General features: G+C 33.0%; 11 protein-coding genes and 5 non-coding genes across 19 annotated transcripts; 14 read left to right on the plus strand and 2 right to left on the minus strand.

The window, feature by feature from the left end:
* The first annotated feature begins 36,032 nt into the window (after positions 1–36,032).
* On the plus strand, positions 36,033–39,763 carry LOC129886125 (probable protein phosphatase 2C 34). The gene is made up of 6 exons (XM_055960675.1): positions 36,033–36,286; positions 37,284–37,572; positions 37,833–38,129; positions 38,782–38,899; positions 39,017–39,240; positions 39,518–39,763. The coding sequence occupies exons 2-6, from the start codon at positions 37,321–37,323 to the stop codon at positions 39,728–39,730; spliced, it is 1,104 nt and encodes a 367-aa protein (XP_055816650.1). The 5' UTR covers positions 36,033–36,286; positions 37,284–37,320; the 3' UTR covers positions 39,731–39,763.
* A 1,159-nt stretch (positions 39,764–40,922) lies between these two features.
* LOC129884651 (deoxyuridine 5'-triphosphate nucleotidohydrolase) lies at positions 40,923–42,132 on the minus strand. The gene is made up of 3 exons (XM_055958937.1): positions 41,812–42,132; positions 41,628–41,719; positions 40,923–41,395 (listed from the first exon to the last, which is right to left on the minus strand). Exons 1-3 carry the CDS (start codon positions 41,991–41,993, stop codon positions 41,151–41,153), a joined length of 519 nt encoding a protein of 172 aa, XP_055814912.1. The 5' UTR covers positions 41,994–42,132; the 3' UTR covers positions 40,923–41,150.
* Positions 42,133–42,354: 222 nt separating this feature from the next.
* Positions 42,355–55,543, minus strand: LOC129886127 (phospholipase D zeta 1-like). 2 transcript variants are annotated; one of them, XM_055960676.1, is made up of 21 exons: positions 55,196–55,543; positions 53,779–53,880; positions 53,539–53,651; positions 53,292–53,433; positions 52,610–52,780; positions 51,545–51,718; positions 50,443–50,685; positions 50,248–50,364; positions 49,331–49,470; positions 49,036–49,185; positions 47,795–47,951; positions 47,477–47,723; positions 47,254–47,396; positions 46,645–46,755; positions 45,196–45,342; positions 44,919–45,116; positions 44,442–44,543; positions 43,622–43,753; positions 43,429–43,494; positions 43,019–43,080; positions 42,355–42,886 (listed from the first exon to the last, which is right to left on the minus strand). In XM_055960676.1, the coding sequence occupies exons 1-21, from the start codon at positions 55,385–55,387 to the stop codon at positions 42,637–42,639; spliced, it is 3,159 nt and encodes a 1,052-aa protein (XP_055816651.1). In that variant the 5' UTR covers positions 55,388–55,543; the 3' UTR covers positions 42,355–42,636. The 2 variants fall into 2 exon arrangements, with proteins under 2 accessions (XP_055816651.1, XP_055816652.1); XM_055960677.1 differs by lacking the exons at positions 42,355–42,886; positions 43,019–43,080; positions 43,429–43,494; positions 43,622–43,753 and having other exon boundaries at positions 44,454–44,529.
* A 5,729-nt stretch (positions 55,544–61,272) lies between these two features.
* LOC129884652 (F-box protein PP2-B15-like) lies at positions 61,273–63,925 on the plus strand. Its single transcript, XM_055958938.1, has 3 exons — positions 61,273–61,655; positions 61,915–62,033; positions 63,393–63,925. The coding sequence occupies exons 1-3, from the start codon at positions 61,386–61,388 to the stop codon at positions 63,859–63,861; spliced, it is 858 nt and encodes a 285-aa protein (XP_055814913.1). The 5' UTR covers positions 61,273–61,385; the 3' UTR covers positions 63,862–63,925.
* Positions 63,926–66,734: 2,809 nt separating this feature from the next.
* On the plus strand, positions 66,735–68,198 carry LOC129884653 (F-box protein PP2-B15-like). The gene is made up of 3 exons (XM_055958940.1): positions 66,735–67,271; positions 67,351–67,469; positions 67,614–68,198. Exons 1-3 carry the CDS (start codon positions 67,005–67,007, stop codon positions 68,029–68,031), a joined length of 804 nt encoding a protein of 267 aa, XP_055814915.1. The 5' UTR covers positions 66,735–67,004; the 3' UTR covers positions 68,032–68,198.
* Positions 68,199–74,056: 5,858 nt separating this feature from the next.
* LOC129884654 (F-box protein PP2-B15-like) lies at positions 74,057–76,256 on the plus strand. The gene is made up of 3 exons (XM_055958941.1): positions 74,057–74,366; positions 74,589–74,704; positions 75,550–76,256. The coding sequence occupies exons 1-3, from the start codon at positions 74,091–74,093 to the stop codon at positions 76,016–76,018; spliced, it is 861 nt and encodes a 286-aa protein (XP_055814916.1). The 5' UTR covers positions 74,057–74,090; the 3' UTR covers positions 76,019–76,256.
* Positions 76,257–79,046: 2,790 nt separating this feature from the next.
* On the plus strand, positions 79,047–79,150 carry LOC129888165 (small nucleolar RNA snoR69Y). The gene has a single exon (XR_008766589.1). It is a non-coding gene; the product is annotated as a small nucleolar RNA snoR69Y (small nucleolar RNA).
* Positions 79,151–79,223: 73 nt separating this feature from the next.
* On the plus strand, positions 79,224–79,326 carry LOC129888164 (small nucleolar RNA snoR69Y). The gene has a single exon (XR_008766587.1). It is a non-coding gene; the product is annotated as a small nucleolar RNA snoR69Y (small nucleolar RNA).
* Positions 79,327–79,400: 74 nt separating this feature from the next.
* LOC129888163 (small nucleolar RNA snoR69Y) lies at positions 79,401–79,501 on the plus strand. The gene has a single exon (XR_008766586.1). It is a non-coding gene; the product is annotated as a small nucleolar RNA snoR69Y (small nucleolar RNA).
* A 56-nt stretch (positions 79,502–79,557) lies between these two features.
* LOC129888166 (small nucleolar RNA snoR69Y) lies at positions 79,558–79,659 on the plus strand. Its single transcript, XR_008766590.1, has one exon. It is a non-coding gene; the product is annotated as a small nucleolar RNA snoR69Y (small nucleolar RNA).
* Positions 79,660–79,779: 120 nt separating this feature from the next.
* LOC129888178 (small nucleolar RNA snoR53Y) lies at positions 79,780–79,860 on the plus strand. The gene has a single exon (XR_008766600.1). It is a non-coding gene; the product is annotated as a small nucleolar RNA snoR53Y (small nucleolar RNA).
* A 2,470-nt stretch (positions 79,861–82,330) lies between these two features.
* LOC129886128 (uncharacterized) lies at positions 82,331–87,719 on the plus strand. 3 transcript variants are annotated; one of them, XM_055960678.1, is made up of 8 exons: positions 82,335–82,770; positions 82,861–82,975; positions 83,161–83,550; positions 84,190–84,453; positions 85,628–86,148; positions 86,236–86,360; positions 86,543–86,712; positions 86,796–87,719. In XM_055960678.1, exons 1-8 carry the CDS (start codon positions 82,595–82,597, stop codon positions 87,333–87,335), a joined length of 2,301 nt encoding a protein of 766 aa, XP_055816653.1. In that variant the 5' UTR covers positions 82,335–82,594; the 3' UTR covers positions 87,336–87,719. The 3 variants fall into 3 exon arrangements, with proteins under 3 accessions (XP_055816655.1, XP_055816653.1, XP_055816654.1); XM_055960679.1 differs by having other exon boundaries at positions 82,340–82,770; positions 86,543–86,703; XM_055960680.1 differs by lacking the exon at positions 86,796–87,719 and having other exon boundaries at positions 82,331–82,770; positions 86,538–86,703.
* Positions 87,720–91,776: 4,057 nt separating this feature from the next.
* Positions 91,777–100,421, plus strand: LOC129886129 (F-box/LRR-repeat protein 3). Its single transcript, XM_055960681.1, has 7 exons — positions 91,777–92,887; positions 92,973–93,098; positions 94,409–94,513; positions 94,612–95,011; positions 95,435–95,564; positions 95,644–95,938; positions 99,870–100,421. The coding sequence occupies exons 1-7, from the start codon at positions 92,258–92,260 to the stop codon at positions 100,113–100,115; spliced, it is 1,932 nt and encodes a 643-aa protein (XP_055816656.1). The 5' UTR covers positions 91,777–92,257; the 3' UTR covers positions 100,116–100,421.
* Positions 100,422–100,874: 453 nt separating this feature from the next.
* LOC129884655 (putative pectinesterase/pectinesterase inhibitor 22) lies at positions 100,875–102,835 on the plus strand. Its single transcript, XM_055958942.1, has 2 exons — positions 100,875–101,877; positions 102,039–102,835. Exons 1-2 carry the CDS (start codon positions 100,914–100,916, stop codon positions 102,707–102,709), a joined length of 1,635 nt encoding a protein of 544 aa, XP_055814917.1. The 5' UTR covers positions 100,875–100,913; the 3' UTR covers positions 102,710–102,835.
* Positions 102,836–105,752: 2,917 nt separating this feature from the next.
* LOC129883976 (probable pectinesterase/pectinesterase inhibitor 20) lies at positions 105,753–108,688 on the plus strand. The gene is made up of 3 exons (XM_055958369.1): positions 105,753–106,287; positions 106,408–106,767; positions 107,909–108,688. The coding sequence occupies exons 1-3, from the start codon at positions 105,753–105,755 to the stop codon at positions 108,610–108,612; spliced, it is 1,599 nt and encodes a 532-aa protein (XP_055814344.1). The 3' UTR covers positions 108,613–108,688.
* A 605-nt stretch (positions 108,689–109,293) lies between these two features.
* On the plus strand, positions 109,294–112,304 carry LOC129884656 (pectinesterase-like). The gene is made up of 3 exons (XM_055958943.1): positions 109,294–110,354; positions 110,693–111,457; positions 111,848–112,304. Exons 1-3 carry the CDS (start codon positions 109,346–109,348, stop codon positions 112,099–112,101), a joined length of 2,028 nt encoding a protein of 675 aa, XP_055814918.1. The 5' UTR covers positions 109,294–109,345; the 3' UTR covers positions 112,102–112,304.
* Positions 112,305–117,969: the final 5,665 nt, after the last annotated feature.

The following is a 117,969-nucleotide window of genomic DNA, read 5'->3' on the forward strand; positions in this document are numbered from 1 at the left end:
CAATCCAAGACGAACCATTTTTGCTTCCTTTTCTTTTTTCTTTTTTTTTTCAGCGTTATTTTTTTAAAAAAATAAAATAATTCTGCTATTGGTGTTTTTGTTGCATTTTTTTTTAAAATAAAATAAAAATTATAATACCACGCAATCCATTTCATTTATCAATATTGTATAAATGGTGTATAAACATGTATATATAATGTATAAAAAACTATGTAGTATATATGTAATGTATCAATATTGTTTAAATCGTGTATAAACATGTATAAATATTGTACAAATGATGTATAAGAATATATATATATATATATATATATATATATATATATATATATATATATGATGTATAAATAATTATGTAGTGTATATTAATATATTTATATTGTATAAATATGTATATATGATTTATAAATAATTATATAGTGTATATATAATATATGAATATTGTATAAATGTGTATAATCATGTATCGATACTATATAAATAATTATGTAATATGTCGATATTTATTTGACTATCATGCATTCCCATCTTAATAAATAAAAGAATAAACAAAAAAACGAAATAAATATTTATTTTTCCACAAAAAAAGTGAAACAATTATAAAAGAAAAAAAAATTAAATCAGCAATTTTTTGTTCTTTAAAGAGCCCATAAAAAAATACTAATAAGAAGAATTTTTTTAATATGAAAGAAAATGGTCAAAATAATGTCACCCCCAAAATGGCACTACTATGATAAATTAAAGGCCATGGCCATTTTTGGTAAGACAAAAGGTGATGGCCATATTTTTTGAAAACAAAATTGTTGAAGGGGGCTATACGGCTGTAATTAGCCCTAGATTTAAGCGGGTGAATAGGACCAGTCGATGTGGATTTAAAAGCAGCCCAATGGCCTTAAAATTTATGAGACAAATTAGCCCATAGTGGAGGAAATAAGAGGCCTATAAATCAAGATGCAGATTTAGTATTAGAGCACATGTCATTGACCATTCAACAAATAACTAAAAACTACAAAATTCTTGGCATATAATTATAGAGATGCGCAAAACTAATCCAGGCACAATATTCATAAGGATAGATGACAGAACATGTTTAAAAATTTATAAGGCGTAATCCATCGGCAGCCTCCTAAAGTGGAACGATTTTTTATTTAGGCACCTCAAGTAAACCCTTTATATTTTGAATACCTAAGGTAAGATTGAACTGTGTCATTTTGATATTTTTTGCTGACTTGACAATTTATGTGATTTTCACTCCAAATAATAGAATGAAGAACCTAAAAAGTCATATTTTTTTTCCTTTTTATTTTCTATTATTTCCTCCTTCTTCTTCTTCATCTTCTTTCTTCTTCTTCATTCTTTTTTTCTATCTTCTTTATTTAATATTTTACCATTAATGAATCTTTCACAATTATTATCTTGTTCATCAAAAAAAATGAAGACCACCACCATTCTCTAAGAATATGTGACATTTTCTTTTTGTATAAAATCAAAAACAAATTTTAAATTCTTAAAAAATCATCCCAAAAAATATATTCATGAAAATTCATTTTCTTTTCAAGATTTTATCCCAACATGTTACTATATCAATGTAATTATAGATCTGACATATTAATCAAAGTTGACAGAAACAAAAGAAAGAAGAAAAAATTCATCAACAGAAGAAATAAAATCTGGGTTTCAATTTTTTTTTTTACTAATACTTCATTTTTTTGGTCAACGATTATACAAATTTATTAATCTAATGCTCGGTGCATTTCATTCGCAAAAGTAAAAAGCTACCGTTTTAGTCCATTAATTTCAGATTTTATCCATTTATTTTGTATTTTTTTCATTGCAATTCTTTTGGTTAACAACTATTAGCATTTTGGTCTATAATTAGTGTGTAGCTTCTTGTTCTTGAATTCTATCCATGAACCTTAAATGAATTAAAAAAATAATTAAAAAAAAGGTAAAAAGGTGGAGTGGATGATGGTCACTGTTGATGGAGCTCTAATGGCTACGGCGGGGGAATTCTTTGGGAAGGAGAGGTTGGGTAGGTTGGTGGGGTTAGAAAATAGTTTTTTTCTTTTTTTAATGAAAATAAGTTTTTTCTTTACTCTTTTTAATAATTTATTTTTAATTATTATTTTATACCCAAATGCCACATGACATCTTTTAATTAGTCATCATGCCACATCAGCAAGTGTAATACACACACTTTATAATTTTAGTTGATTGTCAAAAAAATATCAAAATGACACGGAATCTAACATAAGGTGTATAAATTGAACAAAGTCTAGTTGAAGTGTCTAAGTGAAAGTTGATGTCAACTTTAAGGGACCACCTATGGGTTCAGCCAATTTATAATTAGATGTATGATCATACTCGTAGTAATAAATTCTCTGGTCTGTTTACGAGTTGAATCGAAAAAAATAATATTTTTAAATTTCTTATCATAAAAAATAAAGATCTCTTAGTGTAAAAATAAAAATCGACATAAAAATAAAAAAACTTTATAAAAGACTAGTTTTCTCCTCCACGCCATCAGAATATTTTACTATTAATACAAATCAAAATTAAAACAAAACATCATTAACAGAAGATGAAAAAGAGAAAGGGAAGCCAGTGCTGACTAATACAATTCATACTTGAGGAAAATGACAAATAACATTAGACAAACCAAATCCATAAAATACAGAGGCAGAAAGCTTAAAGCTACGACAAACTTCTGACTGATTCCTTTGGATACACTAAGTTGTCCTTATTAACTATTGCCATGCACATGAGTTTTTCTCATTCTAATGAAAATCTGGAAACATCCAACAGTTTGGGATCTGACATATTAATGTACGGGACAATTTTAAATATATATAATAAACTAATTAGTTTATAATAAATATAATCATGTTTTATTAATAGAAAAAATAGCCAAAAATTATAGAAAATATACAGTGACTATACAATTTAGTTTGCAAAAATAATAGAAAGTATATACTGACTATACAATATAAGATTACTTATACATGAGTTATACACTGAATATACATTATGATACATGAAATATATACTGAGTATACATGGATATACATCGAATGACCCTTTTTGAAAATTAAAATGATCGAATGGCCATTTACTGTAATTATCCCTTTTTATATTACAGCCTATACTCAGGAAAAGCATATCAAGATATATAATAGCATATCCAGTATAATTCCATCTTGTTATCACCGCGAGAGATTTAGTAACAAATTGAATAATAGGAAACGGACTATTTTCAGTAACTGATTTTTGGGTTTAGATGTTTACATAATTTTACCTCGACCTAGAAAAATGTTCGAAACGAAATCAAACCAAAGCTGCATCGAGCGAAAGCTCAATAAGGTCAACTCAGCACCAAAAGCGACATAGTAATTATTGAAGGAAAAATTACCCAAATAAAAAAATATATATACTTCCTCCATTTAATATTAAGTAAATTTTTGAGGAATTTTTTATTGTTCAAAAAAATTGAATTGTTCAAAGTTCAAGATAGATGCTTGAAATTTTTTCCATATTTGCCCTTTCATTTATTGAAGTTTTATGTTTTCTAGGAAATAAATCACACTACTTGCAAAGTTATATTTATGATTTTATAAAGGATAATAGTGGAAAGTATGGTTCAAATTATGTCTTTGAATGTTTTTGTTAATATGTGTGCATTATCTCACAAATTTTTACTTAATATGAAATAGAAGAAGTACTAATTAACATAGCTATGATTTAGCTAATTTACGATTCGTCACGATTTAAAGTTTACTTCTTGGCCCAACCCAGTCAATTTGCAATTATTGAAGACCTGTAGAGATTGGCCCAACCCAGTAAATTGGCAAATTATTTAAGGCCAATTATTTAAATAATATACTATATAACATTAATTACGAGTTTTAATATATGTTTCACCTTTACTAAAAATAACAAAAATTTTCTTATCCGAAATAATAAAACAAAATACCTTTTTTTTCTTCCTCTCTCTCTCCTTAATTTTTTTCATTCGTTTTTTTTCATTTCTTCATCTCTTTCTCTTTCTTTTTCTCCCTCTTTCTCTTTTTCTCTCTCCTTCTCTTCTTTTTTTCCTTCCGTTTTATCTTCTTTATTTATGTCAATTTTTCTATCTTTTTCCTTTTTAAAAAAATAATAATTAATTATTTTAATTTAAAACTTAATTTTGAATTGGATATAAAAAAATAATACTTTAACTATTTTTAAAATTATATGATTTTTTAATATAAATACATATGTAATGCATTTCTAACACAATAAAAGAAATAAATATAAATGATAAGTGTAATACGTTTTGAATTCAGTATATTATACATATTATAGATACGTTTCAATACACGTGATGAATATATAACTAAAATATTTTTAATACAAATTTATTATAAGTATTATGTATGAATTTCAAATATTCTAATACTATTCAAATTAATTTGCGTTGTTAGAATTATATTATATTTGTTGAAATAACAACAATTGAATTCATAACAATGTATAGTATTGAATTCTAATTGTAATACATTTTGAATTCAATGTATTATACATATTATAGAGATGTTTCAATACAAGTGGTGAATATATTAATACAATAATATATTCCGCTAATAAGAGAAAAAAATAAAAAATAATTATAATAAATTTTGAATTCAATATATTATAGGCATGTTTCAATGCACGTAGTGAATATATAACTAAAATATTTTTAATAATACATTTTAGCACCATTAATAAGAGAAAAAATAAACAATAATTATAATACATTTTGAAATCAATGTATGATACATATTATAGGCATTTTTCGATGAATGTGATTGAAAATATAATTAAAATATTTTTAATATAAATGTGAATTTCAAATATTTTGATACTATTTAAATTAATTTTAAATTAGTATAATTAATTATTATTTTTAAAAAAATAAAAAAGAAAAAAAATAGATAAAAAATAAAAGGAGAGAAGAAGCACGAGAAAGAGAAAGAGTCACGCAGAAAGAGGAAGAGGGGATAATGGACAATTTTAATTATTAATAAAAATAAATATGTTATAAACCATCATATCGTAAAAAAATAATTATTAATCTATAAAAAATTATTTACGTAAAAATTTCAATTCTTTAAGACCGATAATTTTTTTTATTCAAATTGTATTGATTTGTGAGCCTAAAAAATGATTGAGGGCTTCCAAAAAATTGGCAAGTAAGCCCACCAAAATAGAGCAGGCTTACTCGCAGAAAAAATGTGTTTCGTGGGTGTTGGCACGATCAGCCGGTCTCTATACGATCATAAGCGAATCGCCAAAGCACCCCGACAGGACGAGTTGAATAAATACCAACTATTGCACCTCAACTTAAATAGCGAAAGTTCACACTGCCATTTCGGCTTTTCCTTGATGTGGGACATAAAGGAACTATCCAAATTCAATCTTCCAAGTATTCTTCGCTAGGGCTAGGCATAAAATATCAAATATTGAATTACCGAATCGAATCGGCTATTTTGATATTTCGGTATTCGATAATTCAGTAATTCGATTCGATATTCGGTACTGAAATATAAAAATCGATATTTCGGTTTCGATATTCAGTATTTTGATTTCGGTATTCGAGAATTTCCCGAATACCATTTTTTAAATTTTTTTTATTAATACAAAAAAACTGGAAAAAAAAAGAAGAAAAATTACCAAAAAGAGAAGAGTTTAGTAAGAGGAAACTATTCCATTTTTTCATTTTCCTTACCATTTTCATTTCAACTTTCTCACGTTTACAGCACACTATATGCACACTTTCAAACACGTACATTATAGATAACTGCTAAAATTTAAATTTATGTACATGTAAAAATTATAAATTCTAATTTCAAATTTATGCAATTGGTTAAGAATTCTAATTTCACTTTGCATAATTCACCACGTCAGTTATCTACCTAAATTGTTTGGTAGTTACATTGAAAACGAAAGATTCCAACTCTTTCATATCTTTGCAGGAACTAATTAATAATTAATGCAGTGATGTAGAGTTTTTGAATAATTCAAAGAAAAACATATGTATAAAAATTATGTGTGATATATTAGAGATTTTTGTTTTCACTCTTTTTCATCATTTTTATTACATGGTAATATTTTTTTTATTCTGTATCTATTCATAAATTATTTTCTCTTTGTTTACGATGTAGCATTTCTCCTCCGTAGAATGTGGCTTCAGAGCAATTTCGATTTCGGTATTCGGTAAGTTAAAATACATATATTACTTAATTATGGTGTAGTAATAAAAATGTAAGTTAAGATATGTATTCTTTAGGTTAATGTAAATATTAAATGCGGATAAATTTTTATTGTACATTAACTATTAAAAAATATGGTATTACCGAATGCCGAACCGAAGTTTGATTTACCGATTACCAAATTATCGAACCGAAGTTTGAAAGTTCGGTATTTAATATATACTTTGAATTACCAATTACCAAACCCGAACTAATAACGAACGCCCAGCCCTATTCATTACTCATTTGTATAGTAACTAAAAGTTAACGGTAAATTAGACGAATGAAATTATTCCGTGACAAACCATAATTTCCGTCAGAAGTTGCCTGTGAAGGGTGCCGTGGGATGGCTGAGGCTTGTGATTTCTCCACCTTAATTAAATGTCTTGATTAGGTTTAGGTCCTACGAATGAAAAACATTTTGCTAGGGAGTATTTCATTCCCTTAGTAAGACCTACTCGACATGATAGAGAGTAATCAGTATAATTCAAACTTTGGATAGTTAAAAAAAAATAACAATGTATTTTACAGTACAAAATAAATTAAATGTTTTCGTTTTTATTCGACTTTCCTTAATATGTGTATATATAAGTATCGTTAGGCTTTTGATCTTGGAATGCCATGTATATATACCAGATTAAATAACATCTATTATTGAGATATTTTATATATAACACATGAGACTATATAATATATATCGTCATCCTTTTCTTTGAATATAATCAATATACCATGTTAAATAACATCTACTATTGAGATATTTATATATAATAAACGAGATTAATTCAAATATATTAAATTGGTTGTTTTCCTTTCACTTTCCTTGATGTGTTGTGTACATGTATATGTACCGTTATCGTTTTCTTTGAATGTCTTCAATATATCAGATTAAATAATATCTATTATATATATATATATATATACTAATACATATAAATTAAATTGGTACTTTGTTTATATTTGACCTTCATTAACATTAATTTATATATCCATGTTTATCCCTTTTCATTTCATAAGAATATAAATATACCAGATTAGAATGGACCTGGCCCTGGAATCTCTCGACATAACTCCATAATATTTTTTTTTAATTTCTAGAATATTTGATGGTAACAAGGTTTGATATGAAAATTAATTCGAGTCAACCTCCATGTGGTTATTCTTTATTTGGGAGGGTTTTGTTTATGCATGTACAAACCATATAATTTCTTTTGATTTTTTTAGCTTTCCATGAAATAAATATTGGTCCTTTTCATATCAGCTGTTTGAAATTATTATATATAGTAAGTTGGTCACAAGGTAATTGTTGCCCAATAAATAATGTTATTTTTCTAGCTACTCTCTAGCAATAATATAGAAACACATTAATGAAGAGAAATAATTATTTAATTGCTTCAATTTTTTTCCTATCACTAACAAAGTAGGCCAATAAACTTTAAGGCGAACCATAGACTAATTTTAATTTCTATCTCATATAATTATGGATGAAATTTCACAAATAGCTACTATAAGTATTTTAATTATGTTGCTTAGGTATAATTTGCTTAATTATGTTTCATAGCTATAGTTTCGTTTGCTATAAGTATTTTCGTTTGTATAATTCGCTTGCCAATATACAAACATGATAAGTATATACAAATTCTGTATTTATATATTTAGAAATTTTTCAGAATTTCTACAAATCAAATGTATCAATAGGATAATTATATACAAGCTGGGGTAAGCAAATGCGAATTCTGAATTTATACAATTAGAAAAATTCAGGATTTATAAAATTATGAACCGAATTATACAAATTTTGAATTTATACAATTGGAAGTCAAATTATACAAATTTTGAATGTAAGCTACATAATTACGATTGTAAATTAATAGCAAATAGTAATTTAATTAAATTATAACTACGTTAATTAATAAACTAGTAAATATTTATTTATCCGCATAATTTCCCCCATAATTATTCCCTCTAGTTAATGTGTCTAAGAAAGAAATGTTGGATATAGTACTGTATGAACTAAAAAGCTTCCCAAAAGAATATGAAAGAACAAGCATTTTGAACTTAAATTTCTTAATAATTGTGTGTGCTATAATCTCCACCGTAATTGTGCCGTCAACTAGTCATCATCCAATTAAAATCTTTCTAGAATACTTTGTCTTTGTTTTACGTTTAGCACTTGTTTGTAATCATTATCTTTCTTCGTTCTACCGCTATTAGCCTATAATATATGTAACGATCCATTAGATCGTTTTGAGAACTGAAACTTTTTATTTCATAAAAGACTCATTCCGTAAAGTTTTAATGGGTATTTTGGACTAATTGACAACCATAGTTATTTAGTTGAGGGGTAAATTTAAATAACCAATTAATTAATGGGCTAAAGTGGTAATTTATTTAATGTCCTATACCACTTGTTCAATAAATATAAAAATATATTAATGGGATTTAGCTTTTATTTATTTATTAATTCATGATTAGTTGCTCTAATTAATAAGAAAAGAAAAGCAAGAAAGGAGAAACTAACCTTGCGGCGAACTTGCACGAATTGACGAGAAGGTTCTGTGCTCCAGGTAATAACTTAAACAAAGACCAATTTAATTCTATATGCATAAGTTTCTAGAAGGTTGGTTATATATATATATATATATATATATTATCAAATTGGTTAGTTTGTGAAAAGGAATCTAAATTTTCAAAATTCCATTGTTGAGTCAGTACTGCTAAGAATGTGCAAGGTAATTTCCTTTTTAAAAGGAAACTAATGTGAAAAGGAAACTAACGATTGGTTGATGATAGGATGGCATTGACAATTAGATTTATTTATTATTTTTTTTAAACTGCTTTTGCATATCGAAATTGGGTGAGTGATCCTTGTAATCTAAGTTTGATATATTAATACAGATGATCGAATAATATGTGTATGATATTATATAAACATTATTAAAATTATGTTCTTTAGAGGAGTTAAGACTTAACCATAGGCTTAAGATTTAAGAGATTGATTATAGATTTGGATAAGTTGGTGGGTATAGGTTAAACACACATATATATATTATGGATGTCTACGAACTCGTTTACTTATAAATATGGTATACTTGATAGATTGAGAACGTTTTGAGGCATCGAAGAAAGGAAAATCACCGGTGAATTAGCTTGCTTGACTTCGGTTCTTCGGTTGAGGTAGGTTATGGTTTTATTCTACATCATAGATAGACTCTTAATAGTGATTGATATTCATGGAGTAATATGTGTGAAGTTTACTACGCATTTAATTGTTGTGGTTTGAATGGTTGATATGTTATTGTGATTGGTCTAAAATCCAGAGGCCATGAAATCCATAATCTTGAACTTGCCTTATCAAAAATGGTGCCTTGAATAAAGAAGACGTGATGAAATATTGTTAATGAAGGGGAATATAATCATAAGGAATGATAAATTAATTACATTTGGATCGGGTGTCACGTTCCGACATGGTATATTTGGATCGGATGTCACGTTCCGACACAGTATATTTGGATTGGGTGTCACGTTCCGACACAGTATATTTAGATCGGGTGTCACGTTCCGGCACGGTAATATTAAAGGGAAATAAATTAAAATTACTTAATGCTACCCAATCTCCAAAAACTCATATTTCAAAGAGTGTGGTGTGTAGGCTTGAGTGCTCATGTGTGATCTTGATATTGTTGATCGGTTATGTAATTGTTCGTTGGTTGCCACCTGTTAAGTGTTGTTGTTGATTTCCCACTATTATTTTATGTATATTGATTTCTATTTTGAGTCGACCGATGATACCTACTCAGTACATGTTGTCCTGTACTAACCCCTACTTGTATCTTTTCTTGTTTTATTTTGTGGAGTGCAGCGAGTGTTCCACAGACTTCGACTCGACCTCAGCTCTAGTCAGTCTCAAGATCATCGAATTTCAGGGTGAGCTATCCTTCTAGCTCGTGATGGATTCTCTTAGTCATGACATGATGTCCTTAGTGTTCGGACATGAACTATGTCACTTATTTTATTTTAGTGTTTGACATTCTGGACTTAGTATTTTAGAATTATATGTCCTTGATGTGATGACTTTCAGATTTTGGGGGAAAATGTATTTATTTGAGTTTCCGCGTTATTGTTATTATTTGGGGTTTATATCGTTGGTTCTCCCACCTATGAGGTTAAGTGTGGGTGCCACTCATGGCCTATTTGGGGTCGTGACAAACTTGGTATCAAAATTTTAGGTTCATTGATCTCATCACACAAGGACAGGTCTAGTAGAGTCTTGCGGAACGGTACGGGGACGCCTTTACTTTTCTTCGAGAGGCTACAGGACTTTAGGAAAACTCCATTCCTTCTTTCTTTCGTGCTATTACATGAATCCAATTGGTATCTAGGTGATACAAATTAGTAACTGACCTTCTTCACTTTACTTTCGCAGATGGTTAGAACTAGAGCAACAAGAGCACCTGAGCCAACCGTTGGGGCTGTAGGCAGAGAAAAAGTAGCAACGAGAGGCCGTGGTAGAGGTCGCGGAAGAAAGCCCACCAGGGGTAGGGTCCAAACAGCTGGGCCAGCCAGGGAAAGAGCAGCGACCCCTCCACTGGCTAATGAGGTAGTTAGAGATGATGTTGAGGTGGAGGAGGAGCAGGTTCATGAGAGGGAAGCACCACCCCAGCCTACTCCAGAGATGATCCACCAGGTTCTCACCTATCTTAGTGGGTTATCCAATCAGGGACAAGCTCCCCTAGCACCTCATATTCCAGGAGTTCAACATGCAGCTGTTATGGCTCCCCGCATTACTGCGTCTTTGGGGACAAGCATGTTTCCTTAATTGACTACAGGGCCGATAATGACAAGTGACCAGCATGATCTCTTTGTTAAGTTCTTGAAGTTGAAACCCTCAGTCTTCAGGGGTACTGAATCTGAGGATGCCTATGATTTCCTTGTTGATTGTCATGAGCTGCTTCATAAAATGGATATAGTAGAGCGATTTGGTGTTGAGTTTGTGACATACCAGTTTCAAGGAGACGCCAAAATGTGGTGGCGGTCTCACGTGGAGTGCCGACCAGCAGAGGCACCACCTATGACCTGGGCAACCTTTTCTGATTGTTTTATGGAGAAGTATATTCCCCGAAACTTAAGGGACAGGAGGAGAGACGAGTTCCTGAATATAGAGCAGGGGAGGATGTTTGTTGCCGCTTATGAGGCCAAGTTTCGTGCCTTAGCCAGATATGCTACTCAGCTTTGCTTCAGTCCAGAGGAGAGAATTCGCCGCTTTGTGAAGGGATTGAGGTCAGATTTGCGAATTCCAGCTTTACAGGTTGCTGCTTCAGCAAAATCCTTTCAGGAAGTGGTTGATTTTGTGATAGAGGTAGAGGGGGTGAAGCCAGATAACTTCACTAGAGAGACAACATTCAAGAAGTTTCGTAAAGGAGGTGAGTTTAGTGGTTCTTACTCCAGAGGGCAAAGTTCTGGAGATTATTCAATCCGTCCTATTCAGTCTTCATTGCAGGTTTCAGATGGAGGTCCGTTAAAGACTAGTCGGCCTTTTTCTAACTTTGGGGGTTATCTTCAGTCTTCTTCGTCTTCACAAAGACCCACTCTTGACCCTAAGACTTATTACGGATGTGGTGAGCCTGGACATATCAGAAAATATTGTCCAAGGCAGAGTCAGGCTTGGCATGATCAGGGTTATAGAGTCCCAGCAGTTAGAGGTGGAGGCGACGGCTATGGTAGGGGCCGTCATTTTGGAGGACGTGGTGGCCAAGGTCGTGGTAGTCGTCAGTCCGGCCGGGGTGGCGGGCAGGTTGGAACTACTGGAGTACAGCCCGGTAAGGGACATAGTCAGACAGGTGACAGAGCCCATTGTTATGCTTTCCCTGGGAGGTCAGAGGCAGAGGCATCCGATGCTGTTATCACAAGTACTCTTCTGGTCTGCGATAGCTTGGCTTTCGTATTGTTTGATCTTGGATCCACATTTTCTTATGTATCTCCCGCATTTGCTGATGGACTTGATTTATATTGTGACTTACTTGACATGCCTATTCGTGTTTCTATACCTGTTGGTGAGTTTGTGCTAGTTGAGAAAGTGTATAGGTCTTGTCTTGTGACTTTTGTGGGGAGCAGAACTTATGTAGATTTGATTATTCTGGAGATGGTTGACTTTGATGTAATCTTGGGTATGACTTGGCTCTCTCCAAATTTTGCTATCTTAGACTGCAATGCTAAGACTGTGACATTAGCCAAGCCTAGGATGGATCAGTTGGTGTGGGAGGGTGACTATATTTCCACCCCAGTTCAGATTATCTCTTTTCTTCTTGCTAAGAGGTTAGTGAGTAAGGGTTGTTTAGCCTTCCTAGCACATCTTAGGGATGATAATTCTGAAGTGCCGACGATTGAGTCTATCTCTATAATTCGTGAGTTTATGGATGTTTTCCCCGCAGACTTACCTGGTATGCCACCTGATAGAGATATAGATTTTTGTATCGACTTAGAGCTCGGCACTCGCCCTATTTCCATTCCACCTTATAGAATGGCCCCAACTGAGTTGAGGGAGTTGAAAGCCCAACTTCAGGAGTTGTTGGGTAAAGGTTTTATTAGACCGAGTGCCTCTCCTTGGGGTGATCCAGTCTTATTTGTAAAGAAGAATGATGATAGCCTTTGTATGTGCATAGACTACAGGCAGCTGAACAAGGTGACTATTAAAAATAGGTATTCTCTTCCCCGCATTGATGACTTATTCGATCAGTTGGAGGGTGCTTGTGTTTTCTCAAAAAATGATTTGAGGTCTAGTTACCATCACCTGAAAATACGGGCGACAGATGTACCGAAGATGGCTTTCCGAACCAGGTATGGTCACTATGAATTCTTAGTAATGTCTTTTGGGCTTACAAATGCGCTTGCTGCTTTCATGAGTCTGATGAATGGAATCTTTAAGCCATATTTGCACCTCTTTGTTATTGTTTTTATTGATGATATATTGATCTACTCAAAGAGCCAAAAAGAACACGAAGAGCATCTGAGAACTATTCTGGGATTGTTAAGGGAGAAGAAGTTATATGCCAAATTCTCCAAGTGTGAGTTCTGGCTTGATTCAGTGTCTTTCTTAGGGCACGTGGATTCTAAAGATGGAGTGATGGTGGATCCCCAGAAGATTGAAGCAGTGAAAAGTTGGGCAAGGCCCACTAATATCTCAGAGGTAAGGAATTTTATTGGTTTGGCTAGCTACTACAACCGGTTCGTCAAGGGATTTGCTTCTATTGCTTCCCAGCTGACTAATCTGACCAAGCAGAAAGTTCCATTTGTATGGTCGGATGAGTGTGAAAAGAGCTTTCTGAAACTCAAGACCTTATTGACTACTGCACCAATTCTTGCCCTGCCAGTAGAAGGTAAGAATTTCATTGTTTATTGTGATGCATAATATTCTGGTTTAGGTGCAGTGCTAAAGCAAGAGAAGAAGATAATTGCCTATGCTTTAAGGCAATTGAAGGTGCATGAGCGTAATTACCCCACTTATGATTTAGAGTTGGCTGCGGTTGTATTTGCATTGAAGCAGTGGAGACATTATCTATATGGGGTAAAATGTGAAGTGTATATAGATCATCGCAGTTTACAACATGTATTCACTCAGAAAAACTTGAACTTGAGGCAGAGGAGGTGGATGGAATTGCTAAAGGACTATGATATCACTATTCTTTATCATCCAGGAAAAGCTAATGTAGTGGCTGATGCCTTGAGCAGAAAAGCAGGGAGCATGAGGAGTTTAGCTCATTTGCAGGTTTCCAGACGTCCATTGGCTAGAGAGGTTCAAACTCTGGCTAATGACTTTATGAGGCTGGAAGTAACTGAGAAGGGAGGATTTTTGGCCTGTGTGGAGGCAAGATCTTCTTTCCTTGACAAGATTAAAGAAAAGCAATTTGAGGATGAGAAACTGAGTCGAATTCGTGATATGGTCTTGCGGGGAGAGGCCAAGGAAGTCGTGATCGATGAGGAAGGCATCTTGAGGATTAAGGGGCGGGTATGTGTGCCCCGTATTGATAATTTAATTCAGACTATTCTTGTAGAGGCTCATAGTTCGAGGTACTCTATACATCCTGGTGCAACCAAGATGTATCGCGATCTGAGACAACATTATTGGTGGAGCAGAATGAAGCGTGACATTGCTGATTTTGTTGTCCATTGTCCAAATTGTCAGCAGGTAAAATATGAACACCAAAGGCCTGGAGGGACACTTCAAAGAATGCCCATTCCTGAATGGAAGTGGGAAAGGATTGCAATGGATTTTGTGGTTGGACTTCCAAAGACTTTGGGTAAGTTTGATTCTATATGGGTGATTGTTGATAGGTTAACTAAGTCTGCTCACTTCATTCCAGTCAAGGTGACTTATGATGCCGAGAAGTTAGCCAAACTCTATATCCGCGAGATTGTTCGATTACATGGAGTTCCAGTTTCTATCATATCAGATAGAGGTACGCAATTCACTTCTAACTTTTGGAGAACCTTGCATGCCGAGTTAGGTACTAGATTAGATCTTAGTACTGCATTTCACCCTCAGACCGATGGGCAGTCTGAGAGGACAATTCAAGTGCTAGAGGATATGCTTCGTGCATGCGTGATAGATTTTGGTGGTCATTGGGATTAGTTTCTACCCCTGGCAGAGTTTTCGTATAATAATAGCTATCACTCGAGTATTGATATGGCTCCGTTTGAGGCATTGTATGGGAGAAGATGTAGGTCTCCTATTGGTTGGTTTGACGCGTTTGAGGTGAGACCTTGGGGAACTGATCTTTTAAGGGAATCAGTAGAGAAGGTGAAATTTATTCAGGAGAAGCTTCTAGCAGCTCAGAGCAGGCAGAAGGAGTATGCAGACCGAAAGGTCAGGGACATGGAGTTTATGGAGGGAGAGCAAGTGTTGTTGAAGGTTTCACCCATGAAGGGTGTGGTGAGATTCAGTAAGCGAGGTAAGCTCAGTCCGAGGTATATTGGGCCATTTAAAGTTCTTAAGCGTGTTGGAGAGGTGGCCTATGAATTGGCTTTACCTCCAAGTTTATCTGGAGTGCACCCAGTGTTTCATGTGTCTATGCTAAAGAAATATCATGGAGATGGGAATTATATTATTCACAGGGATTCGGTCTTGCTTGATGAGAATTTATCTTATGAGGAGGAGCCTATAGCTATTCTTGATAGGGAGGTCCGCAAGTTGAGGTCAAGAGAGATTGCGTCTGTGAAGGTCCAGTGGAAGAATCGTCCTATTGAGGAGTCCACTTGGGAGATTGAGGCTGATATGCGTGGAAGATATCCACATCTGTTTGTCGAGTCAGGTATCTTTTTCAACCCTCGCTCTTCTCTTGACCGTTCGGGGACGAACGGTGGGTAAATTGGTATCTGTTGTAACGACCCATTAGATCGTTTTGAGAACTAAAGCTTTTTATTTCATAAAAGACTCATCCCGTAAAGTTTTAATGGGTATTTTGGACTAATTGACAACCATAGTTATTTAGTTGGAGGGTAAATTTAAATAACCAATTAATTAATGGGCTAAAGTGGTAATTTATTTAATGTCCTATACCACTTGTTCAATACATATAAAAATATATTAATGGGATTTAGCTTTTATTTATTTATTAATTCATGATTAGTTGCCTTAATTAATAAGAAAAGAAAAGCAAGAAAGGAGAAACTAACCTTGCGGCGAACTTGCACGAATTGACGAGAAGGTTCTATGCTCAAGGTAATAACTTAAACAAAGACCAATTTAATTCTATATGCATAAGTTTCTAGAAGGTTGGTTATATATATATATATATATATATATATATATATATATATTATGGATGTCTACGAACTCGTTTACTTATAAATATGGTATACTTGATAGATTGGGAACGTTTTGAGGCATCGAAGAAAGGAAAATCACCGGTGAATTAGCTTGCTTGACTTCGGTTCTTCGGTTGAGGTAGGTTATGGTTTTATTCTACATCATAGATAGACTCTTAATAGTGATTGATATTCATGGAGTAATATGTGTGAAGTTTACTACGCATTTAATTATTGTGGTTTGGATGGTTGATATGTTATTGTGATTGATCTAAAATCCCGAGGCCATGAAATCCATAATCTTGAACTTGCCTTATCAAAAATGGTGCCTTGAATAAAGAAGGCGTGATGAAATATTATTAATGAAGGGAAATATAATCATAAGGAATGATAAATTAATTACATTTGGATCGGGTGTCACGTTCCGACATGGTATATTTGGATCGGATGTCATGTTCCGACACGGTATATTTGGATCGGGTGTCACGTTCCGACACAGTATATTTAGATCGGGTGTCACGTTTCGACACGGTAATATTAAAGGGAAATAAATTAAAATTACTTAATGCTACCCAATCTCCAAAAAACTCATATTTCAAAGAGTGTGGTGTGGAGGCTTGAGTCCTCATGTGTGATCTTGATATTGTTGATCGGTTATGTAATTGTTCGTTGGTTGCCACATGTTAAGTGTTGTTGTTGATTTCCCACTATTATTTTATGTATATTGATTTCTATTTTGAGTCGACCGATGATACCTACTCAGTACATGTTGTCCTGTACTAACCCCCTACTTGTATCTTTTCTTGTTTTATTTTGTGGAGTGCAGCGAGTGTTCCACAGACTTCGACTCGACCTCAGCTCTAGTCAGTCTCAAGATCATCGAATTTCAGGGTGAGCTATCCTTCTAGTTCGTGATGGATTCTCTTAGTCATGACATGATGTCCTTAGTGTTCGGACATGAACTATGTCACTTATTTTATTTTAGTGTTTGACATTCTGGACTTAGTATTTTAGAATTATATGTCCTTGATGTGATGACTTTCAGATTTTGGGGAAAAATGTATTTATTTGAGTTTCCGCGTTATTGTTATTATTTGGGGTTTGTATCGTTGGTTCTCCCACATAGGAGGTTAAGTGTGGGTGCCACTCATGGCCTATTTGAGGTCGTGACAATATATGTCATGCATTAACAATAGAATATATTTAAAGTAACTTTTTGATCCAATTAATGACAAAAATTCAGTATTCCGTGACATGTCAAGTATAAATAAAATAATACACTACTAAATCCATTTATTAGATAACCAGTCCCCACCCTTTTATTCTCATAAAATTTAGTGCTTTAGCACTCATGATACATAATTATTTTACAGAAAAAGAATGGAAACTTGATTTCATGTATATAAAATATTTTTGTTCCACATCTAAACCAAGCATGACTTGGAAAATTGTAATTTCTAGAATTAACTAACCAATCTTCAAACATAGTAATGATCAATTATCCAATATTCTATTATATCATCCACTATTAATTTCATTATCATAATACAATTTTCATCTCCGTGAAGAGTAAAGTTTAGAGTCGATTTATTAAAGATTCCCCTTAAAATTTTCCCATGACTTTATAGATCTTATCTTTTAGTCAGTGGGCTAAGAAGCTAAATCGAATTTATTGAAAAACACGAATCATCATCTTTGAACAACTTGACATTCAAAAATATATTAATCCTAATTCACTTGGTTGTAATGAAGGGATATTAGCTCTTGGTTAATCCAACTAGTACTCATATTTTAGTGTTGCCAAATGCCAGCCATTTGGAAGAGAAATTCAATGAGTACTACTTTGTTGAGTTTAATTATTGGCTGGATAAACATAAACGGATTCAGACTTTGAATATTATAAGTTTTACATTTTAATTTTATCACAATATATAATTTTAATGTATGAATTTGAATTTTATTATTTATATTTAATTAATTATATATATAAAATCTGAATCAAAATATTTAATTTATCTAAATTTAATATTTGAGTTTGAGACCACGTTCCACTATATATGACAAGAAACACAGAAAAAAATTTCCACTCTGTCTAATAAAGTATAGCATGATGCCCCTAGAATTTCCACTTTCCAGCTGATAATGTGCATGTGCATCTCATACGATAGAAGACCTAAATACTTCAGAATTTTTGAGATTCTGACAAGCTGAATATATATGGATTAAAAAATGAATGTGATTTGTAATAGTGTTTGGTTGAAAAAGTTTTTCAAATAAAATTGACAAGAAATCTTTTTGAGATTTTTTTTCTTACACCTTTTGAAATCAAACGAACGTGATAATTGCTACTCCCTCAACAATAGCACAATCTTGGAGACTAGTTGGTCTTATATGACCATAATGCATGGGATATGGGTGCATACATTAGGGACAAATTTAATTATGATTTGATTGAACATTATAAAGTTGAGTTCAAAATTTAATATACTAGTTTCAAATTCCATAATTTTTATATAATTAATATATTTTAAATTATTTATATAAAATTCGAAAATAATAAATTTAAAAATTATATGCTTGATCGGTCCTGCAGGGACCACAAATGTAACCCTTTTTTTTCCCAATGATTCAGGTGCATGATTGGGTTAGGTCATATACGTTTCATGTCAGTCACGTCCTACACTATACATTGATCAAAAAAAATTATTTCATACTTTACTAAGGAAAAGAAAAGACCAGAGACTTTGAGAGAAACAAAATCAATGTCCTGACTCCTGAAGATATGGGTGTGATGTATTCACACCTTCAATAGGAATAGTTTTTCAAATATATAATAAAGTAATTAATTTATAATATATATAGTCATATTTTATTTAATTTATATAAAAAATAGCTAGAAATTATAAAAAGTAAGCATTGAAAATATAATATTATTTGTCGGTAGTCATAAAAAAGTATACACTGACTATACAATATTGTTTATCTATACATGAACTATACATGGACTATATATTTTGATACACTCAAAAAGTTGAATATAACTTAACTATACATAAAATATACGTTGATTATACATGAAGTAGACACTAATTATTCAATCTGGATCAACTCAAAATCACCTCTAAGCAATCCCAGAAATTTAGATATGACATCCTCTCAAAGTTTCGAATATTTTGATATAAAATTAGCTTGAAATGATTACGTTTTCAATATCTCAATTTTTTTATTTTAAAAAAAGACAATAAAACAGAAGAATGAAGAATGAATTAACAACAAAAGAAGATGAAGAACAACCGCCAAGAAGAAGAAACAACGAAGAAGACCAGAAGCTCGTGGCCATTGTTTTGGAAATTAATATAACCGAGTGGCCATATTAAGTAATAAGTAAAAATTGAACTAAAAAAGTGGTAAGAAAAATTTATAAGCTGCTATGTTGCCTAATTTGCACTTAATAATATATTTTTATTAATTAGATTAATAAATTATAATAATTTAAATTAATTTTACTTTAATATAAATATGCGGATGAATATTTATTCCTCAAAAATGATAAAACTAGTAAAAAGAGGATGAAGCTAGCAAGAGAGTGAGCATATGAGGTGGGGTCAAGTTTGCAGTGCCACGCAATTGATGTTTACGTGTCATCATATTATTTGTCCAAATCCCAAATTCTACCACTACTTTGCAGTTTGCACCGACGTCATTATGCCTTATTCGTCCACTTCTTACCTTCCACCTCCAATCATTTTTTTTTACTTTTGTTTTGGCTCATTTTTTTAACCAATTAATCAATAACAAATTCATAAATTATAATTATATCATTCAATATCACTATAGTATATATATATATAAAAAATTACAATAATTATTTAGTTGTTAATAATGTAATTGCCACTATATTCTATTTACTTCAATAATAATAATATGAGAATTTATATCCAATGCTCTGCCGCTAAAGACTTGTCGCTAAATATCTCTCTCATAGTGAGGAGATCCACCTTAATTTGCGACAAAAGGATTAACAAAGTAGGTGCTCATGTGAGTCATAATTAATAGCTATAATAATGATAAACATATATCACTTTAATAATTGATTAATTGCATGGGAGAAAATGTGTGTACCATATCATTCATCTTTTTCTTCAGTTACTTTGACATTGGTCTCCAGCTAGTGAAAATAAGTATATTTAAGCAAGCATACTAATTGTAAACATACGAATTGGTTTTAATTAATTTATTTATGAGATATTCGATTAGATCACGTTCGATGCTTACTTTGGGAGGATCTTGTTGACTGTTGTCTTTTCCATAAAAATATTAAAGATGGTGAAGCTTAAAGTCTTGCAAGTGGCTGTTTGTTAACAAACTAAATACAAAGTACATTGCAATTTGCATTGAGTTCTTGTCTAATTCAGGTCCATAATAATAATTCTATGTGCTAAAAGTACATCTCTAGAATAACATAATTATCTTTACTTTACGTTTCCACTCTTTAGTCATCACTGACTTTCTTCACTTAAATTGCTATTTTCCACCTTTTGAACCATAGCATAGACTTAAAAGCAAAACTTTAGTATTCGAATAGTCAAGTAAATAAAATAAAGGAACTCTATATGAAAATTAGGCAAATTTACTGATTACTTTTTTTAGTCGATATGCATAGATTATAAACGATCATATATGTATATCATACATATGTCGATTTTTTATTTATTTAATTTGATCAGTTTAGTGAACTTAAGCAAGCCGTGGAGTCTCAGACCATTGCTTTAAAGACGGGATGGAATCTTTATACGGCAATTTAAGTTAATTCTTCATTAAAAAAAAGATAAGTAAATGCGTCACTAAATCTATTTGATTCCTAAGTCCTCACCCACTAGTTTGTTCTGTTGATTACCTTGCCCGTAGGAAATTGTTTTTAGGGAAAAAGATGGAATTTTTGTCATATGTAGTATAAAATATACGTAGTTCTGTTCCATATAAAATTTGCGTGTGAGGGATAAGCAATGATTTCAACCCTATCTAACCAAATCTTTAAGCATTGTAATTGTTGGGTTTGTATAGACTAACAATAATCAATTGTGTAACTGGTGGAGCTAGGTGTATAATTTTTAACGTCCACTAGTTCTTGATAATACAAATTTTATCACCGTCAAGACCTTAAAGAGTCAAAATGTTCATGATTCCCCTTTAAGATTCTCTCATCAACTTCTCCCACTTTACTCAAAAGTTCTCTAAATTTGTATTTAAGTTATTGGTCTTAGAAGCTAGGAATTTAATAATTTCAACAACTTCTATCGGCATCTTTAATATGATCAACTTGCAATTTTGTAGAAGAAAAAAATAATCACTTTGTTGTAAATGAGGGGTAGCTTTTTGTTGATTAGTAATAGTACTCTTTGTAGTCTCATAAGTCACTGATAATGTGAGAACTGTGGAGGCATCTTTGAAATTTTTGAACCGTATACGGTATACCTTAGAAATATTGGAACCATGTATAGAGATACTACTAGAAAATATGGAATTAATTGTAAAATTTATTGTATATCCCAGTTAATCTATCACTAAATAGCTTTTAGTTAATTGAATTTTCTTGCAATCCATCGCTAATTTATAGCTAAGTGGGATTAGCAAAGAATTTTTTCGTTTAACTATAAAATTTTGACCATTGCTAATTCTTTGTTTTCGGAGAGATTATAGGTTAAGAAGTGAATGATGTAAAATAGAACCGAAAAATAGTACCAAATTAAATCATCACTTCTTGTTTCATGCTCCCTTTACAATAAATATTATGTGCATTATCATACTTATCATGTGCTCTAAAGCATTTTGGGCATGGGCAATTAGAGGCGGAGCCACCTTACAGTTAAAGGGATTCATTTGAACCCCTTTCGATAAAAAATTATACGATTTATACATGATTATTATATTTTTTTATGAATATACAGTAGATGTCGAACTTTCTTTGGCTAATTCATTTATCTACTTTTTCAGATTTTAAATCCCTTAATTCTGGCTCCGCCATCATCAGCATTGATATATATAATGAACCCTTTTGAATAGAAATAAATTCAAACAATCATTTAATGAATGAAGAAATATGCAATTTAATTAGATGGATCTAGGGTGGGTCTTAGTTATAATTAAAAGACCAAATTAATAATACGCATTATATAACTTCAATTAATCTAGTCAAAATCAAATCAAAGAAGATTTTGAATATAGAGAAAAAAAAAGGGTTCGTACGGTCTCCGCGTTGGATTTAAATGTGTGTTTCAATTTTCATTGGACATTATATTGAGTCATATCTATCACGCTCAACTTCCACTAAGTTTCCATCGGTAGCCCAATATGAGAAAATGCACACATGGGGACAACTCCAATCTCCATCGTCTTAGGAACAAATTAAATATTACTGATTGGTGTAATATATCATAAATATAATAAATTATAATTGAAAATAAAATAAAAAATGAATAAAAATATATTTAGACTGATGCACGAATATCTCGCTTTTTTTAAGGAGATTCAAGTCCACTGCGCCATAGACACAAAAATCACTATGTTAAAGATCATTATGTCTATGTTTAAAATTTCAAGTGATTTGAAGTTGGGGAGAAAATTCTACCATTAAAGGAGGTTAAAATTTTGAAATTTTGAAGAAATTTTAAGTGTGTCTTGTTGGATTGGGTTGATTTCGAACTTAAAAGATATTGAGTTTTGATATCTAGCTCGGAGGGAAGCTACTATTGAAATTTGAAGTGATTTCGTGAAAAATTAAAAAAGTTATTAATTTAGAATTATTGGTGTTCTTCGTGTGTTCTTGAAGAAAAAGAAGCAAAAATATTACATTTGATTCAAAAATCCAATAGAACGGTGTTAAAAGTTGTTTGGATAGTTTTTTGCAAAATCGAAATTAAAAAATAATTGTATAGATGAGCTTTTTTTCAAACGAAAATGACATTAATGAACCAAAATTTTAACGAATGACATAAATAATTTTTTTTTAAAAGTTTAATTATATATTAGAGTCTTTTCCATTTATTTAAATTCATCCTAAGGAATACGTTGTTGGCAAAATGTATTAAAGTATATTGTCTCTGCATGCACGCATTCACATATTATTTTTGTTCTCCTACACATAGAACCCACAATTAATTACAACTCCTATTGCCCTGGCAGAAATTAAGAGAGAACTTTTGTCTTGGTCCACTGTGGGTGCAAGGACCACCAACACAAAAAATAAGAATCTTTTTTGCTTGGAAGGACTTGTAAATAATGAGAAAGAAAAAGGTAGTCAATGAAAGTTGAATAATGTATCTAAGTGATAGAGTAACTTATCGTAATTATACTATTTAGATCAAAGTATAGAAAAAGTAGTGAAAATTTTCTTTGACTACATTACATTGTGAAAATAGCTGCCACGTACGTACGTATATATATAAATTAGAATCTTTGTACAAATTAAATACATTTTACATGTGTAGTCAAAGAAAGTATGGGTACTAGATTACATTGTCATTGTCTCTATGGTCTTTGATCCATATTGTGGGTTACTGCAGACGCATGGATAATATCCTTTAATTTCCAGTCAGTCAAGTTCAACTTATATACTACTTCCGTGTCCATAATCTTCTTCACTTTTATGACATTTCACTTTATTCCCTTTCACGTGGAAATGGTTGGATGACCAAATAATGATCAATAAATATATAACTTGACAAAATTAAAATTGTTGTACATTTTGCATTGGACCAAGTTTTTTGCCTTTTCGTTACGGCATCTTTTGACTAACTTACGTTTTTTTAGGTCACAATGTTGGAGGTGATTTAGATATGTTTTTACTTCTTTTAGATTTTCTCGATCTAAAATGAACACAATGTGGACGAATTAAAATGGAAAGCTAATTACAATCAAGCAGACGAGTTATGAACAGATCAACTTAAGTTTGCTTTTAGCGCAATTATACTAATTAGAGATCCTTTTGGATACCATGTATTGTCGCACGTTTGCGGCTGAGGAAAGCCTAATTTTCCGTGGAAAGCCTCTTTCAATGGATAGCGAACCCTTATCGTAAATGTAAGAAACTTTATGCATATCAGCATCTTGAATAAAAATAATTTTACAAAAAAAATAAAAGATTAATATAAAACATATATACTTGATGCGGAATAAATTATCACAAAAAAGAACGAAAGTGTTGGTTGAAAATTAGTTTCTACAACCTTGCTCTATCTTTGGGTATATTTTTAAAAAAGAGAGGAACAATTTTATAAACGCTCAACCTCGATTTAACTTTTATAAAAACCCTAGCCATGGCTGCTTAACCATGGCCGCCAAGGCTACCGGCCGGCCGTCAACGGCGGCTACCCTACCCACACAAAATCTACTACCTCTATCCTCATCATCGACTAACGCTCTACAAAACCCCCATCTGACCCATGAGTTTAATCAAGCTTCTAATGCTTCTTCTACAGCAAGCTATGCCCAGATCCTTGAGAATGGAGCTCTCAAACCAAAATATCATCCCCTCCCAATGAAGGAAGTGTTGTATTTTGAAGGTATTCCGGTGGTGCGTTGGACAAATGCGGAAGTAAAAAGAATGGAGCAAATTGAAAATCTACAACATGCCATTGTTGGTAAGTTTGCTTATGGGTGGCCAGAGTTGCAAGAATTAAGAAGCATCATCCCTCAACAGTGTGGAGTGAAAGAAAAGTGCGATATCGGTCTACTGAGGGACAGACATTTGTTGCTAAGATTTTCTCTTATGGAAGATTTCATCAATATTTCTTCAAAGTTTTCCTTTTAGCTGAAATCGAAGGATGGTCATGCGTACCAAATGAGGCCATTAATTTACAACTCTACCTTTAAGGTCGAGGAAGAAACTTCGATAGCCATGGCTTGGATTTCCTTCCCAAATCTACTACCAACGTATTTTGTGAAAGAATCCTTATTTACCCTGGCTTCTGCAGTTGGGAAGCCCTTAGGATTGGACATGGCCACCATAAATAAAACAAGACCTAACCGCGCAAGGGTTAAGGTTCAAGTAGATTTGCTATCAGATCTACCTAATTTTGTGCTGATGGAAATTGAAGATGAGAATACTAAGGAGATAAGGAAAGAAAAGGTACGTATACAATATGATCACCTCCCCAAGTATTGCACACAATGTAGGCTACAAGGCCATGCAAATGAAGACTGTCGAGTAATGCACCCTGATTTGGAAGCAAACAGAACAGAGGATGCAAAGAAAGAGGAGAAGGAACAAGAGAAGGGAGATTTATCAAAGAGGGATACAACATATGCTGTAGGAAAAATAAGAAGGATGCAGGGAAGGAGATATGTCCAAACGTATATCCCTAAAGTACTATCAATTGGGAAGATTGTTACTTATCCACATATAAGAAATAACAATAAGACCTCTTTTGATACAGGGAAAAACCACAATATTGCAGCCCCTACTCATAATCATTTTGATGTATTAGGGAACCTCACAGAAGGAGAAAGTGACAAAGACAAGGGAACAGATGATAAAGACAAGAAGCTAACAAACGAAACTAAGACACAAGTGCATGAAAGAGAGAAAGATAGGATTGAAGAATGTCCCTCTGCTGTTGATGAATCACAACCTAACAAGACCCTAATTATTCAGGGTGCAAGTGCCAGTGAAGCTGAGGAGGACACTATCACTAACTATGACCAAGACTCAGGATCTACTAGCTTGACAACACACAAAAGGGAAATGGAGTTTAAAATACAGAAGGGGGATGACAGCTTGACAACAGATAAAGATGATAATCCTGAAAAGGTGAGGCAAGACACAACTGCAAATGCTGAATATGTGATTAAAAAGGGAACCAATGTAGCTGAGGAGTACACTCTTTCAAACTATGAACATGATCCACGAAGTAGCAGCTCCACATCACACAAAAAGGATTTGGAGACTGAAATCCAGAAGGAGTCAGATATCTCAACAACAGATCACCTAATTCAGACATCACATCCTCCATCACTAGATCATGTCCAGCTCTAAAAATACAATGAACGAGGGACTGTTGAGCATCTCTATTAATGACAAAGGGATTGGTTCATTTCCTCCTCAGAGGGAAGAGATTAAGAAGTTATCAGAGACACAAATAGAAATGGACAGAGCACAGCCACAAATACATCAGAGAAAACAATCTCCTTTGAAGGAACTGCATGATGTGATCTCTCATAACATTGATGAGAAAGCTGAGGAGCAAAATGAGGAGGGTAAGAACAAATTCAATGAATGTGAAGAGGAGGCCTCTATGGAACAGGTTTGGAATAATGTGATCAAAGAAGCAGACATCTCACCAAGATCAAAGCAGCAAATCTACAAGAAAGGAAAGAAACAAGTAAATACAGTTTCTCTTCCTGTAAGAGTGGTACCAAGGAAAGGTTGTAAGCCTATTTTTAAATGATGATGAAGACACTCTTCTGGAATATCAGATCTGTGAACACACAAAAAGCTTTTCACAGAGTACAAATGATGCACAGACATCACAAATTCTTCATTATAGCTTTAATGGAGCCTTTTCAACACTACAGGAAGATTCAGGCATATAGGAGGAGATTAGGCATGGCATATGCCCATTACAACTGTAATGGTAAAATATGGTTCTTTGTACAAGATCATGTAGATGTGGAGATACTGCAAGATCAAGAACAATAAATTACTATAAAGCTTTCCTTCCAAGAATGGGACAAGTCTCTTATGGTATCCATGGTCTATGCAAAGTGTGACCATCTAGAAAGAATGAGTTTATGGGATAACCTGTATGGTTTGGCTGATCAAATGGAAATTCCTTGGTTGGTAGGAGGTGACTTCAATGTCATTATGAATGAAGATGAGAAGATTGGTGGCTTACCTATTCTCCCCACAGAATACGAGGATTTTGCCTTCTGTATCAATTCATGTGAGCTGTATGAAATAAACTACAAAGGGAGTCTGTTTACTTGGTGGAATGGGAGGACAGGAAGTGACTGTATTTTCAAGAGACTGGATAGAATGATTGCAAACTCAAAAATGCAAGAATGGTTCCCACAAATGGAGATTCAACACTTATCCAGAACAGGCTCAGATCATGCTCCTTTATTACTTTCTTGTTGTGAAACTTCACATCACATAAGAAAGCCTTTTAGATTCCTTAATTTCTGGACAGAACATGAATCATTTATGGAGGTGGTTAAACAAGCATGGATCACTGACTTTGAAGGAGATGAGTTCATCAAATTCAAGCTGAAATTAAAAAATGTGAAATCTGTCTTGACTGTTTGGAGTAAGACCACTTTTGATGATATTTTTAAACAACTAACAGTAAGGGAAGAGGTAGTGAAAATAAAGGAGCAATTTTTTGAAGAAAATCCAACTCCTATGAATAGAATGGTACTGCAACAAGCACAAGCAGCTCTGAAAAAATATGTTCATTATGAGGAAGAATTCTGGAGACAAAAGACACATATGACCAGTTTTGCTGAAGGTGATAGGAATACAAGATTCTTTCATAGTATTGTTAATGGTAGGAGAAAGAGATTGCAGATCAGAAGAATTCAAAATCAACAAGGACATTGGCTAGAAGGGGACACACAGTTGGCAGAAGAAGCTTGTATTTTCTATCAACAACAGTTCTCTCAACAAATTCCAGCTCTAGATTACCAAATGCTACATCAAGTTCCCCATATGGTGGACCAGGATACAAATGATCAACTGATAAGAATACCAACATTACAGGAAGTGAAGAGGGCTGTTTTTGCATTGACTGCAGAGAGTGCTGCTGGGCCAGATGGGATGAGTGGAATCTTTTATCAGACATGTTGGGATATTGTTGGTGTTAGTGTACATAATTTGGTGAAAGCTTTCTTTCTTGGACAAACTCTTCCAAAGGTAGTCACACATACCAACCTTGTACTGATACCAAAGAAAAACAACATAGAAACCTTTGCTGATATGAGACCAATCAGTCTCAGCAATTTCATCAACAAGGTGATCTCTAGAGTGGTTCAGGAGAAGTTGGAAGGCATCCTACCTTCTCTAATATCTCCTAATCAGTCTGGATTTGTTAGAGGAAGAAGCATCATTGAAAATGTCCTACTCACTCAAGAAGTAGTGACTGACATCAGACTAAGAGGAAAACCAGCTAATGTGGTACTTAAACTAGACATGGCAAAAGCATATGACAGAGTATCATGGTTTTTCTTGATCAGTGTTTTAAGGAAGATGAGTTTTGCAGAAAGTTTCATAGATATGGTTTGGAGGCTGATAGCAAATAACTGGTATTCCATTCTTCTTAATGGTCAAGCACATGGATTTTTTCATTCCACCAGGGGAGTAAAACAAGGAGATCCTCTTTCTCCTTCCTTATTCATTTTATCTGCAGAAGTTCTATCAAGAGCATTGAATTCTTTATTCTATAATAAAGACTTTAGAAGTTATGGTATGCCCAAATGGAGAGCAAATATGAATCACCTAGCATATGCAGATGACACAATAATATTTGCATCAACAGATTCAACATCTTTGGAGCTAATTATGAAGGTACTACAAGCATATGAGCAGGTCTCTAGACAACTTATAAACAAAGAGAAGAGTGCTTTCTATGTATACAATAAGGTTTCTGCTAACTTAATACAACAGGTGGAAACTATTACTGATTTTAATAGAGGTAATTTTCCTTTCACATATCTGGGTTGCCCTATCACACATTCAAGGAAAAGAAAAGTAGATTATAATGATCTAATCAAGAAAGTGAAAAATAGGTTGCAGACTTGGAAAGGAAGATTGCTATCAATTGGAGGGAAAGCTGTACTGATCAATAATGTACTAATGAGTATGCCTATCCATCTCCTGTCAGCTATTAAACCTCCAAAATGTGTTATCAATGATATGCACAAAATATTCTCAGCTTTCTTCTGGAATAATTGTGAAGAAGGTAGAAGAAGACACTGATCTTCATGGTTAAATCTCTGCAAGCCAAAAGAAGAAGGAGGTATAGGAATTAGATCTTTATTTGATGTATCACAAGCATTAAGTGCAAAATTATGGTGGAAATTCAGAACAACAAACACCATATGGGCAAATTACATGTGGATCAAGTACTGTAAAAGGCACAATCCTCAGACAGTGCAGTGGAAGGGAGGTTCTCAAGTATGGAAAACTATGTTAGAGGCAAGAGATAAGATTGAGCAAGAAATATGGTGGGAACCAAGGAGTGGAACTGCAAATTTATGGTTTGACAACTGGACAAAACTAGGAGCCCTATATCACATCATACCAGAAGATTTCCAAATAAATGAAGGTTTTCAAGAAGTAAAAGAAATAATGATGCATGAAGGTTGGAACTTAACAAAACTACAGCAGCTGCTCCCTGGGGATATTGTAGCACATATCCAAGAAGACTTACACTTTCATGAACAAAAAGAAGAATGGGATATACCAAGATGGATGATGACAGCATCAGGTAAGTTTACAGTAGGCACAGCATGGGAATTACTGAGGAGCAAAGCAGTCAGATCAGATGTTTACAACAATATATGGATATCAGGGGTCCCTTTTAAGATATCCTTCTTTTTCTGGAGATTGTGGAAAAACAAAATACCACTTGGAGATATATTAAGAAGCTTGGGGATAGAAACTGAGACAACATGCTACTGCTGTGATCCACCACAACATGAATCAGTGGAACACTTGTTTGTTACAGGAAAATTAGCTACAGCAGTATGGAAATATCTTAAAGCAGCTGTTGGCATCACAACACATTTTCAGCAATTAAGGCAACTAGTTCAACTATGGTGGAATTTAGAGTTTCCATCAAAGTTAAGAAATAGCTTCAAAGCTATACCAATGGTCACAATGTGGCAGATATGGAAATGGAGGAACACAGTGCTACATGGAGGGAAGATGTCCATCAATAAAGTGATTTATGAGATAAACATGATTACATATCAATTGACTCGAATGAGCTACAAAGGGCAGGAAAGCTTACCAAGATGCATACCTCAAATACTGAAAAAATTTGAAATATACAGGCCAAAACTTGTAACCAGAATAGTGAAATGGGAGTTTCCTGAACAGGGATGGTACAAATGTAATTCTGATGGAGCTTCTAGGGGAAACCCTGGACCAAGCTCAGTTGCCTTTTGTATTAGAAATGCAGTAGGAGACCTTCAGTATGCAGCAGCAAGAAGGATACCAGATGGATCAAATTTGATAGCAGAAGCGAGGGCATTACATGAGGGACTTCAGCACTGTGTTACACACAAACTCCTACCAGTGGTGTTGGAAACAGACTCAATGACAATGAAAATGATTTTGACTGGACAGTGGGAGACCCCATGGAGCATATCAATGATCACAAATGATATCTACAGACTGAGGAGGGATAAGGAAGTGAGGGTGGAACATGTCTTGAGGGAAGAAAATGGGTTGGCTGATTTCTTAACAAACTATGCTCTTGATTTTGCAGGTAACCATCACTTTGATAATTTTTGTTCACTTTCTGTCACAGCAAGGAAGATGCTAAACACAGAAAAATTCCAAATACCATATCTGAGGATTAGGAGAGCTAAAGATCACCACATACCCGGAGATTAACAACTACCAGGAGAGCTGCATCAAATAATTAGGCATCACATCAAGTCGGAAGAAAAATAAGAACTTCGAAGCTGATTCGATGACAAGTATTCGCATCTTCAACATAATTACAGTTACAACTGAGTGAACGAGAATTTCTACTACAACTTTCAAGCATGAATTATTATTCTTTTGACTTTGAACCATAGCACCTGGTGAGAGCTTGTTGGTGTCTGAAATGGTATTGAGGTAAGGCTAGAGGTCGCAGCAGATAATTACACTTATTTGGTTGGCTGTAAATCATCCCTTTAATTTTATGCTTTTCTTTATCTTTTTTGTACGGATCATTTTGTTATAATAAATCACTGCCAAATCTGTTTTGGTGGTTTTCGTTCAAAAAAAAATAAAAAATCTTTGGGTATTGCCTACCTTAGTGATGAAAAAGAATGCACTAACCCTAATAAGTGAAGGGAGAATCAATTTTTAGAGGTTGAAACTTAATTAGCTATACGTCCATTAACAGGGGCAGATCTGTATATATATTTATAAGGAAATTGAAAATAGTAAGCATGATATCCTTAGAAATAACGTGTCTTGTAGTGTCAGTGATTAAAATTTAGGTTAATCACCGTAGAGATGCAAGTTCGAGCCCGTGGGGTATATCTTCTTAAATTTTTTTATCATGTAAGATATTGGTAACAACTTTATTGTAAAACAAATTGTGAATAAATAGATTAGAACCATACATCTCTTCTAAGTTAAATCTTAATTAAACCAACAGAACAAATTTAAATTTTATTTTCAATTTCGCTAATAAATTTTAAGTATTATCTTGCTTTACACTAAAATTTTTATCATAAATTATTATTTATATAAATAGAATATTCAAAAATTTAAAATTCTAGATTCACTTATGACCTAATTATATTGGCCACACACGTAGTAAGAATAATCTAACACTAAATTTAACTGCAATTATTACACGTATGACGTAACTACAGTACAAAAGAAATGTGTCATGAAAATATCTAATACTTTCCTGGTATTTTCATGATTCAATAGTTTCACATGGAGAAAAATGAGCCCTTCACGAAAACAAGGATAAGAGCTAACACAAACATGTGCGGACATTGGGGGAAAATGTTTTTGAGTATGAAGCCCAGGACTGAGTGGGTCAATTTGCAGTGTCCCAAATAGAAAAGTCAATAACTTTGCAGTGCCACTGCCGCCCCACCCTTGATTGTTGCCAGTTTAATTACGTGTCCCCATCTCCTTACTTTCCTTTCCACACTCTATGATTTACTACATCCATACCTATGAAAATCATTTTTATTTAAATATGTTTTGACTCATCGCTTAAATATTAATAAGATATTTCTATCAGATACTTCGGATTACAATTTTAGTGCATGTTTTCAAGCGTTCATAAATCTTGAATTTGTTTCAATTGAGGCTAATAAGCTAATTAAAGAGGTGATCTAATTTAAGTGATTAATTTATCTCACCCATAAAAAAGACTTTAAAATTTGAACTGAGAATTTTGGAAACATTTGTCATTATGATTAAGTAGAAAGTATATATAATTAGCTAAGTGGAGTAATATTTTGTTGAGCTGTAAGGGTTAGATTGGATTATTATCGACCCACCGAATCTAGTGACCAAGTAATTATATAGGGTCCACCATTAATATATTATTGATAGGTGAGTGTGATCATCTAACTCAAATAAAATGGAATTACACTTCCAAATTAAAAATCTTTAATTTGTCGTTAAAGGAACAACAATATTTAATTAACTACTTCTTACATATATTGAAAAAGAATTTAGGTACAGTAAACACAAGGGGACCCTCATTCCGTCATTTCTATTTCCTCCACATATTTCTTAGCTGATTGGCATCACACTTTATATTTTAATTGGTAATAATGTTCCAATGCCACACATTTTTCTATTTCTCATTTGGTAACTAAAGTATATTATGTGATATGTCCCCTGTAATAATTTTATATTCTTCAAGAAATGTATGTACCCAAGTATCCTATTAAAGAAAAAGATCTAATAAGGAGTTCTTAGTGCAATATAGATTAAATGATATGTTTCACCTTGTTGACACGCATCCTTCTTGTTTAATTAAAACTACGTACTCACCTTTAAGTTAATTTGTGGTTCGAAATGTTAGGTTCTTTCTTCACTATAAAATGACGTTGATCAGTATTTTGTATATAATTAATTAGTTCTAAATATAATTGTGGTTTGGTCGTAATTATTATTAGTGTTTGTTGAAGTCATGTGTCAATTTGCATAGTTATGGTGGTTGTTGTCAATTTACACTTCCGCCGGTTGATGAAAATATTGAAAACTTAAAGGAAGAAATTTGATTTTGTAGTCTTCATTTTTCCTTCTTGTTATGGCTGTGCGATTGGTTCGGTGTGCTTAACAAGTATTTTAACTGCGAAATTTTGACTAATGAAATACACATTTCTTGTTTTAGCATGTCATTTATAATAAAATCTTAGATTTTTTTTTGAACAATTGTCAAACGTCATGTGTTACATCTTCGAACATTATTGGGGTCCAAACCCACATGCAAAAAAATGCACATTAAAAAACAAGTATAGTTACTATACAAAAAAGAAAAAGAATAATATGATTGATCATTCAAAGGGTCCTATATGTTATTCTAGGATCTTATCCCTAACATTTCAGGGTTCAGTCTAGATCATGGGACTAAATACATTTCAGTCCTTAGACTGGCATTGCCACGTTTATTTGTTTTTTTTTCTTCTAATTTTTTACAAAAGAAATACGGTTTTCCCCTATTTTATTTTCTATTAATTATCTCTGTCTTTCTTGGCAGCCAAATAAATGAGATTTAATTTGAGGATAAGATTTATTTTGATTTCTCACCTGCTATTCCGGATCCATTTTGAGATTTCTGCAAATTCAAATTCATACGAAGTAAGATCTATTAAAAAGGAAGATCGAATACCAAGATTTTAATTTTTTTTACAAAATAAATTGTGATCTACTATTTCAGAATATTTTTTAAAGATTTTGTATCAAGTTTGACTCTGTAACACTTAGCTTGGCATAAGATTATACATTTACTAGTCCCATTTTAATTCTTACGTAACAAAACTAATACGAAAATGGTAATATTAATGTAAGACAATTATAGTTTGTGCCATTGATTATTGGATGCTACATTTTTACAAGTCAAACCTCACTTTATATTATCCTTAGCTATAAAATTGGCGTAATTAAATTACTTGTATGCTGGATTATTAATGTCTTGATCATAGTTAATCTTACTTAACATGGAAGTTTATACATGAGGATAATGTATACAGTATACTATCCTTTTTCTTCTGATTAATTCAGTGAACACGATTCCCTTTTCTTTTTCTTAATTATTTTTTCACATTTGAGTTTTAGTCAGAAACTAATACAACCAAAGAGTTGACTGGTAACTTAATTAGTTGTAAAATAAAATTGTTTTTTTTTATCAATTATTTTGACCAATTATACGGCTATGTGATTGGACGCAAGAGGTTTACTTCTTATAGTAATATTTCATAGGTCAAGATAGTTATGGTTAATTAGGTTAAGTAAAGTAAATAACTTTAGTTCAAATTTTATATTTAATTTAATTTTTTTAAAAATATATATAAATTATTAATTTTTAAAATTCAATAAATTAAAAGAACTAAAATCTGGAACACATAAAATTCAATTCCTGCCTAGGCCCGATGGTTATGGTTACTTGGAGAATTTTCACTTCATCAAATGGTGTTATATAACGTTTCAGTTATCTCTACGGATGGCATCTGGAGACAGTAGACGTTTGTGTTTTAAATAATTAAAAGTTATTAAACCAACAACTAATAATTAATCATATCAATATAATTGCGTTATCTTGGAACTATAATATAATATAAAGTTATAAACAATACTTCGCACAGCGATGTGGACCGCCTAGTTATTTAATTAATTAACTCAATCTTGTTCGGCCTTCCAAATTTATCCACGTCTTTAGTTTACGTGAATATTTTAATCGTTATATAATTGTTTGTTCGATATTATTTAGAATTATTATTTCGTTTTAATTAAGAGAAAAGACCTTGTAGTTTGACAGCTTATAATGTTTCAAAGAATTGTATTTCAGCCCTTACATCACATGGTTAGTTGAATAAGAAATGAAATATTTAGATAAATAATTCATATTCAATAACTCTCTGATTACAAAGTATTTGACAACCTACATGATTCGATCATATTATTAATTTAAAATGAGATTTCCATTATTGTAGATGAGAATGTTAAGTAAAACACAATAAAACATAATCTTCCAAAAGGCATCAACTGTCGATACATGCACGATATGCATAGATAGCACATTTGTCGTTAAATTTATTTAAAGAAATAAATTATTTTACTAATGATTACACCAATTATTTTTAGTATCCTCACATAATTATAAACTTAACCAAAATTTTTAATTATATGACATTTTTTTTTTCCATTCTGTGTCGGTATTCACGTTAGAACTGACTAAATCCGAATTCACGCCGAAAATTTATTAAAATGTGGAACGTCTCAAAACATATTTTATCATTCATTTTATACAATTTTAATAACCCTCAAGAATTTAAATTCACTAAACTCTTCAAATTTAAACTTTCGATATACATAACTATTTTTAATCTAAAACTCCATATCAAATCAAATACTATCGTAAAAAGGGAGGAAATAAGTACTTTTTTTTTGGAAAATGAACTAAAAACGTGTAGGTTGTAAGTTGTAACCTAATGAAGATTAATCTTACTTTTTCTGTCATTATGCTTTAAAATGTAGAATTGAACATTCATTTTAGCTAATAACAAAAGTTTCAAGTTTCTAATGATGTAAAAATATGGAATTTCATACCTCTACATATATATATATATATATATATATATATATATATATATATATATATATTGATTTTTTTAAAATTAAATATTTTTACTTTATTCTTGAAAATATGTTCCAATAATATGAGTTAGAATAATATAGTATTAGGTTGAAGTTGAAAAAATAATGTACGTATTTAGACATGAATGTTACTTAGATTTTTTTAAATTGTTGACTTTCCTTACTTGTACATGCAATCGTACTATTTCGTTTGAGCATCAATAAAATTTCCAGCTAAAAGATTCGAGTTTAGAACTTGGTTGTTAAAATAAAAAACAAAATTTTTTTGCAAATTAATGCATGGCCAAAAAAATATCTTGAGAAATTTAAGGGTAATATCGACATCTCATTATTTGAGAAAATAATTAATACAGGTACAAAGGAAGTTGCACACCACATGTTTATTAAGGTACATACTCCGTGTATGTTAGTAATAAGGACACTGTACACAAAATAAACCAAACTCTGATTGTCTCCTTTTCCCTTCCCCTTTAAAGGATCAATAACCAACGTAATCTTTTAATGGATTCTCATCTTTTCTCTCCATTTCTCAGCCCCCCTTATCGGAATTTCGTCATTTTCCGGCAATCTTTTTCTGATTTTCCGACCTGTCGATAACTCTCCGGCCATTTCTCCGACCATATTTAACCGGAAAGTAAAACCGAAGGTGGTTCACATGGTCTTGTACTTTTTGCCCTGTTTCTGTAACATAAGGGTGTTATGTGGTTTAGCAAGTTGTTTCCTTTTTTTGGGACTTTTTTTTACCAAAAAAATGTAGAAAAAGAGATATGGAGTAGTAAAGTTTTGCACTTTTTATTGGTTGACTATCTAATCCTTTACCTATAATTGGTTAACTGTTCGAACTTTCACCTTGTTAGTTAGATTTCGATCCCCATCTTGTAATATCTTTGGCCCCTGTTTTGAAAAAACTTTCAAGAATCGTAAATTCTGTTCCAAAATCCATTTGGTTTTTTCTTGTTATTTATGTTGTCATCTAATTTAACTCTGTTTGTTAATTGAGAAAATGGTAAAAAGGGACAAACTTTACCTATAATTGGTTAACTGTTCGAACTTTCACCTTGTTAGTTAGAGTTAGATCCCCATCTTGTAATCTCTTTTCCCCTGTTTTGAAAAAACTTTCAAGAATCATAAATTCTGTTCCAAAATCCATTTGGGTTTTTCTTGTTATTTATGTTGTCATCTAATTTAACTCTGTTTGTTAATTGAGAAAATGGTAAAAAGGGACAAACTTTTCAAGCGTAAAGAAGTTGTCTTTCTCTGTTTATGTTAAAAAATACATGGTGGGAATTCTCTAGAGTTAATGGATTGATGGGTATCTGTTCATTCTTCTGACATTGTTCTGTTGTTGGAATTCCAAGTTGGAGTTTGTATATTCTCTGCCTTTCTTGCATAGTTAAAAGGTTCTTTAATCCTTCTTCAGATTCATCATTTTTGGATATTTCTGAATTTTAAAACCTGTAGATTCTTAACTTTCTGACTCAGTTCACATCCCTTTTTACCTCAGCTAAGTATGTCTAATTGCTTAATTCATGTCATGGGGTGTGTGTGGGTGTATTATTCAGTTTTTTACTAAATATGATATGCATATTTTTGGGGTTGTTGTACCTATAAATCTCAAGATTTTCTTGCCCTCTCTTTTGCAGGGAGTATTTGGGGTAGCTAAATTAAAGAAAGCTTGAAATGGGGCATTTTTCTTCAATGTTCAATGGATTAGCAAGGTCTTTTTCCTTGAAGAAAAGAAAGAATAGTTCTGGGAATGGGAAATATGATGGTAGAGAGGCTGTTGAAGTTATGGCTAAAGAAGCCAAGAGAAATGACTTGATATTAAGGTCTTCAGGCACTGTAAATGTTGATGGTTTTAAGAATTTTGCTTCATTATTCTCCAGGAGGGGTGAAAAAGGGGTAAATCAAGATTGCTTCATTGTTTGGGAGGTATATTTCCATTTATTAGCCTATTTGTCATCAATACTACGTCACTTGTCTGTTGATCTTTTCAGTTGTGGTATCTATGAATTTGTAAGTGTTTCTTTTGGTTAGCGTCGGATCTAGAGGGGTGAGAGGGTATTCACCCTACCCCTTGGGAAAAATTTACATTGTATATATGATGACGTTTTTATTTTCTGTAATTACCCCCGAGTGAAAATCCTACATTTGCAAATGTATATGATGATGGATTCTTTTTTACATTGCAGGAATTCGGATGCCAAGAAGACATGACATTCTGTGGTATATTTGATGGTCATGGTCCTTGGGGTCATTTTGTGTCAAAGAAGGTTCGAGAATCGATAGTATCATCGTTGCTTTGCATTTGGCAGGAGAGTCTAGCTGAGGCTTCAGCTGATCCAGATTTGGATAAAAAGCTTCAAAGGTTTAACATATGGAAGGATTCCTTCTTAAAGGCATGTGCAACTGTGGATCAGGAGCTGGAACACCATCCCAAAATTGATACATTTTACAGTGGAACCACGGCTTTGACAATAGTCAGACAGGTAATTGCTTCAGCTATCTGGTAGTGCTTGTCTGGTCATCCAATTTTTGCCAACTTGCTTTTGACTTGGCACGGAGTTTAGGAAAATGGAAGAAGATTTTTGAATCTAGTAGTCTTACACTAAAAATATGTAGAATGTATCGGAATGCTCTTTAATTTTGTGGTGTCAAACATGTAATAAGTAAAACTGAAACTAGAAAGCTGTCCAAAAAGGATAGAGATGTTAAACAAGAAAGTAGGACGAACAAATTAAAATGGAGGAGTAAACTAAACCTTGTTTTGTAAATCCATATTGTCCCTCCTGCTAAATTTTTAATAGATTATAAGTAAAACTCAATGTAAGAAAAGTATGCTGAATTATTGAATGAATCTAACTTCATTGTTTAAAATGGAGGGAGTAAACTAAACCTTGGTGAAGTAGTAGTTTGAAGCCTGAAAACTGAACCTGTTATAAGTTAGAAAAACTTTATCGTCTTTTTAGCATTTGATTAGTGACTAATGAGCATTAAGGAAATTGACCATCTGGTCTTCTGGCCTGTAGGAGACCTTTTTTTAAGTTCATGTTGTTTTATGTCTACAGCAAAATGAATTTAATTCATAGTTCCCTGATCAGTAAAAATTGTTTAATCATCTCAATGTTTAATGTATTGCAGGGTGAGGTTTTATTTATAGCAAATGTTGGGGACTCACGTGCTGTATTGGCTACCACTTGCGATGATGGCAACTTGGTACCAGTTCAGCTCACTGTTGATTTCAAGCCTAATCTACCTCGTGAGTACATCATATATGCAATAAGTTGGTTGTATGAATCCCCAATGTACATGTCGCTTCAATATAACGAACAGATGTATGTATGGTATTTTAGTTTGATGTTTCTTTTTCTTGCAGAGGAAACTGAGAGAATACTGCAGTGTAATGGTCGTGTATTTTGCTTAGATGATGAATCTGGGGTGCACCGATTATGGCTGCCCGATGAAGAATCTCCTGGATTGGCGATGTCTAGAGCCTTCGGGGACTATTGCGTGAAAGATTTTGGTCTAATTTCAGTGCCTGATGTGACTCAAAGGCATATCACAAGCAAAGACCAATTTGTTGTTCTGGCAACAGATGGGGTATGTTTGGCCTTGTGGATTGTCCGGAATTATAGAATTAGTCTAAGTAGGACATGTTTTCATTACTAATAGTATCATATTTCTTAATTAAGCACATAGAACAAAAGTAGGTATATCTAAAATGATAAGCATAAGGAATTGATTAAAGATTCTTAAGTTCAACAGAAGGCCTTGGGCACAATAACCAGCATTGTATTACGTAGGCTGGGAGTTATCTTCTTGTAAGTGCAATTTCTTTGATGACTACTAAAATGTAGTGTTTTTCTAATTTATGCAGGTATGGGATGTTATATCTAACGAAGAGGCTGTAGAAATTGTATCCGAAACTCCAGATAGGGCAAAAGCAGCCAAACATCTTGTTCAACGCGCTGTCTGTGCTTGGAAACGTAAGAGGAGAGGGATAGCTGTAGATGATATTTCAGCAGTTGTACTTTTCTTTCATTCTAAGCATTTCTGTCAGCATATTTATCCTGTAACTACACCAAAATAACACTTGATAGAAAAAGCAAGTTTCTGTCTCTCATATTCTCTACGTACCTGCCTTTAGTTGGTATAGTTTTTTCACATTTTATTCATAAAATGGCCTGGATTGGTAGTCTAGATACGAATAATCATTCTATTAGCTCGAACAAGTATGAGGGTGGCAAGGCACGACCAAAAGCAGGAAGAAAGAGAACCAAGCTGGGAGCTTCTACATGCTTGCATATTGGAACATATATAAATGATAAAATCTTAGAATTAAAGTGCTCTTCAAGTAAGCCTCAGTCCCAAACAAGTTGGAATTGGCATGAATAGTCACTAACGATTTTTCTCCATTAAAGAATACTTCCAAGTGGTGCAAAAATGACAGATCACAGAAGTAGGGAACTTGGATGATGAAGTTAAAGTTCAATGAAGACTAGCTGCAATTGGAGGAAAAGTGTTAAATTTCCTGCTCTAGAAATTCCGGGGAAACCGACCTAACCTAGGAGCGGACTAAACAAAGAGTTAAATGTACGTGTGGCTAAAAAGTCAGCCCAAGAAAATAAGAAAGCAAAGGCAACTTTGCTGCTGCATCATGTCAATAAGGAAATTAAGGCCTATAATTGTACAGCTCAACCACCAACCATTTCAAACGGCTATGAAAGTAATACTAGAATTTGCCTTACCCCATTAACATAGCAGTGATATGATATAAAATTATATCATATAGTCAAGTTTGTGCATTCAGAAAACTGAGACTTAACCATCGCAAAAATGAAAAATAAAAATATAATATAACATAAAAATAAAAGTTGAATGACATGCATTTGAATTGCTGATACATTAAATAACATCATAATTTACATAATTATATCAATATTTAGTATTCTGTAAGATTGATTCCAAATCAACCAATATCATTAAAATATTGAGCGTATTGAACATAGGATTGTTATGACTGTAGCTGATGAAATTATTGGCTTCTTTTTAAGTTCTTTTAGTTTCAAAGCTGTCTTTTATCTTGATATCTCGTTGCCTGTGACAACAAGTCAATGAGCCAATTATTTTCTAATAGAAACATTCTTATAGCAAATGAAAAAAATTCATCAATTTTTCTCTTCGTTTTTGCTTTTTTCACCACAATAGGTTGTTCTGATGATGAGATGGAATCAAGTGCAACATCCTCATTCATGAAACATGTTGGAAATGCCCTCAAAAGCTAAAGTTGTAACAAATAGAGACGTGTTGCTCCTTGCATTAAGTTAGAACAATATGCCCTGAGGCAATTTAAGATCAGTGAGATATACATCCGATCCAAAATACAATTCCAAAATCTCCCACTGCTTGATCACTAACCCAACTACTAGGCAGAATCCAAATAATAGTCAAAATCTACTAAACCTAAAACTAGATAATATTATAATACCACTATGTTAAGGGCAAATTTTTTACACTCCGGTGGATCCAAAGCCACGAGAGCTTCTTACAGTTGAGTCAAGATCATCAACCTCCTCAACCTCTGGTGTCACAATTTTCTGAACAATAAGCTGAGCTATCCTGTCCCCAGCCTTAACTTCAAAATCAACTTCGGAGTGGTTGAACAATACTACCCCAACTGGCCCTCTATAATCAGCATCTACTACTCCAGCTCCAACATCAATAGAATACTTCCATGCCAGACCAGATCGAGGCGCTATAACCAAAAACGAAAAAATATCCCAAAAGATATCAATCGTGAGAAACCATAGGGGTGTGGTAAGTGGGGGATACTGGGCAGGAGTGAAGGTGAGTTGTGTTGAAAATTGAAAAGACACAATCAAAATGAAAACCACACGGAACACACCATAAGAAAACTGGAAAACATCTAGCACAAATATTTTTAGAAGTCCAAAGAAGTAATTCTCAAAAGGTATGAAAGAAATTACCAATACGAGCATAAGTTCCTTGAGGAACAGCAATGCTGAGATCCGTGGGTACTAGAGCTTTGCCTCTGGCGGGCACTTTAGTCTCTGCAGCACTGTATACCAATAAAACAAACAATTTAGAAAAAACATCTCGAGATTCCAAATGGATTTAACTCAAAAACTGAGTGGAAATCTGAAAGCAGACCTGGATAGATCGTAACCAGCAGAAAGAGGAGAGGCTCTGGAGGGCAAAACGGCGCTTTCAGAGAGCTTCTTCACTCGGAAAAAGGGGACTTCATCGACATTGCCATTTTCGGGGTGGTCCAGTTTCTGAATCTTGGGAGAAGGCTCAATGATCTCAGGAGAGTTGATTTGATTTTCTGCCATTTTTGGAAGCTGGAATGTCGAAGAGGAGTTTCTGAGAATGCTAGGGTTTGAAGAGAGAGCGGGAGATTTATGTAGGGGAATTTTCGCTAAGAAAAATGAAATGGCGCCAAATATTCCCGCCTTGTTCTGTATTGGGAAATGGGATTTTAAATCTTGAGGTTTAAAATTAAAAATATGTCAAAGTATTGAAATATTATTTTTTTTTGTATTTTTAAATATGTTATATGGAAATTATAATTTAGAAATTGCTAAAAAAAAAAGGAAAAAATCATTCTTTTTTAAATGAATTAAAACATAAAATAGATCAAACAAATTAAAACGAAAGAAATAATAAAGTATGTTTATAATGTAGAGTGTTTACTGTTTAACATAAATTGTACTCCTAAATAGAAGATCTGAACAGCAATTTACATATATATTACTTTCAGGAAACACAAGGATTTTTTGGGACCAACTCAATTAGTCCATAAAAGAATAAGGTTGATCCGAAAATACCCAGGAGAGGCTCGGGGAAGAATCGCGGTTTGGCATCTTGAAACACAAGAAATTTCTGCATTCTAATATACATAAATAAGAATATATGTACACTTTCTTAAACACAGAGCCTATATATCTATCTACATATCATAATTCAATTTGTAGCTTAATGGAACACTTGAGGAGAAGTATAAAACTCGGTCTCCATAAACACCGGTCTCAAATCTTCTTCACGCATGAACTCCAACGGAAAAGAAACAAGATGTCCTTTGACTGACTTTAACTTCTCCTTCGTATTCACTACAACTACTTGCCCATTATCTTGAACTTCAAGTTTATCGGGAGCTACACCTAGATCAATAGTAGTGTGCCCAAGCTTATCTTTCCAATGGTTCATACATTGTCGAAGTTCAGATCTGCATTCCAGGATGACATTAGATAACATAAGCAACTCAGCACGATCAAAGACTTGGCGCTACTAACTACCCCCGCCCCCACCTCCACAAAAGAGAAAAAGATGGTGGAAAGTCGGTGTGGTAGTCACGTACCTTGTGTGAACAAGATCATTTGGGATGCAAGAGAATACATCTTGGTAAATTGTGGCATTTGACTGTAAAATAAAACATATAAAGAGTTATTGATGCTCTGAGATAAAAATCTAAGTGACCAAATTGTGCAGTTTGAACAAGATTTCATGCATGGCGGTACATAGAAATGATATTCCTGTCGATGGGCAGTTACATTAAGGCAAATAAATAACTAAAACAAGCAGATAGATTGATAATGGAAGTGCTGTCATACCAGAAAGCTTTGTGTCTATGTTAATGTATCCATGCATCATTACCAAAAGATAGGCTACGGCAGAATTGTTTTACGCTTCTTTCGAGAATTAGTACATCATATTTTCGTATTGCTTTTCTTTAAAGGCAATCAACTAAAGTAAGAATACCGGTCTCACCTCTGCAGTTGCCATCCATATATCTTTGTAAGTAGAGTCAGCCACGGGATCTTTGATTTGACAAGTCTGGAAAAGAAAGGACGGCCTTTAGTTGCTATATTTCAAAACATGTGTATAAAAGTATTGCATGTCAAGACATGTGACATCCATGAGAGGAAGTCTTATGTCATTCGAAATCTGAAGCATCACTAACCTCTTCAGCACGTAAACCAAGGTGCTCTGCCCACAAAGAAACCCGAAGGCTAAAAGCAAACTTTCCAGCCTTCCAAGGTTTTCCGTCCATGGTTGAATCAATGAAATCTTTATCTTCAATGACTATACAAATCTGGAACCACCAATTTTCTGTCAGAGGTTCCTTTTTTATAATTATTTTTTAATCTATTGTTTAAAAGTATCTACAGAACAAGATACAACTTTCGGAGATGCGTAGCTGAAAGAACTCATTTGCAGATATCCAAGGTAGAAATTGATACGTGAAGCCTCATGAAGTTGAAAAGCAAGAAAGTCATATTTATCTTTCGACAGGGGACAACTCTCATTCACAAGCAGCATGTGTGGTATAAGCAGGTATGCATGAACCAACTATATGAATCGACAGACAGAAATTGAAGTTGAAAATGGGATGAACCTACAGTTTCCTGTGGTAGATGAACAAATTCACTGACAAAAGCAAGATTTATCCAGATAAAAGCTGGATGTGTTTCTTTTTCTAATTTTTGTGCAGTGTCTAGTGTCTAAAGATATAAGTTATACGTTTCCTTGAAAGAAGAAAAAAATCTACAAACTCTCAAGTGACAGTTCTAGCAAACGACATTAGAATGTTCGCAAAACAAAAGTCCACAATGGTTCTAACTGTTTGACCGACAATTATTCCCAATATAACCATGTGAACTTAGATGAGCTATTCCTAGGAAGTAATGGCTGTTTCTCTTCTTCTTCGAAGAGAAAGAGACTTTCTTATAGGGAGTAAGATTTCATGTGCTTCTCATTCTAAAAGCCTAGAACAGATTTACCTCAGAGTCGCGAGATCCAAGCAAACTTCTGTCATTTATATTAGATGATCCAACCAACGCTATACGGTCATCCACTATCATCACTTTACTGTGTACATAGATCTGTGTTAAAATTTGAGAATTTTTAGTGCAATAGAACACCAAATTTTCCAACAATCAAAATCAAGTAAACTTGCATAGATACAGGTTGCATGTTAGAGAAAGAAGAACAAACATTGAGACACGATGATAACATTACATACTAAACAGTAGAACGAGTTAACCCTTCAAGGCTTGGGAAAAGAATTTTCATTTTCAAACTTCCGCCTAGTATATACATCAATTTTCTTGGAGGCGAAAGTTTGATCATACAAATATTAGATTGACTGTTTCTTAGCAATTCAAAGACAGTCAATGCCAATGTATGGACTATCTTACTATATAAGTGAGTTTCAGTTAATTGATTTACTATATACTGTTAGCTCTTTAGGAGATTACCTGACTCGTGAACATGGGGCCAACATCAGAAAGCTGGCCATATGTCCTGAGGCCATAAAAAGATATGTAATCACAAGTTTTTGGACCCAATAGAGCATTAAGATTGTGCAGTATTGAAGTGTTGCCCTTGCAAATAGTCCGATATTGCCAATGCATTAAGGCTCTCACAGTTGCTGCCCCAATGTCATCCAGGCCTCCCTGTAATTTTGAAGCAAGTTATGAAACGTAAAAACTCAAAACCAACTTACAGTCTCCAATGTGAAGAGAAGATGCCTACCTGAAAACCAGGTAATAGTGGGATAACTATTATAACCCTGAAACACTTATTTTCTTTGTGTGCTCGCCTTATACGTCTGTATAAAGCATCAGCTACACGATTGTGTATAATTTCATCTCCAGCAAGACCCGAGATGAAAAATTGATTCTGAAAGTTTTGCAAATAAAAGCATGAGTTTTCATTTGATAAGTGGGCTTCTTTACTATATTTTTGCTCATAACCATCATAAAACAAATCAGAACCAACAAAGACAGAAAACATTAAGAGAGGACAAACAAGAACCCTCAGAAGTCAATTGTTATCAATAGCGTGACAAACAAATCACAATATCATATTGCTTCTGAGAGAAAGAAGTTGCTTGAGGAAGTACAGAAAAAAAAATAGGAAAGATCAGGTCAGCTCATGTTCTCATGGTTTGATATATCTAGGTTGCTATAATATGATAGCAAGCACATGTGTGATATGCGTGCGTATTAATCAGTCAGAAGTTATCAGCTGTTGTACCATTCAGTTTGTGGCTATATGTACCAGAATGTATATAGAGGATATTAGCAACTACTATGAAATCCATATTACTTGGAAATGTTGAGTATCCTATAAAATCACTTTCTAGGGCTGAGGAAGACCAATAAACAAAGAATAGAACATGAATCGACTCTTTCATTTGTTAAGCTTCTTAATTTGTAATGACTTGTAGATGCACATCCAGACATCTGCTTTCAAATAAGGGTGGCATGCTATCGCTTCTAGCCTGGCATCCCCTCAAGAAGGAGTAAGAACACAAGAAACTCGGCCACAAATTTTATATAATGCTCTCAGTACAAGGTTTAATCCAGCTCAACTATAATATAGGGGTAAAAGGAACTTACATTAGGAAAGCTTTTCCCTGGTAATATTAGGTGTTTCTTTTAAAATATATTTACTATTGCTTATACTTTGATTTTTTTGGGACCACAGAATGCCTTGTCAATAATTAAGCAAGCAGGAAAAACATAAATGTCAGTTTAATTGAAATTTCGAAGGAAGTACCTGATTTTTTCTTTACTACGACCTCTTTTCCAAGACACTGGGAGTGTATAGTGTAATTATTTACGATTGTATCTTATTCAATTATTTACGATTATCACTTATTCTTAGCTTCCAGATTTCCATCACATATTATTTTTTTCTACGGTAAACTCACTCTAAATGTACAAACTTGTAATGGTCCTTTCTCAAGAACTTTTCTCTAGAGACCGCGGAATGGTGTAGTGGTGCATTCTGAACAAGAAGAGTACACTTGTAACTGGATATGGCAAACTCACTCTAAATGTACAAACTTGTAATGGTCCTTTCTGAAGAACTTTTCTCTAGCGACCTCGGAATGGTGTAGAGTATCGACGTCGTGGTTAATTTGTGCATACCTCAATGAACACAAAGCTCTGACAATCAATTGTAATTAGTGCATACCTCAATGAACACAAAATGTTCTGCTTCCTCAATAAGAGAACAATAAGCTTTGTGAATGCTGTCTTCAGTTTGAGTTGTTCCAGCAGACCACTGGCTGACACTTCTAATGACCTATGACAAGTTAGCCAATGTCAATGGCAGTACAGAATTAACTGAAACATATGCGAAACTGAGTAAACAAGAAAATGAATTAAATTTTCAGGTCATCTAGGAAGTAGTTTAAAGGAATATTATGAACCTAAACATTATCAGCAGAAAGTAGAAAATATTTGAAGTATTTAGCTAAGTGGATGCTACTAATCCCTACCTTCATTTTTTCAATATCTTTATCCTCTAACGACACACCCAAAGGGGGGAAGGGTTCCAACCAATACTTTCTCTGCCTGATTTATATTTAGAATTTCTTCAAGTGGTCTACTTTCAAGGTTCTAATACTAGCTCAAAGTAACCTTAATTTTCTCCTTGTTTTTATCCTTGAGAAATAAAGGCTAGCTACTAAACAATGTCAATAACCATTATACCTTTATAAGCAGAATGTAAAAACTATCCAATACACTATCCAATACACCACCAAATGACATCCTCATTGCACTATAATGTTAAGCTAACCTGACCGTGACAATGGGTCCGAGGACCAACATCTTCTATTTCATCAGTTGAAACCACTTCTGCTACTCGCTCTTGTGTCTCCCACCAATTATCTAGTTGGTGAGTTTTCATTTGGCTTTGGAGATATAGGTGATGAAGATCATCTGAAAAAATATCTTCAGACCTAATGACAAAGTATTAACTAGAAATACATCAAACTTAAGTAATAGACTAGAGACCAGACCAGTCAACTTCTCGTCCGTACAGGAAACCTCCTCATCACAATCAGCTTCCTGGGGTAAAAGTAACGGGATGTCTTCCAGTGGTGACCCAGATGGAAATGGATCTTGTCCATTTAGATTTTTTGAGTTCAGCTCAGATGTCTTACTTTCAACCTCAATTTCTCTGCTTCTGCCCATGTAGTGTGGAAGAACCATATGATGCTGTGGCATAAGCAGTGGTATAGTCTGTTCATTTGGAGCTTTGCTTCTCTGCATCAATGGTCAGAAATATTAGCAACTTGAAATTTCGTGAAAAAGTACACTGAGGAGTAGAAAAGAACCTTAGCATGATTCCAGCGTTGAACGAAGTGTCTGGCAACATCTCGGCAAGGTGGTCCCCAAAGAGCACAGTGGACATCATGCCATGGCATTCGGGGATATTTCTCCCGCTCTAGTTCATCTTTCATGGCATCTTCCCAAGAATTTGGCTCGGACTCTCTACATAATAATGACAACTTAGATAATTAAATATTACATTTGCTGCATATGGGTTTTAGTGCCTTCTACAACCACTCAAACTTAAGAGAATGGTTTAATTCTTTTTGTTCTCCATCTACAGAATTGATATCAACTTGAATCATTTCAAACGAAAATAGATATTCATTTGCAATAAGTTGGACAAATATGAGTCTAATAGAACACCCGCCAAACAAGAAACTTTGATTGAATCAAACTAAATGATCTAATGGAGGTCTAGAACATCACTCTTACCCAGTACTCTTACATTTTAGGACATCTCAAAATCTTTCAGACTACTATTAAAGATACTATTAACATGAATTTCACTAGTTTCAAGAATAGAAATTTATTTAAACAATCAAATTTAAATTTTGATAAGATGCTTTCTCCTATCTAACAAAAAGTTTAAGTATTCTTCTCACTCGCTGTCTGTCTTTCTCTCTCTCTCTGTAAGAAAAGGAAAATTGCGGACAAAATGAAGGGAAGTTGTTTGCTTCTTTTCTTTAGTTTGACATACAAGTGGAAATGAATAGAAAATTTAACCTCCTTCCACATTAAATTACGCGAGTACTAGATGAGTAATTTCTCCTCTTTATGTTTCTTCTTGATTCATGCAAACCAAAGAAGGGAGATAAATTGTTTAACTTTCCATTAGTTTCCCTTCTCTTTCCTCATTACCAAAAAAAGATGATACATTCTTTTGCCTCAAATTGTCACATTTCTGGGACAAAACAGAAAAATAGATAACTAAATTTGATTTAAATCCGTAGACACAATTTCAACATGGAGAGCAATAGCTCTTTCAACTATATCATGGTGGACTCTTTTCAAAATCTACATATCCCATTCCTAAATTCAACAGGTTACAAATATATTTATTTCATCATCTGAATGCTAATGGAAGCCTATTCTCAAACTCATACTGACTAAAGGAGTTCTAAAAGTACTCTTGTTAAGAAATATAATGGCGCCCATATCTATTTGCTATAAGTTATAAATACAAACTTGACAAAGGAAATTTCAAGTTCATGACTAGGTCACATACATTCCATAGCTGGCTTACCTTGGGTTATAGTAGTCCTTCCCAGGCCAAATAAAAGGCGGCTGATCAGCCAACTTGTGCTCTCTTGTGTCATATCGGCCAAAACATAAATCTAAACCTCCAATGTAACAAATCTTGTTGTCCACAATGACAAGCTTTTCATGGTGCGACCTGCATGTAGAAACCACGTTTTAGTTTTAATAAGCTTATCAAGCAGAAGGAATTAATATACATAGAGTGTAGATACAGATGAAAAATCTATTCTAAATCATGACCACATCAGAGTCTATGCGGTATCAAATTCTTAACTGCCTACCACAAGTAGATCCCAGCGGAGAAATGGTTTGGATATCGCAAGACTTTAACATTTTTGTGAATTTTGAGAAGCCTTCTTTTGCTGTATGAACTGTTAATCTTTAAAGCAATTGAAACCTCCTTGTAGAGAAGAACATAAATCTGCATCAACATATATTTAACAGTTAGACTGGATCTTAAAAATCACAATGGAAGAAGTGTATGGGAAACACATCTTTTTGTATCCTTGATTCCTTTCTACCTTAAAAAGCCTTGTAGTGAACAATGAGATGTAAGCATGATCCCTTCTTTTACAGAATAAGCTAATTTTAAGATGAAGATACCAAGAACCAATATGAGTAATGAAGTGGCATTATCAAGCGAACCGTGGTCAGCCATTTATTGCACCTATTACCATCTACATTTTCTATGGCCAAATAACACATACATTACTCATTTCTTTTTTGATTGTAGAATCTAATAACAGATTATAAAAAAAGATCGATAAACAAAAAAAGTACACGGACATTTGTACATAACTACTTGATATACCATCTATTCAAAATTCAGCAAATGCTCCGGCATATTCATTTTAACTTCAGAAAGCCAGTAAAGCACTAAAAATTCTTAGTATGAGCAGAATGCACATCAAAATCGCTGGATACACTTTGTTACATGTAAACACTCTAGTTTCATTGCGTCTCTGTTAAACACAGTGTGTCTAGATGCAAGACAAAATGCCTAGTTCCTATTTATCACAAGTGACTTGAGAAATGTCTTTCAACAAAAGTGTGACTTATTACTGTTGGCAGACATTAAAGAATAGGAATATTTATACATGCAAAATTTCAAACAATTTTTTTTTAGGTAAAGATAACTATTTTTACTCAATTTATTATAAAGGTAAAAATGTTAGGTAGAGATCAGTTGCATATGCACCTGGATCCCTTCTTTGGCTTTAGTCTCAAGTAATGCATCAAGTCTAGAGGAACTATAGTTGTGAAATGGACGTCTCAAGTACAGCTCTGGGCAAAGCCACCATCCAGTTATATAGATCTGCATAAAAAAAAATTAGGTGGAACTATCTGCAGCAAGAAAATTTATGATTGAGATGTAAAAAGTTGATAGATCAACCTCAGATTTTGCACTTTCTATTGAAGAAGCAATTGCGTCAAATGCTGCTTTCCCATCTATAAACCACTGAGCTTGAGTGGCATCATCATTTGTCCCCCTCAATGGAGCAAAAGAACCAAAGCGGTGAGGGTTACACCAACCTTCTGGAGGTTTAAGAACAGCATCATTAATTGCACATATCCAATCATCGACTTTGGCATGACTTGTGGTTCTAATCCTTATGCTACGGTTCCCACAAGAAACCTTTCAGCCATTACAACTGTCAGTTTTATGCAAAAGGAAGCAAAACAAGATGCACTCTTTGAGAAGTAAATTCAGCAATTATGAGATTACTAAATACAGAAAGAAGAGATTAATTAAATTTGCAACATACAATTCCATTTCATGTCACACTGAACCACTATTTGAATAAGGGGGGAAGAAACAGAAAATGGATTTTCCGAAAGACTGCAACGTTACGTAGAAGGAAAAGGTGACTTCCCCACATATCTTGGTTGACCAAGAAGTTGTTGGACAGTTAACAAGAAAATTCATTAGTTTGACTAAATTTATTGGTCATTTTTTACTTTTTCATGAATAAAACTACCTAAGATTAGTAGAATCTATCAATGCTACTTGAATGGTGAATTGATGGGAAAAAGAAGTAAACAGTGTAAACTTGAAACAAGCTCAATCATTACTTAATATTATAGTGCAGAGCTGATTGGTTTAGGTTAAATCATCTCCTCAATTCCATCTGCTAAAATCATTTACAAGTCATCATACAGGTTTAGGAATAGAAAATCTAATTGATTAAACTTAAACTACTACTTCAGTATGTGCACAAAATCTCTTGTTTGTACCCAGTCTTGCTTTCAAAACTAGATAATTCTCAGCTTCAGGCACATTCAGGTGAGTGTGGCATGATAAGCAACTAAAATACACAACTTTGTTTGACCTATATCTTGACTAATAAAATTAGCACTATGTAGTAGTAGAGCACTAACAAAATGAACTTGTAACCAAGAAATAAGAAATTGTAATGGTTAAAAATTGAGTTAAAGTTCCAGGAATGCTAAAACACCATAAAAGAAATTTCTGCAGTGTTTGACTGGAAGCAGACCTTAAATACATATTGCAAAGGATTTCTTTCTCTTATTTCCTCTGCCAAGTATACCGCATTCTCTCCCTTCCCGTTAGAAGTTGGAAGCACATCGAAAACAATAATGTCCAGTAGTTTTGCATCAAAAGGATTGTTTAGTAAGGCCAAGTAACCAGGTTTTAGAACAGCCCAAACCTGCATGAATAGTATAAGTAGTTAAGACAAGGAAGACAAAAACATTTAATATGGTCAACCATTATGGAGGACATGTCATATTCAGACAACACTTATTCCCTAGACAAGTTCATGATTCAGGAGAGCAGAAAAACTAAAAGATAACCTTAGCCTTAGATCTACGTTAACTTAATAGGTGTCTGCTGCAGTTGCAATTGTTTTCATCAAAACTATAACTCCCATTTTCCGGTTAAAAATTGTTCACTCACGTGGCGTTAATAACTGGCTAAATCCAACTATTGGCATTTTCTAGATTGGACATGGACAAACTGGTATTGAAAGTGGACAATGTTAGAAGATGCAGAATCTTAGATAATATATGATAACAACCACGGAAATAGGAACATGGAAACTCAGGACCTGAAGGTTCCCAAGATGAGTTCTTAAATGCATATGTGGCTATCTATCTCATAGTGTCTGACCACCTCTACTCATCCATAACATGCCTCATTCACTATGTTTCTCTGAGTTCAAAAGTCACAAGAGTGATTTTCGATCTTGTTCTTAACAAATGAAGTCTCCATTTATCTTGTCACTAAAGAGGAAAAATACTTTTCAGGTTTGCATATTTATGTCTGTCTCGAAGGAAGCTGAGGAAGGAATGCATATTCTGCATGTAATAACATATCTCGAATCGGAATGCAACATAAATTAGGTATATCAGTCTTCATATAAGAACAAAATCAGTTCTCATGCCGTATCTCTGTAAGATAGTATTTGTCAAGTAATAGAAGAATCGACCAAGCTTTCCAGCTTTCAGAAAGATAAAAGATCTTATGTGCAGAAAAGTTTGCACATATAAATATGACCACAAATGTTGTCAGTAGACTATGCACTATGTTGATCATTTACCTTTTGCCACTTACTCTTGCAACAGCCAGACCAATAACATATGCAACATCCCACATTCTCCTCTTCTTTGGGAACTTTCGACAAATGCTTCACCATTACATAATTTTCTTTGAGCTTTGGGCCATATTCTGGTAAGAATGATAACTTGGATACCTCCAAAAACTTGCACACCTGATGTTTAAAATTCTCTATTTGTTACAACCAAGGAAAAGAAACAATGGCAGAAAAAAGTCCCAAAGAATCAAATATACTGTTTCATAACTATTAAAACCAGAAATTGTCCCCTGAGCCAGGGTATCTAAGGAACTATTATTTGGAGGAAAGGTAGAATATCATCACAAACAAGAATATCCAACAGTACAAGTCTAATGAGAAAAGTAACATCACTTAGAGGAGCACTGATGCTAATTGCCTAATCGGAAGGAAGTATCTGTTTCCCATACTTCCTAAACTGGAAAAATATTGAGCTACAACAGATGTTACAAGCACTTTTCCCATGCTTAATTCAAGATTCAGGAGAAATTTCAGCAATTAACCAGTCTATGACCTCCAAGACGTCAGTGAATACCTCTGCCAAAAGTTAACTTCTGCAACAACTGTCCATTCCATACAAACTTTTCTAGTCCAAAGGTCGCTTTCTAAGAACAAAATGCTGGAGATTGAAACATAATACGATACACACCTCTCGAGAATTTACAATGTCCAAATTCCCCAAAAAATGATTCAGATATTCTTGCATAGCAATTTTTGCTTTTCTTGTGATGGTTTGCTGCTTGCCCAATGATGGACGAATGATTGATAAAGCAGCCCGGGATGGAACACACCTGCAAACATACCCACCGGTAAGAATCATAGCTGGTATTTGTAGAATGCTTTGCAAGGTCCAGCCTGCTAAGCATAACAATATTCAAACAGAAACATGTTGAGACCTATTTCTAATACTATCTTCATTGTAAATTGGCACAGCTGCATCATCTTCATCATCGTCATGTGTGACAGTTGTTTGTTCTCCTATACCAATGTGGTGAAGCCATTCTTTAACCTTTTAAGAAGTATTTGAGAATGAGATTAGGAAAACTTTTAGACAGTAGCCATTATCAAATTCATGGAATGAAGAAATAACAAAGGCGTAGAAATGTCTCATATATGTGAAGCAAAGAGAGATAAACCTGCTCTTGTTTCTCATGGAGTTCCTCAATTATTGCACGTTTCCTCAATGCAAAGTGTAAATAAATAACTTGTGAGGCCTTCTTCGATAAGCACCACTTGAACTGCTAAATGGAAAAGTAAAAGAGGAGATGGTCATGTAATTTGAACACAAGATCTTTTTATAGAAACTAAAGTTCATTGACTAACTACTATCAGAATGGAAGTAAAAACAAATTCAACCTTTCTTTATCCCAAAAAAAGAGGCTAAAATAAATAAAGACTTCAAAAAAACGACTTCCAAATTGCTAAATGCTCTATGTTTTCATTATTTTAGCATAAAAGAGTGAAGGACAAAAGGCTTAGCTAGCAGAAAGGTCATTCTCGATAGGGTCACCTGAAACTGTATTCTAGAAAGGAAAAGTTGATAGTAACTTAAGGTTAAACCAGGTAGAAGGGCCAAGTGCATGATATGGAATAGCTGGAATATTAAATATGATTTACTAATAACCAGGTGAAGAGAAACTATAGCAAATTCCATCACAATTGTCAAAAGTAGGTAAATCCAAAACCTTAAGAACAATATTAAAGGAGAAAGTGATGACCTAAGATTAGTATCAAGAAACCCTGCTTACATGCTCTTTGTTAACCCGGTCAACTGGACCACACATAAAAGAGGTGATATGTTTAAAGGTTGTACTTCTTTTATCAAATGAACTGAGCTGTTCATAATCACCTATTGATTGAACTTCAATATACCCAGTTCATAGGCCTCATGACTTTCTTCATCCGTACATGCCATAGCATATCCAATCCGCCATTCTCACCTCAGTGAATTCTTTGATGACTCTATATGTATATTTTCATGGTTGCTTCCACCATAAAAAATCCATAGCCTAGCTTGTCAACTTTCATCCTAACCACAACGGCCAATCTTTACAGTATTTATGATGCCCGTTTCAATAATTACACCATTACAAAATGATCTAAATGTTGCCCTTGATCACTATACAGAAATATTGTTCCAATTTGCCTACTTAAACAAGGAGACAGATATATAGTATAAGCCATGGGGTCAAAGGCATATTAAATACATACAAAAATTAAATTCTGAACCCAGTAACTCAAATGGACAGTGAGTTCAGTTTCATTTTGAACTTATAAAGTTCAAATCCTGAATCGCGTTCGTTTAAACACCACAAAGTTCCAATTGAATCAATAGATACATATTCTAAAACACGATTCCCAACTTAAATTATAATGATAGAATTTTGTTAGTCCAATTAAACCTCTGTTGCTTCATACACGAGATTATCAGACCAATATAAAATCATGTACTTAATTCCTTATTTCATCGACAACAGCAACTATTACCAAATGAAAATAGAAGCAGAAAAATCCACTCCTTATAGAAATTAATTACTGAAAAATAGTCTTCACCTGCTTGTACTGGACTTCAATTGTGTATGACAAAAGCAAAGGGCTTATATCACTAGCATCTGGTCTTGACACGCCAATAATAGTCGCCTTCGGTAATTCCTCGAAGATAGTCGCTTGTTCGGGGTAGTATAAGAGCGAATGCGTCGACGACATTGCTGACGCCGGTGCGTTTATCAGTTTCTCCGTCGACATTGCTGCCTGCTGCCACTTAATTCCCACTTGAATTATCTTCTTCTACAGTAGAAACAATCTCCAATGATGAAAATCTCGTTTAGCATATCAGAGAAAATGTACGAATATTCTGTTGTAACTTGTAAGGATAGTTTATGGAGAAATTGAAGTTGGAGTTGTTTTTCGAACCAAAGGCAATTTAAATAGAATATTATAAATAAATTAAAAAATAAATAATTAAGTGATAATAAAAACAAAATAACATTATAATCACATCATAATAGGACTTTTCGATTATAAATGTAATAATATGATATAATAAATTTAAATAATAATCAAAATAAATATTATATTTATATTAATGACGATTAACAATCATTTCTTGGCTAAGGGTAACAGGTGAGATCATGTACTTCGCGTGAAGCTCTCTTGGAATGGCGACACGTAGTGGTAGGTTATGGTGAGGTGGGTCAGTTTTACACGTGGCGATTGTCCATTTGTTGACAGTGAGGTTTTGGTGCGGTGGTGCAATTCGGAATTTGATGGTGTCACGAAAAAGAAAAAAGGGAACTGATGGTGTCAGTTTTTTTCGACCCAAAAGGAAAAACTTGGTCCTAACCATAATATGAAGTAACAGAATTATGAGTGATAAAATAATCATAATGTTTTTACTTGCACCTTTATAATTTGTTTTTGTTGTACACATTTTTAAAGACAGCAAGAAGAAGGAACTTTCAGTTTTCTTTTCATTCTTTATTCACTTATAATAAATTTTAGGGTACTGTTCATCTATAATATTTTCTACCAATGTACAAAACTACATAACTTAATGAAAAGTCCAGCCAAAAAAAATAATTAATACAAGTAAACTATAATTGAAGTTTAGTCATCATAATTTCAAAGAGCTTGATTTTCTTTCCCATGATAAAGTTGGACTTTAACAAGTCAATTAGAGGACATAATTGTCATTTCAATATGGATGGAGACAAGCCTCCAAAATTTGCCATTTAAATGTTGTATGTCCCATATAAGAGAATAAATTTTAGAATATCCAACTTATAAATGAGTATATGCTAGATTAGCCACCAAACACTTGTCAGAGGTATCATGATCATATTCCATAGATTATTCCTAATAATAACAATGATAATCAAAACCCAATTGTTACGACCCTATTATTATTATTTTTCGTATCAATGTTGATTAGCTGGATAATTGGATGGTCCCCGTCAAGTACGGTGATAAGCTTGAAATACACTAGATTAAATGATTTGCTAGCGAGTTTACACTAATTAAGCAATTTTTTACAATATTAGCTAGCTCGATTCAAAGGATATTTACTCCTTAAAACGTGTAGTTTAGAATTTTAAAAAATATGATACATTATCTGTTACAACACGTAAAACTAACATGATATTAGTTTAAACTAACATTTGTATATGCTACTTAAAACTATTTGTTAACTTGTTAATAACTGTTAGCAATAGCGTACCTATTTTCCTTAATTGCCACAACTGGCCTCGCTATCATGAGCTTATTTTTAGTGCAATGGCATTGTAGTTCGTTTTTATACTATATACTCTATTGCTTTAAGGCTTCTGTCTATGCGCATTTTTTCGAATTCATCTTCAATTTACATTAGGCAATTTTAATTTTCAAATTTTTAAAACGATTGTGAAAAGAATTTTTTATAGTGATGATAGTGCATAAACTATTGTTATATGACATGGTCCTCGACGATTGTCATTCGTAATAACTCTTCAGATCGGATATTTTTACCAGCATCAATGACCCAACCCAATACAATTACTTCATTTGTCTAAATATTTACAAATGGTAACTAGACATATACTAGTAAGTAGTTTTTTCTATGCTTACAAATAAGAAAGAATTACTTAAATATACAACTTATTTTATCATATTTTCTAAAATTTCCTACTATTTGAAAAAATTACAAAAATCTCTTCTCTCTCTTATTCTCTGATACATCAGAGTACATGATGTATTGGTCGGATACATCACATTACGTGATGTATCAGAATGTCGGATACATCGCTTTACGTGATGTATGCGAAAGTGATCAAAAAGAAGGAATTTCCGGTAATTTTTAAAAAAGTATGGATAAAGTGTAATTGAAAAGAATCACTATGAAATTTAGGTAAAATTTACTAAAATAACAGAAAGGATCACGTTACAATAGCTAATAAAGACGAATATATATATATAGATATATCGGATTGACTCGGCCAGTACTCTTGTATGGAGTTCAAAGCGGACTTGACACATGTTTGGATGAATCTTTGGAGTTTTCGCGCTTTGATTCCGGCGAAGGTAAATAGTCAAAAAAGTTCTCCGTAGAACGCGAGCGTTGAGGTTTTCATCGAAACAAAGAGAGCATCCAGTCGGCAATCTTTTTGGCTTGACCAAGAAGTCTTATGTCCTCCGAATCGCACAGAAGTCAAAAGAACTCAGACAGAGCATTTTCAGGGCTTTTTAAAATTATAGGGCGATCGATCTCACATTCAGGGCAAAAGATTATTGAGTGAATACTTGGAGACAGGAAGCGACACGTGACAAGAGGAGTAGGTCATATATATATATATATATATATATATATATATATATATATATATATATATATATATGACTTCAGTATGATAGCACTGGATATTGTATTCAGAGCGATGGGGATGGTCAAAATTCTAATTCTACTCCAATTTTATTTATTTTTTGGTTTAGTATTCATGCTAAAAAAATCTCGTTACCGTATTTTGTGTACTACTTATGTTTTGTACACGTACTCCTTAGTCCTTACATCTAATTTCGTGGTGTTTCTCTAATTGCCTAAAGTATAAACCATTAGTAGTGGAGTTCATGAGACTAGCAAATATACGTAATACGTCAACATTTGCATGGGTTAAATGAAAATTTGAATTTAAGTTTGATCCCGTGGTATGGAGTTGATTAATATGAAGTGCCTACCTATTAAATACTTTGTAATTTTTCACTAAACCTTAAATAGTGATCCTCAAAGCGGGGTCTGTGTGCACTTGGTCCGACTATACATTATAGACTAAATTGATGAAAGAAATAAAAAGTAGATTAACTTTTGCAAAAACTGCCTAGTTACACAAATATTTTTACTATAAGTAATTCTTCATATAATTTGAAATAATTACATATTATCTTATTAATTAATAATTTTATATCAAATTTTAAGTCGAATACACCTAACTACATGTATCTTTGCAACTAGATACACTCTGAAATACATATACAATAGGGAGGGAGGCAAGTGAAGAGGGAGAGAGCTGGCGAGAGAGGAGAGAGGAGAATAAGATAGAAGGGAAGCGAGTGAATGAGTCAGTGTATATCAGATACATGTGAATTACACAAAATACATGTATCTGATACATTTTAGATACATTCTGAAATACATATACATAAATACATAGAGAAAGAATATTTTTAAATACATATGAATCCGCTTAAATACAATATATTTAAAATAAATTATACATGATTTTGATCGCATGTATCAAATACATGTATCAGGGAACCGAATGATTATTTTAAAAAACACTCGAGAAGGTATATAATTACTTCCTAAACTAGGAAAATTTATATTTGTTGCCCAACTGTCAACTGACTTTATTGAGCCAATGTGAAAAATAAATATTGATTCCAAAGATAAAATGTGCCTCTATCAAATTGAACTTTTCCTTTTTCTTTCGTTTTCCGTGCCAGTGGTAGAAGATTGAACTAAGTAGCTGTCCAAGTCAGGCGGCTCGACAGGCCTAAAGCTAAATTGTAAATAAAGGTCTAAAGTCTAAACAAACTGCATACATATTTATTTAAAAATTGTTTTTAATAATTTTTATGTAATTTTTTTGTTTTTTTTAATAATTAATGTTAGATAAAATTTTATCAATTTAATATTAAAAAACATTCTGAAACAATCATTATATGAATTGTTAACATAATTCTATAATTAATAAGTTAAAATTTTTAAATAAAATATATATATATATATATAAAAAGTCAATAAAATAAAATAAAATATAAATGTTAGCGTAGAGAAGGTAAGATATAAAAATATGAAGGCCCCAAAAACTGGAGGCCTAAGCATACAGTTTGTGCCTTACTTACCAAAAAGCATACAGCTGGCCCTAGTCCAAGTGGTTCAAGTGGCAATCCTATGGCGCACACCAAAGAATACTGCCAAGTTGAGTTTGCATTAAATAGCTTTCTCGTCGTTCTAAAATCTGATAGGTGGCATATATAAGATAAGCCAAATCAATTTCGAGTCGTCAAATTCTTTAGAAAAAAGGCTCCATGGAAGACGTGTCTTTTTCAGATATAGAGCCCGTTTGGATGAGTTTAAAAAAAATAATTTGTATATATGAAGTATTTTTAGAATTTTGAAGTACTGAAAGTTATTTTTATAAATAAACAATTGAGTATTTGAATAAAAGTACATAAATGAGGAAAATAATGTGAATTTTAGGGTTAAAAGAATAAAAAAGGTAGTTTGGAAATTTAATTAAAATATAAGGGATATAAAAATAATTTCCATGGTAAAAAAAAATGACTTTAAGCACTTAGAAAAAAAAAAGTAAGGAATCCTAACTTTTCATTTTTGACTGACTTTAAGAACTTTATGGCTTAAAGTTAGCATTAGGCAAATACGTTCAAAAGCTAAAAAGAGGTTTTAAGTTGGTCAAAAACAACTTAAAGCCCATCCAAATGGGCTCATAGTTCCTTGCCCTTGGATTATGATTCAGCTAACTACCAAGCTGTCATTAATTATTAATTCTTCCAAAATAATAATATGAAATACTGGCATTAAAATAATATTACACATTTTTGAGTTAGTTAAAGTTTTGATGAGTTTGAAAGAAAGACAAGTTGATGTGTATACACGTATTTAATATTTACCAGTAGTGAACAAATGGAGATTCCAACTGTACCACTGGGTTTGCATAAAATTGAATAGTTGTTAATTTCCAGTCAAAAGAAAATTGTTGATACCACAGATTTTGACCAATTTGCATTGTCAAGTCATAGCATTTTTTGTAGAATAAAACTATACCCCCAAATATTTGACCAGATTGGGCATGTCATGACTATTGCCTAATATTTATTAAATTTTTCAATTTCAATATTATACATCGCAATTTTAAAATTACAAGATTCGAAGGATTACACATATTTAATTTAAGGCTACAAAATTCAAAAGCTTTTTTTTAAAAAAATTTCATGCTCAAGTATATTGATCGCAACATCATAAATATGTTAGGAACGAAAATAATTAAGTGTCATGCGGAAGCTAGCAACGCAAATCTCGAAAAAACATAAGTAAGAAAACAAAAACGAGAAATATATCAAAAGAGACACAAACATTTAACGTGGTTCGGTCAACCGACCTACATCCACAAGAGGAGATGAGCAATCCACTATAAATATGAGAGTACAAATAATCGAGAGAAATAACCTCACACAATTCACTCGGAATAAAAAGAGGTTCACACAAGTGCTAACGTAACACTTCTGTCTCACCGTTTCTCTCCCTACACAAAACTCTCAAAGCCCCTAGGATTACATTGTGAATGCTATCAAGTTAGAAGGAACAAACCTCTATTTATAGAGTCATAAACTTTTTCTTATAAGAAAAAAGACTAGCCATATATGAACACATTGTGTTTTTCTTTTAGAAAAAGAAAAATCAAATTATACTAGAAAAGTCAAGGCTAAGACCCAACAAAATAAAAACGAGAGACCAAACCCATGTGACTTATAAGGTGAATAAAATAAGGAAACTTCTCCACAAGGACCTGCTCCATTATTATGTTCCCCTATTATTTATATCTATATGAATATTTATATAGTGTATCTCATTCAAACTACTATATACTTTTAAAATAGAACCAGGTCCTTCATTGGATTATACTTCAATTTGGTCGTTTCTTTTATTCTCATTCTGATTTCCTCAAAAAAAAATATAGTAAAGGTTGCAACAATGGTGGCATCAGGGGATGCCTTGTATGATCTGCCAGAAGATTGCATTAGTACCATAATATGTCTCACTTCTCCTCCTGATGCACTAAAATTGTCACTGGTTTCTTCAATTTTCCGGTCAGTGGCAGAGTTGGATTGTGTTTGGGATGCTTTCTTGCCTTCTGATTGGCAACATATTGCTACAAAATCAGTCACCCCTTTGAAGTTTTCTTCAAAAAGACACCTTTTTTTCTGCCTATGCAATTCCATTCTAATAGACGGTGGCAAAAAGGTAACACTTAAGAATCATATATTGTTAAGTGTACAAAACTTAAATTATAGTATAAATTATGTTCTTAATCATGATTACCTAATAAAATGAATATCTACTTGGCTAGTACTTATTTATTTATTAGTTTAAATGTAAACAGTGAAATAAGCGTTTTTCAAATATTGGTATCCAAATTCTTCATTTTTGGGGACTAGATATCAAATAGGTGGGAGACAATTAACGCATATTGTTGATCATTTCTTTTATTTTCATGTTTCAGAGTTTTGCTTTGGACAAATCAACAGGGAAAAAGTCGTATGTGATGTCTGCAAAAGAGCTCTCTATTTTATATGGAGACGAACCAGCTCATTGGAACTGGAAAACTATACCAGAATCAAGGTAACCATTTTTTTCTACCATCATGGCTTATAATTTTTTTATTGGACGATATGAAAGTCAAGTATTAGGGTAAAATGTTAGTCGTTAATTGTGCATGCTCTAATTTTTCTTATCAACGGTACTATTATTTGCTTATTTTCTTATTCTTTTAGAGTTCAATTTTACTATAACCAGCTATTTTGTTTCTTTCGATTTTTATATTGATATTACATCCAGTTTACTTCTTTCGTGTTATATTAATTGTTTTTTCTTACACAATAAATAAGAAATTATTAATAAAATAGTTAATTTTACTAATTTACCCTTTATCTATATTGATGGACATCAATATAGTTTATGAAAAATATACTTAATAGCATAGGGCATATGAACAGATATCATTGAAATAAATACAAAGTAATCAATGAACTAATGGAAAAGAAAATTTTAAAACTTTTAAATTTGTTCAGACTTTCAAAAAGTATTGATTATAGCGGTGTACTGAATTTTTTTAAAATTAATTTAATTTTTAATTTAATAAATAAATAAATAATTTAAAATATATAATTTTAATAAAATGTTCAACTAATATAAAACAGAGAAAATATACTCTTTAGACCCCACTTTTCCCTGGGTATATTTTTGTAGTGATACTTGTTGGACTATGTTGCATTTTAATATTACAGAATTAAAAGTGCTGTCATGTCTTTTGATGATTCATCCTCCACCATCGTTATGATGTATTAGTTTATTAATAACTCCTGTATATATAATTAATTATTTATTTTATTTTATTGTGCCTTGTAAATTCATATAATCTCTAAGTCCGAATTTTTATTTATTCATGTATCCACTTTATTACCCTCATTTTTTTCTTATTCATTACAAAAAAAAAATTATTCACCTATAAATAGTAGTGATCCTACATTATATAAAGTACAAGCAATAATATAAGAGTGCATAAAAATGAGTATAAAATAGAGTTTTATTTAATCGAAATTAGGTATTATTTTAATAGATTTTTGAACTCAACTCTTTCTTAAAATTTGTTGAGTTATACAGTATTGTTGGTTGGTGTAACTTGTATTCTAGAAGGTGGATTATTTACAAGTGATTTTCAAGTTCTTATTTTTTGCAGCTTTAATCGTGACTTACATTAGTGAATCTATGGTTGCTCGTCTTTCTAGGGATTTAATGGTCTTAGAGTAACGAAAAGTTCAATGAAAAACACGAGATAAGTCAAAAAGATTACTATTGAATCAATAAAAAATTGCTATCGTGGAATTGAATCTGAATAAAATAGTTGTGTCTCAGATTGAAGATATTTTATTTTTCAATTGTAATTGTATTTTTCACTAAATTTTAATACTCATTTTACAGGTTTGCAGAGGTAGCTGAACTGAAAACAATATGCAGACTAGAAATACAGGGGAAGATGAAAACAGGGGAGCTATCTCCAAACACAACATACGGAGCTTATCTACTCATGAAGATTTCGGATCGATCATTCGGGTTGGATTCAATTCCTTCGGAGGTTAGTATTTCAGTTGGGGATCAAGAATCCGTCAGCAGTACTGCTTATCTACGCCATCCAAGGAGCAAGAAGAAAGAGCAGTTGGAGTCTCTGTTTTACAGGAACAGAATGGAAACGTTGAAAGCAAGAGTGAACAAAGGGGAGGAAAAAATGGCTCGTGAAAGAGAGGATGGATGGTTGGAAATAGAGTTTGGGGAGTTTTTTAATGGAGGAAATGGTGATGAAGAGATCACAATGAAGTTGATGGAGGTGAAGGGCTATCATATTAAGGGTGGGCTTATCATTGAAGGCATTCAATTAAGGCCTAAACACTAGGCAAGATGACAGATTTTTTTATTTTGAAAAAAAAAAGTGGGATGTCGTTATATTTTACTGTATTTTTTTTAATTATTACTACTTGTTATGTATTTTTCTATTTTAATTGATTTGTCTAATTTGCATATAAAAAAATTAAAAGTTAAAAATTTATTAAAGAGAAAATATATATTTATTTTAAACAAACTAAAAAAGAAGTAATACCAACAACTTGAGACGAAGTGAGCACTCCTGTCCAAATTTTTCTTTTTGTCCATTTCAAAAAATATATCATTTTTTTAAATTAAAAATAATTAAATTTTAAATTTTTTATTTTATCCTTTATAAAATAATTTATAATTTTTAAAATTGTCAAAGATTGTTTTTAGATCACAAATTTCAAAAAAAAATTAATTCAACATGAGTAAATGAATATGTGCTTTTATTTATTTTCTTCTTTTTCTACTGAAAAGTTATTATTTAAGAGTTTAACAACTATGCGGTGCTAGTGAAAGAAAAAAGTGTTGCTGTCATATCATTTAAACAATAGTTATATATAACTATTCAAAATAATTGAAACTAGTCACGTTAAATTCAAGCAAATAACTTGCTCATATAATAGATTAAAATAAATTGATAATGTAAAAATAAAAATTGTGACCAATTAGCAGAACGTGTTTATGATAAATTCACGTTATTCCATATTATTAATATAGTTTGGAATTTTAAATTTATCTATTATTATTTTATTTAATTATTCAATATTAAAAAAAGAAAAGAAGAATCTAATAAAAAAAATTAATTTTCATAAGTAAACTGAAATAATTATTTTTAATATGAGACGAAGAAAATATATAATTATTAATTAATATATAGAAGTTAAGCTCAGGTAACTAAAATAAGGTGGAAATATCTTTCAAAATTATAGCATTAGTCAAACTCAAATCATTGAAAAGGTTTGAAGCCCGTAAGATCCAAGTTGTCAGTTGTTATACACACATTGACGGTTATATATCCTAACAACTTACTATCGTTTATTGCAGGGAACCCTAAACTAAAAACACATGTTGAAATGGGCTCAAATCTTATCCTATTGTTACTATTTGTGGAGGTCCGACGACTAGCACTCTATTTTAGGTTTGCCTAATAATAATAATGTATCGTATCGTATCGTATTATATTATATTATATTATATTATATTATTTTAATAAATATAATATTTAAATATATTGTATGAGTTTTTGTTATTATATAATTTTACATATCAACAGTTTGAATGATAAATTTACAAACAAAGTAATATATGGAGTAGAGTTAGTATGAAAATGTAAAATAAAAGATAAAATATAATTATTAAATAATAAATAAAGATAAAATAAGAAAAAAATATTAAGATAATGATGCAATAATACCAAATCAATCATCACAAAAAATAAATTTTTTTATCTTTATCTAACAATAAATTTAAATAATACGATATAATAAAATTTAAGTAACAATAAAATTATATTTAAATTATTTGTACAATACAATATATATATATATATATATATATATATATATATATATATATATACAACAACAACAACAACAACCCAGTGAAATCCCACAACATGGGGTCTGGGGAGGGTAGAATGTACGCATACCTTACTCCTACCAAGGTAGGACGGCTGTTTCGTGGAGACCCTCGACTCAGTAAAAGCATAAATGCATAAAAATGTTAGATAATAATAGAAAATTAAAAGATTTATGAGAAAAACAACAAACAAATAACGAATAGATAACAAAGAAATACAAATAAATAAATACAAATAACAAATAACGATTAAATAAATAATGAAAGCGTCACAGGTAAAATTGAGTAATCGAAGCATAGAAAGCAATAAATAATAATAGAAATAACAGAAATCAGAAGTCAAAGCGCAAGAGATCGTAATGCACTACTACGCCTATGAATAGAGAAGAATAACGAGACTATGAACTAGCCTTCTACCCTGATGTGGGTCCTCCAGACCCTCCTATCTAAGGTCATGTCCTCCGTAAGCTGTAACTGCGCCATGTCCTGTCTAATCACCTCTCCCCAATACTTCTTCGGCCTACCCCTATATATATATATATATATATATAATAACCATCCAAACAATGTGTAAAGTCAAATAAAAAAGATGGAAAGTAAAAAAGAAACCAAAATTGACTGACAACTAAAGATTATCACACGTTTTCTTTTCACTGAAATTTCCCTTTTGTGACATTTTATTAATAATTATACCTAACCTCTTAATTTGTTGATCATACTTCAAAGGAAAGTTCCTCTAATTTTAATTCCATAACATTCTTTTATTGACCTTATGAAAGAAAGTGAAAATTTAATTCGCTTCAACTGTCAAATTTCAGTTCCACCAATAATCTTTTCCTATAGATTCACAAGTAATGAATTCCACCACAAATCTTTAATTAAAAGACCGCATACTTTGTCACAATTTATATGACAATTTCTTCTTTTTAATTAGTCTAACAAATATTTTTTTTTAACTCTTTAATTTTAATTTTTTCATATGATATGTTTAAAACTAAAAGATTAAAATACATTTTATATATTTTTAGTTTAAAATCATGAATTTTTAATTTTGTTTTTACTTTTTAAAATTTTATATCAAATCAAAATCAGATAAATAAATTAAAACAAAAGAATACTACATTGTTATATTTAGTCACAAATTTAAACAATCTTCATTTCAACGTTAATTTTTATAACCAAACACACACTATGTATAAGCATAAATTGGAAGAGATGAAGTTTGAAATATCAGACAGCAGATTTTTATCAAAAATTATCCAAAAAGGGTAAAAGAGAGAAACAAATGATTGTCGTCCACATATTACTTGGACACACCAACTCAAACAGGAAGCTTCATCTACTTTGAACATTTCAAAGTTGCACGTTATTATTAGACCCTGCAAGTGCCACCATTACCATTCCACTACATATACAACAACCAAAATCCAACATTAATCAAATAGATTTTTTACAAAACCCAAAAATAATCTCACTCTAATTTCAACAAAAATCAGCTGAAATCAACAAAAAAGCAAACAGTACATACATTGAACAAAAGTACAAAACCAAAGCCTTTAGTTTCAACAAGTTTCAAGGATCAAGATAATGGCAGGGGCAGAGCAATTCAATCGATTACCAGAAGATTGCATTTCTTCAATTCTATCTCTTACTTCACCTAAGGATACAATTAGCGTCTCTCTGGTTTCTTCCTTTCTCCGATCAGTGGCATCAGCTGATTTTGTCTGGCAAACATTCCTGCCTTCCGATTATAACCGAATTATTGACAAATCTGTCATATCATTGAATTATTCTTCCAAAAAAGAGCTTTTTGTTCGTCTCTGTAACTCGATTCTCCTTGATGGTGGTAACAAGGTATGCATACAAAGGAGTTGATCTTTCAGTCTTCCATTTTAAAAGCTTCATTTTATGAAGGTTGATGTTATTATTGTAGAGCTTTGCGTTAGAGAAGTCAAGTGGGAAAAAATCATATATAATCTCAGCTGAAGAACTGTCCCTTTTATATGGGGAAGAACCAGATCACTGGGCCTGGAAATCTGTGCCAGAATCAAGGTTTGATCACTCGTTTCCCTTTAATTTTAGCTTAGAAATAATGGGTATTCAATAATTCAAGTAACAATTTTGAAAAAAATGCAATCTTTTCTTTTATTCTTGAAAATTCTAACATGCTCTGTTTTTTTTTTCTTTCTCCCACAGGTTCTCAAAAGTGGCTGAACTGAAAGTGATATGCAAATTAGAAGTAAAAGCAAAGCTAAGGACAAGTATGCTTTCTACAAACACGAATTATGGAATTTATTTCATACTGAAAATCTCGAATCGTGCATTTGGTCTGAGTTCATTGCCAGTAGAGATTAGTGTAGAAATTGGCAATCGGAAAGAAGTTCACACAGCGACTCTGGACCACCGGAACGGTGAAACAGAGCTGCCGGAAGAAAAACAGAGGAATCAAAGAGTGCCGTGTAGAAGGGAAGATGGATGGCTAGAGATTGAACTAGGAGAATTATTCAACGGTGGAGATGAAGATGAGGAAGTTACTGTGTGTTTAAAGGAGGTGAAGGGATGTCATGTAAAGGGTGGACTTGTCATTGAAGGCATTGAAGTTAGGCCTAAATAATAGAGGAAAATTCAAAGATACAAAATGAAATTTTAAGATTATATCAATTTGGATGAATTCAAAAATCATGTCAATTTTAAAAAATGCAATGTTTTTTTTTTTTTTAAAAAAAGGAGGTGTTTTAATGTTGAGCAGTTCAAATTATGATACATTATTTGATTCATCTTTGGTGACTTGCACAAATAAAATTTAGATTTTAGCATCTCTAAAAAAAAATTGTGCAACAATAACTCTTTCGCTTGAATATGTAGAAAACTTTTGGGTTGTCACCACTTCTTATTTGATATTGGGCAAAATTTGCTTAAAAAACTATGATGACTGTCAAGATTTGGCTATAAAATCTGACAAGATCAGTAGGAATTCAGTCACAAAGACCTTCCTGCGTATCAAGTTATGGTGATCGTTACAAATAAAAATTCTGACAGATCGTCAGATTCTTTTCAACATTTAACGCTAAAATTCTATCAATCCGTCAAAGATTAATTAGCTGAAATTCTTATAATTACTGTAACTTATTGTACAGAAATTTTAGCCACATGTTTTTGCTTCAAAACTAATCCAATTTACTCCAAATTAAATATTCACTCTTCTAATGATAATCTGGAAAAATTTCAGTTGTTAGATTCAACTCATGAAATCTTTAAAAATCAATAAACCCACTTTATCTTCTTTTACAGACAACCTCAAAATTTGTATGTATTAGGCCCAATAAAAAATTATGGGTCTAATAGGGGGGGATATTGTTGTCTTAGAAAAAAATATTGTAGGATAGTGTTCAATATGTAAGCAATTTCTTTTTTTAATCCCAAAAGCATATGTATAACCTAGACAAATATCTTTCTCAGCCGTTTGACAATCAAACTTAGAGTGAAATTTCTGGTCGTCGATTTTGTAGGTAAAATATTTATAGTTGAGTGACTTTTTGTGGAAAGAATCTTTAATTGACTGACTTTGAAATTATAAAAGAAAGTTAAGTAATTTTGTATGAAAACAACTATTGTTTGAGTGACCATCTGAGATACTGTCACCTGACCCATGGATTGATGAACTAGGAAAAACATGTGTTGCTAGACAGATACACACCACCCATCGATCTAATAGTTTAATGGATTCAGTTTAAGCTCATGATCATGATCTCCGCTTGGTTTGGTGGAATAAACAAAAGCAGCAAACAGTGACCAAAACTGTAAGCTTGTCTGGCACAAATTAGGCTTATGCATATATTTGACAGTAACGTATTAGGTCATATTTTATTTCATAAAATTAACTGATCAAAAATAAGAGTGATGGTTGTTAAAGTAGGAATACATTATCAGTACTAACGTTTTTGTAGGAATACGTTATTATCAGTAACGTTTTTTCTCCTGCTCAGAAGTATATAAATAAAATGAACCCACTTAGCATTGTGAGGAATCGTGGATCAGTGGCATGTGAGTTCAAATTCACCTAATGTATCTGAGTTTTTTTTTTTTTTTTTGGTAAATATTGTTTTCTTTTATTCATTTGTAAAAGAGGTAAAAGATAATTTTGGGTACCATTTACCCTACACACACTTTCCCTTTTGAGCCCTAATTACTCTTCTTCTTCGATCTTCTTTGCCATTGAAGATGATGAAGAGGCCAAAATTGGTTTCCTTCTGATTCTCACCCGTTTGTTTGCTCTGTATGTGTGTTTGTTGCCTTGAATATTCAGTAGATGAACATTTTCATCTGCTTCTTCGCTCCTTTTTGCCATTCTTGCTGTTCTTGTGAAGATGATGAAGAGGCCAAAATATGTTGCTATGATGGTTTCCTTCTGATTCACACCATCTTGTTTGCTCTGTATGTGTGTTTGTTGCCTTGAATAGTCAGGAGATGGCCATTTTCGTCTTCTTCTTCGACGTTCCTTGCCATTTCTGCTGTTCTTGTGAAGATGATGAAGAGGCCAAAATTTGCTATGATGGTTTCCTTCTGATTCACACCCGCTTGTTTGCTCTGTATGTGTGTTTGTTGCCTTGAATAATTTGTGCTCTTCTCCTCTTAGTGTTGACGATGATGAGGAGACCATTAGATTTGATGGATTCTTTCTGATTCACATCCGATTGCTCTGCATGTGTGTTTGTTGCCTCGATTTTTATTTTAAAGGTGGACCTTTCCTTGTCTTCCTTCTTATTCCGTCTTTGTGCTCTTCTCCCCTTATTGTTGAAGATGATGAAGAAACTCAGTGTGGTTTTCTCTGATTCTCATTTGTTGTTGTTTGTTTTTGGTGTGTATTGTACTCCTCTGTTGATCTTGTTGCTTTTGTGTGTTTTCTGAAAGTTGTGAGATGCCTTCTTTGCCTTTGATTCAACTACGTGTAGTTTGTAGACCTGCAAAATGAACAAACGATTAGTAAAGACATCAACTCATTCTCCTTTTCTGTGTCTCCACTTTCCCATTTCCTTTTTCCTCCCTTTCCTTCAACATTTCTTAATTCTTAGATACGGAATTTGACTCTTGTCACTATTTAGGATTCTTCTCATCTGTGCATTCAACTCCTCAAACAAATAAGCCCGCAGGGGACCCTCATCTATGGCAATGTATCTGAGTTCAAATCTCAAATTAGGCATAATTTTGAGTTCTTCTTAATATTTTTTTAAGTTACAAGCGGTGGGTTCATGTAATTTTTCTTTTAAAATTAAATTTAACTAATAGAAGTAGACCATTATAGTTCTAGACTTCTTGTCCATGGGGAATTAACAATAGTAATAATTTTTAATTTATTAGTTCAAATTTCTTTTTAAGTTTCGTATTTGAGAGTTATTTTAAATTGTTCAAAATTTAGGCTATAAGTTTATAGTTTTCAGATAGTAATTAGTTTAAATTTTTTTATAATATACAAAGTTGTGTATTATATTTTCTTTTTTATTTATTATACACAAAAGATAGGTGAGTGTATTTTTCTTTATTTAGAAATTTTGTTGAATAATGTTGGAATATGCATGCAAAACATTTGAAGGGGAGTCTTGGAGTAACTGGTAAAGTTGCTGACATGTGACCAGGAGGTCACAGGTCCCTTTTTTTTATGCATGCAAAACATTTCTTCCAACAAGATTTATTTTATAATCATTGTTTAGAAAATGGGCGAATATGACTTTAACAGAGAATCGTAACTGACAGTCACGTTTTAAAATAAAAATGTTACTGACAGTAACATTTTATAGTCAAATTTGTACGTTTTGATTCTATACATGCATAATTCGATGGCCAGTGATTGGATTGTTAAGAAACGTTATTTTGAGTAACGTTTTATGGGTAAAACGTGTCTCTGAGTGACGTTTTATAAAACGTTACTCGTAGTAACATGTTAGGTTAAAAACGTTACTCATTGTAACGTTTGTTAAGTTAACGCCGTCAGGACTAGTATATAGCCTAAAACATTACTGCCAACAACATTTGTACTAGTTTTGTAAAATTTTTAAAAAATATATTATTTTGACAAATTAATTTATATAATAGCTTACTTTGGTCAAAACTTCCATACATTTCAAATACAATTTGGATGTTGGAATGTCATGGAGATCTTCTACGTTGGCTTTAAACCCCTTTTGATCCTTAACCACATATTTACTTGATTAAGATCATAATTGCGTTGAACAAACAATTAGGCATCTCAATAATTGGAATTGCTTGCAGTTAACTAACTGTTAGGCAATTCTGAATAATTATGCATCACACACAAGCAGAGTTGGACCATCTGAGCCGTAGATGCATGGCACCAACGTATCTGGAAATTGCACCTTCATTTTCAACTACAAGAGAATACGGACTGACGTCCATTTATTTGTATTTTTACGAAAATCAATGGACTTTCGTCGGTTTTTGAAGTGTAAAACTGCAATTAAAGAGTATAAATAAAAAAAACACAAGTATTTCAGGAAAGAGTATGTGTGGATCTAGTTGTAGAATTGTTAATCATGATAAATACTTGGTCCCAATTCCAAGTTGTTAGATTTTTTTAAATATATTTCTGAAAAAAGCGAGGACTTTTACCCTCGTTTTTGCTTTTTGAAAAAAAGAAAGAAAAACAGACTAACATCATTCTGTCCGACTCACCATTTTACCATTGTATCGAGTTGGTCGGTTTTAGTAAAAAATTCAAGGGCTTATGTTGGTTTTAACACTCGATTTTCGACGTGTTTTTAGTAGTGATTTAGCAAGCTAAGGCTCTGCAAAATTTTCTATGCTAGTGCCTAAAGACTCAGGTAGCCCACACTGCTGGTGCCTAATCAGTAATTACTGCCTACTCATTAGCTTTGCCAACCCAATTTCCTTCTTGTTAAAGTAACCACTAGGTTAGAAATATCGAAATTTTGTTAAATAGGTCATATATACACTAGTTCAGGGGTATTCCTGGTGAGGTTTGACTTGCTTAAAAAGAAATTAAACCAATTAAGTGGATCTTTTAAATCAACCAAACCAATATGGAAATTGCAGGATCATTTTTAACTGCTCTTATACATAATAATTAATTTTTTTGGTTTTCCACTCGTGCATTGCAGGGGCCATTTAGGAGCAACGCTCCCAACAAGATTTTATTCATATCCAGGACATAGGGTGGAGCAGTCCCGCCACTTCATCACCACAACCATGTTGATTATGCATAATAATTATGCACCTTCCAAAACATTCTTTTCTAGATTTTCCGGTACCTAAAGACTCAGGTTGCCCACTCTACTGCTGTCTAATTAATTAACTTTGCCTACCCAAATTATGTGTTATTAAAGTAGCCACTTGGTTAGAATTACATAAATTTTGGTTAACTAGGTCGGTCTATAAAATAGTCCCAGTTATAGCAAGAACTTATTAGTTCAAATTAAAAAAGGAAAAAGAATAAGTGGTGTAATTGGGTCGATATAAAAAGGAATTTAACGTAACAAAGAGAAGATCTCCATGACATTACAAAATGTCGTCCACTTGGGTCGATGTAGAATGTTTAAGCTTGATTTGATATAGACAAGCTTTACAATTTTGTTCACTATTGTAAAGCAACTTTAATTTGTTGCTAAAGTTTAGATAATTGTTAAGGAACATTCCAAGTAAAATATTTTTATCAAGTTTCCGTCATTCGGTTATCTCATAAATTAGAGAAAGAGAATACATCGATGTAGGATATAAGGCACAAATTAAACAAACGAACTGATGATTCAAGTCAATGTGAAATTTAATAACACAGATTATCACTTAAATATAATATCAAAACAGTTTCATACATTTTGAACATTTCAAATCTATTTTGAAGTAAGACAATGAGGGGTTGTCCTAATTTTATGTATACGAAATAATGTGTACTAGTATTTCAAAGATTTTGATAAATGGCAATAGATACCATTGTCCATTACATACCAATTCAGAAACCAAATTTCAAATGAAGAAAAAGGAAGAAGATAATTTGGAATCTTTTTACTACTGGAGAGGATCCGTTCCTCTATATTTTACGTTGAAATCTGTTGCTTAGATTATATGACAAATTTATATATTAAATTGAAAAATAATTTTAATTTTAAAATATTATTAAAAAAATTCATAAGGTTAATGAGTTTTTTCATGATTGGGTGAAGCGCATGTGACTTTACTAGTAACATATAATCACAAGTATTTATTTATAAAAGTATAGAAATATATGATTTGTTATTACAGGCATACAATGCCTTGTGATATTTCGATACCTTATTTATGAATTATGATTTGATCATTTGATAAGATTGTAAAAATTAATTTTTTGATTTATAATTTTCAAAAAGAGTTATCAATTGCAATTTTTTTCTTTAATAATTTTTTGTCTCATATAGATATTCAAAAACTATATAAAAAGTAGAAAGTATTATCAAATATTATAAAAGTTTATATTATTTAACTCTCAAAAGCAACCATGACAAATCTTACAAGTTGAATTACAAATTTGGCCCTATGTGGTTTTTTGAGTCCATGTCCTCATATGTTATTTTCATGTCGTCATCTTGAGGTTTTCCCCCCTTATAATCTCTCATTTGCATACCTTGTCCATTATTTGTAAGTTTTATTATATAGAGAAAAGTTGTGATGATGGGAGATGAAAATGAGATGAAACTGGACCTCTTGCCAGAAGATTGTATGGTTCAAATCCTCTCATTCACGTCTCCTCATGATGCTTGTCAATTGTCTTTGGTCTCGACTATGGTTCGTGATGCAGCCTTATCGGACTTGTTATGGGACAAATTCTTGCCCTCCGATTATCGAGAAATCATCGCAAGATTAGTATTGCCAATTGCTTTTGCATCAAAGAAAGAGTTGTTTCTCAAGCTCTTTAAACCTCTTCTCATTGATCGTGGTAGCAAGGTATGCGTGACTTGCTTTTTTTCTCATATTTGATTGATCAAAATATTTTTTCTTAAAAAAAAAATGCTTTCAAAATCAAACACCTCCACCCCTGCACCCACTCACTCCTCAACCCGGACCCTTCATGATCATATATAAATGTTATAGAAAATAAATTTTAAGAAATTACTTATTTTTCACGTCCTCTCATTTTCCTTATTTATGTTGAAACATATATTGCAGAGCCTTTCAATTGACAGGACAAGTAAAAAGTGTTATATGTTGAGTTCAAGGGAGCTATCAATTACTTGGTCCACCAATCCCCTCTACTGGTGCTGGAAACCCCTCCTTCACTCAAGGTATTACTTAATATTTTTTTTCTCAATTTTTTTTTAATCAATCATAAAAGAATGACATGTTTTTTTTATTTAACAAATATGATATAATACTTTCAACATTTTATCCATTTTAAGTTCTACTTATTTAGCAAAGTCTTTTCATATTTTTAAAATTTTAATGTCAAATTAAATCACATCACATAAATTGAGATGGAGCTGAAGAGACTAATTGTTTTCTCCCTTCCTTTTTCTATATTTGCTAAAGAAGTGCAATTTTGTACTAGATATTCTCAAGTAGATTCTTAATTAAAATGATTACGTACGTTATCGGTTTCATCTAGTCCTAGATCACTACGCAATCCCTGATATTAGTTTTTTAATTAGAGAAAAAATCAGTTCAATACACTATTAGATGGTGAAAAGGACATAAACAATTATAAATGGAATAGTTCTCACAATTTCTGCTACAACATATTAAAATATTCATTTTAATTTTCATGATGAGGCTAAAATGTTCTGACATGAAAATGACTTTGATGGTATACTAGATGACTATTTCTGCAGTTTCTCTATTGATGTAAGAAATCACCCATGAATTATGATAAAGGACTAGTAGTTTTACATTTTGTATGAATAAGTAGCATGTACTTGGTATAGTTCTCGATTATCTTTTTATTCATGGTTTTTCGAAGTTTGTTTTGCTAATTTCGCATGACACCTGATTTTTTCGATCCTAACAATTGCCACTTACGAAGTACTCAATAGAACTATTTAAATCCCAAATCAAAATTTCTGTTTGCTCTACATAGGTCGATATGCAATATGAATAAATTTATTTTTCAGTCCAATTATCTGTTTTCCATCAGATTTCCGGAATGTGTGGAGCTTGTTATGGTATGTTGGCTAGAAATCAAAGGAAATATAAACACTCGAATGTTGTCTCCCCGCACAACATACGGAGCTTACCTCATTGTCAACCTCGCTGGTCGTGCTTTCGGCTTAGACTCCTTGCCATCCGAGGTATCTGTCAAGGTAGGTGACCACGAATCGAAAGGAATCGTATATCTACGACGTAACTATGACAACAATAGGAAACGAGAATTGGAAATGGTACTAATGAGACACAGGGTCGAGACATTGAGATCAAGAGTTGATAGAGGAAGCCAAGAGCATGTTTTATGTGAAAGAGATGATGGATGGTTAGAGATTGAATTGGGTGAATTTTATTGTGATGGAGTCAATGATAAAGAAGTTACAATGTGCCTTAGAGAAGTTAAAGGTGAGCACCTCAAAGGAGGCCTTATTGTTGAGGGCATTGAGCTTAGACCCAAGTAATTTATTAACTAAGGTGTTCCACTGTTTTTTTTCCTTCTTTCTTTTCTCTCTTTTTTGATTGTGTAGAAATTAGTTTGTGTGAATTATGTTTGCAAAAAACGCTTTAACGCTTAAATTTATGAATCGGCTTATAAGCTAGACGAATTGAAGGTATTATATATATGCTCCTTGGCTTAGTTGTGGATTCACTTTGAACAAAGTGGTACAGTTGGAAAGTTTTACTAAACATATATGTTTTTACTATGCATAAATTAATATATAGAAAGGAAATGATACCAATTAATGACGAGTACTTAAATGTAGGGGTGTTCATGGTTCGGTTTGGGTCGGTTATTGATTAAAACCATAACCAAACCAATTTAATTGGTTATTAAATATCTAAAACCATAACCAAACCAAGTAAAATAATAACCACGGGTTTGGTTATTGTCGGTTTGGTTCGGTTTGGTTTGGTTATTCGGTTTATGACTAGCCGAGACAATTCAAATATTCTCTCTCTACATTCTTCAAATTCTTACGAAGCTCTTTTTTCCTCACGGCCTACAGATGTTCGAAACATAAAAGGAAACAACTTAAACATTCGAAACAAAAAAGAAAACAACTTAAAATCAATTTAAAATTTGAAAAATTTCTTACAAACCTTCTCAAAATTTGACAATCTTATACTGGGGGTTGAGGAGTTAAGGTTGCTCTTGAGCCTTCACTGTTAGTTTATGACTGTGAGTTTGTGATTTTGTGAGAAACCAACGTGAGAGGAACAGAAATGTAAAAGGAAAACAGATACTAAGATTTTAAAGTTTTAACTTTTACCTTATGTTGCTATCTGCTGCTTAAGTGCTTAGTGCTTATTAGGAATTTAGGATTTAGAATTGAGGATTTAGAATTGGGCTTGAGAGTTGGGCCAATGGACTTGGATTGTTGGACTTGGACTGTTGTTTAGTATTTATTAGAATTTATAATTGGGCTTGAGAGTTGGGCTTGGATTGTTGGGCCTTAAAAATAAGTAGATTAATATTAAATTAATAATTAAAAGGAATAAAATATCTTTAATTATTTATGAAAAACTAATATTATACATATAAATAATTATAAATTTTATGTATATAATTATCGGTTTGATTCGATTATTTATTCGGTTATTTTTTCCTATAACCATAACCAAACCAAATATTATCGGTTATTCAAATTTAAAATCAAACCAAACCAAACCAAACCAAATATCGGTTTTTTTATTCGGTTTGGTTAAATTTTCGGTTTGGTTTTGGTTTTAACCAAAACTGTGAACAGCCCTACTTAAATGTTTTCAGTGGTTATCAATTCGCTCCGCACTTAGATGCCCAACATTTATCGTGGGTATACTGGTACACTAAAAGTATGTACTACCCATCTCTTGGTGTATTGGCTAAGTGCCTAAATTTGTTTTTTTCTCTATAAGTGCGCATTTACTTTGAGTGATCGGTCTTCTATTTAAGCATGATTGGAATTGAAATAATCATGGCGTCATGCGGAAGTTTATAATTATAAATTATGCAGATAATAAATCAAACGATAAATAAGACTATACTATAAAACATGATATTATTATATGATTTGATCAATCAGCCTACATATGAAAAAGTAATATAAAAGAAAATATTGAAACTATTGAGAGAAAATCTCCCCTAAACAAAACTCTTCAATGACTACATTGTGGATGTTATTGAGGTTTTTCAATATGAGAAGAGGGGTATTCAATTTATAGAATTCCAAACTTTTATGAAAGAGAATTATATTTTCTTTTCTAAAAGCAATTACAATAATGCTTTGACTTTTCTTCAAAAGAAAAATAAAAATCAAATATGATAGGAAAATCATGACAAAATCCTAACAAGCACAACACTTCATGGGTTTAACTAATAACGTTCACTAAATCAATGAGTCAGATTTTTATTTTTACTTTGTTAATAAAATACACACTCATAATTATGGGAGTTCGAACATCCACACACTACGCATTTACCTGATTAAATATTACAACTCTTATAACCTAAAACTAAAACTTGACTCAAAGCCAAATTCCAAAGTTGATTTACGGAAGCGTGCTAATCTATATCCCTTTGCTTCGATTAGGAAGTTTCCCTTAACATAATTAATTTTCTTTTTTTTATATAAAAAAAGTACTTCAAAATAAAAAAAAAACTACTCGGTGTGTAAATTCTGAAAGAGAGATCATCATCAGTAAGGGTAAGTGCACAAATAGCTGATTTAAGGGCAACTATTGATGTCATAGCCGAATTATATAAATTCTTATAAGTTTAACCGTTTTAGAATTAAGTTCAAACTATGAGATCAAAGTAGGAAAAAATCGTATTTGAAGTGACAAACTCCAGCCCTATACAGGTTTGAAATTTGACATATATTATTTGTGCACTCAAACTTCTGAAGTTTGAGTTGACAGTCTCATAATTATGACTTTCTTTTACTTGATATTCTTAAAACTCCAACTCTTCATTTAACTCATATAGTACCTCATTCATTTCATACATGGTCCCTTAATTTGACTTCTTCCTTTTGCAGTGCAAAATAAATTTAAAATTAAGATATTTACAATACAATAATTGAAACAAGAACAAAAAGAGCATTACATATGCTGATCTTGCAACAACTCCGAAGTTATATGAAATTTATTTTAACAAAGCTTTTGAAGAAGAAGAGGAGGATTACTAATTGGTCTACATGTTAAATAATTACATGTACAAAGTGGCTACTAGGTGCAATTGGTACATGAATAGATAATTCAATCCCAACTACTTTATATTCACGGGCCTCTGTCCTCTCTGAGCCCGTATAGAAATGTAGAAGGCCCAAAAAGGCAGGGCTGAACATCAGTGAAAGCCCAGTAGAAACCCTAGCCCCAATCTATTTAAACCAGTTGCCTCCTCCTTGTTCCATAGCTACTTGTGTCTCTGCATCTCTCTGAGATAGTTCTGGCAAATCCTTCTTTTTGGTCTATTTTGCTTTAATTTTGTTTTATTGCGTAACAGAAAATGGTGATTGCAATGATGATAACATTTTCCCAGCTCATTATGAGACCTTATATTTAAGGTCTGGGAATATACTCCGTTTCCAACACATATATATCTGAGCTTCGCCTTCTTTTTCTTTATTGATTCTCTGAGTGATTGTGCGTGTTTTTGCTTCTGTTTGGTCAATTTTGTTTCAATTTGGCAATTGCAATGATGTTCACCTTAATCCCAGCTCTATGAGATCTTTTTTTTAAGGTCTTGGATTAAACATGGTTTCCAACACATATATATCTGAGCTTTGCCTTTGTTTTTTTTCTATCAATATGTTATTTTGATTCTTTTCGATTTGTGTGTTATTTATTCTGTATAATAATATTGATATTTGCAATGATGATGAAATTAATCCCAGCTCTATGAGACCTTATTATTAAGGTCTTGGATTAAACTTTGTTTCCAATACATATATCTGAGCAATTTCCTTGTGATAATTTAATTTCTTGTTTGTTTAAATTTTGTTAATTGTGTATTAATTGAGGCAATTTTGCGATGAAGATACATTTTTCCCAGCTCATTATGAGACCTTATTTTAAAGGTCTGGGAATATACTCCGTTTCCAACACATATCTGAGCGTCGCCTTACTTTTCTTGAATTTTCTCTCAATTCAAAACAAGACTTATGCTTTAATATTACTAGTAAATTCTCTTGTGATTTTTAAATAGTATCTTTTCATGTGCAAAGGCTGGAAAAATAGGTGTGTTCCCTGTGATGTTAAATTGACCATGCTAATTCTGAAAATAATTTCTGAAGAAAGCTTATGTTATTTATCTGAGGGAACATTCTTGAAAAGTTTACTTACCAAACAAATATGAAATTTAGACTGCTTACATATAATTTAAATTCAATTTCATCTGGGATGAACAATTTATTTGATTATACAAATTAAATAGGTTTATTTTTTTGTTTAGAAATTCAAGATCCATTTCCGTTTGAGGTCAAAACTAGTAGTAGTTCTATGTCTCAATTCAAAATAATGACCAATGAATGGTTACTAAGTTTTCAAAGTAGTACTTAGTATATATGCAAAACTAATTGTTTTATAATTCAATTCGTTTACCCTAAGCTGTGTATGAATCACGGAGTATTTTTTAATAAAGAGATCAATTATCAAAGTTCTTCACTCAGCAAAATACATAGTGTTATACATACTGACATGTAGGTATGTAGTATTAATTTTTTAAAATTTTAAAGAGGTTAAATTTTTTTAGCCGACATCTAAAACTAAGAATTCAAGTTTTAAAAAACTAAAAAAAAAACTTGTTAAATTAGAAAATTTGGCACCATGTGTACCACCTAGAGACTGAAATTTTAAAATTTCTCTTTTTAATGCACAAATTCACAAGTTAAAGCATCACATATAATTTACTAATGAAATTTTATGTGGCTATACGAGTGATAAAAATAACTTAATTAATTTAAATGAAACGAAAAACAGTAGGTGTAATTTAACAAATTTGCATATATTTGCTCGCCATTGATATGCATTGATGCATATTCATCCAACGAATTTGTATTCGTTTGCTAGCATTGATATACGTTAATCTATATTCATCGAGCAAAATTTTGTATATATGGAAAACAAATTAATTCTGCTTTTTAAATAAAATATTTTAACTAATACTTACTCAAAATAAAAAAGATTAAAATAAAATAATTACATCCCTAATTTTAGGAATATCCCTCGAGTGAAATAAGGAAAATAAAATAATTGATTCAAGTTCTACCTAGCATTGATGTCCTTTTGATCTAAAAGTGATTAACAAATTTTAGACTTAGAAAAATTGGCAACAAGTAGCCAAATATATCTAAAACTAGACATTCAACTATTTTTGTGTTCCTTATTTCACTTAATGGACATCTCTAAAATTAGGGATATAATTATTTTATTTTATCGCTTTGTATTTGGAGCAAGTTAAAATAATGCTACTTTCAACAATAACATTTCTAATTTAATCTCATACATGATATTTGAAAAGGATTGATGTTCCCATTTTGACTTGCAAAATAAAATCGATCAACGTGGCCAGTCTGATGGAGCATTATTTGATCATATTCGAAGTGGAATGGACCTTTTTGTTGACTGGGGGCATAGCAATAATTATGTGACATTCTTATATATGCAACAACACAAATATATAGTGCTTGTAGTTCACCTAATCATGGCGCTGAAAAAGAAAGCACACCATTTGTTCAGCCAACTCACTTGTATATACGTAAATTGCACGCATTTTCTGGAGGATTTCTATGGCTTAATTTTATGCCAAAACGGAACAAGGGGAAGGGGTCACTATGATTATTATGGTCTCAATAAGTGTAAGACGATAGATAAATTGAGAGAATATCACATGACATTGTTAGTTTATTTAAAGAATTAACCTTTTATTTAAAATGAAATTTAAAATCTTAATGTATATTTAAGGAATTAACCTTTTAAGTGTCCATCAGTTAAAAGTAAAAAATGGTGGAGGGATTGAATCTTGTGGAAACTTAGATTTTGTTTTAATCTAACTAAGCAAAACACTGGATAAGAAAAACATGAAACTAGATTAAACTCAAGTACAAAAGAGTTTCATTTAATTTAATCAATAAAAAAAGGAGAAAGGTATAACTATGGCTTAACCTATTTGAAGACATCTTAAATTTGGAGGACATACACATAAAATATGGCATCCAAATAGAACATTGTGCAATATTAGAAAATTGTAGTATAATAAAGGCTTAATACATAAATTCCTCATATTTATAAGAATATTTTATTTAGACACTTGAACTAAACATTATTACAATTGAACATCTCAATTCTTAATAAAGTGTTCAAATTAAATATTTTCAATTCAAATTCTGGAAAAAAATTTGTGTGTTTTCCACGAAAAATACGTCATTTTCTTTAATTATACGCATCAACCTTAAGTAGATAATGTCTAGAGTTTTGTGCTTTATTGAAATAAATGTGTATAATCAAGTAAAGAAAATGATATATTTTATATGATTAACTTAATTATCTAATAGACAAATAAAAATACACCATTTTCATCCTTCAAAATTTAAAACTTAAAATATCTAATTGAAATATTTTATTAAGATTTAAGTGTTTAATTGAAACACAAATTCGAACGTGTAAATAAAATACGTTGATATAAGTTCGTGGGTTATGTATTAAATATTAAACAAGCCTACAATAAATGAAAAGATAACTTAATTGTTTTTGTCCTTTGAGAACATAGACAAAGCAAAAAAGGTGGCTAGTGGTCTCAGCCAACAAGAGTGTTCTTCGCACCTGAAATTCCACGTGTCGACTTTTCTGATTATATGGCTGCCCATTTCCATAAAACAAAAAAACATACTCTAATTCCTACCATAGACGTCTTTCCATTTGTATATTTGAGGAGAAACTAGTGCCTTCTTCTTCACCTTATAAAACGTGCCTTTTTAAGAAAGAAAATCCGGTTCACTCTATAAATTTCATGTACAGAGCAGTGTAGGAAAATCTTGAAAAATCTCCAAGAATCAAGAATGTCAACTTCGGATGGTGCTTCCATGAGAAGCCTAAGTGAGATTTCTGAGGAAGAAACTGTACGGTTCAGTATCGATCTTGTAGCTGCAGCCAGACGAAATTTTGGGTTCTTGAGACTTGTAACAGAGTCTCAATGGCTTCAAGAAAGACCCACCATTCTTGAATCTATTAGAAGGTTTATTATTACACTACTACATCTTGGTATTGGTGTTTTCTTGTTCATGTGAGTCATGAAAATCTTGCTGATGATTTTTTTTTTTTGCAGGTATGATCAACTATGGATGCCATTGATTTCTGATCTTTTTAATGGGTCAAACCCTCCAATGATTCTTCCTCCTCTTGATATTGAATGGGTCTGGTACTGTCACACCTTAAATCCGGTATGAAATACTTTTACAGTGAAAATAGTGTACTTAATTTACTTGCTTTATGAGAAATATTTCGAAAACATAAGAAAAAGGTGTTATCTTTATCAGTGAAAGTAAGTACTACCATATGTAGTTATTGCTTCTATTTCATGAAAGAGTAAAGTTACATACCCATTCCTAATTGATTTTCAATTCAGGTTAATTACAGACAATATTGTAAATCAAGATTCTCTAAACTCATTGGAAAAGCAGCAATATTCAATGAAGAAAATGAAGAGTATGCATTAAACAGATGCAAAGAAATTTGGGTTCACACATATCCAACAGAGCCTTTTGAGAATGAATCTTATGACTCCAATCTGCAGAATCCAGTTACCACTTTTCATGAAGAAGTGCTGGAAGAAGTATCCAAACAAAGACAATATTTATGTACAATTTTTTCTGAGCCCTACTATTCCGAGATTGTGTATTTGATAGCAGCTCGACAGCGGTATAAGGGCTTTCTGTATATGATGCATAGATTTGCAGATAGTTGTTCTGTTTTGGTCCCTACTTCAGATATTCTTCTAATGTGGATCACTCATCAGGTATAAGGGTCTTTCTTTGAAGTTTACATACAAAAGTTTTGTCTATGGAGAAATCTTTAATTTCCTTTACCATTTACTTTTGGGGAGCTTGAGCATGGCTTCTCTTGTGATAAATTGAATAATTCATAATGGATAAATGAACTTTGGGTTGATTGTTGTTCTTACAAGTCTTCATTATCTAAAAAGAAGAAAGCCAAAAGATCATTAATTTATTAGATAGGTAAGATCCTTTAGGCATCTTCCTGGTCATTTTCGTTGGTCTTCACGTTGCTAGTGAAAGATTTCTGATTTTAATATTGCTCTGAGAATTAAATACTTTGGTACTTTATTCAAATGCATAGTACACTGTCAATTTTATTCAGCTTTTAGGTGGTGCGGTGTTGAGCATTATTGTAATTACTGAGGTGTTTGTCATAACGTTAATGTCATAATCCTGGTGGCTGTTCATTGTGATTCATGACTGATCGGTCTAAGTGGATTTGTCTATCTGTTTACTTAAATATTAATATTATAATTTTATTTCTCTTTTCAAATGAATATTTTCATCAAGTTGAGATAAGTTTATTGACTAAGATCAATAATGACTGGTGCATTGATGCTGATGCAAAATTTTCAAATTTCTTTTTATTGATTAAATAGAGTTATCCTACTGCATACACATTGGACACCAAAGGGTTGGAGGAGGAAATGAGAAAAGTAGTTGGAGCATGGGAAAATGTGAAGGAAGAAGATGTTGAGGTCACGAAAAAACTATGGGAAAGGATATTTGATCAGCCATATGAGAAAGCTGGTGGGTTGGCCATTGGAAAGACTGTTGATCTTAAGCCACCAATATACTGGGAAGTCACAGATACTGATGTCAATGCAAAATACTCATCCATGTTACCGCGATTCTTGCTTGAGGTTAGTTAGATCTTTTGCTTCCATGCTTTGCAATTTCCCACTTGACAATATCGAAAATGTAGTCACGGGAGTGTAGGGACTTATGAAGTTATTTTTTTTTTCCCTCACTCCAACAGTTGCAGTTATATTAAACTCAAGTAGGGCTTATAAAGTTGTATTATTTTATATCCAAGTTGGTACCCTATCATCATCTTATTAGGTCACATTTAATTATTGATGTTTCTTTTTTGGATCAGTCCTACTTTTCCTTTCTTTTCTCTTCTTCCATCTATTATTATATGTTGTCATGTTTTTGGTGGGATGAGTTGTCTTCATGTATGCATCAGTAGATAAGTCTGGTGTGTTGCTTTCGTCTTAAGAATTTAGTTGCTTATTCTATCCACGCCTACTTACCAATTTAATACAATGATAGTGGCTATCCTAGATAAAGGATTATCTAGGGGTGAAGATAAATTTGCAGAAGTATATTAGAGGAAGGTGCTAAAGCAATTTGTTACCTGCATTTTCGTTTGAGTGGGAAGTAAAAGTTGTAAGATATAAACAAAATATGCTGACTTTTACTGCTTTTCTTGGCTTAGTAAAGGCAGATCAAAGCAATGTTTGAAGATGCTTGTCATATGCCTTGAAAATTTTCCAAGAATCAGGAAAAGCTGTTGGAAATTGTCCTAAAGTCGCTTTTCTCTGTAATTTCTGAAAATAATAAATAAATTAAATCTGTTATAAGAATCTGAAATAATAGCATACAAGAAATTCATAGTTGAAATTTGTTATTAGTGTGGATGGCTTGGTTCCTCCCATTGAAACCACCAATACTTTCCCTCTCACGGTGTTACGATAAATTGGAACTAGCAAAAAGAAAAATAATTGTAAGAATTTCATACTCTAGAATAGAGATGAACTTATCTTGTTTGAATATATTACATGGATCCTGCTTATTCATTGTTATACAATGAGGGCCTTGACCAGTTTAAGATTTGATCAGTGAATCCCATTTTAACTAAATAGCAAGCTTTTTACTTTGTGTTGCACTTTGTAGAGCTAAAATTAGTATGCTGCTTGCAAATCAGCAAAATAAAGGCTCCTCTATGCATGATCATAAATCTCCTCCTTAGCATTGCATTAGCGTCTAAAAGGAATGACTAAAAGGTTGACTGTGCTATGATTTGCATTACAGGTTTGTTTAACAGTGAAGCTAAAACCAAAAATGAAACCTTTGAATTGTGATGCGTCAAAGGAGTTCTTACGTCTTCAGATGGTTAGATGTCACAGGGAGCTCAAAATAGATAGACCACTCTGCAAATTTACGTCTCAAAGGTGGCAAAAAGCTTTGCATCTGTGTTGTGAGTTTGGAACTAAAGGAATGGTTCTTGAGGTTCGCCAACGTGGTGGTGGCTGCATTAAAGGAAGTAGCTTGAGAGAGAGTGTAACATTTCTTTGGAATGATTTGTTACGTGCACCTTCTCTCAATTTGGCAAAAGAAATTGACCAAAAAGTCAGAGTAGCTACCTCAATAACTCCTCCTGTCCAAGCCTCCTACCTGTTGAAATGTGTACCTGATCGAGTATCAGATGATTCAGGTGCTATGATATCTGATGTTATTCTGAGGATGAACCAATATCATCCCCAAGAAGGTAGATGGTTATCTCGGACTGTTCTGGATCATGCAGGCAGAGAATGCTTTGTGATTCGTTTTAGGTGGTGAACTTTTTTATTTTTTTCCAAGTGATGATCTGCCTCCTTGTGTTTTATCTCCTGATTTTGTGTTGTTGACAACAATGTTAGAGTTGGAGGTGGATTTTGGAGGAGAGGAGCTGAAACTCCTTCAGCTGTAAAATGGGAGGACCGTATTATAGAAATACGTGAAGGTCGTTGGTCCTACGTTGCTGGTTCCATCGGTAGAGCACCTGGTATGTTATAATTCCTCTGTCTACTTGACTGTATCTATTCTTCTGGCCAAACGTCATTTCAACAGTCTATTAGTTATCAACTCATAGATCATGCTGGTTACCACTTCCCAGTGGATGTCTCCTATTCTCGGTTTCCTACCTAATTTGTGGTGTCATTTGCTTGTGTTTCTCATCTAGTACAGAGAAAGTGGTTGGTATTGCAAAACCAAAAGATCCTCCAGAAGGATGGCATGCTCTTTGGAATCTTTCAACAGGAGATGAGCTTTTAGTACGGTGGGAATCATCAAGATCCACTTCAGGCTTAAGTTTTAGCCTAATAAACCTGCAATCAACTGATTCAGTGGTACAGTGTGTATGAACTCTGATTTGATCACAGTTGGAACTTGATAGAATATTGATCATATGAGTTGATGCTTAAGAACACAATCCTTGCAGGTAAAGTTATTGGAAGGGCGGCAAATGCAGTACGAAGTCAAGAAATCTGGCTTAGGTGAGGAGACGAAACATGTGCCAAATGAGAAGTTACAGCAAGTTGAAGACAAAGAAGATGGATTCATAACAGTAGTCAGGTTCTCTGATGAAAATCCAGTTGGAAAAGCTACAGCACTTCTTAACTGGAAGTTAATGGTGGTGGAGTTTTCACCTGAAGAAGATGCCGTATTCATACTTCTTCTTTGTATGTCAATCATAAGAAGCATATCAGAAATGAAAAAGGAAGATGTAGGAAGCCTGTTGGTTAGAAGAAGAATAAAAGAAGCAAAGCTTGGTGACAGAGATTGGGGCTCAGTGATTGTTCGTGCTTCTTCATATTCTCCATCGATCTCTTCACCTTACCTTCAGCCTTGGTATTGGAACGCACAAGCAGTGATGAGATCGCAAGGTGTAGACAATATCCCAAGGCTACCGGCTCCAGTATTGACTTATACTCCGGCTGAAGGTGGCGACAAGTTGTACAAGCATGGGATAATCGATTAGGACAAATTACCATTTCCCAATAACATGGAACTGAAGAAGTTTTTCAAGCACAGATTCTGAAACAGTATGTTTACTCCATCTAAAGTCATTTTGTCACCTCTTTATATGTAATAAAACATATTTCATCAGCTCTTCCTAGCTGAGTTACCAATTAAACGGGTAACGAGCCTCATCATGTCTCCGGTATACCAAATGATTTTAGAAGTCTTAGTTATGTATGTGTACATTAGGCCAATTGCACTAAGACTTGATGCTAGAGAACACAACCCCTTGTACAGAAGACACGGTCTTGGATATGTATAGAGCCTTAAAATCTTTTATCTAAGATTAAGTTTGGTTAGCGCAGTTGACCAGGATAAATTTATAATTTATTTGGAAGGTCCAGTTGGCTCGTTCTTTCTGCAGTTCTTATGTTTCGAATAACGTATGGCCTGAGGGAAAGCTTCTAATTTGTTTTGCTTGTTTTGAAAAGTTAAAGAGACTCTCGGCTCAAGAAAAAACATATCAAAGAAAACAGTAATTCATTTACATGACATTTTCATCACTCGACAAGTTGTTGTCCCTTAACGTGGTATAAATTCTTAAATGTGGACTGGTGTATGGGTTCTTATTATCCTTTTTTATTTACCTATTAATAACTATAATACGTGTAGCTAAATTCGGAGAGCAGGGGGAAAGAAGGGTAAGTAATAATATAAGATCAATTTGTATTAGATTATGATTTTGTGTTAGTTGATATATGTGGTCAAAAGAACAACGTTATTCTGATGCAAAGTCTTTGATCCACTTTTTTATATTTATATTATAGATAAAGAAATGCCTCTCATTGGATCTAGCTACTCTTTATGACCCACTATTTATGGAATTTTTTTGTCTTTGAAATAAAAGTGAGATGCTTCTCAATGTGAAAATCTGTATCAAAGAAATTAAGTGTTGGTCAAATCACATGTTACGGATTCATAAGATCCAACTGAGAGAATCCAAATTAATATGTTACTCCCATTCACAATAAATTGTTTTTTTTTTTTATATATTATCTAATCCTCAATTTGGAACACTATAAAAGAGCATCGATTCCTTTACACTTTGAAAAGTCTATGGACTTCCTTGGATATTCTATTCAACCTGAGGTGGGTATGAAAAATAAGTCGCATAAGTGACATTTTATTTTATGTATGAATGGTCAGAAGGTCAAGCCACTAAAGAGATGGCGCCTCAATTTTATTTTATTTTTTAATTGGATGTTTGATATTTGTTTAGAATTTTTCGATTAATTCAATTTCGAGACACTAAAGGCTGATTAAAAAGAAAATATTTTCTTAATAAAAAATAATTTATTCTGAAGCTCGAATCCAAGCCTTCTAGTTAAGAAACGATGAAGTTTAAATTTTACCAATATTAAATTTTTAAATTGATTATTTTTTAAAAACATATTGAGCAGAAAAAAAATGTTTCTCATTGAAGTTGGCTTTAGGCGACAGTTTCTATTGAGCCTTCCATCCCCATCATCCTACACCCCTATCCTTCGCCCTAATTCCCATAATATTTGAGGGGAAGTGTGGAAACACTATAAATCCTCCAAAATTGGGGTAAAAAAAAAGGAAAAAAAAAAATTCCCATAATATTTCTATGATTGACTAATCCAATTACTTTTCCGTTAGATAGCTTCGTCAGTCAATTCTATAAGATTATTCCATTTCATTCCAATAAGAATAATTTAATGGGTGAAAATTATTCTTTAAAAGTCATGTTGTGAGATAAATTTTAAAATTAAATAACTTTTATATGATTAGGAATAATAATAATATATATCTTTGCATCATAAATTGAAAGCGAAAACTTTTTGGTATTTTATCGCAACTCTTAATGGTACAGGTAGGGTAACCAAGAGATATGTACGGTGATTGCACGTTTCAATCTTTTATTGTCCTTTTCACGAGTTTACGTTATTCTATGGACCCACCACTAGTGGTACGGGGACGGAAAAAGAGGAACAAAATAGAAACTTGGAAATTTAATGCACATAAGAATAATTAATCAACTGGTGTGCTATTAATTATAAGTACAAAATTGATTAATAAAATTAAAGTCGTTAGATTATTACGTATTATTTCCTCCATTTTTTTTTACTTGTCAAATATTTTTTGGTAAACTCACTATACTTAAATGTGCTAAGTCAAAATTTAACAAGTAAAAAAGAACGGAGGAAGCATTAGGGAACTATTATAATAAGTTGACCTTAGCTCTCCAATGCAATAATTTTAAAGAGAAAAAACTCAAATATGTCATCGAATTTTGAAAAAAATGCTCATTTATGTCATTCGTTAAAAGTTTGGCTTGTCTATGTCATTGCTGTTTGAGAAAAAGGCTCATTTATTTCATTATTTTTAACATCGATTTTGCAAAACCACCCAAACAACTTTTGACACTTTTCTATTAGAATTTTGAATCAAATACATTCTTTTTGTTTCTTCTTCTTCAAGAACACATGAAGAACACCAAGCACTCCAAATTTCCAACTTTTTTAATTTTTCACAAAATCATCTCAAATTTCAATAGTAGTATCCCTCCAAACTAGATATCAAAATCCAATATCTTTTGAGCTCGAATTTAATCTAACCCAACAAGACAGACTTAAAATTTCTTCAAAGTTACAAAACTTTAACTTTCTTTAATGGTGAAATTTTCAACACAACTCAAAAATTCAATCTTCTTTAATGTTAAAGTTCACTATTTCTATGTTTAAAATTTCAAGTGATTTGGAGTTGTGGAGAAAATTCTACCATTCAAGGGGGTTAAAGTTTTGAAACTTTGAAAAAATTTTAAGTGTCTTGTTGGGTTAGATTGAAATTTGAGCTTAAAAGATATTGGTTTTTGATATCTAGCTCGGAGGGATGTTACTATTGAAATTTGAGGTAATTTCGTAAAAAAATAAAAAAGTTGAAAATTTGGAGTTCTTGGTGTTCTTCATGTGTTCTTGAAGAAGAAAAAACAAAAAAAGTATATTTAATTCAAAATTCTAATAGAAAAGTGTTAAAAGTTGTTTGAGTGATTTTGCAAAATCAGAGTTAAAAAATAATAGCATAGATGAGCCTTTTCTCAAACGGCAATTATATAGATAAGCCAAACTTTTAACGAATGATATAAATGGGTCTTTTCTTAAAGTTCAATAGCATATTTAAGACTTTTCTCAATTTTAAATAATTGATACACATAAAGAAAGTGTAATCACTCAACTTATTTAAACTCGATTTAGAGTCCGTTTGGATGACTTAAAAAAGTAACTTTTATGTATGAAGTGCTTTTAGAACTTTGAAGTTCTGAAAATTATTTTTATAAATAAGCAGTTGAGTGTTTGGATAAAAGTGCTTAAATAAGAAAAATAATGTGAATTTTAGGGTTAAAAGAATAAAAAGGGTAGTTTGGAAATTTAGTTAAAATATAAGGGATATAAAAGTAATTTTCATGGTCAAAGAAAATGACTTTAAGCACTTAGAGAAAAAAGTTAGGAATCCTAATTTTTTCATTTTGACTGACTTTAAGAACTTTATGGCTTAAAGTTAGTATTAGACAAACACATCCAAAAGCTAAAAAGGAGCTTTAAGTTGATTTTGCCCATCCAAACGGGGTCTTATACAATCCTAATTATGGATCACAACTCAATTTATCTTGATCCAAATAGAAGTGGACCCTAGAGAGAGGCTCATCAATCTCCGATAACCTTGAAAAAATGTATATAACATATAGAAAAATAAAATTATTTGCACTGATTAATCTGGAATGCATAGAATGACTTGTTGCGTATTTAACTGAGATGGATCGATTTTTGCTTTCAACATTCATCTAAAATTTTGTTTTTTGAAATTCCACACCAAATTTTATATCTTGTATATTATACGAAGAGACAAAATTGACATGTCTATTAAAAGTATTGATGTTCCATCATTTTCAATTTCTAAATCTGCCTGTGGACCTAAATGAATTTTGAAGTCAACTAGGCCTCAATCGATCTATTTTATAATACGATTTGTTACTATCTTAAGAAAGTTTCAATTTCATGGAGTGACAATCTTCTTTTTAACACCCATGTCATTTAGTGTTGGTTAGCGTTATGTATTTATTAATTAAAAATTATTTATGAGTTAATTTATTTATTATTTTATGTATGTATTAATTATGCATGATTAGTTATATATATACTTATATATGTATTAATTATGTTGGCTTTTAAATTATTAATTAAATATTATATTAATTTTATATATAAATAATTTATTTCATATCTACCTATCAAAAATCATTTAAGTTATACAAAAATTAATATATAAATAATTTATTTCTTATCCGGCGCGTTAATTATTTTTGTGAAAGTAGATAAATTTCAAATGGGCAGAATGGTGTCACGTGACATGCCTAAATTTTGGCCAGTTATTAGTAGCCATCAACATGCCACCATCGCAAAGTTTACAGATCACTTATCAATGAATGCATCTCCAGCACCACTTCACTTATCTCCCCAAAATCAAGAATCCTTCCTTTCTCACTTGTCGTCATAAGCACCTGGGAATTTCCGATACCCACCTGAAAAACATCGCCTGTGAATTACCATGGTTATCTTCCTCCGCAAGATCCGTTTTGGTCTGTCTTGTACTCTTTCTTTTTCCACCCTTCAGCCCCTTCTCAACATTCGTCTCCTCTTCCTCTTTGTCCCGACATAATACAATCACAACCCTTTGCTTTTCTTGACATTTTCTTCTAGTTTTGGTGGGAAGCAGAAGATCCATAGACAAAGTATTGACTAGTTGAGATTAGATTCAGTGTTTATTCAAGATTTGTATTTCAGCGTATTGAATTCAAATAGTCCGAAAGGAGTTGTTAAAATTCATTTAATCGATAGATGTTGTTGTTTTGATATTGTTTTCATGGATTCTGCTCTGTTACTTTCTGTTCTTAACGAGGATCTTCTTATAAGAATTTTGTCCTTCATGACCCATGATTCCGACCGCAAAGCTTTCCGTTTGGTTTGTAAAGCATTCCTTCGAGTTGACTCATTCCACCGTACCCATCTCCGGATCCTTCGTCCTGAATTCATCACGACCCTTTTCTCCAAATTCCCACGTATTGACTCCCTTGACCTTTCCGTCTGCCCCCAAATCGATGGCGGAGCTGTTGCCATGCTGGTGGGTTATGGGTTGCCGGATTGGAGTAGGAGGTTGAAGAGGCTGGTGCTGAGTCGAAGCACTGGGTTGAAATCAGCCGGGTTGGAATTGCTTATGAAGTCGTGCCCTGTTTTGGAGTCTATTGACGTATCTTACTGCTGGGGTTTTGGTGATAGGGAAGCTGCGGCTTTATCTTTTGGTGGGTCTTTAAGGGATGTAAAACTGGACAGGTGTTTGGGTCTTACTGATGTTGGTTTGGCGAAAATTGCTATTGGGTGTCAATGCTTAGAGAAACTTAGCTTGAAATGGTGCATTGAAATTACTGATCTTGGGATTGATTTTTTGTCCAAGAAATGTACACAACTGAAGCAGCTTGACATTTCATACCTAAAAGTTTGTTATCCTTCTCTTTTGTCGTTTTAAATAAGGCAAATGTCTTTACTGTGTTTGTAAAAATGTGGATTTGGTGTTGTTTCAGGTTACTAGTATGTCGCTGCGTTCTATAAGCAATATGGAGAAGTTGGAGCATTTGGCTATGGTTGGGTGCGGCATCGTGGACAATGAAGGACTACATTATCTTGGAAAAGGGTGTTCTTCGCTTCAGGTGATTAACACGTTTGACAAACTATTTTGATCAATTGTAGAAAAGTATGAGATCACAGCTATTTTTGGAGTTTTGTTTTCCTCTCTTAAAGTGACCTTTACCGTGTTGCTATTGAGTTTTTGCCGAATTTAAGCCTGAAAATAAACCTTGTATGCAAATGCAATAGCTTCATAAATAAGCACATGTAATTTCATTTGTTTTTAGCTTGTCAAATTATAAATTTATCTTAGAAGTGAAAATGCATTAAATTTGTTTTTGTTAACTTGTACTCCCTCAGTTCCAATTTATATGGCATAGTTTAACTTGTTCCGGAGTTTAAGAAAGAAAGGAATGACTTTTGAAACTTGTGGTCTTAATTATGCCATAATATTTGTGTGGCTATAACCTTTTGAAACTTGTGATCTTAAATGTGTCATATAACATAACATCGAGTTAAGTTTGTTTTTGTTAACTCATACTCTCTCAGTACCAACTTGTATGACATAGTTTAACTCGGGACAGAGTTTAAAAAAGAAATGAAGACTTTGAACTTGTGTTCTTAATCATGCCATAATATTTGAATGGCTATAAAACTTTTGAAACTTGTTATTTTAACATACCATAACATCTGTGTGACTGCAAAAGCTTCCTTGTTGAGTTAAAATGAGAAGTTTAAAGTTAAGTTAGCTCAATTGGCAAAGTTTGAGGGACTTGTGTCTCACAGATTCAACCCCTGTGCCAAGTGAATTAACTCTGGTATTTAAGTGGAGAAGGGTAGAGGGGCGGGCCCGTCATCTCGAGTGTCAAAGACTCTGGTTGGCCCAAAGGGTTGGCTCCATACGGATTTCTCAGTCATTAAAAAAAATTATATGGATGGAGTTTGGGACAGATTATGCAGTAACCACATGAATCTGGAATACAGGAAATGCTTATTGGAAATTGTGATTTATGGCAGATGACGTTTCCTGGTATTCTGACTGTAAGCGAATAAAGGCATCACTAGACGCTGCATGATCTAGTTCTGATCCTCTTTATCTATTTAGCTATCTATCTATTTGTAGTTTTTATGAATCCCACTTTCAGCTTTTCTGGTGACCTTTAAGCATTCCAGCTGCATTCATATTTCTTTCTTCAATTTCTATATACGTATAGTGGAAAACACTTGTCTATCCATGAATATCTGAAATTAGTATTCTAAAGCTCAGAGCTTTAGCATTTTATGTGGCTACTTTACCTCTAAGAAGAACTGGCCATGAAATTGTCTTCAGGTTAGAAAACATACATAAGTTACCTTGGTTGCCATAACTATTCAGAAAATTGTCTGATTACAGGCACTGGATGTATCAAGGTGTGACAGACTAAGCTCATCTGCCTTGGCTTTCTTGATTAATGGACATCCTTTGATGCTACAAATCTACGCTAGTCACTGTTTCCATGTGAGTAAATTTCTTGTTAGAACCTACATTTTGAATAATTCCTTGTGGAGTTTTTGATGTTGGTTCTGCACTTTAGATTGAGAATCTTGATGCACCAGGAGTTTCCTACTAAAGTCATCCAAGGGCTGAAGGACCTAAAGAATCTGAAAATGCTCATACTTGATGGAGCACCAGTTTCTGAATCATTCTTCAAGATCATTAATTTCAATTGCAAATATTTGGTCGAAATTGGGCTTGGAAAATGCAAAGGAGTGACTGACAAGGGCATTTTCCAGCTGGTATCAGGGGGTGTTAATTTAAATATCTTGAATCTCACATGCTGCAGCGAACTTACTGATAATGCAATATCAGCTATAACAGATTGTTGCCGGAGTGTTTTGTGCCTCAAGTTGGAGTGCTGCAACTCACTCACAGAAAAGAGCCTATATCGCCTGGGATTACATTGTTCCTTACTTGAGGAGCTTGATCTTACTGATTGTTTTGGAGTCAATGACACTGGTGAGACTCAAACCGTTCTTTTGTTTTTATTAACGTATTTATTCTGTCACCATTCAGATAAAGGTGAATTTCCGTTTATTCTGAAGGACCCAGAGCAAGACATCTGATTTTCCCTCGTCTCATCTGGTTTCTATTTCCATTTTTTATGTTCTTCAAGTTTTGAGCTTGTGTGTTGGCTTCCCATTCCTCAAGAGCAAGACATCTGATTTTCTTTTTTTCTTCTTTTTCTTTTTTCTTCTTTTAATGACATGTTGAAGCTTTGTGCATTCATGTCTCAAAGTTCCTCACGATAAGTCTTCGATGATATGGTTACTCCAAAACTTGTGCAGTTGGTGACTTGACTTTAAATTAAGCATTTCTAGCTATGATTCAGCTATGCTTTAGACATGTGCTAATATGTGTTGCATCTTATCTGTTATGCAGGACTTTATTACCTGTCTAAATGTACAAAGCTTGTATGTCTGAAGTTGGGACTATGTACTAACATTACTGACTTGGGCCTGTACTATGTTGCTAGAAGTTGCAGGGAGATTCGTGAACTTGATTTATACCGGTAAAGTGATTGCTCCATCTAACTTATCCCATGAAATTGAGAATGTCTTCTTATATTATATCTTAAAAACCATATGCAGGTGCAAAGGAATTGGTGATGATGGAATCTATGCTTTATCAAATGGTTGCAAAAGAATGCAGAAGTTAAACTTGTCTTATTGCAGTGAGGTCACTGATAGAGGAATTGAGTGTCTCGGCAATCTACCAGAGCTCTCTGACCTCGAGATGCGGAGTCTTTTGAATATCACAGGCACTGGTTTAACAGCACTTGCTACTGGATGCAAGAGACTTGCTGAATTGGATGTGAAAGACTGTGCTAACATTGATGATTCGGGTTTCATGGCTCTTGCTTATTACTCTAGGAATTTGCAACAGGTATAACTTCTCAATCTCGAACTGCTCTCTCTACTTCTTGTAATGTATGATGCTGTTAAATCTGCTTGCCATGTGCTTCCTGCATTATCAGTTGATCAGTAATGGTTAAATGATAAGAACAATACACCTTTGATCAGTTTTTATCATTTCTCTAAATCATGAGAACAACAACAACAACAATCCAGTGAAATCCACAATGTGGGGTCTGGGGAGGGTAAAGTGTACGCATACCTTACTTCTACCAAGGTAGGACGGCTGTTTCCGAGAGACCCTCGGCTCAAAAGAAGCATAAAAATAGGTCAGATAAGACTAAGAAGTTCAAAGCGATATGAGAAAGCAAATAACGAATAATGCAAATAACGAAAGCGACACAGATAATATAGAGTAATCAAAGTACATAAAGTAATAGAAAGATAATAACAGAAGTCAGAGCACAAGAAATTATAGTGCGCTAATACGTCTACTAATACGGAGGAATAACGAGACTATGTACTAGCCTTCTACCCTAATATGGGTCCTCCACACCCTTCTATCTAAGGTCATGTCCTCGGTACGCTACGCTGTAACTGCGCCATGTCCTGTCTAATCACCTCTCCCCAATATTTCTTCGGCCTACCCCTACCTCTTCTGAAACCATCCATGGCCAACCTCTCACACCTTCGAGGCCCAAAACATCTCAGTCGCATTTCCCGCATCTTTTCTTCAATCGAGGCCACTCCTACCTTGTCCCGAATAGCCTTATTTCTAATCCTGTCGCCCCTGGTATACCCACACATCCATCTCAACATTCTCATCTCGGCTACTTTCATCTTTTGAACGTGAGAGACCTTAATTGGCCAACACTCCGCCCAATATAACATAGCCGGTCTAACCACCACTTTGTAGAGCTTGCTCTTAAGTTGTGGTGACACCTTTTTGTCACATAGCACACCCGAAGTGAGCCTCCATTTCATCCACCCTACCCCAATACGATGTGTGACATCATCGTCAATCTCCCCGCTGCCTTGCATGATAGACCCAAGGTACTTGAAACTACATTTCTTTTGGATGGCTCGGTCACCAAGCCTAACTTCCGCGCCAACCTCCTGAGTTGTCTCACTGAACTTGCACTCTAAGTACTCTGTCTTGGTCCTACTCAGCTTAAACCCTTTAGATTCCAAGGTATGTCTCCAATCCTCCGCTACGAGTCTCATCGATCAGGACTATGTCGTTCGCAAAAAGCATACACCATAGTACCTAACCTTGAATTTGCCGCGTCAATCCATCCATCACCAAGGCAAATAAAAACGGACTAAGGGCTGATCCTTGATGCAACCCCATCACAACTAGAAAGTGCTCTGAGTCCCCTCCTACTGTCCTTACCCTGGTTTTGTCACCCTCATACATGTCGTTGATCACCCTAATGTACGCCACAGGGACACTTTAGCCTCCAAACATCTCCATAGTATCTCTCGTGGAACTTTATCGTAAGCCTTTTCTAGATCGATGAATACCATATGCAAGTCCCTCTTCCTCTCCCTATACTGCTCCACCAGTCTCCTCATAAGATGGATGGCTTCTGTAGTTGACCGTCCCGGCATAAACCCGAACTGGTTCTCTGAAATAGACACGCCTCTCCTAATCCTCATCTCCACCACTCTTTCCCACACTTTCATAGTATCACTTAGAAGTTTGATACCTCTATAGTTGTTGCAGCTCTGGATATCCCCCTTGTTTTTGTATAGAGGGATCATTACGCTCGCCCTCCATTCTTCGGGCATCGTTGCTGTCTTAAAGATGACATTAAATCACCTAGTCATCCACTCCAAACCTACCGAGCTCGCGCTCTTCCAAAATTCCCCAGGAATCTAGTCAGGTCCGGTCGCTCTTCCCCAGCGCATTCTATGCACAACACCCTTAACCTCTTCGACCAAAATACTCCTGCAACACCCAAAATGTTCGAAAATGTTCGATACAACATAGCTCTCTTGGTCCACAATTACATTTATATTAGTGCCTGGATCAAGCAATCCTGGTTTTCTCTTTGTTTGAAGTTCAAAGTAGAGTAGTGATTTCTTGGAGGTGCATAATGGTTCAAGTTTGACAAGTAGATTTCCTAGATAACTTTTTGGTGCATAATTATCTGTACCCATGATAAGATATGTTAGGACTATGTGTCTATCTTTGTCAGGCATCTGTTTCATCCTAAACTTTACTATATCCACTTTTTTGCCTTTGGACTTAGTAGCCTAGTAGGTCATTCTTCAGGATTGAGAATTATTATTTTGCTATATGCACAATGCGGAAAGGACTCAGAATTTTGCATCAACCCTAATCAACTAATCAATTCTTGGTTGTAATGCATAAAAAGTTCAGAATACCCGTACTTTTTGGATATCAATCAAAGTTTTTGCAAAATTATCGACAACCTTTTGACTGATTAAACTTGATATTGAATTTACCAACTCAAATAATCAGCGTATAAACTTTACTAAAAAACTTCCATTTCCCCTTTAAGGTTTATTAACTTCAGATATGTCCTATCATGAAAAAGTATTCAGATATGTCATTTCACTTTAATATTCTTACCAACATCAGCGTGTCAGTGATGTATGAAACAGGTACTGATCATACTTGAACTTCTAAGTTGATTTTTTTTCTGAATACTCGTGAGGTGTCAAATTGAGACCAACTGAGGATTAACTGAATCTGATTTTCTTCTTTCAATATCAATTAAAGGACAAAAGGAATCACATGGAAGGAAGTTGTCTCGAAAGACCAACAACTTTTTTGGAACCTATGCAGAATTGGCTATAGATAAAGAAAAATGGAAGAAAAAGATCCATAATAGGTGATACTTACTAGTTGGGAATAGGTTTTACCGTTTTAGTCTTGTTAGTAGGTTGATTGTGAACCTAATGCTTTTCGGGGAGTATTTTGACCGATCATAAATTTATATGCTGGTAAAATATAGAGAACTTTTAATATTATTGTTACTACTTATTATTAATATATTTAACTCATTTTCAATTTTTATTTTTATTTGGTATGACAATGACATGAATTGAGCTTAAATGGAAAAACATGGTCTATGAGGATTCATATAATTGACCCCAATTTATTTGGGATTGAGGCATAGTTGTTGTTGTTGTAATTGAAAGGATAAGATTCAACCATGACATCTGTTTTAACATCATTCTCATAGGCATCTGTATGATGTTTACTACAGTTTTCAACCAGGTCATCAGTTAGAATCAAGTCATTGTTTCTTGCACAAAGCTGTGGCATGTGGCACAATTATTTATTTTTAAAAAATGATGCCATAAATTACTTGAAAGTTGTAACATGCTTGGTTGAATTTTATCTTCATTGTCTGTTCAAGAATCAGAAGTACTCGACAGTGCATTTATTTAGTGAGTCGTTTAATCTGAAATGAGCATTCATCAGGTCTAATGATTCTCTTGCTATTGCTCTATGTTTTTGTGGTTTAATGAACAATCTCTTATGAGTTTAACTGGGTTATATACTTGTTTAACTTGGGCAAGTTGACTGAGTTCGAAATGAAGACCATAATCATTAAGTTCTTCAGTAATACAGATACTTTGCCTTATCAATTAAAAAATTAGACATTTTCATGTCAATTTCTCTAAGTTCTACTAGCCGGAATTGACTGACTCAGTATGTGCAAATTGTATAATTTAATTTACTCACGGGTAGATGCATGTAGCCGTTGTTGGCACCCTTGATGCTTGTCTATGCATTGGGACTTGGTTATGTTATGCATGCAATCGTATAAGCAGCAGATTTTTTCCTTATTTTCCTTGTTAGTCCACATGTATTCCTAAATATAATACAATGTTGTGCGATACATATCTTGTGTCCTTGAATACCTAAATGGGAATAGAGGCTTATGAATTTGTCTACAACTGCTGAAATAAATCTTTGATGGCAGATTAATCTGAGTCATTGTGCAATCTCGGATGTGGGCCTGTGCATGGTGATGGGGAACTTGACACGGTTGCAGGATGCCAAGCTCGTAAACCTTTACAACGTGTCAACCAATGGCTTTGAGGTTGCTCTTCGGGCTTCCTGTGTTCGGCTGAAAAAAGTTAAATTGTTTGCCTCCCTGAGACTACAGCTTACACCAGACATAGTTCAGACATTGAGGGCAAGAGGATGCAGGATTAGGTGGGATTAAGGTACAATATCCCAGCAGTACATGCCAACGTGTGTTACCATAGCCCCCACTTACATGAATGGGGTACTACCAATACATTTGAGCTGTTGAACCTAAAACTATTCCAATTCCATCAGTAAGCAGAGATTTTCCGTCTATTGTTTGTAAGTCCACTTAAGGGATTTTGCGCGACTCTTCACTTGTGTGGACTCATTGTATTAACTTCATATGTACCTTTGCAGTCTGGAGATCAACTATGAATGTTAAAACATCATTATCAGAGGATTTCTAAAGTTAATGGCAGATAATATCACTGTTTTGCGCTTGCTTCTTGAGCTGAGAGTCTATCAGAAACCACCTCTCTACCTCCCAAGATAGGGGTAAGGTTTGCGTACACACTATCTTTCAGACCCCACTTGTGGGATTAGCTTGGGTAAGTTATTGTTTGGTTCATGTCAAATGTGAACAAGAAAACTAATAAGAAGAAAAGGAGGAGACCAACATTTTTTTACAGTGTGAAACCAAAAATTATAATGGATCCCACACACTGGAGAATCCAACTTTAGGTGTCCAGAAGTACCATGAGAAAATTGACAATACATGGTAAAAATAGAATTTTGCAACCATGTCATGCAAGGCAGGATAACTTGAAAGTTGGAAAGAGAGAAAAGCATATATTTCCATGTTTACAATTCTCTCCCTTTTCTTTCATGAGAAACAATTCTCAATCTGTACTCCCTTCCTATCATTCTTTCTTTTAAATTGGCCATTGCAACCATTCCCTTTTCCACTCTTCATCCAAAAAAAATTCCATCAACTATGGAGATCAACAAATTTCTCTTTATTCTTATTCTTTTACCTTTCTACCATGTTCTCTCTCAATATGAAAATGAACATGAGCCTTTCCATCCATACCAAACATCCCCTACTCTTGATCCTCATGCCATGATCATTCAAGCTTGCAACAACATCCAAAACCAAGCCTTATGCCTCTCACACATACAATCCAATCTTGATGATCCTGTCCATAAGGACCCCAATTCAATCCTCAGAGCAGCCATTCGAAACTCCCTCAATCAAGCAAAGCTAACCATTCAATCCATCACAAAATTCAGCACCTTATCAGCTTCATCCAGGGATCAAATGGCCATTGAGGATTGCCAAGAACTTCTCGATTTCTCAGTCACTGAACTAGCATGGTCCTTAGGTGAAATGAGAAAAATCCGAGCTGGTTCAAAGAACGTTCATTATGAGGGAAATCTCAAGGCATGGCTGAGTGCTGCATTGAGCAACCAAGACACCTGCTTAGAAGGATTCGAAGGCACAGACCGTCACCTCGAAAATTTCATCAAGGGAAGTTTAACACAAGTCACACAACTCATTAACAATGTTTTAACTTTGTATGTTCAATTGCATAGCTTACCATTTAAACCACCAAGAAATGAGAACATAACATATGAAAATCAAAAGTATCCAGAGTGGATGACAAATGGTGACAAAGATTTGCTAGTTTCTAAACCAAATAGAATGCATGTAGATGCTGTTGTGTCCTTAGATGGCAGCGGCCGGTATCGGTCGATTGCACAGGCTATAAATGAGGCTCCAAGCTATAGTAACAGGAGATATGTGATCTACGTGAAGAAGGGAATTTACCATGAAAATATTGATTTGAAGAAGAAAAAAACCAATATTATGCTTGTGGGAGATGGGATTGGAGCCACTGTCATTACTGGTAACAGAAATTTCATGCAAGGATGGACTACTTTTAGAACTGCAACTGTTGGTACGTAGTTTTCTCATGAACCTTTTTTTCTGTACGTTTCTTTTTTAGACATAATACATAAACATTTATGCACTCCAACTTTAGATATGCACAAAGTTGAACAAATAGACATATGCTACAAGCCTACAACTAGTTACCTTTCTCTTTGATTTATTTAACAGCTGTTTCGGGCAAGGGATTTATTGCGCGAGACATAACATTTCGCAATACTGCTGGGCCTAAAAACTTCCAAGGCGTGGCCCTTCGTGTGGACTCGGATCAATCGGCCTTTTTCAGGTGCAGCATGGAAGGATATCAAGACACACTTTACGCCCATTCACTCCGTCAATTCTATCGCGAATGCAGCATTTATGGCACCATAGATTTCATTTTTGGCAATGGTGCTGCAGTTCTTCAAAACTGTAAGATTTACACTAGACCTCCACTTCCATTACAAAAGGTAACAATCACTGCCCAAGGTCGAAAAAGCCCACATCAAAGCACTGGATTTTCAATCCAAGATAGCTACATTTACGCCACTAGGCCAACTTATTTGGGCCGGCCCTGGAAAATGTATTCAAGGACTGTGTACATGAATACTTACATGAGTGGAATGGTCCAGCCCAGAGGATGGCTGGAGTGGTATGGGAATTTTGCTTTGAACAGCTTGTGGTATGGTGAGTATAAGAATTATGGGCTTGGATCATCACTTTCGGGTCGGGTTAAGTGGCCCGGATACCATATTATTAAAGATCCTTTATCGGCTAGTTTCTTCACCGTTCAACATTTCATCGACGGCATGTCGTGGTTGCCGGCCACCGGCGTCCAGTTCTCAGCTGGTCTTACTAATTAGGCTGCAGTAACGTATAGTTACGGTTCAATTGTTTCATCGTTTTATATATTGTGTATATAATTCAAAATGGCGTTGTATATAATATGCATCATTATAAAAAGAGAAGCGTCTCAAATGATTTCTCATGACCACTACAAATTCAATAAAAGAAAATACTCAATTCAAATTTTCTAAATTGAAAATCTCTTTAAAAAATAATATAAAATTAAAAACAAGTTTGTAAAGCGCTACAAAATCAAATCTCGTGAGTATACACGTATATATAACGTACAATCCATAGAGTATGCATCCTACGTTTTTTGGCTTTGGAAAAAATTAGAGATGCTCGACTTTTTTATGTTCCCTGAAGTTGAGCTAGGGCTATTATAGGGTCTCTAACTTGTTGATTATATTAACTACGTTTACGTACTTCTTTTCTTAATTAACACTTTAATTTTTTAAATATCACCGAGATTAAAGAGTAGATGCAGCATTTACTTAAAGGGGATGTTTAGACCATATTGCTACAATATATTGACTTTTTGGTGGTATAATATTATGAAATTTCTAGATGTTTATACTCAGTATAAGAAAATAATTTCAAAGGCTAAACTGAGCTGTAAGGAGGAGAAACTACATTCAATGCTTAGGAAAACTGCACAATGTGTATGCTTTGATTTTTAGAAACATGCCATTACTTTTTATTAATATATCATACAGCCGTCTATGATTAAGTATTTTAGTGTGCTTGAATTGATCATGTGTATATGTTGATCCACAATATAGAAGATTTGTTTTAGGTTGACTTACGTTTAGCTGGGTTACGTTGTCAAATTGCATACATGAGGGACAAAATGCGCTGGACGAATGTTTGAGGTCTCCAAAGCTTGGTACTTATTAAATTGGTTAGGTACATTTTGAGTTTAAGTTGTAGTATATATTAACGATGTATATTACTAAAATCATAATATTTTCTTCAAGCAAAAAAGTTGACGTATAGTTCGCAATCTCCTAAAATCATGTGATTACTATTTTAATTGTCTTTCCATGTGTTTAGTTTTCCACGTGAAATATTGCACTTCTTTTTTAGACCTTTAATTCCTTAATGCAACGTAGTCAATAGTGATGTTCTTGCCCTCTATTGAGGCTTCAAGATAAAGGTAACTGAAATTTGTCTTTGCAAGTTATGTCAATATATCCCTGACCTCGTACTCAAAAGGACAACTGAAGCAACAATTCTTCAGATTAGTCATTTATTAGTACAAAATTTATCTCATCCGTGATCCATCAATGGTCAGTGAAATAGGCCAATTTTATTTTGGTATTTTTCAGATTGTTCTCCTCCCTTTTGTGTGGAATGCACCTTTCTTTAATCTTTTCCCTTTTAAGCATGATGGAGAACCTGTTGCATATGTATGAACAAAGTTTTATATTAATAGCTAGAAAAGTGAATGAAGTTACTTACAACGTATTGGTTAGTACTCTTACTGATGTAAGGTTTCATGGGAAAACAGTGCAAGTTTGATTTAAAGCCGACAACAACCTATCATGTTAAGAATATATCTTTGGATTATTATTTTAGTCCAATAATTAGCATTAAATTCAATAATTTAGCGAGATGAGTATGGAGATGGTATAGTGATGGCGTTGGGCCTTGCTTAGTGCCTTTTGCTACCTTATCTTTATTGTAGCTTCAAAGATGTTACACAAAAAAGATGTTAGGGGGCTAATTTGATGGCCATAATTACATGGTTGATGTGGGTGGCACATGATTAATCCCAAATTAGTCCATGAATTGTAATGGGTTGTGTGGAATTACTTAGTTCAAGGGAGATTAGAGCTGACAATTTCAATTCATATTTATTAAATAAATTTCTGAAAAAATTACCTAATTACACTATTTTATTTATCATATTTTCCATTACTTCCATTCATTTCAAAAAAAATCAAAAATCTCTTCTTTCCATCCGGATACATTAATTCCATAATTCGGATACATTAATTCTGATTCATAAATTATCGTTATATTCAATGTATCATGCTTTAAATATTACCCGCTGATATATAAAATCCTAATTAATGTATCCGGATTACCGAATTAATGTATCTAGATTACTGAATTAATGTATCCGGATTACCATATTTTTAAAGAATTTCTGTAAATTGAAAAAAGGTGAGAAAAATAGTAATTAGCCCTTTAGTGATTTATTAAGTTATACTAAATTTATTTTATTCATATTTTAATGAATTGGACCACTAATTTTTAATAAGTTGAATCCCGAATTGAGGTCTGAGTGGATTAGCTTGTGGTGATAGTGATGAGGTCGAAAGAGAGTTTTTGATGTTTTTCTTACTTTATGTATGAGAAATTATTTTTCTTAAATTAGAGGAACATAAGTCAATTTCGAAATTATTTTTCAAAATATTTAAGGCAACAAAAAATAAGAGAATGAAAATATTTTTTCTTCATACTAGACACACCCTTAAAGTAAACTTTTTATTGTTAGTGTTGATTTTAATTAACTCAATTCATTAATGGAGGTTTAAAGTTTTTTTGACCTTAGGAGATTAAAGTGAGTTAATTTTTTTTTACCAAATTCCTTTTCTTTTTATTCATATTTATATAAGTGGATTGCAATTCTATTCGTTTTTAATTCATTCATATCTGATTCAATCTGCTCATTTGCCATCACTAAAGGAGATGACATTAATTAATAGCTACAAAACAAATTTAATTTAGAACGTATAATATCACATCATATTAAAAAATATCTTAATTTAGATTATTTTAACCCAACAAATCCTTCCTACTTCAAGATGGAATAATGTTTAAATGTTCACTAGGTATCGCTTGACTTTGCTCGCAAACCGATGTATAAATTTTTCATCATAAAAAAGATATTGCAACCGCCGAGAATCACTACTAAGAAGATATTACCAAAATAAAATATGGCACTCGTTTCAACAGCATGGCATCCAAGTTGCCATGATCAATAATTCAACTATATATATATTATTACAAAATGACAATTGTTTATGAAACTTAATTGCTGTATATAAATGCATGTCTCGTATACGTATTCATGCTCATTTGTTTGCCATGGCATTCACACATTCTATCCTTGTATTCTTCATAATTCAGTTCTTTTTCTCTGTCTCTCATGCATTTGATCTCTCTTCAAATGGATATTGCAGCGTCACCCCTTTTCCTAATTTATGCAAAACCTTACTCCCTCAGAACAATTCTACTGACATTTATGACTCAGGAAGGCTCTCTATTCAGCTTTCCATTTCAACAACTAGTCAGATTATTAATTCAATTATTGATTTCCTCAATATAAATGATCTATTACTGCCTAAAGGAACAATTTCTGCTCTCCAAGATTGCCAGTTTCTCCTTCGCCTAAACGTTGATTTATTATCGAATGCTGCTGGTATTGCTAAGAAAATGAACAATTCACTTGAGAATACAGAAGCTAATGATGGTGAAACCTGGCTTAGCGCAACTATTACCAATAAACAAACTTGTTTGGAAGGTCTTCTAGCCGCGCCTTCTGTTTTACAGGTTGCTAACCTGATTACACCTTTAATTTCTAAAGGTACGTTGTGTTGAAGTTTCTTGATCATTTCTATTTAATTAAAAGCTAATTAGAGCTTGTTTTTTTTAGAGATATCTAGAGCTCGCTTTTAATTTACTGAATTATATTATGTCCCAACAGGTAGCATGATGTGCAGTGTGTCACTTGCACTTTTTAAGAAGGGGTGGAATCCTGGTTCCGATGTAGGTGATTTTATAAGTTGGAGTATGTTGAAAATTAGACAAAAGGTGGTGGTGAATCCGGATGGAAGTGGGAACTATACTAGTATCAACGACGCAATCGCAGCTGCCCCAAATAACAGCGTAGAAGAAGAAGGCTATTACCAGATATATGTGGTTGCTGGTGTTTACAATGAGTATGTTTCCATTGCTGCAAACAAGAAGTATTTGATGATGGTTGGTGATGGCATAGACAAAACTATAATCACTGGGAATCGAAACGTACCTGATGGATGGACAACTTTCAATTCTGCCACATTTGGTAGGTTTGGAATACCAGATCTTTAATGATTAATTTATTAAAGATTTTATAAAAGAGAAAAAAATCGCCCCTAGTAAATTTTTCTGTGCATATTTAGTACACCATGCAGTTCCCTTGTTCTTTGCTTATGGATTATATATTTCCCAGAAGTCATATACCCTTATTTAAGTTTCTTAACTCTTACTCCCTCTATTTCATATTACTTGATACATGTTGATCTGACACACCTCTTAAAAAAACTTTAGTTAGGAATGTATTTTACTAATCTAACTTTATTAATGATGCTTTGGAACTCTAAATTTGGTTATTACTCCCTCTATTCCATATTAACAGAATTTTTAAGGTAATGCACGCATATTAAAAAAAGCATTTAAGGACAAAATTTGAACTATATTTTTCTCTATTACCCTTTTGTTTAATCAGTCTCATAAAGATGATTAAATGTGAAAGCATCTATACAAATAGTCTCTTATTGGAGTATAACTTTATAAGTAGTGTAGATTAACTCCTACAAAATTACAGAACTTCATTAATGGAAAGGGTAAATATGGAAAAAGATTCAAACATTTCTCTTGAACTTTGAACAATAAAAAAAACTCTAAAATTTTAGTTAATATGGAATAGAGGGAGTATTATTTTATGTAGTTATTTAATATAAAGGGCGGTATTAAAAAACTTAATAAAACTCTCTTAATTTGCTAAATTGGACAAATAAAATAAAACATTTATTTTTAGTATAAAGAATAAGTAAAATGCAACGTACGGAGGGAGTACATGACTGTTTATTGTTTACAATAGAGCCAGTTGTATATTATATATATATAGTAGTATTACAGTATATTATTACCGGTGAAAATTTTAAAGGTTGAGGATTTGAGGTTAGTTGGGGAGAATACAGATAGTAATAAAGCCTACTTAATAAGTACTGCAATTATTGGGAAAGAATATGGAATAGAGGGAGTATATACACATGACATTGTAAATATTTTTTAGACTAGGGTAATTAATCTGTTATAGTAGCTTATTTTATTACGAGTAGTTATTCGTTAACTAGGTTGATATATATCTCTAATACGAATAGTAATTGTGTAGTATTTTTTATTTTTTTGATGTATCTAAATGTATATAATCACTGATGCAGCTGTAGATGGGCAAGGATTTGTGGCAATGAACATTACCTTTAAGAACACAGCAGGAGCAGCAAAGTTCCAAGCTGTAGCCGTTCGGAATAGTGCTGATCTATCCTCATTCTACAACTGTAGCTTTGAAGGGTACCAAGACACACTTTACACACATTCTCAGAGACAATTCTACAAGGCATGTAATATCTACGGAACTATAGATTTCATTTTCGGAAATGCAGCTGTTGTTTTCCAAAACTGTTACATATATCCGCGCCTTCCATTGCCCGGTCAGTTTAATGTAATTACAGCACAGGGCAGAACCGATATTAACCAGAACACGGGCATATCCATTCACAAATGTACCATTACTCCATCTATTGAGTTGGCTTCGTATAATGGCACTAAACCAGTACGAACATATTTAGGAAGGCCGTGGAAAGAGTATTCCAGAACTGTTTATATGCGATCAGTTATGGATAGTTTTATTCATCCTGATGGTTGGTCTATTTGGACAGGGGATTTCGCGCTGAGTACGTTGTATTATGCTGAATATAAGAATGATGGTCCAGGATCGGATATCAGTAAGAGAGTCACATGGCATGGTTATCGTGGTGAAATTAGTTACATGGATGCATCTTCTTTCACTGTCTCCAATTTCATAGTGGGGAATTATTGGCTGCCTTGGACTGGAGTCCCTTACACTGGTGGTTTATATTTATAAGCAAGATTTTTTAAAATTCTTTATTTGGTTGTGTTCTTCAGCTAATTATAAGTGATCACTCTATCTAATTCATTATTTGTATGTTTTGTCACCCCTATTTTTTTTAATAAGTTCAATTGATCAAGAAAAGATGTCAGGTCTGGATATAACTTGTCGTTGTTATAACTACATGTACAACTTTAATTAGGGAGGGTTAATTAAGAAAATTCAATCGCAAATGGGGTCTCATTTCTTGGTTATTTACCCTTCAAACGCGTAAATAAACGTGTTCATATGATATTTATAGTTATGGTTAAGTATTACTCGTGTGTTTAAGCCGTGTAGAAAGTATGGATAAAAAGAAGCCAACGGACCACGATTAAACATCACTGTTTTATCCCCGTAACTTTTGGTTTAATTAAATATTGATCAGTCAAAAAAATAGGAGTTGATGGATGGTGGAAAAAATCTCCTAGCTTTTTGGAACCTATAATAAGAAACAATTGAGCAACTTTCACTTTTATCCTCTGTCAATATGCTTGTTTCCCTCTAAGCTTCTTATCTAGAACAGAACAATGTTTGGGAAAAAGCTATAACTTGTCTTATCTCTCATTCGTTCTTTTTTCAGCCATTTTGAGGAGAGGGTCAAGAGCAATCCTCCAGGCCCTTCTCCGTCACAATTTGGTGAATTGAACGCGAAGCAGTAATATTTCTAATTACTTGTTTTACAATATCTTAACAATAGATATCAAGCATGGCGGGAAATAATCGCAAGAGGAATTTCACCATTATTGGTGTATGTTCATTAATCTTGGTGGCTATGGTAGTTGCAGTAGTCGTAACCATGAATTGGAATGATAAGGCGGCTAATGCTGAAGATGTTACGACTACAAAAAAAGCTATTGAATATATATGCCAGACTACACGCTATCAAAATACATGTGTTGAGAGCCTCGAGTCCACGGCTGATGGCTCCTCAGATCCCAAAGATCTTATCCAAAAGTCATTTCAGGTGACAATTAAGAAAATTAAGCAAGCAATTGACAATTCAACATTCATGCAAAAGCTTGAGGAGGATCCAAGATCAAAAATGGCCCTGGAGAACTGTCAGAATCTAGCATTGCAAGCCATTAATGATCTCAATAGAGCACACATCAAGTTCGAAAGTTTTGAGTTCAATGACCTGAGTCATTGGATTGCTGATTTGAAAATTTGGTTGAGTGGTGCAATTACATATCAAGAAAGTTGCTTGGATGGCTTTGAGAAAACAACCGGAGTGACAGGGGAGAAAATGAAAAAGGCACTGAATGTTTCCATGGAGCTAACGAGCAATGCCCTTTCAATGATCACCGAGATTTCAGCTGTCTTCACAAGCCTCAACGCTGGTTCCAATCGTCGTCGTCTCCTTTTCGATGAAACCCCTGTTTTGGGTCATGGAATTGAGTTGTTACCTGATTGGATTGATGTGGGAAGGCGCAGACTTCTTGCTGTTAAAATTTCTAACGAAATCAAACCCGATATGGTTGTTGCCAAGGATGGATCAGGCAAATACAAGTTTATCAATGACGCTCTCAAACACATCCCACAGCATAGAAACGACACTTTTGTTCTGTACATCAAAGAGGGAGTTTATAATGAGAAAGTGGAGTTCACTAGCACCATGACGAATTTGGTGGTCATTGGGGATGGTCCAACCAAGACCAGAATCACCGGAAACCAAAACTTCAAAGACGGCATTCCAACCTACCAAACTGCGACTGTTGGTAAGTTTTGGTACACAACTTATTACGTATACATAAGTATTATTTTAAATATATGAGTTAACTCCATCTGTTTCATTTTATATGACATTTTTCTTTTATGGTCTATTTTATTTTTAAAAAATGACATTTTCCACATTTGAGAACTCTTTGACTTTAAATTTTTCATTTTATCCTTAATGACATGCTCATTCTGCCATAGAAATATCACAAGTATCGGACTATAAGCTCTAAGGTTAATTTTGGTATGTGCCGAACATTTATTTCATAACACTACTTATATAATTGTTTCATGTTCTCTTGTTTGTGATTTAATAGAAGAATAATTGTGACTATTGTAGCTATAATGGGAGATTATTTCATTGCTAAGGACATTGGTTTCGAGAACTCTGCTGGTCCAGAAAAACACCAGGCCATAGCTTTGAGAGTGGCTGCAGATAAATCAATCTTCTACAATTGCCATGTGGATGGGTACCAAGACACTCTCTGCGTCCACACCTATCGACAATTTTATCGGGATTGTACGATCAGAGGTACCATCGATTTTGTTTTTGGGGATGGTGCTGCTGTGTTCCAGAACTGCACTATCGCGGTACGAAAGCCTCTGAAAGAGCAACACTGCATTGTGACAGCACAAGGAAGGACAGACCCCCGCCAGCCAACGGGACTTGTCTTTCAAAACTGCAGCATTGTGGCTGATGATTCTTATAATGAGGTAAAGGGGGAAATCAAGACATATCTTGGTCGTCCATGGAAACAGTATTCAAGAACTGTCATAATGGAATCTTCAATAGATGATCTGATTCAGCCAGAAGGATGGTTGGAATGGAACAAAACATTCGCTTTTGAGACACTATTCTATACTGAATTCAACAATAAAGGGTCAGGATCATCCAAAACAGATCGTGTAAATTGGTCAGGTGTTAAGGAACTTCCTATTGAACGTGTTCAACGATTCACAGCATCAAAATTCCTAGATGCCGATGAGTGGATACCATCTACTGGTATCCCTTATACCTCTGGATTTTTCTTATCGCCACCGCAATCTGATTCTTCCATCGAATACTCCCCTGTGGACGACGAAGAATACAAAGACGATGGCAGTGGTAAAGACAAATCTTCATATGAATCTCGGCTTTAGACAGTTTTTAGAAATAATTACGAAAAGCTTCATAAGAGATTTCTTAACAAACTTAATTAGAATTTATCTTTTTATAAAAAAACAAATGCGTGTACATATCTATGTGCTATATGCAAACATACATACATGTACACAAAACTAGAAACTATATTGAATTTGTAAAACCGTCAATCAGTAATAGAACTACCAGACTCCAACTTGCTTGGGTTGAGGCGAAATTGTTGTTATTGTTATTGTTTTTTATTGCTAGTGTATTAGTCGGAAAAATTGCTTAGAATAGTAAAAAATGTAAATACTAATGTTACATTTTGAATTAAAAACAAAAAAAGATAACATGTGAACATTACTCCAACAGAGAATGCAGTTGCAGCTCCGGCAGAATCTCCGAGAGAATCTTCTGCAGATGCTCCGTCGACAGAATCTGGGGCAGAAGCTCCGGAGTTAGAATCCTCAGAGGAATCTCCGTCAGAATCACCAGTGGAATCTCCGTCACAATCTCCGGCAGCAGATACAGATGAATATTCGGCGGCAGCACAAGTACCAAGCCCAGCGGAATCTCCGAACGGAGAAATTTGGCTGCACGGTAGTGGGAGTGACGGCAGCTCCTAAAGAAGAAATTAGGTGTTTGGGGCCTAATTGGTTTTTAAGCTTTTGATTGTCAAGAGCTTGACAATAATCATGTGGTTCTCATCTTCTTGATTGGGGATTTCCTTCATTATGAGCTTTCATTCAATCCTTCCCAATCAACAATTTTTGCTACTATTATTTGGAGATACAAGACAATTGTTGCTAACTGCTCGAACAAATAAAAACTCTGTATAGAAAACAAAACAAAAAAAAACAAAACAAAAAAAAACAGTTATTTTGCTGGAAAAAAAATAGTTTTGACATTTTGCCCATGTCATGATCTGACTTGTAATTATACTCCTTTCTTTTTACTCGTCATTTAAAGTTTTTCTTAGGAATTTCTATGATAAATGCTTGAATATTTGAAATTAGGTGAAAATAAGATAATTGGGTTTTCTCTTTCCCGAGTCTTGTTGATAATTTTATTAGATTGAATTAACTGGTATTCCTCAAGTTGGTTAGTTTTCATTGCCTCTTAAGCCAATTTGAGAAATTCATCCTTAGTTTTATATTTTTTTTATGTTATAAAAGGTGTGGCTAGCGATGAGGAAAAAGAATCTCAATATATGATTTTAATTTAAATATGCCATCTACACGACTCACTATATAGATTTAAGAAATGCATGATAATATGATTCCTCATCCCTCTATATAAAGTGTTGCAAGTCATCAAGAAGGGCAAGGAAAGGAGAAAAATATATTGTTTTTAATAAGAAATAGTGGAGATTAGGATCATTTTCTCCTTTTTGTGGTCGTGTGTATGGATCATCTTGCACTTTTATGTCTATACTTGTTGTTGTTTGCATTTGTGTTTTTCGTTCTTCTGTGCTTTGTATTGTCCGAATCACCCTCACCTTTCTATATTTATTATTATATAAAATTTCCTTGGGTCACTATAAAACAGAATGAAAAGGTTGTGGTGTCTAGAGATGCTACTGGTGATTTTTTGTGTGCTGCTAAACGTTTGACTAATTAAATTTAAAAAAAATTGCTCTGATTATGAGTTGTTAACCGCTAGAGAAGGGAACATAGCATATTCAAATCATTAACAACAATAATATGCTTCATTTTATAGATAAATGCATATTAAAGAGATCAAACTTGATAAGTTTTGAATATTACTAAAATCGATAAATATATTATTAGTAGACCATTTTAAATATACTCATACATATAATGGACTACTTATGGCATTTTCTCTCATATAAATGTCAAAAATTTAGAAGCCTCCCCTGTTTATAATTCAAAAACATGGAAATTTTTATGCAATCGTTGTGGTTAGTCTGTATCACACAAGTCAGGTAGTATACGAGTTTGAATTTGAAGTTGTGGAGATTCAATAATGCTTTACCTCTATACCAAAGTGATGTTTACCAGCAGAGTCATGTGTATGTATTTTTGTGATTTCAACCGGTGCTCGGCAATTGTTTTGTGCTCGATTAATTCTGATTCACGTTTATCAAATTTTACTTTAATTTTATGTAAGATTTAAAACGGATTATTTACTTAAGAATGAATTAATACATACTATTTCATCATAAATTTTAATAATGTGTGTCATTAATTATTGTGTTTTACAATCACTCGTTACAATTTATATTTTTTTATTGTTATGAGATATACCGAGTTTAAAAGCTTAGTTGATCAAGCTTTCTAAAAATTGATCAGTTTAAATTCGTCAAAGTTCTTTAATTAAAAAAATGAAAATGTAGCAGTTTAGATTTTGTCAAATTAGGGAACGCTTTTATTTGTAGTAGAAAAGTTATTTCTATTTAATCAATTTTTTTTAATGTGCTTTTAAGCGTCAAATTATAAATCAGAACAAATTTAACAGAAATTTTAATTTACATTTTTTATCATTTGCTTGAAATTTGTAAAAGGGACGAGTTAGAAAAAGAATGAGAAAAGGGGAGGTTATGATCTCATTTGTTTACACTTAATAAATATCTTTATTTTAATTATTCAGATTTAAGTTATTAAGTTCGTGTATGTTTTTATATTGGATCTTAATCATTAAAGTGTGTTTGTTGTATTTTTGTTTAAACAACTTAATGATGTGAACAGATCTGAATGATTAATACCAATATCAAAATTTTAATATCATTATAGTGTCTATTTAGAGATTTCTACAAATGGTAGTGTTATGACAGAAGGACGCAAACCCGAAAACAGAGAAAATAAATAACACTAAATTTAACGTGGAAAAGTTCTTCAAATCGAAGATAACAACCACGAGATCTTCGAAATATGAATTGTTCCACTATAACAATAAGAGGGTTACAAATATTCTCCTAAATGGCTACACAACAATTGCCAAGAAAGGAGAAGCAATAATTATACCAACAAAAGTAATAGGAAGAAAATCACCCAAAATAGAGCTACTAATTGGGATCTAAACTGGGATGTTGATGACCTCCAAATCCAATATTCACCGTTCAAATCAAACACTAAGATGTTAGAAACACTCAGTAAAAATTTCATCCCGATCCAACGGTTAATGAATCGACAAACGCAATTTGAAGGTTTCTAGTCGGAGAGACAAAACTACTGCAGAAAACACCATATTCGTCTCTCTTCTCTCTTGTTGAAAGCTCTCTCAAAAACCTCTCTTATGTGCCTAATGTCTCTCAAAGACACTACCAATGATCAATTGGATAATTCTCTCAAATCATCCTATTTATACAGTGGTATTTTTTCCTTAAGTCAAAACCAACTTCAAATAGGATTATAATCTCAATCCTTTTCCAAAGAATTGGGAACCAAATTAGGAGAATTATTTAAATCTTTTTACAAATAAGATTAGGCCATGGGCCTTTGGTTGGAACATGGGCCATAGCCCAACAGGTAGTTCACCGATTTCATCCACTCATTGTTATTGTCAGCGTTCACCCTTATCAACTACCATCATGATCGCCCACCATTATCAATTATGTCCAACTGTCCATCATCTTCAACCACAACCATCATTATTGTCAGTCATTATCAATAGCCATCATTTACGATCATTGTTACTAACCACCATTATCATAACTAGTCTCAAATTCGTGCACAAAATCACAAAGCGTGAGTGTATTAAGTAAGACTAATTATGAAGACCCTCCCATTGTTAAAGATAGCTTCTATCACATAATGCCTTAAAAGCCTATACAAGTAAATTATGATAAAGATTGTTTGTCCACCCAATTAAACTCTCCATATTTTAATTTCCTTAAACATAATATTCAGTTATTCAAACAATAAAATTCTTGTTTTACCTTATGACTATATTGTAAATGTTCTCATATATATAGATGTATGATTGTACTATATCCATTTGTGTTCATTTTTATCAAGTGGCATTTATAACACGTGACTCTTAATAAGAATTTCTAAGTAAAAACACTTACGATAATGTAAAATATTGAAAAATTCGAATCTAAACAAGTAATATAAACACTTATAAACTTTGACAATTAAACAGATAAAATGACACACTACAAATAAAGATTTTATTTTTATATTTCACTATGGTATATTGATCTTCATAAAAAAAAACACGTGATGTAGGGGATGCTTAACGGCAAAGAAGATTTTAGCTTCACATACCTTGAGTGCTTTTTTAGCTAACGATAGTCTTACGAGTCCTAAACAACTCACCATATGTTAGTGTAATCTTTAGATAACCAACCGATACATTCAACCAGGGGCATATCTATTAAGGCCTGTTGGAGTGCACACCACCCACAAACTTCTGACGGAAATTTTATGTATATATAGGTATATGTATACAATGTATGTATAAAATATTAGTTGTTCCATAGTGAACAAAATTACTTTCTCGTGCCAGTGGCAAAGAGTTATCAATTTGTCGCGAGGTCTAATTGTTCTTCTTACGGAAAAAAAAGTTGACTGCAACATAACACAATAGTCAGCACTAGCAAGTAGCAAAGCCGTTCTTTTCTTCTTTTTTGGTTTGTTTTCTTGCCATGATTTTTAAGAGTAAAATTATATGAAATTTGACTAATATTTTAAGATATATATTTTTTTATTATATTGATATAAAAAAAATTATAACTTATAGTACTTTTCGTATAATTTTTGAATATCTAATTTTTTTTACTTTATAATATTGAGTTAAAGTAATATAATTTAACTTTAAAAATTAGTCAAATTGACTTTCGAAAAATACAATATGACAACTAAAATGGGACGAAGGGAGTAATTTATATTGACTTATAATTATTATTTTATTAAGTATTAATAAACAATTATTTTTGACTATTTTTATTTATTATCTTTGACTTCTTTTTTAAAATTTCTTATTAGTTACTATTTATTTAAAGATAAAAGTTAAAAAAAGTTTTGTTCTCCATACACAAAAAATGATCTTTAGCGATATTTATTAATGGTAATAGCTTAATTATCGCTATATATATATATATATATATATATATATATATATATATATATTGGTTACTATATCGTGAATATAAGATAAAACAAACAGCTGAAGGATTAAAAAAGTCTTTAGAAGATTATCTAAAAATAGTAGAAACCATAAATAGTTTAGATAACACATATTATTGGTTTAGACAAGAACGACTAGTTAGAGGCGACCTTATAAGTGCCTTAAAGTGGAAAATACAAAGTCAAGAAAGCGATATCAGATATAACAATAATAGAATAAGGTGGTGTAATATGCGCATAAGCGACGAAACTTAACAGTTAGGATAATTTAATGCAAAATCAATTTTTATTTCAAAGATGTAAACAAGTTTATAATTGGCTCCAAGAAGAATTACATCATAACTCAGAAGTAATAAAGACTGAAAAAGAGTTACAACAAATTTTAAACCATTGTCCAGACCAACATAAAAGACATTTACAAAGACAGTTAAAAAAGTAGAAGCACAAATTAGTTACTCTAATATTAGGATAAGACGTTACAAGGAAATACTTCATTCTATTCTGTTAAGATAAATATTCATGCCATTAGAATACGTAAAAATGATTAAATTAAGATAAAATTGGATACACCAAGAAAGAAAATTTAGAGTAGAACTTAGAAAGAACCTTGCCTGGTTAAAACAAAAGTTAGTTAAATCAGTATTTCAAATACAACTGTATACAACAGAAGCTATATACAAAGAACAAACTGAGCTGAGAGCAGAACTACTTAAAGAAATCACTGAAATACAAGCTGATATTAGATTTAGTCCTTATAGAGTAGAATTGTACGAAATACTCTAAAAAGTCAACTCATTAGGATAAACCATAGATTCATTAAAACACCTTGAATACTTAGATTTAAGAATACATCCAGAAAACAAATACAGAGTTCTGCATAAAACTAATACAATTAGGTGTAATCTTGCACAAAGAGAACACGTATTACATTTTGAAGATAAACATCACAATACTTTAGTAGATTTACTTATCAATCTTAGTGACAACATTCAGATTAAAGATAAGATAGCCATACGTCTCTTAGAAACCGTAGAAATTAGTATAATTAAACAAAACAAGATACTTACTAAATTAGAACAAAACTTTGATTTTCTCAAATCCCAACAATTAGAAATTGATAGGAAAATTCAATATTTAAACACAAAATTAAATTTTGAAAAAATACCTACAAAGACAGAAATAGAAATGTTAGTAAAAATAATTATTGAAAGTCCTAAAGAATTAGAAGTAAAAAATACCCAATTAGTAACAAGAATCACAGAACAAATAGAAAATATAACCACAAAAATTAAAGACTTAAAAAAAAATTAAAGAGACTTGAATATCAGATTTGTTCAGTGATTTATAAGGACTAAATCTAATATCTGCTTGTAATTCAGTGATTTCTTTAAGTAGGTCTGCTCT

Source organism: Solanum dulcamara, chromosome 4 (genome assembly GCF_947179165.1).
Source record: "Solanum dulcamara chromosome 4, daSolDulc1.2, whole genome shotgun sequence".
Classification (NCBI taxonomy): Eukaryota; Viridiplantae; Streptophyta; class Magnoliopsida; order Solanales; family Solanaceae; genus Solanum; species Solanum dulcamara.

What these genes read in the sequence shown, in the direction of transcription:
- LOC129886125 (XM_055960675.1), top strand. Translation starts at nt 37,321, where the DNA reads ATGGGGCATTTTTCTTCAATGTTCAATGGATTAGCAAGGTCTTTTTCC. An exon ending in CTTTGACAATAGTCAGACAG is followed by an intron (nt 38,130 to 38,781) that starts GTAATTGCTTCA and finishes AATGTATTGCAG; the next exon opens with GGTGAGGTTTTATTTATAGC. An exon ending in TTTCAAGCCTAATCTACCTC is followed by an intron (nt 38,900 to 39,016) that starts GTGAGTACATCA and finishes TTTTTCTTGCAG; the next exon opens with AGGAAACTGAGAGAATACTG.
- LOC129884651 (XM_055958937.1), bottom strand. Translation starts at nt 41,993, where the DNA reads ATGGCAGAAAATCAAATCAACTCTCCTGAGATCATTGAGCCTTCTCCC. An exon ending in GCTGGTTACGATCTATCCAG is followed by an intron (nt 41,720 to 41,811) that starts GTCTGCTTTCAG and finishes ATTGGTATACAG; the next exon opens with TGCTGCAGAGACTAAAGTGC. An exon ending in AGGAACTTATGCTCGTATTG is followed by an intron (nt 41,396 to 41,627) that starts GTAATTTCTTTC and finishes TTTTGGTTATAG; the next exon opens with CGCCTCGATCTGGTCTGGCA.
- LOC129886127 (XM_055960676.1), bottom strand. Translation starts at nt 55,387, where the DNA reads ATGTCGACGGAGAAACTGATAAACGCACCGGCGTCAGCAATGTCGTCG. An exon ending in TTGAAGTCCAGTACAAGCAG is followed by an intron (nt 53,881 to 55,195) that starts GTGAAGACTATT and finishes TCCATTTAGCAG; the next exon opens with TTCAAGTGGTGCTTATCGAA. An exon ending in AATGATCTTGTTCACACAAG is followed by an intron (nt 42,887 to 43,018) that starts GTACGTGACTAC and finishes CCTGGAATGCAG; the next exon opens with ATCTGAACTTCGACAATGTA.
- LOC129884652 (XM_055958938.1), top strand. Translation starts at nt 61,386, where the DNA reads ATGGTGGCATCAGGGGATGCCTTGTATGATCTGCCAGAAGATTGCATT. An exon ending in TAATAGACGGTGGCAAAAAG is followed by an intron (nt 61,656 to 61,914) that starts GTAACACTTAAG and finishes TTCATGTTTCAG; the next exon opens with AGTTTTGCTTTGGACAAATC. An exon ending in AAAACTATACCAGAATCAAG is followed by an intron (nt 62,034 to 63,392) that starts GTAACCATTTTT and finishes CTCATTTTACAG; the next exon opens with GTTTGCAGAGGTAGCTGAAC.
- LOC129884653 (XM_055958940.1), top strand. Translation starts at nt 67,005, where the DNA reads ATGGCAGGGGCAGAGCAATTCAATCGATTACCAGAAGATTGCATTTCT. An exon ending in TCCTTGATGGTGGTAACAAG is followed by an intron (nt 67,272 to 67,350) that starts GTATGCATACAA and finishes TTATTATTGTAG; the next exon opens with AGCTTTGCGTTAGAGAAGTC. An exon ending in AAATCTGTGCCAGAATCAAG is followed by an intron (nt 67,470 to 67,613) that starts GTTTGATCACTC and finishes TTTCTCCCACAG; the next exon opens with GTTCTCAAAAGTGGCTGAAC.
- LOC129884654 (XM_055958941.1), top strand. Translation starts at nt 74,091, where the DNA reads ATGATGGGAGATGAAAATGAGATGAAACTGGACCTCTTGCCAGAAGAT. An exon ending in TCATTGATCGTGGTAGCAAG is followed by an intron (nt 74,367 to 74,588) that starts GTATGCGTGACT and finishes CATATATTGCAG; the next exon opens with AGCCTTTCAATTGACAGGAC. An exon ending in AAACCCCTCCTTCACTCAAG is followed by an intron (nt 74,705 to 75,549) that starts GTATTACTTAAT and finishes GTTTTCCATCAG; the next exon opens with ATTTCCGGAATGTGTGGAGC.
- LOC129886128 (XM_055960678.1), top strand. Translation starts at nt 82,595, where the DNA reads ATGTCAACTTCGGATGGTGCTTCCATGAGAAGCCTAAGTGAGATTTCT. An exon ending in ACTGTCACACCTTAAATCCG is followed by an intron (nt 82,976 to 83,160) that starts GTATGAAATACT and finishes TTTTCAATTCAG; the next exon opens with GTTAATTACAGACAATATTG. An exon ending in TACCGCGATTCTTGCTTGAG is followed by an intron (nt 84,454 to 85,627) that starts GTTAGTTAGATC and finishes TTTGCATTACAG; the next exon opens with GTTTGTTTAACAGTGAAGCT.
- LOC129886129 (XM_055960681.1), top strand. Translation starts at nt 92,258, where the DNA reads ATGGATTCTGCTCTGTTACTTTCTGTTCTTAACGAGGATCTTCTTATA. An exon ending in ACGCTAGTCACTGTTTCCAT is followed by an intron (nt 94,514 to 94,611) that starts GTGAGTAAATTT and finishes TTGATGCACCAG; the next exon opens with GAGTTTCCTACTAAAGTCAT. An exon ending in TTTTGGAGTCAATGACACTG is followed by an intron (nt 95,012 to 95,434) that starts GTGAGACTCAAA and finishes TCTGTTATGCAG; the next exon opens with GACTTTATTACCTGTCTAAA.
- LOC129884655 (XM_055958942.1), top strand. Translation starts at nt 100,914, where the DNA reads ATGGAGATCAACAAATTTCTCTTTATTCTTATTCTTTTACCTTTCTAC. An exon ending in TTTTAGAACTGCAACTGTTG is followed by an intron (nt 101,878 to 102,038) that starts GTACGTAGTTTT and finishes TTTATTTAACAG; the next exon opens with CTGTTTCGGGCAAGGGATTT.
- LOC129883976 (XM_055958369.1), top strand. Translation starts at nt 105,753, where the DNA reads ATGTCTCGTATACGTATTCATGCTCATTTGTTTGCCATGGCATTCACA. An exon ending in TACACCTTTAATTTCTAAAG is followed by an intron (nt 106,288 to 106,407) that starts GTACGTTGTGTT and finishes ATGTCCCAACAG; the next exon opens with GTAGCATGATGTGCAGTGTG. An exon ending in TTTCAATTCTGCCACATTTG is followed by an intron (nt 106,768 to 107,908) that starts GTAGGTTTGGAA and finishes TCACTGATGCAG; the next exon opens with CTGTAGATGGGCAAGGATTT.
- LOC129884656 (XM_055958943.1), top strand. Translation starts at nt 109,346, where the DNA reads ATGGCGGGAAATAATCGCAAGAGGAATTTCACCATTATTGGTGTATGT. An exon ending in CTACCAAACTGCGACTGTTG is followed by an intron (nt 110,355 to 110,692) that starts GTAAGTTTTGGT and finishes TGACTATTGTAG; the next exon opens with CTATAATGGGAGATTATTTC. An exon ending in ATACAAAGACGATGGCAGTG is followed by an intron (nt 111,458 to 111,847) that starts GTAAAGACAAAT and finishes TTACTCCAACAG; the next exon opens with AGAATGCAGTTGCAGCTCCG.